The sequence below is a fragment of the Armigeres subalbatus genome, chromosome 1 (genome assembly GCF_024139115.2).
Source record: "Armigeres subalbatus isolate Guangzhou_Male chromosome 1, GZ_Asu_2, whole genome shotgun sequence".
Taxonomy (NCBI): Eukaryota; Metazoa; Arthropoda; class Insecta; order Diptera; family Culicidae; genus Armigeres; species Armigeres subalbatus.
The window spans coordinates 298,632,406-298,776,584 of record NC_085139.1 but is presented as its reverse complement, the minus strand read 5'-3'; the positions used below and the strand labels follow the sequence as shown (position 1 = coordinate 298,776,584).

At 40.2% G+C, this 144,179-nt stretch overlaps 2 protein-coding genes, 1 long non-coding RNA gene and 1 pseudogene across 4 annotated transcripts; 1 reads left to right on the top strand and 3 right to left on the bottom strand.

The window, feature by feature from the left end:
• Positions 1–26,406: 26,406 nt before the first annotated feature.
• LOC134207784 (transcriptional regulator ovo-like) lies at positions 26,407–114,134 on the bottom strand. 2 transcript variants are annotated; one of them, XM_062683693.1, is made up of 5 exons: positions 113,969–114,130; positions 112,890–113,212; positions 30,812–32,856; positions 29,961–30,431; positions 26,407–27,333 (listed from the first exon to the last, which is right to left on the bottom strand). In XM_062683693.1, exons 2-5 carry the CDS (start codon positions 113,038–113,040, stop codon positions 27,148–27,150), a joined length of 2,853 nt encoding a protein of 950 aa, XP_062539677.1. In that variant the 5' UTR covers positions 113,041–113,212; positions 113,969–114,130; the 3' UTR covers positions 26,407–27,147. The 2 variants fall into 2 exon arrangements, with proteins under 2 accessions (XP_062539677.1, XP_062539676.1); XM_062683692.1 differs by having other exon boundaries at positions 112,890–114,134.
• Positions 38,551–39,388, top strand: LOC134207788 (uncharacterized). Its single transcript, XR_009978424.1, has 3 exons — positions 38,551–38,797; positions 38,859–39,079; positions 39,139–39,388. It is a non-coding gene; the product is annotated as an uncharacterized LOC134207788 (long non-coding RNA).
• Positions 42,187–49,575, bottom strand: LOC134207785 (uncharacterized; annotated as a pseudogene).
• Positions 59,300–60,593, bottom strand: LOC134207786 (RYamide receptor-like). Its single transcript, XM_062683694.1, has one exon. It carries the CDS (start codon positions 60,501–60,503, stop codon positions 59,322–59,324), a length of 1,182 nt encoding a protein of 393 aa, XP_062539678.1. The 5' UTR covers positions 60,504–60,593; the 3' UTR covers positions 59,300–59,321.
• Positions 114,135–144,179: the final 30,045 nt, after the last annotated feature.

The window sequence follows — 144,179 nt, the reverse complement described above, 5'->3', positions numbered from 1 at the left end:
GTACTCACGTTCCAGCTGGCGTAGAATGCGTCCTTGTCATCATCAGTGCTTCCGGAGTATGGGCTATTGATGTTGATTATTCTTAAGTTGTAGAACCGGCTCGTGAACCTCAACCTGCGCGTTCTCTCATAAATTGGCCACCACCCGATCACGCGCCTTTGCATATCGCCCATCACTATGAAAGCTGTTCCCAGCTCGTGTGTGTTGCCGCAGTTCTGGTAGATGGTATGATTACGAACGACCATTGATCCCTTCCAACAAACCTCCTGCAGCGCTACGATGCCGAATTCACGGTCCTTGAGCACATCGCCGAGTTTGCGTGTACTTCCGATGAAGTTGAGAAATTTTCAGTTCCACGAATTTTCCTTAGGAACAATCGAGTTTCAGTAACCATGTTTTTGCCGAGATCTCAGTAAAAGTGACGATTCGGTTGCTGAGATCAGAGCATTAGTGATTAATCATAGATTTAATCATGATTAATGAATAATGGGTTATTTAATCATTATTCATAATCATACAAAAAATACGATTTAATCATTAATCACTAATCGTTAGTCATAGCAGGGACTATGTCCAAGGGCTTGACGATCCCTCCCCAGGCCATCTGCGAGTTGTGGGGCTTGCCTAGGATGTGGTGGGGTTTGACAGTGGGCCCTGTTAAACCTCTATAAAAAGCTGCATGTATCCGCAAGTAGGCTCCACCAAAGCGACCGTGTGCCGCTCAAAGCGCACAAGCCCAAGTCCTGGTGTTAGGTGGGACGCTAAACAGCCCTGACACGACGGCCCTCCGACGAGACAGGAGGTTTGCCTAGAAAACCAATCATTACGAACAATATAAGAGATAATGCGACTCGATATAATCGGCAAAGACCTAGGCGACGAATACAGGATCACGATTGGAAGCTTGGAACATTGCAAGTCGCTAGGTTTCGCAGGTTGCAACAGGATGATCTACGATGAATTACATCCCCGCAACTTCGACGTCGTGGCGCTGCAGGAGATTTGCTGGACAGGACAGAAAGTGTGGAAAAGCGGGCATCGAGCGGCTACTTTCTACCAAAGCTGTGGCACCACCAACGAGCTGGGAACCGGCTTCATAGTGCTGGGTAAGATGCGCCAACGCGTGATTGGGTGGCAGCCAATCAACGCAAGGATGTGCAATAGACTGGCCCAGATTACTATGGGGAGGAAAAAATGTTGTCGAATTCCACGGGGCACCCCCCGGAATTGTGTCTTTGGGTGAGAAATTCAATCTCTGAAAATTTCAGCTCAATCGCTTGTTGCATAAGCTGGCGCATTTGATTTGAAGTTTGTATGGGGATTTCAGCCAAAATGTATAGGAAATACACCTCCGTCACTCATTCGATCTGGAAATTGGTTCTGATTGCTCGATTGACCTCAGAATTGCAAAAAACGGCAGTTGGTATGCTACAGAACAATTTCACAGAACATTGCATGATGATTAAATGAACTTTTATATAATTTTCGGCTGAATTATTAGGAGCTGATTTGTGTATTTTTGAGTTTTTTGATCGAATCGCATCAGCCGAAACCCATATAAAAGTTTGTTTAATCATCATACAATGTTCTGTGAAATTGTTCTGTAGCATACCAACTGCCGTTTTTGTAATTCTGGAGTCAATCGAGCAATCAGAACCAATTTCCAGATCGAATGAGTGACGGAGGTGTATTTTCCTATACATTTTGGCTGAAATCCCCATACAAACTTCAAATCAAATGCGCCAGCTTATGCAACAAGCGATTGAGCTGATAATTTCAGAGATTGATTACCTCACCCAAAGACACAATCCTGGGGGGTGCCCCGTGGAATTCGACAACTTTTTGTTTCCTGGGCCAGTCTAATGTGCAAGCTGAGGATTAAAGGCCGTTTCTTCAACTATAGCATCATCAACGTGCACTGCCCACACGAAGGGAGACCCGACGACGAGAAAGAAGCGTTCTATGCGCAGCTGGAGCAGACATACGATGGATGCCCACTGCGGGACGTCAAAATCGTCATCGGTGACATGAACGCACAGGTAGGAAGGGAGGAAATGTATAGACCGGTCATCGGACCGGATAGTCTGCACACCGTATCGAATGACAACGGCCAACGATGCATAAACTTCGCAGCCTCCCGCGGAATGGTAGTCCGAAGCACCTTCTTTCCCGCAAAATATCCACAAGGCCACATGGAGATCACCTAACCAAGAAACGGAAAACCAAATCGACCACGTTCTAATCGACGGTAAATTCTTCTCCGACATCACGAACGTCCGCACTTACCGCAGTGCGAATATTGAATCCGACCACTACCTCGTTGCAGTATGCCTGCGCTCAAAACTCTCGACGGTGTACAACACGCGTCGAAGTCGGACGCCGCGGCTTAACATTGGGCGGCTACAAGACGGTAGACTAGCCCAGGAATACGCGCAGCAGCTGGAAGTGGCACTTCCAACGGAAGAGCAGCTATGCGCAGCATCTCTTGAAGATGGCTGGAGAGATATTCGATCCGCCATTGGTAGCACCGCAACCGCTGCACTTGGCACGGTGCCCCCGGATCAGAGAAACGACTGGTATGACGGCGAATGTGAGCAGTTAGTGGAAGAGAAGAATGCAGCATGGGCGAGATTGCTGCAACACCGCACGAGGGCGAACGAGGCACGATATAAACAGGCGCGGAACAGACAAAACTCGATTTTCCGGAGGAAAAAGCGCCAGCAGGAAGATCGAGACCGTGAAGAAACGGAGCAACTGTACCGCGCTAATAACACACGAAAGTTCTATGAGAAGTTAAACCGTTCACGTAAGGGCCACGTGCCACAGCCCGATATGTGTAAGGACATAAACGGGAACCTTCGGATGGATCGGGTGATGTGCGTAGTTCGAGTTTCAGGGGCATTCTCGAGTCCCTTCGAAACCCGCAGAGGGTTACGGCAAGGTGATGGTCTTTCGTGTTTGCTATTCAACATCGCTTTGGAAGGTGTAATACGAAGAGCAGGGATTAACACGAGTGGTACAATTTTCAATAAGTCCGTCCAGCTATTTGGTTTCGCTGACGACATAGATATTATGGCACGTAACTTTGAGAAGATGGAGGAAGCCTACATCAGACTGAAGAGGGAAGCTAAGCGGATCGGACTAGTCATCAACACGTCGAAGACGAAGTACATGATAGGAAGAGGTTCAAGAGAAGACAATGTGAGCCACCCACCGCGAGTTTGCATCGGTGGTGACGAAATCGAGGTGGTAGAAGAATTTGTGTACTTGGGCTCACTGGTGACTGCCGAAAATGACACCAGCAGAGAAATTCGGAGACGCATAGTGACTGGAAATCGTACATACTTTGGACTCCGCAAGACGCTCCGATCGAATAGAGTTCGCCGCCGTACCAAACTGACAATCTACAAAACGCTAATCAGACCGGTAGTCCTCTACGGACACGAGACCTGGACGATGCTCGTGGAGGACCAACGCGCACTTGGAGTTTTCGAAAGGAAAGTGCTGCGTACCATCTATGGTGGGGTGCAGATGGCGGACGGTACGTGGAGGAGGCGAATGAACCACGAATTGCATCAGCTGTTGGGAGAACCATCCATCGTTCACACCGCGAAAATTGGACGACTGCAATGGGCCGGGCACGTAGCCAGAATGTCGGGCAGTAACCTGGTGAAAATGGTTCTCGACAACGATCCGACGGGCACAAGAAGGCGAGGTGCGCAGCGGGCAAGGTGGATCGATCAGGTGGAAGATGACTTGCGGACCCTCCGTAGACTGCGTGGTTGGCGTTGGCGACGTGTAGCCATGGACCGAGCCGAATGGAGAAGACTCTTATATACCGCACAGGCCACTTCGGCCTTAGTCTGAATAAATAAATAAATAATAGTCATAGATTATACATTTAATCATAAATCACTGATCATATTCATTATTGTTTTAAGTTTATTCATTAATCATCAATTTACCCTGTCCATGGATGATGGGGTCAACGTTGATAAGTCAAGTGTCTGCATATTGTTAAAATTGTGAAATAATTTGTTCTTTTATAGTACACATTGCTAGTATTATTAGTACTCAACACATTACCGTTAGACGAAAACGAGATGAATTTAATTGCATCCGAGTATGGTTACACTATTAAACAGTACTGAAGTACGTACTTCAAACCCGGTAACATTTCAATTTAACAGAAACGCGTCGAATATTTTTTGCCAATATATAGAAAATAATTAAACACTTGATATATCATACCTCCTTGCAAATACTTAGAGAAGGTGTCGCATGATCTAACAACATTTTCTTGAGTATATGCTGCGGAGGTTCCGGCAGGGTTTAGTACCAGTCTTAACTAACAAAATACTAACACAAAAGACTGGGAAGCAAACGATCATCCATTGCACCAATTGTAGTTCATAGTTCAGTATACAGTAAGTAGTGAAAGTAGATACTGTAGATTTACTAATTTTGCATTATATATGGTGATTGTATCCGTTATTTCTTCTCAGTAATCTTTGTTATTTTACTCTTACTTTCACTGCATGGATCAACGTATAAACAAACCTGTTTCGCGCTTCATTTTTCGGCTCATGAAAAATCATACAGACTCCAATGTAAAGAAAGATTGAAGGACATAGGAGACGTGACTAAGTGTATTCTGAAAGACAAATAAAATTAGTTGACTACCTTATAAGACAGTAAATGACCGATAGGGAAAGAACTCATGATCAGCGCTAGACGGTAAAACAAGAGATAGAGTCACGTTCAACTGAGACCTTAGCCACCTACATATGTGCATGGGAATAGACCATATGATGCTTTCATCCACTATCTTTTTATCTACATGACTAATAGTTTGACCACCACCTACATGACTAATAGTTTGAGGAGGATCAATCAATGTCTTTTTAAGCCCATCATCAAATGGAAGCTCACGAAATGGTTTGAAATTTTTACTGACTGATTCTAGTTCCGAGACGATGATGATGCTATGCAAGGCCGTCATAAGTCCACAAAGATAGTATCAGGCGTTTTCTTGGAACATGGTTCTTCAAAATATGTAGTTGTTAAAATAGCAGGGTCAAATTTTTGAAGATTGTTTGGTGAACGGTTCTGAACTGTGGCCCATTTTGGCTTTTCGATTCAGTTTCGACTGCTTCCACTAGATAATTTTCAAAACTTTGGACGATTATTGATATTCATCAAATTGTAATACGATATTTTAGTTTCAAAATACGTTTTCATGAAAGGTGTTTATTTGAAATATAGTCAGCAATTCAAATTTAACGAGATGTGTCGCAATTCCTATACCATATACACATCAACATAATTGTATTAACACTGACTCGCGATTGAAAATTAAGATTTTGAACAAACTTTTAAAGCTTCTTTTGCTTGATGGGGACATTACTTAAACGCTATTGATGAGAAAACTACTCCGAACAATATTGAAAGAGACTTTTTAAGGACTGTTTAGATCAGGCCTTAACAGTAGACTGTAATGACGAATAGACTGATCATTTAGGAGTAAGGATTTGTAAGGGTTACCTTGCTGGACAACTAAAATTTGTAACATCAGACAACTCTAACTGGAAGAATACAGATATCAACACGACATACTAACAAACACATTTGTTTAACCGCCTAAATACAAGGGAAGCTCTTTGTGATTTATAATTGGATTCAAAGTTAATACATATAATCAAATATTATAACCGACATCTCTACACAGCTTTAATATTCATCATAAAAATATCCCCAACCTGCCCATACTCCTAAGGCAGTGATATACTAGCAGTATATCCCGCAAAACTTAAAACCCCCATGGGTAAAGATGTTGTGAAGCCTTATCCTTTAGTCCCTGGTGTATCATGGACGATATGAATTTCAAATTCACATCGGTGACTTGGCCCCCGGCCCCCTTATACATCAATAAAATAAAATAAAATAAAATAAAATAAAAAAAAGTTTATTCATTAATCATCAATTTTAATCATTACATACGTCGCTTTTATTCATTAATCTTTAATCATAATCATATAATTTTTATGCCAATTATAGCCCAATTTGCAAGAAAGGTTACTTGTTTATTGATCACTATGCAAATCATTCAATTTGATTATTCATAATCATTAATCATTAATCATATCGATCGTTAATCATTAATCATACACATATTGTGTCAACATTTAGTCACGATTTTTTTTTTTTTTTTTTTTTTTTTTTTAACTAATTTTATTTGCTAATTATCTAATACATGCATTCATCTCTTAGACTAGGTGTTCCGTGTTTTCTTAACACTATCATCCTTATTTGCTATGTTACGCTTTTAGTTATTATTAATACATTTCAATTGCCTCTAGCAGTTAGAATTTTTTCCTCTGGTTGAATTGAACCATGTAGGAATTACAATGTTTTCTACTTAAACTAAACTTAACCTATTTTATACTAAGGGTACAAGGAGCTAATCGTTGCAATAGAAGATTGCAACGATTTTTGTCTAAAATTGGAAATTATTTTGTTGGACATTTGTTGCAATGTCTCAATATTAGAAATTCTATGAAGTTCATTGGTACTATACCACGGAGGAAACTTCAGAATCATTTTCAAAATTTTATTTTGAATCCTCTGGAGTGCCTTCTTTCTGGTATTGCAGCAACTAGTCCATATTGGCACAGCATACAACATGGCAGGTCTAGAATTTTGTTTGTAAATCAAAAGTTTGTTCTTAAGACAAAGTTTTGATTTTCTGTTTATAAGTGGATATAGACACTTAATATATTTGTTACATTTGGCTTGAAGGCCTTGAATGTGATTTTTAAAAGTTAATTTTGATCTAGCAGAAGTCCTAAATATTTAGCTTCGCTAGACCAATTAATTGGAACCCCATTCATAGTGACAATATGTCTGCTAGAAGGTTTCAAATAAGAAGCTCTCGGCTTATGTGGGAAAATTATAAGCTGAGTTTTGGAAGCATTCGGGAAATTTTCCATTTTGCAAGTAAGTGGAGAAAATATCCAAACTTTTTTGCAATCTACTACAAATGACACGAAGGCTTCGCCCTTTGGCTGAAAGGCCCGTGTCATCTGCAAACAAAGATTTTTGACACCCTGGTGGTAAATCAGGTAAGTCAGAAGTAAAATGTTATACAATATGGGCCCCAGTATGCTGCCTTGGGGACACTAGTTTTACAGGTAATCTATCAGATTTAGTATTCTGATAGTTTACCTGCAGTGAGCGATCTGATAAATAATTTTGGATCAGTTTAATAATGTACACAGGAAAATTAAAATTCATCAATTTTACAATCAAACCTTCATGCCAAACACTGTCAAATGCTTTCTATATCAAGAAGAGCAACTCCAGTCGAATATCCTTCAGATTTGTTGAGCCGAATTAAGTTCGTAACTCTTAATAACTGATGAGTGGTTGAATGCCCATGGCGAAACCAAATTGCTCATCAGCAAAAATAGAATTGTCATTAATATGAACCATCATTCTATTTAAAATAATCTTTTCAAACAGTTTGCTTATTGAAGAAAGCAAACTGATTGGGCGATAACTAGAAGCCTCAGCTGGATTTTTGTCCGGCTTCAAAATTGGAACAACTTTGGCGTTTTCCATTTATCTGGGAAGTATGCCAATTGAAAACATTTGTTAAATAAATTAACCAAAAAGGATAAAGAGCTCTCAGGAAGTTTTTGATAAGTATGTAGAAAATACCATCATCACCCGGGGCTTTCATATTTTTAAATTTTCTAGTAATAGATCTCACTTCATCCAAATTAGTTCCCAACGTAGGGTCAAAAACATTATCTTGGTTGAGAATGTCTTCGAAGCTTCGTGTAACCTGATCCTCAATTGGACTAGTTAGACCTAGACTAAAATTATGGGCACTCTCGAACTGTTGAGCAAGTTTTGAGCCTTTTCGCCATTTGTTAATAAAATTTTATTTCCCTCTTTAAGCGCTGGAATTGGCTTTTGAGGTTTTTAAGAATTTTCGTTAATTTCAAAAGGGTTTCGAACTGGGATCCAACTTCGAGACATTATTCTCAAAGTTGGTATTTCTCAGAATAGCGAAACGTTTTTTAATTTCATTTTGCAAATCTCGCCAAATAACTTTCAACGCGGGATCGCGAGTTCTTTGGTATTGCCTTCTTCTCACATTTTTAAGACGGATCAGTAGCTGAAGATCGTCGTCAATAATAATGGAGTTGAATTTAACTTCACATTTCGGAATTGCAATGCCTCTGGCTTCGACAATTAAATTTGTCAAAGATACGAGAGCATTATCAATATCACTTTTTGTATCGAGAGGAATATCAACATCAAAATTCCTATCGATATACGTTTTATATAAATCCCAATCAGCTCTATGATAATTAAAAGTAGAGCTGATTGGATTATAAATGGCTTCTTGTGAGATTTCAAATGTCACAGGAAGGTGATCAGAGTCAAAGTCAGCATGAGTTACCAATTGGCCACACAGCTGACTTGAATCCGTTAAAACTAAATCAATTGTAGAAGGATTTCGACTGGAAGAAAAACAAGTTGGTCCATTGGGATATTGAATAGTATAATATCCCGCAGAACAATCTTCAAATAAAATTTTACCATTGGAATTGCTTTGAGCATTATTCCATGAACGGTGTTTGGCATTGAAGTCACCAATTACGAAGAATTTTGATTTGTTGCGAGTCAGAATTTGAAGATCAGCTTTCAACAAATTCTTTTGCTGCCCATTGCATTGAAAAGGCAAGTAGGCTGCAATGAAGGAAAATTGTCCAAAATTTGTTTCAACAGAAACTCCCAAGGTTTCAAAAACTTTGGTTTCAAACGAAGAAAATAATTTATGTTTGATACGTCTATTAATGACAATGGCGACCCCACCACAGGCGCTGTCAAGACGATCATTTCTGTAGATGAAATAGTTTGGATCTCTTTTAATGGAGAGTCCTGGTTTTAAATACGTTTCAGTTATAATGGCAATATGCACATTATGAACTGAAAGGAAGTTGAATAATTCATCTTCCTTACCCTTTAGAGAGCGGGCATTCCAATTTAGAACTTTCACACAATTATTTGGATCCATTGAAACGGAGTCCGATAACAATTTTTTGTGTGTACTTTATACCAACCTGAACAGCTTCAGGAATGGTATTTGCTTTGAACATTGCATCAATCATGTGATGCAATTGTTCAGTTAAAAATCAAAATCGGAAGCAGTCATGCTACCTGAATCGGCAACATGACCGTTATTTTCCGTTGGGACATGGGTATAAACCTCATTTTGAGAAGAGAAATTTGGTCTACCAGCAGCGATGTTTGCATACGTAGGTACATTGGAAAAATTGGAATTTACTGAAGTGCTTGCTACCCGTTGACGAGCGGCAAAATTTGTTTGTGAATTGTGGTGGGTATGAATTGCTCGACCGGTAACCGGTTTCGAAATTTGAGCGTTTGAAAAATTTCTACCCGTCGAATCTAGGATCCGATTGGAATTTCCCGTCATCAATTTTGCACGGGAATTCAAATTTGCGTGAAGGGCATTCCCAGAAATTGGATTTATGATTGCCCCCACAATTTGCGCACTTAAATTTATTGGAATCTTCTCTCACAGGACATGCGTCCTTGGCGTGAGAGGTTCCACCACAAATCATGCATTTAGCATCCATGTGACAATGTTTGGTTCCATGACCCCACTTTTGGCACTTACGGCACTGGGTAGGGTTTGGAAATTTCCCCAGGCCTGCGGAAATGTTCCCATGTAACACGGACATGAGACATAACACAGGCCTTTTCCAACTTTTCATATTATTTAGTTCACTTTTGTTAAAATGAACTAAATAAAATTCTTGAGAAAATGCCTTCTGGGAAGTACCAGAATGGGATTTCTTTTTCATCTTAATTACTTGGACTGGTGAAAATCCAAGTAATTGAGAAATTTCAATTTTAATCTCATCCAGTGATTTGTCATCACTGGGGAGACCTTTCAAGACGACTTTGAACAATCGCTCAGTTTTGTCGTCGTATGTGAAGAATTTATGGCGCTTCTCAGTTAAATAGTGAAGAAGACGTTTGCGATCGTCAAAGGATCCCGGCAAAACGCGGCAGTCACCCTTCCTAGCAATCTGAAATGAAACCTTGATCCCCTGAAGGTTACTCAAAATCTCATTCCGGAAGCCAGAAAACTCGGCAACAGATACCACAATTGGCGGAATCCTTTGCTTTTCGCATGAATCGAATCACCTGGGCTAGAGGTAGATTCGATTTGCTCAATTTCATAATTTTCATTAATCAAATCGAACTGATTGCTCAGTTCGATTGGAGAAGAATTATTTCCGATATTAGAGTTAGAAGGAATATCTGAATTCTCCAGCTTTCTTCTATTTTTTCCGCGCTTGGGCAGGACGGTCTTGAAACCTTGTTTCTTTGAAGGAAGTGGAGAATTCAGAGACTCCCCCTTCCTCTTGTTTTTGTTAATACTCATTGCTGAGCGTGGAGACGTGACCTTCTAAGAGGTTTTTCCAGAACGGTGTCCCTGCAGGATTACCACCGCTTGTCGGAATTTTACTTCCGCAAACGGGTCCAACGTAAAACGAAGGCACGGGTCCTTGCAAAGATCGTAACGGGATCAGTGGGTACAAATAGCGCTAAGAAGCACCGTTGAAATTAAAATAGCTTCGGGTAGTATTAAAAACTTCCTTCCGCAAAGAGAGAAAGAACCGCACAGCACGAAAGCACGATGCGGTCTGAACATTTAGTCACGATCGGTAATCGTTATTCATACTCCGAATGTTTTATTCATTAATCATAATCGTTAATCATTGACAAAAATTAATTTAATCGTTAATCACAATCATTATTCATTGTCAAAAACGAATAAATCATTATTCATAATCTTTAATCATAGAGTTGAATGATTTAATCATAACAAAATTAATCATTCATTGGAAGCTTTATTCATTAACGCTCTGGCTGAGATACAGTAAATATTTTGCTGAGAATCAGTACTAAACGAAATTTCCTGCCGAAGTTCAGTTCTGAAATGACTTATGAGCGTGGCCGAAGCGTAAAGCGCTGGATGACAACACCGATGGGATTGAAGACGAACGTCTTCACTAACGTCAAAATAAGCGTATCAAAAGTAGCGTTCTACTTCCTGTAGAAGAGTTAAAGCAAGAGAGATAGATTTCCGGTTTGACGAAAGGTAGGAAGAAAGTGAGCCACGCCAGGTGGCTATTATTCTGTGTCATTATTATTATAAGAAAACAATACTGTAGTTCAGTAACAGTCAAAACCGTAAGTTCCAAGTTAAATTGATCTAAAGCCTAATCTAAAAAATGTTTAAAATAATTAGGAACACGCGTCGCAGAATAGAAGTTTAATAAAATGGAACTCGAACGTTTGAGGACCGATTTATTTAAGTGATGAAAAGAAAACTTTTGTATGGGACATCTAAAATCAAATTATTATTATTATTTTTATTAGTGAGGTTTTCGGCCCTGGGCCGGTTCACCTATTATTATTTATTTAATCAGACTAAGGCCGAAGTGGCCTGTGCGGTATATAAGAGTCTTCTCCATTCGGCTCGGTCCATGGCTACACGTCGTCAACCACGCAGTCTACGGAGGGTCCGCAAGTCATCTTCCACCTGATCGATCCACCTTGCCCACTGCGCACCTCGCCTTCTTGTGCCCGTCGGATCGTTGTCGAGAACCATTTTCACCGGGTTACTGTCCGACATTCTGGCTACGTGCCCGGCCCATCGCAGTCGTCCGATTTTCGCGGTGTGAACGATGGATGGTTCTCCCAACAGCTGATGCAACTCGTGGTTTATTCGCCTCCTCCACGTACCGTCCGCCATCTGCAACCCACCATAGATGGTACGCAGCACTTTCCTTTCGAAAACTCCAAGTGCGCGTTGGTCCTCCACGAGCATCGTCCAGGTCTCTTGTCCGTAGAGGACTACCGGTCTAATTAGCGTTTTGTAGATTGTCAGTTTGGTACGGCGGCGAACTCTATTCGATCGGAGCGTCTTGCGGAGTCCAAAGTACGTACGATTTCCAGCCACTATGCGTCTCCGAATTTCTCTGCTGGTGTCATTTTCGGCAGTCACCAGTGAGCCCAAGTACACAAATTCTTCTACCACCTCGATTTCGTCACCACCGATGCAAACTCGCGGTGGATGGCTCACATTATCTTCTCTTGAACCTCTTCCTATCATGTACTTCGTCTTCGACGTGTTGATGACTAGTCCGATCCGCTTAGCTTCCCTCTTCAGTCTGATGTAGGCTTCCTCCATCTTCTCAAAGTTACGTGCCATAATATCTATGTCGTCGGCGAAACCAAATAGCTGGACGGACTTATTGAAAATTGTACCACACGTGTTAATCCCTGCTCTTCGTATTACCCATTCCAGAGCGATGTTGAATAGCAAACACGAAAGACCATCACCTTGCCGTAACCCTCTGCGGGTTTCGAAGGGACTCGAGAATGCCCCTGAAACTCGAACTACGCACATCACCCGATCCATCGTCGCCTTGATCAACCGTATCAGCTTATCCGGAAATCCGTTTTCGTGCATTAGCTGCCATAGCTGGTCCCGATCGATTGTATCATATGCGGCTTTGAAGTCGATGAATAGATGATGTGTGGGCACGTTGTATTCGCGGCATTTCTGCAGTACTTGGCGAATGGCGAACACCTGGTCCGTGGTGGAGCGTTCGCCCATAAAACCCGCCTGGTACTGCCCCACGAACTCCCTTGCAGTTGGTGCTAGTCGACGGCATAAAATTTGGGAGAGTACCTTGTAGGCGGCGTTCAGCAATGTGATTGCGCGATAGTTGCTACAATCCAGCTTATCGCCCTTTTTGTAGATGGGACACACGACACCTTCCATCCACTCCTGCGGCAAAACTTCCTCCTGCCAAATCTTGGTAATGACCCAGTGCAGCGCTCTAGCCAGTGCCTCACCACCGTGTTTAAATAGCTCTCCTGGTAGTTGGTCAACCCCAGGGGCTTTGTTATTCTTCAGCCGGCCAATCTCCTCCTGGACTTCCTGGAGATCCGGAGCCGGTAGAATTATGTCCTGCGCGCGTTCTCCCAGGTCCATCACCATATCGCCATCTTCGTCTGCCACATCGCCATTCAGGTGTTCTTCGTAGTGCTGCCGCCACCTTTGGATCACCTCACGCTCGTTCGTAAGAAGGTTCCCGTTTATGTCCTTACACATATCAGGCGGTGGCACGTGGCCCTTACGTGAACGGTTTAACTTCTCATAGAACTTTCGTGTGTTATTAGCGCGGTACAGTTGCTCCGTTTCTTCACGGTCTCGATCTTCCTGCTGGCGCTTTTTCCTCCGGAAAATCGAGTTTTGTCTGTTCCGCGCCTGTTTATATCGTGCCTCGTTCGCCCTCGTGCGGTGTTGCAGCAATCTCGCCCATGCTGCATTCTTCTCTTCCACTAACTGCTCACATTCGCCGTCATACCAGTCGTTTCTCTGATCCGGGGCACCGTGCCAAGTGCAGCGGTTGCGGTGCTACCAATGGCGTATCGAATATCTCTCCAGCCATCTTCAAGAGACGCTGCGCCCAGCTGCTCTTCCGTTGGAAGTGCCACTTTCAGCTGCTGCGCGTATTCTTGGGCTAGTCTACCATCTTGTAGCCGCCCAATGTTAAGCCGCGGCGTCCGATTTCGACGCGTGTTGTACACCGTCGAGAGTTTTGAGCGCAGGCATACTGCAACGAGGTAGTGGTCGGATTCAATATTCGCACTGCGGTAAGTGCGGACGTTCGTGATGTCGGAGAAGAATTTACCGTCGATTAGTACGTGGTCGATTTGGTTTTCCGTTTCTTGGTTAGGTGATCTCCATGTGGCCTTGTGGATATTTTTGCGGGGAAAGAAGGTGCCGGTTCACCTCGTAAAATCTAATTAAAATTACAGCTAAAAGCGTTACATAACTTCAAACAGGTAATTGTATTGGCTAAATTGAAATCGGACCTTCCTACACGTTCAGGTGTTCGGAACACTCATGGTATCACACTCGTGTTATGCACGATCGTGCCTATCTGATGGTTTCATACCTTCTACATTGACTGTTGCGGGTCTCAACGGCAGGGACCGCGCTTCTGGATTTCTTTTCTTAGTCCTTCAAAATGCAATACCACACCGTTCCGAGTTATTTTTCACAACTAACTTTGAGTGTATTTTCTTTTGTTTTACTTTTATCAATTGTTTCATACTCGTGTCACGTTCGTATCATCTTCGTACATTGTCGTATATTGTGTTTCCATTGTGCTTCTCAACTAAATACCAACATAACAAACGAACTACTGCGAACTTCGTCAAAATTGTAACCTTCCTTTGTCGTTCGCTCGGAAACGATAAATTTTGATTATTTGAGTGTTGTGTTCTTCTAATAATTAATCGTATAATAAAGTAACTGAATAATAAATGCAACGATTGGGTTGTTAATCTGCGATCAATTTTTCAAACTAGTTGCTTAAACACACCACAGTTGGATCGGAATGTTGGGTTTTGTTTTGCTTCATGTCAAACATAAAAAAAAACGAGTAAATGTTGTTTCAATGGGAGAGTATGATTTAGGTTTTGGTCCCCGCGAACAAAACGGGAAGGGACCGGATAATTTATTTTATATATTCAACTAACAAATAGAAATAGTGGATCGATTAAAGCCATAAGGTAAGGGGGTTGTCTTTTTGATCGCTTGCTCCCGCGTTTTGATCACTTAGAATTAAGTTCAACTGTACAGAATTTTGATAGGAGGTTTTTTTTCTCTCTCTTATAAGCAAGCAAGTGAATCCTAAAAGAAAGCACTAGAATAGTGGAAGATCAAATTTCAGCTAAATTAAATAAATTTAGATTGGTTTTGGGGGGAAGAACGCGAAATCGTATGGGGGATAAATACACACTTAAATGACTAACGTTTTCACTTTCGGGAAATGAGTTTCCTAAAATGGGAAGAAAGTGGGGAGATTTGGGCTAATACAAGGAAAAATCAATGCAGCCAAGTCGTCTTATCACTCTTACAAACTAGATAAAAAGGTACTCATATTGTTTCTTTTTTCTTACGCATTAGCAGTTACAAAGTTCTATGCAACTGTCTGTATGTGTGTATGTGTCTTTCTATTTCTCTATTTGAGTGTGTAAAAAAAAGCCTGATCGACACTTTCGATCAGTTGCTCTTCTCTACGTTTATGTCTCTCTCTCCCTCGATTTTTGTTTGCTCATCGTCATTCTCTTTACACATCAGTATCCTAAGTCGTTATTTCCAACACCGAAAAAAGTGATTGCACAAAAAACCCCGATATACTTTGATTTGTTCGGTTGCGAACCGTATTCTTAGCAGAGGCGTGTCTCCCATCGCGAGATTCTTCTCGCGTTTGAAAAAGAGGGGGGCGGGGGATGATGGGGGGAAAACTCAACGGAACGAGGATCGCAGCAAAATTATAATTTATTTACACACAATCAATCATCAATCAATCAAACCAACAGCACACGAACCGAACGCGGATGAGTCTCCTCCGCTGTCGTCCGTTCGATGGGCCCATGAGCGGTAGCCCCACATTAGCGAGAAATTGTGGAGCAGAAAGAGGAAAAAAATGAGAACGGTAATTATTGGGTGGAGTGTTCACGGCTGCGCGCGTTCTTCCCGGTTTTTTTTCTTAAATTTATTATTCGACAAGCGGCGCCGGAGGCGTTAGGAAGAAAGTGTTATGAATATTCATATCTGGACAAACCCGTTTCCAGTTTGGTCGTTTCTCAGTTTTCTGCGGTGCAGAGCGAGATCGGATGATTTGCAGAATGTTTACAGCGCAGTGAGTTCTTCTATAATCAAATTAAATTTAAAATTTAGAAAAAAAATCTCAAAGGAATTAAAAGTGAATTAAGAAATATGCTCAAAAATTTTCTAAAATTGGGACGATTTTTAAATAAAAATCAGATTGAAATTGATTTTTTATCATATACAAATTCATATCCTAATTGAGTCTTCCAAAATTGTGTAAGAAATTCTTCTAATTGTGGAAAAAAAATTGAAGAAATTCTCCAAATTTCTGAAAAATACTCCCAATTAGAAGAAATATTTCAAAATTGTGTAAGAAATTATCCAAATGATGCAAAAAATCTCCAAAATATTGGGAAAGTTCTCCCAATTGTGAAAAAAAAAACAAAATTTAGAAACAAATTCTCCAAATGGTGTACGAAATTTTCCTAACTGTAAGAAAAACATTTAAAAAATTTATGGAAAAAATTCTTCAAAACTTTAGAAAAAAATCTCCGAAATTGAGTAAGAAATTTTTCAAAACTTTGGAACAAATTCTCCAAATTGAGGAAAAAAATCCAAAATATTGAAAAAAAAACTCTCCAAATTGCTGTGAGAAAAATTCACCAAAATTTCAGAAGAAATATTCCAAAATTGTGTAAGAAATTATCCAAATGATGGAAAAAATCTCCAAAATATTGAAAAAACTCTCCCAATTTCTGAGAAAAATTTTCCAATTCTTCAAAATTGTGGAAAAAAATCCGAGAAATTATACAAATTTCTGTGAAATACTCCCAATTTTAAAGAAATGTTCTAAAATTGTGGAAGAAATTCTCCAAATTATGAAAAAATATCTCCAAAATATTGGAAAAAACTCTTCCAATTGTGGAAAAAAAATTTCAAAATTTTGAAACAAATTCTCCAAATTGTGTACGAAATTTTCCAAATTGTGGAAACAAAATTTTAAAAAAATCTCCAAATTGTGGAATTTTTTTTTGGAAAAATCTTTCCAAATTGTGGAAAAAAATCCCTAAAATTTTAGAAGAAATTATCCAAATTGTGGACAAGATTCTCCAAATTATGGAAATCTCCAAAATCTTGGAAAACAATCTCCAAAACTGTGGAAAACAATTTCCAAAATTTTAGAAGAAATTTTCCAAAATTGAGTTAGAAATTCTCCAAATTGTGGAAAAAATTTAAACTTTTTTTGAGAAAACTCCAAGTTTGTTAAAGAAATTCTCCAAAATTGTGGAATTTTTTTTTCAAAATTGAAATTGAAATTGAAAAAATCTCCAAAAAACTTGGAAAAAAATCTCCAAAATTGTGGAAAACAATTTCCAAAATTTTATAAGAAATTTTCCAAAATTGAGCTAGAAATTCTCCAAATTGTAGAAAAAAATAAAAATTTTGGAAAAATTCTCCAAACAGCGGAAAAATTTTACAAAATTTTGGAAATAAAAACTCCAAATTTTTGAGAAATCTCCCAATTTGTTAAAAAATTCTCCAAAATTATGTAAAAAAATTCTCCAAATTGTAGACAAATTATGGAAAAAATCTCCAAAATATTGGAAATAATTCTTTAAAATATCTGAAAAAATCACCCAATTTGTGTGAGGAATTCTGCAAAAAAAATTCTGAAAGAAATTCTCAAAATTTCTGAAAAAAACTCCAAATTTATGAAAAAAAAGTCTCCAAAATTGTGGAAAAGGCTCCAAAATTTTAGAAAAAAATCTTCAAATTGTAAAGTTTTTCCAAAATTTTGGAACAATTTTTTCAAAAAAAAAATCGCCGAAATATTGGAAATAATTCTATAAAATATTGAAAAAAAAAACTCTTCAAATTTCTGAAGAAATCTCCCAATTTGTGTAAGAAATCCTGCAAAAAAAAATCTGAAAGAAATTCTCTAAATTTCTGAAAAAAAACTCCAAATTTATGAAAAAAAATCTCCAAAATTTTAGAAGAAATTCTCCAATTTGGAAAGCTTTTCCAAAATTTTGGAACATTTTTTTTCAAACTTATGTACGAAACTCTTCAAATTGTGGAAACAAATCATCAAAATGTAGAAAAAATTCTACAAATATTGGAAAACACTCTAATTTTCTGGAAATTTTAAATTTCTAAAAAAAATCTCTCATTTTGTAAAAGAAATTTTAAAAATTAAGGAAAAAATTCTTCAACATTTTAGAAAAAAATATCCAAAATTGTGTAAATAAATCTTGGAAAAATACTCAAAATTTCTGAAAAAAGTGTCCCAATTTGTGAAGGAAATTCTCCAAAATTGTTGAAAAAAAATTCCAAAATTTTAGAAGAAAATCTCCAAAATGTGGACAAATTTTGAAACTTTGGAACAAATTCTCCAAATTGCTGAAAAAATTTCAAAATTTTTGGAAAAAAAACTCTTCGAATTTTTTTTAGGGAGAGGGGAGATTTAGTTTGTGAAAGAAATTCTCCAAAATTTAGTAGCAAAATTCTTCAAATTGTGGAAAAATTTTGAAACTTTAGAACAAAGTCTTCAAATTGCTTCAAACATTTTGGAAAAAAAACTCCAAATTTTTGAGAAATCTCCCAATTTGTGAAAGAAATTCTCCATAATTGTGGAAAATATTCTCCAAATTGTGGACAAAATTCTCCAAATTATGGAAAAATTCTTCAAAATATTGAAAAAAAACTTCAAATCTCTGAAAAAATCTCCCAATTTGTGTAAGAATTTCGGCAAAAAAAAGTTTGAAAGAAATTCTCAAAATTTGTGAAAAAAAACTCCAAATTTTTGAAAAAAAAATCTCCAATATTATGGAAAACAAGTCTCCAAAATTTTAGAAAAAATTCTCCAAATTGGAAAGTTTTTCCAAAATTTTTGAACAATTTTTTCCAAACTTGTGTACGAAACTCTTGGAAAAAACTCCAAATTTCTGAAAATTTTAAATTTCTAAAAAAAAAATCCCCCGATTTGTGAAAGAAATTCTCCAAAATTGTTGAAAAAATTTCCAAAATTTTAGAAGAAATTCTCCAAAATTGAGTAAGAAATTCTCCATATTGTGGAGAAATTTTGAAACTTTGGAACAAATTCTCCCAATTGCGGAAAAAAATTCAAACATTTTGAAAAAAAAACTCTTCAAATTTTTGAGAAACTATTTGTGAAAGAAATTCTCCAAAAATGAGGAAAAAAATCTCCTAAATTTTGGAAGAAATTCTCAAAATATGGAAAAAATTCTTCAAAATATTGGAAAAAAAATCTCCCAATTTGTGAAAGAAATTCTCCTAAATTGTGGAAGAAAAATCGCCAAATGGTGGAACAAAATTCCCAAAATTTTGAAACAAATTCTGCAAAAAAATGTACGAAATTGAATTTCTGCAAAAAATCTCCCAATTTGTGAAAGAAATTCTCCAAAGTTGTGGAGAAAATTCTCTAAAATTTAAGAAGAAATTCTCCAAAATTCTGTAAGAAATTCTCCAAATTGTGAAAAAAATCCATTTTGGAACAAATTTTCCAAAAATGTGTACGAAATTGTTCTCCAAAATCGTGAAAGAATGGAAAAAATTCTCCCAAATTTTGAAGAAATTCTTCAAAATTGTGTTTCCTCAAATTGTGGAAAAAAATCTCCAAAATAATAAAAACAATCTGAAAATTTCTGAAAATAACTCCCAATTTGTAAAAATTCTCCAAAATTAATTCATGGAGTCGAAGTAGACCAAAAATCAAATCAAATCTGGTTCCAAAATTTTAATTAAATTGAAAAAGACTTTGAATGATTTTTCAAAAATTGTATGAGAAATTCTCCGAATTGTAGAAAAAAATCTCCAAAATATTGGACAATACTCTCCAAATTTGTGAAAGAAATCACATTGTAAAAAAGAATTTGAAACTTTGGAACAGAAATCACATTGTAAAAAAGAATTCGAAACTGTGGAACAAACTCCAAAACTGTGTACAAATTATTAAAAAAAAATTCATGTTTCTGAAAAAATCTCCCAACTTGTGAAAGAAATTCTCCAAAAAAAATCTCCAAAATAAAGAAAGAAATTCTCCAAATTGCGGAATATTTCTGTTATTGTGTAAGAAGATCATCGAATTGTGGAAAAAAATTCTCCCCAAATTATTGGAAAAAACAATTTGTGAAAGAAATTCTTCAAAATTGTAGAAGAAATTCTCCAAAATTGTGTAAAAAATTCTCCAAATTGTGATAAAAATTCTCCTAAATATTGGAAAAAAGTCTCAATTTTCTAAAAAAAAATGTCCCAATGTTTGAAAGAAATTCTCCAAAATTGTGTTCGAAATTCTCTAAATTGATGAAAAATGTCTTCTAAAATTAAGAAGAAATTCTCCAAAATTGTGCAAGAAATTTTTCAATTTCTTCGAATTTCTGAAAAAAAATCCCAATTGGTAAAAGAAATGTAGTGGAATCCAAAATTTTTGAACAAGTTCCCCAAAATTGTGCACGAATTTTTTCTCCAAATGTATGAAAAAATCTCCCAATTTGCGAAAGAAATATTCCGAAATTGAGTGAGAAATGCCCCAAATGTCATCCCAAGAAATGTAGTAGAAAATATTTTCCAAAACTTTTCAACAAGTTCTCCAAAATTGCGTACGAAATTTCTCTCCAAATTTCGGAAAAAAATCTCCCAATTTGCGAAAGGATTTCTCCTACATTGTGTGAGAAATTCCCCAAATATCTTCCTATTTGGAAAAAATTCTCCAAAATTTTACAAATTTCTGGAAGTAATTTTTCAAATTGTGGAAATATGTTCCCAAATGTGTGAAAGAAGTTATCCAAATTGGCTCTTGCCACACAAGATACATACGCATGCAATGGCGGGCATAGAAAGCTTTCAATAAATAATTAAGGAAATGCTAATACAATACTGAAGCAGGCAAAGTTCCGGTTGGAATGTAAAGCCACAGACAAACAGACATAAAACATTGAACATTCACTCATTAAATTCATCGTCATTCAAACACTAACGACATCTGTTGATTTTAGTTAGTTGGGCAAACCACAAACCAGATGGCGGTAGTGTGTAAACGTCAAACTTGGGCAAATCCGATGCACGCGCCACGAGTGATCGATTGACCAACTATTGATTATTTGAAATGACCAGTAAATCAGTGAACGATGGAGATTTGTCGAGTGTTATGTCTGTTTGTCTGTGGTAAAGCCATAGAAGAATTCTCCAAATTCCCCAATTTGTGAAAAAAATTGTTAAAAAATGTGAAGAAAAATCTCAAAAAATACCCTAAATTGCGTACGAAATTCTCCAAATTAAAAGTTTCCAGAATGTGAGCTCTGTGGCCAGTTAGCGACGTCAATCGTCTATACGCATGTGCTATGGAGTGTCGGTTCGATTTCCGCCCCGGTAAGGACGAAACTTTTCGGGAACGATAAAAAACCTTTACTGGTCCACTGGATGTCATGTGTCCTGCCCATTGACTCTTGCTAGGTGTTTGAGTGTTTAGTCTGTGCGACCTCTGGTCTTAAAAACTGGTTTTTAAAAACTTGGAAAAAATTCTCCAAATTTTTGAAAGAAATTTTTTAAAAATAATTGTTGTGAAAATTTATAAAATTTGTGGAAAACAGTCTCGGACAAATTTTGGAAGAGATTCTTCAAGTGGAAATATGTCTCCAACTGTGTAGAAGAAATTCTTCCAATTTTGAAAGAAATTCACTTAATTGGTGGAAGAAATTCTTTAAAAATGTAGAAGAAATTCTCCAAAATTGTGTGAGAAATTTCCCAAATTTCTGGAAGAAATTCTGCAAATTGTGGAGAAAAGAAATTTCCCAAACTTCTGGAAATAACTTTTCAAATAGTGCAAATATCCTTCCAAATGTGTGGAAGAAATTCTCCAAATTAGTCTATGAATTCTAAAAAAAAATCACCGAATTTAAAGAAATTCTCCAAATTGTGTAAGAAATTAATCGAGTTTGTAGAAGAAAAACTGCAAATTGCGGAAAAAAATTCTTCAATTAAAAAAAAATTTAGCAATATCTCTCTAAACAAACTTCTCCTTGTGAATTTTTTTTTCTGGAAATTTTGAAAATTTGTGAAACAAATTCTCCAAATTGTCAAAGAGATTCTCCAAGTAAAAATATCTCCCCAAATGTGTGAAAAAAAGCTCCATATTGAGGAAAAAAATCTCCAAAACTTTGGAACAAATTTTACAAATTTTAAATTTGTTGGAGAAGATTTTAATTAGCGAAAAAAAATCTTAAAATGTGTGGAAAAAAAACCCAGATTAATCCACCTAGCGGTGATGATGCCTTTCTCGTGCATCGTAAAATGTACTGAAAAAATCACATAGGAAAGGTCAAAAAAGCACTTTAGGGGGATAGATCGCATATTTTCTATCATTTTGTATGTTTTTGCATTAATTACTATGCATTTCCACCATTCTTGAAAAAAATTTTTTTTTTCGATTTTGAATTTTTTTTTCCAAGGGGGGACCCTTGGGAAAAAACAATGATTTTTCAATAATTCCGAAATGCAATGTCCGATCGGATGCATCCCCGTCGAATGCAACTTGTTGCGAGTAAATCGGGTAATGCTAAGTTCCAAAAAGTGTGTCTACAAAATTTGTACACATACACACATACACACACACACATACATACATACACACAAACAGACATCACCTCAATTCGTCGAGCTGAGTTGATTGGTATATAACACTATGGGTCTCCGAGCCTTCTATCAAAAGTTTGGTTTTGGAGTGAAATTATAGCCTTTACGTATACTTAGTATACGAGTAAGGCAAAAATGTGTGAAAAATTCACTTCATTTGTGGAAGAATTTCTTTAAATTTGTGAAAAAAATTCTCTTAAATTTCTGGAACCAATTCTCCGAATTGTGGAAGAAATTCTCCAAGTTTCTGAAAAAAAATCTCCCAATTTGTGGAAGAAAAACTGCAAACTGTGTAAAAATTCTTCAACTTTTTAGAAAAAAAATAGCAATATCTCTCTAACCATCTAAACTTCTTCTTATGAAGAAAATGTTCTGGAAATTATGAAAAATTTTGAAAGAAATTCTCCAAATTGTGGAAGAGTTTCTCCAAGTGAAAATATCTCCCCAAATGTGTGGAAAAAATGCTCCATATTGAGGAAAAAAATCTCCAAAACTTTGGAACAAATTTTACAAATTTTAAAATTGTGGGAGAAGATTTTAATTAGCGAGAAAAAATCTTCAAATGTGTGGGAAAAAGTTGTGTGAAAAATTCACTTCATTTGTGGAAGAATTTCTTCAAATTTGTGAAAGAAATTCTCAAAATTTCTGGAACCAATTCTACAAATTGTGGAAGAAATTCTCCAAGTTTTTGAAAAAAAATCTCCCAATTTGTGGAAGAAATTCTCCAAATTTGTGAAAGAAGTTCTCTAAACTGTGGAAGAGATGCTCCAAGTTTGTGTAAGAAATTCTCTCAATTTATGGAATTTGTAAAAAAAAAATGTGGAAGAAATTCTCTAAATTCTCTGAGCAACGCTTTCAGACCTTCTCAGAGGTCTCAAAACAAGAAGCTTAATTGGGTCCTACAATGGAGAATCGATATTCTATTTTCTTGCAGGCAACGATGAAGTTAATCATCATGAACGCATCAGTTTTTCTTTCGACTCAAAAATCGAAAGGAACATTGTTTAATTTGAGTTTTAAAAATAGATGGAAAATGCTTCCTCGACATTTTCGGTCTTGTTTGACGTACGAAATAATATGATTCAAACGCACTAGCTAAACACCGCAGGGCACTTGACTCAACCTTTGACAGTTAATATATGGGCTTGACGTTTTGGGCTGATGGTTCATTTGTTCTGAAAAGTTGCACAGCCCAAAATTTGCCTTAAAATGTCTTAGGGGCCCCATACACGCTTCGACATGTTGTACAACTTTGACTCCACCCCCAGGAAATTTGGTTCGGTCGGAGTAAAGTAAGACCGTCTGTGGGCAAGTTGTACTGTCAAACAGTCGTACAACTTGCCCACAGACGGCCCAACTTTACTCCGACCGAACCAAATTTGCTGGGGGTGGAGTCAAAGTTGTACAACATGTCGGAGCGTGTATGGGGCCCCTTAAACGCAAAAATATCAGTAGATTTAGACTTTTACCACATTTTTTATAACGTCGGTTCAAGTATTCTTGACCGATGCACTATCGTTTGCAATCATAAACGATATAGGGCTTTAGGACCCAATTTCTTGGAAAAGTGTTTTGGTCTTCTGGGAAGATTTTTTTTCGTACCTTCCTAAACCTAGTCGAAACGAAAGATTCTCAAAGTGGAAATATCTCCCCTAATGAATGGAAGCAATTTTTCATATTGTGGAAATATCTTCCAAATGTGTGGAAGATGTTATCCAAATTAGTGAAAGAAAATTTCTATGAGTTTGTGGAAAAAATGGTGTGCAAAATTTCTGGAAGCAATTCTCTAAATTGTGAAAGAAATTTTCCAAGTTTCTGAAACAAAATCTCCCAATTTGTGGAAGAAATTCTTCAAACTTGTGGAAAAAGTTCTCCAAACTGTGGAATAGGTTCTCTCAATTTATGGAATTTGTAAAAAAATTGGTGAAATATTGAAAATTTGTGAAAGAAATTCTCCAAATTGTGAAATAAATTCCTTCCTAATTTGTGGAAAAAAAAACTTTTAATTAGTAACAGAAGTTTTCCAAATCTGTGTAAGAAATACTCTCAATTTGTGATCAATCAGATCGAACAATAATTGAAATCAAATCGAAATTGATGCGAATTAGGATCAATCGATCGAATCAAAATCGAGTTGAAACCGAATAATACTTTTGTCGAAAAGCGAATTCGAAATAGAGCCATTGAAATAAAATCTACATTAAGTCGATATTCAATTGAAATTGAGTCGCAGTCGAACAGGAATTGAATCGAAACTAAATCAAATTCGAATTGGAATTGAATTAAACCAAAACTATTTTTAGAAATTGAATCGAACTCAATTAGAAGTTGAAATAATATCCGAAACGAATTCTAAATCGAACTCGAGTCTAATTCAAGCATCACCCAGAATAAAGTCAGACCCGAATTGACATTCAATCAAAACCAGATCCAAAAAATCCTACCTGGAAGGTTCTGCCAGCTGGACGAAAGGAAGGCGGCACTAAATGGGTGTTACAAAGCGGGATAGATCGCGCAAGGTTTCACTCAGAAGTTTTCCACTGGCTATGGTCAGATGTTCGCTCCTTTTCGAACCCTGTCAACCATTGCCACTCGTCGTCAACTTTTAGTCAAACACATAGACATCAAAACAGCTTCTTAAACGGAAGTTTATCTAAATCTGTCTATTATGAGCCAACCAAAGGGATACGAGACTGGAATCCTTGCCTCTTTCACGGATTCTGATCCGAAAGTGTATCCCGTATTGAAGGCTACGGGTTTCCAACAATCCGAGCTGAACCCGTGCTTGTACATCCGAAGCACCAAAGGTAAGATAACTTATCGCTTAACAAAGCTGAATTAATTTGAGCTACATGAGTCGGATCGTTGGTTTGCTGTACATTGCGGTTCAATTCGAAGGAATTTTAATACTGGAAAGGTTTTGCAGATCTTCCTTGAGCCGCCTTGGTAACGCCTGTCATAAAAATAGTTTCCACTAGAGAAAGTCTCACATTCCCATCTGGAAAAACTTCTTAGACTTCTCTGAGTAACGCCTTCAGACCTTCCTAAGGATGCCTCAAAACAAGAAGCTTCATTTCCTGGGTTTGGGTTTGTTCCTAGTGTTTTGGGTTTTCGGGAAGATTTTTTTCAAAAGAAATGAAAGCAACATCAAGTCTAAAGCAAGTCAAATCTAAATCGGTTAAAAAAAACATAATCGAAATCGAGTCAAAAGCGAAATCGAAATCAAATGCATATCAAATCTGACGGAAGTCGACGGGCCCAAGCCAAATAAAAAGAATATGTCAAAAAGAATTAAAACTTTGCTTCAAAGAATCAAAACATAAATGATTGAAATCGACTCAAAATCAAATAAAATGTCTCATTGAATTGGAATCAAGTCGAATGAATTTCGGAAAATTGAACTCGAATCAAAATCGGTTTGTAGAATGGAAATTGAATCGAAACAGATTCAATTTTGATAAACTTCCAATCGAATTCCTAAATAATATCGATTTGAATGCATTTCAAATCATACTTTGATAGAATTCTATTCAAATTTGAATCGAAAAATAACTAAAATCGAGTAAAAATCTAACAGATATGAAATAAAATTTAAAATTGGTTTACATTTGAAATTGATTTTTTACGTTGGTTGACCAATTTTGCAATTCTGCAAATCATACGCCCACGACTGTCGACTGCTGCACCGCATTTGAACACGCATCCAAACCCGAAATAATTTTCTTTCTACCGAAACTTCCAATAACACCGCATTTGTGGGAGTCTACCGCCGTCAAATTTCCATTCTTCAACTGCTCGAACCCCTCCGCTAGTTCATCTGCATGGGTGAGTTCGTTCCTATTTAAACTTCTATTCAGACTTCTGTTCTGTATTCTTCCATGTTTGTGTGTTTATTTCTGTTTTTTTCCTATGAGTGCATTTGCCTATACGCCTAATATCTTACGCTGCTATGCGTGCGCACGCGCACGCTCCAGAGTTGGTTGAGTCGTTCGTTCTAAAAAATTGAAATATCTCACTTCGAACTTCTGTTTATTGTTTTCCACTTTCTCGCGTTTAACAAAAAATAAAATCCTCAAATCCTCTTTTTTTCCGACCACCGGTCGGAAAACCGCGGAAATCAATCAAAATGGACAGATGCTGATCCAGTCGGCATCCGCGCAATCCGCGTGCTTCAAAATTAAATTTCCTCCAGAAAGTAAAAGAAAAAATCCAAAAACGAAACATGATAAAAAAAAACTAAAAAAGTGTTACTCCTAAAAAGCCTTTTCCAAACTTCCGGGGGGCGATTTCCCTGCGTGCACGCACCTTGTCTACATCCGTCTCTTTCTACAGCATTGTGGTTGCTCGATTACTTTTTCGAACCTCCTCTTCCTAGGACCCTAAATACGCTTAACCCCTAACGCACTTAACCACTAAACATTTTCTCCTCCTGCTCATCCACGGGGCGCGGAGGAAATGCCCGCCGATCCTCCCGCGCCCCGACTCTCATCGTATTAGTAAGTAGTATAAAATAATATTGCAGCAAATAAATAATTGTTAGTTAGGTTGTTTTTTGTTTTGTTTTACGTGTATCCGCGCGAGCGCGCGCGCCCCGGAAAATCGCCATTCAAGTCTGCGCGCCGCGCCATCCCAGCTGGTGTGTCTTTTTGATTCTCTCTCTACTGGTGTGCGTGTGTGTGTGTGTGTGTGGGTTGCGCTTGTTCGCGTTGTTCGGAACGGACTCACCACCCCACGCCACCACCGTCGTCGAGTCAGTTTTGGACCGGCATCGGGAACGAACCGAGCAGGTTGTTGGCGAACTGCGAGTTGGTGAACTTGAAGTGGCGCTTGTCGTAGAACTTGAGCAGGGCCGGCGAGTACGGGTGCTTCTCCTTCAGGTGCAGGTAGTGGACCTCCGGTTCGTTGGTGGTGTGGCCGCACTCCTCGCAGACGTACATCTGGAATGAGCGGGGGGAAGGGAAGGGTAAGGACGATTAGAATTTCATTAAAAAATAAATTGCATTTCGATTCTATTCGATTTCGAATTGATTTTGTTGAATTTTGATCCGATCCCAATCGAAATTTGATTCAGTTTCGATTTGATTCTCATTTCGAATTTGATTCAATTTCGATTCCAACTCGATTTTGACTCGGATTCAATTAGGATTCGATTCTCATTCCGAATTTGATTCAATTTCGATTCGAATCCAACTCGATTTTGATTCGGATTCAAATCGATTTCGAATAGAATTTTTTGAACTTTGATCCGATTCCAATCGGAATTTGATTCAATTTCGATTCGATTCTCATTCCGGATTTGATTCAATTTCTATTCGATTCTCATTCCGGATTTGATTCAATTTCGATTCGATTCCAACTCGATTTTGATTCGGATTCAAATCGATTTCGAATAGAATTTTTTGAATTTTGATCCGATTCCAATCGGAATTTGATTCGATTTCGATTCGATTCTGATTTCTAATTTGATTCAATTTCGAATCGATTCCAACTCGATTTTGATTCGGATTCAAATCGATTTCGATTTTAAAATTTTGATTTGATTCCAATCGGAATTTGATTCAATTTCGTTCCGATTCTCATTCCGGATTTGATTCAATTTCGAATCGATTTCAACTCGATTTTGATTCGGATTTAAATCGATTTCGATTGGATTTTTTTTTTAATTTTGATTCCAATCGGAATTTGATTCAATTTCGATTCGATTCTCATTCCGAATTTGATTCAATTTCGATTCGATTCCAACTCGATTTTGATTCGAATTCAAATCGATTTCGAACAGAATTTTTCGGATTTTGATCCGATTCCAATCGGAATTTGATTCGATTAGGATTCGATTCTGATTTCTAATTTGATTCAATTTCGAATCGATTCCAACTCGATTTTGATTCGGATTCAAATCGATTTCGATTGGATTTTTTTAAATTTTGATTTGATTCCAATCGGAATTTGATTCAATTTCGATTCGATTCTCATTCCGAATTTGATTCAATTTCGATTCGATTCCAACTCGATTTTGATTCGGATTCAAATCGATTTCGAAAAGATTTTTTTAAAATTTTGATCCGATTCCAATCGGAATTTGATTCAGTTTCGATTTGATTCTCATTTCGAATTTGATTCAATTTCGATTTTAATCGGAATTTGATTCGATTAGGATTCGATTCTGATTTCTAATTTGATTCAATTTCGAATCCATTCCAACTCGATTTTGATTCGGATTCAAATCGATTTCAATTGGATTTTTTTAAATTTTGATTTGATTCCAATCGGAATTTGATTCAATTTCGATTCGATTCTCATTCCGAATTTGATTCAATTTCGATTCGATTCCAACTCGATTTTGATTCGGATTCAAATCGATTTCGAATAGAATTTTTCGGATTTTGATCCGATTCCAATCGGAATTTGATTCAATTAGGATTCGATTCTGATTTCGAATTTGATTCAATTTCGATTCGATTCCAACTCGATTTTGATTCGGATTCAAATCGATTTCGATTGGATTTTTTAAATTTTGATTTGATTCCAATCGGAATTTGATTCAATTTCGATTCGATTCTCATTCCGAATTTGATTCAATTTCGATTCGATTCCAACTCGATTTTGATTCTAACTCAAATCGATTTCGAAAAGATTTTTTTAAAATTTTTATCCGATTCCAATCGGAATTTGATTCAGTTTCGATTTGATTCTCATTTCGAATTTGATTCAATTTCGATTCGATTCCAACTCGATTTTGATTCGGATCGGATTCAAATCGATTTCGAATAGATTTTGTTGAATTTCGATCCGATTCCAATTGGAATTTGATTAAATTTCGATTCGATTCCAACCCGATTTTGATTCTAACTCAAATCGATTTCGAAAAGATTTTTTTTGAATTTTGATCCGATTCCAATCGGAATTTGATTCAGTTTCGATTTGATTCTCATTTCGAATTTGATTCAATTTCGATTCGATTCCAACTCGATTTTGATTCGGATCGGATTCAAATCGATTTCGAATAGATTTTGTTGAATTTCGATCCGATTCCAATTGGAATTTGATTAAATTTCGATTCGATTCTCATTCCGAATTTTATTCAATTTCGATTCGAACTCGATTAATCGATTACAAATAGATTTATTTTTTGAATTTCGATCCGATTCCAATCGGAATTTGATTTAATTTCGATTCGATTCCTCATTCCGAATTTGATTCAATTTCGATTCGATTCCAACTCGATTTTGATTCGGATCGGATTCAAATCGATTTCGAATAGATTTTGTTGAATTTTGATCCGATTCCAATCGGAATTTGATTCAATTTCGATTCGATTCCTCATTCCGAATTTGATTCAATTTCGATTCGATTCCAACTCGATTTTGATTCGGATTGAAATCGAATTGATTTTGTTGAACTTTTGATCGAGTCTTATTCTAAGTTTCCCTCAATTTCGATTTGGATTTATTTTGATTTCATTTTGTTTATCTTTTGATCTGATTCGATTCTGAATTGGATTCAATTTGGATTTGATTTTGTTACATTCCTGTTCCGATTCCATTCTGAACTCGATCCAACTTACCTTCGTGCGCCGCTCCTTGTACGCGTACTGGTGCTGGACGCCGTGCACCTTCAGGCAGTGCGACTCCAGCGAGCACCGCTGCGTGAACGACTTCTCGCACAGGTTGCACTTGTACGGCCGGACGCCGGTGTGCGTCCGGGTGTGCCGCTTCAGGTCGAACGTGTCGTTGAATCCCTTGCCGCAGAAGGTGCACAGGTAGCGCTTGACGTCCGAGTGGCACTTCATGTGCCGGTTCAGCAACCGCTGCAGCGTGAACGACTTCTGGCATATCCGGCAGACGAACTTGCTCTGCGGGTCGCCGCTGCCGACGCTCGATTCGTCCACCTTGAGCACCTCGGTCTGCTGCAGCAGCTTGGTGTGGTGTTTGTCCTCGTCGCGCAGCCGCCCGGGGATGTTCTCGACGGCCAGCGGGTTCTTGATGCCGTGCCCGCCGTTGACGAACTCCAGCTGGACTTCGGCCGGGAGGCCGAGCTGTGAAAAGCGATAGTTTGAGGTTAGTTTCGAACAAGAATTCGACCGTTTTCGAAGCGACAGTGACAGTGAAGCAAAGAAGTCCCATCACCCAAGATCCGAGGATTAGCAAAAAAAAAACGCAGCGTTCGTGTCGAAAGTGAATCATTTGTACAGAAAGGTAGCCTCACAGAGAAAGCTAGAGGAGTGATTCTACGGAGTTCGGTGTGCAACCAAGCGCTGCTTACCCTTTGCTGTAAAACGTTCAGTTTGACGTCGGCCACAATCGGGGACAGGGTGGTGGACAGAGGCGACGGCGAGCACGGTGAAGCCGGCGACGAAGTTCCTGACGCGGAGGAGGAAACATGCTGATAGAAGGAAGCGGAGGAAGATCGACTTACGTTTTGGATGGTTGAGGCGACGACGCCCGGTGGTGGCGCGGTGACGGGCGAGGGCGCACCGAGGGCCACGGGGCCGTGCCCGGGGAGGCCAGCGGCGGCTAGTGATGCGGCGGCGGCGGCCGCTGCTGCTGCTGCGGCTGCAGCAGATGACGAGGAAGAGGACGGCGGCGAGGAGGAGGACGAGGGTGACTGGAGGGAATGACTGTTGGGGGACGGAAGGGAGAGGTTGCTGTGCGAGTCGAGGTCGAAACTGCTGAGGGAATGGAAATGGTGGGAGGATTGGTAGCTGGGAGGGTTCTCCTGATGGTTGGACTGCTGGTGTGGGGGTTGCATATATTTGGGGGTGTTGTTGTTGTTAAAGTTGGCGGAGTAGTTTCGGGTGAGGAGGAGGTGGTCTGGGTATTGGTCGAGTCCGTCGTGGTGATCGACCTGTTGCAGGGACGTTGCCACGGAGTCGGGGGTGAGCGACGGCGTTGAAGTTAGTTCCAGGTCGTTGCAGCTGCTGGATTGCTCGTCCGAGGGAAGCCGGTTCAGGAATTGGCTCAGATCGACGGCGTCGGAGAAGCTGTCCAGCAGGGCGCTGTCTCCCGGAGAGGAGAAGGTGAGTGTTGCGGTGAGATGCAGAGGGTCGACGCCGACGCCGTTCATTTCGGCCATCATGGAGTCGTTGACGTCGTAGTTGCCGTACAGGTTGGAGAAGGAATCCATTTTGGAGTCGTAGTCCAGGTCTGCTTCGTCTTTGAGCGCGATGCCGTAGGCGTTTTGAAGCAAGGAGTATTGTTTGGACGGGTTCGTGCTACTGTTCCCGTTAGCATCCGTGTAGGCTCCTATGTTGGTGAGATCCTGAGTCGTGTCGCAGTCCATGTTGTTCCAGTTGGTGTTGAGGAACCCTCCGTTGGCGTTGTATGCGTTAAGGCCGGCGTTGCCACCTTTGAGACTTTCGTAGAAAGGTGGAAGGGACCCAGTTGGGGGGCTGTTTGGGCCGTAGTTGGATCGCCCATCACGTCCTCCCATGCCACCTCCGGCTCCTCCTCCACCGATTGCACCGCCACTACTTCCGCTGGTACTTCCGAGTCCTCCGGATCCGGAGGAGAAGTTGATGCTGCCACCGCCGCTGTGTCCGCTGTGACCACCTGCGGCTTGTCCTCCACCGCTGGAAGATCGACCGTGCCCGGCCGCAGCCTGCATGATTCCATTCAGTTTGCCATATCGGTAGCGCATGGACAGGAGATGTCTCCTCAAGATTGCTTCTCGCCTGGCTTCCCGAATTTTCTTCTCCCTATCTTCGTCTTCCTTCTTGTTCTCCTTGCCATCTTCGCACCGTTTTGGTATGTGGTAATCGATCGGTTGCTCCTGTTCCGGTTCCAGCTCTGGGGCTCGTACCTTCAGATCGACGGCCTTGGGGCTGCTGTCCGGGCTGGGGACGGTAGGTCGTCGCGGGGATAGAGCCGCTTGGGGGGCTCTCTGGATGACGGAACAGCGCACAACCGGACCAGAAGCCGGTGGAGGCGTCGGAACGCGATCTTTGGGAGGCGGTGACCGGGGCTCCACCGACACCACTGGGCGTTCCTCCGTGATCACATTGCGCTCCTCCCGGGCCACCGGTTGTGGCTGATTGCTGTGAGGGTCTTTCTTTTCGGGAGGGGACGGCGCCGGCGGCAAAGACTGCTGCTGTGGAGGAGGAGTGATCGGCCGACTAGGCGGGTATACTTTTCGCTCGGCCTGTGTGAGAACGTGACCGGGGCGGCTTCCGTAGGGAGTGTCACCGCCGGTGATGGACGAGAAGAAGCGACGCACCGGCGTCGGTGTTGGCGGGTTCGGTGCGGGAGCAACCTGTGGTTCTGCTGCTGCTGCTGCTGCTAGTTCTTTGGCTGCGAAGCTGCGCTGGAGGAAAAGAGGCACCGAGGGCGGCGGGCTGCTTCTCTGGTTGACTGATAGGTTCTGGGCGGCTTGGACGACCGAACTGAAGATGGACGAGGCGGGAGAGGATGATGTTTCTCGGCATGGCGGACTCAGGCGGTTCTCCTCGCTGAAGATGTCGCGATCTGTGAGGGGCGGATAGAAGAAAGTGCGGTTAGTTGAGTTTGTTTTATTTTGCTGAACGGCTAATTGGGAAGTCATGAACGTGAGAGAGTTCTGAACCGGCGCGAGGGCAACGCTTGGAAGACGCGCGCCATTGTTTCGCGGCTAATCGTATGTGAGAAAGCGTGCGCCTCAAGTCGGGTCAGTTTTTCCCAGAATTGTTCGCGTGATCGCTCGCTGGTTCGAAGCAAGTCAAGGCGTTGGTTCAGAAATGGGGAAGGAAACGAGATACGGATCGGACTTGGTTGTGATCTGGTTTCTGGAACATGGCGTGCGCGAGAGTTATTCAATCAGAATTAATTCTTACTTTTTTTATTGCTTTCGTTTGGCGAATATACAAATGCAGATTAGTGTCGAATAGATAAATACCAGACAAGGTATTGTCCATATGGAAAGATGACTGCACCGCGTGGAAACATAATGTTTACAATATGTGAGCCAGAATAATTGATTCAAATTAGTTGAATTTTCAAACTATGTGCTTATTTAAGCCATCTGTTCGGTATTACAATCATTCAGACTCGGAGTCTACTCAAGAAAACCAGCCAGCTCGACGCTGTCAATGATAACAACCTAATCGAGTTTTAACCAAGGATGCACCCTCCCGAAACGCACCCCAAAATGTGGGTGGGAGAACCCCAGCCTGCAGCCTTGAAATATCACGACGCCTGCTGAGACCACTTCTCTTTTTCGGAAGTAGTGTCGCGGCAGTTGGTTTGAATAATCGATTCACCTGAATCGGGTCGCAACAGGTCGACGGAAAAGGCCCCGCGCGCCGCGAAGCAGCTCACCTTGCTTGTTGTCGTCGTCGTCGTCATTTCGTGCCAACCCGTTGCGTCAGTTTGTAGTCAAGCGGGCGATCGTCGAGCGAACAAACGATCGAACGGTAGGTCCAAATGCGTGAACCGCTAAACGTAATTCGCTGAACTGCTGCAGCGGATTACGTGCTGGGGGGAGGTGAGCGAGCGAGCGAGCGAACGGGCGGCATTACGACGAACGAGTTCCGTTCCATCTGGTGCGCGTTGGTTCGCTTTGAAGGATGGAGCCCGAGTGTGTTGTTGGTTGCTGCTGCTGTTACTGATGATGGCAAAGCGTTAGCACCACCATTTGTCACATGGTTAAGTGGAAATGGTTTGTTCATAGGGGGGCGTTTGTAACTGTTTGCAAATGTAGGGCATGCGTTGAACATGTACAAATGTGGATTAATAGTTCGGAATTAGTGGAAAAATTTGCATGAATTACGGAGGATAATTAAAGAACGAATAACAAAGTACCGATTTGATTAATTTAAAATCCAACTTTAAAAAACACATAAAAATTAAAAAAAGATACAACATCCGAATCACCTTCAAATTACCAATGATAGCTTCGAATTTTTCAAAGTAGCTGTGAAATTCAGATCAAAAATTCCTAAATGATGTTTTTAATTACTTATTTTCTTGGAATATGTAAAGAACATCATTAAGCCCTGGGTATTTTTAGATTTTTGTATGAAATCCAAAGGAAATAGTTAGGGAAAGGTATGGAAATCCATAAAGATTGCTGGATTTTTTTTAGATCTGTCTGAGCAGCGTTGCGATGTAAGAAAATACAAAGAGAATGACGAAATTAAAATTATTTGCTGCGTGATACATTTGATGAAGCTTCCTTTTATAATTTTCGTAAACCTGCGAATCCTTTGTTCTTATATTATTGAAGCACATGAGATTGCTTAATATTCATAATAATTCTTAAAAATCCTAGAACAATAATGAATGTCTTACAGATTTAATAAGCCTACGTCAATCCTAGATAATGTGAATATCAATTTATTGTTTTCAAATTATTGTACGAAAAACTCTGACCCTTCCAGATTTGTCATATTCTGTTCCAGAACTCTCTGAACGCACCGGAATGGCGGACGGAAAGAAGACCAGACTTTTTATGTAGAGATGAAGAAATGTTCTCTGTTTGCTCTGGATTACTCAAATTATGTACATGGCATGGGCACTTGTATTTGGTTTAGTATTAAATATTTGGTCTCGTTTCTAACATGGAACAGTTCATGATTTCGGCGACCAATAAAAGCTAGCAACATTGGCTGCCACGCTGCGGCGCTGAAGGTTGCGTTGATTTGCAAGCTCCGATGACATGCACGAAAATACTTAAAAAAATTACAAAACATTTCCATCTCTGTAGCCAACCAATCTATGATGATAATTGAGCTATGGCAGTACAAAAGACCAGCTGGCGAATAGTTGCAATTAGCAGCCTGGAATAGTGGGAGTCACAAAGGAGCAGAACTGGATGCAGCAGAAGTTCGGAAAGATGAAGTGCCTTTCTATCGCTCAACCGAGCGGACAACCAGCATGCTTACGTGCGATATCAGCGCAGTTCTTGGACAGTAAAATAGACAGTTTCATGGGAACTTCTAAACACAATTCGGTGTCCCGGCAAGACAGTGTTACAATATGATCGATTTGTCAGGTCAACGAAAGGTCTTACAACCAACAATCATACGATATTTAGAATACTATTAGGACATAATGTGTTTCGGTCCCAAAGTATTATTCCTCATACTCTATATATGAATATTTACATTTTGAGGAAAGTCCGAGAATTGTTAGTTTCAAGAGAGCGTAGAAATAAATCCGTGATTTTCGCGACAAAATTTAAAGGCATCGCGACTGGAAAAGTAAATCCGCGAAATCCGCGACTGTTGTAACAGCAAATGCTAACAGCAAGTGCGCTATGATAGTTCACGGTTGTTGAAAAAATCTTCTCACGTCAAATATTTATTCAAGTCCATCCATTTGTATAATTCTCAAGCTTCAAAATGGTGATCGAGCAACTCAAATCAGGCGGTTACCATCATGAATGGATTACCTAAAATGATGTCCGGAAGAAGCAAACAGTTGAGACGTTTAGAGTGAAATCAGTAGTGATTCAGTTTCATTCCAAATTTTCGACCACTATTCTAGTTTGAATCTGGAGGAAAATAGAACTAACTCGATGGTTTCCCCAGCAGTATTCCATTCATGTTTTTCAAATTTTTAATTAAAGGAAACCATTATGTTGCTGCCAAGAAAGGCGCCGTAATTGCACAGTGGATTGATCCGTAGATAAAATGACGCTTTCACACACCAAAACAATTGAAAAATATTTGAATCTCGTGATTCATTCGTGGTTCAAATCTGCAGAAAATAAAACTGAGCGTTAAATCAGTTTTAATTTTTTGACAGTTGACTGGTATAAAAAATGGATGCTGGGTCATTAGGCCGAAGGCCATTAGGCCGAATGGTCATTAGGCCGAACGGTCATTAGGCCGAATGGCCATTAGGCCGAATGAGAACTGGGGAGTGAGAAGTGAGTAGTGCGCAATGAGGAAGAAGTAGAAAGGAAGAAGTAAGAAGGAACAAGGAAGAAGGAATACGGAAGAAGAAAGAAGCAAGAAGCAAGAAGGAAGAAGGAAGAAGGAAAAAGGAAGAAGGAAGAAGCAATAAGCAAGAAGGAAGAAGGAAGAAGGAAGAGGAAAGAAGGAAGAAGGAAGAGGAAAGAAGGAAGAAGGAAGAAGGAAAAAGAAAGAATAAGAAGAAAGAAGGAAGAGAGAAGAAAGAAGAAAGAAGGAAGAAGGAAGAAAGAAGAAGGAAGAAGAAAGAAGGAAGAAGGAAGAAGAGAGAAGAAAGAAGAAAGAAGTAAGAAGCAAGAAGGAAGAAGGAAGAAGCAAGAAGGAAGAAGGAAGAAAGTAGAAAGAAGAAGGAAGAAGGAAGAAGAAAAAAGGAAGAAGGAAGAAGGAAGAAGAAAAAAGGAAGAAGGAAGAAGGAAGAAGGAAAAAGTAAGAATGAAGAAAGAAGAATTAAGAAGGAAAAAGAAAGAAGGAAGAAGAAAGAAGGAAGAAGAGAGAAGAAAGAAGGAACGATGGAAAGGACGATGGAAAAAGGAAGAAAAAAGAAGGAAGAAAGAAGAAGGAAGAAAACGGAAGGAAGAAAGAAGAAAGAAGAAGGAAGAGGAAAGAAATAATAAGAAAGAAGGATGATGGAAGAAGGAAGAAGAAAGAAGGAAGAAGGAAGAAAGAAGGAAAAAGAATGAAAAAGAAGGAAGAATAAAGAAGGAGGAAGGAAGAAAAAAGAATAAAACAGAAGGAGGAAGAAAGAAGGTAGAAGGAAGAGGGAAGAAGAAAGAAGGAAGAAGAAGGAAAAAAGAAGAATGAAGAAAGAAAAAGGAAGAAGGAAAAAGGAAGAAAGAAGAAGGAAGAAGGAAGGAAGAAGAAGGAAGATTCAAGAAGGGAGAAGGAATGAGGTGAAGAAAGAACTTCTCATTTTTCACTTCTTGCTAATTCGGCCTAATGTCCATTCGGCCTAATGACCTTCGGCCAAATGGCCTGACACTTAAAAAATGAATCTAGAACAGCTGCTGGGAAAATTAATGTTTTAGATTCATATTCAAACTGACAGCCCCGAACGATTTGAATCACTGCTAATTTTACTCTTAGAAGCCAGAAAGTAAATCGTTAGCTTGCGCATCGAAAACATGATCCAAAATATCACCAAGGGAATTTTTTATACATACCTACTTGGAATGTCTTCAAATTGACATTGACTGCGGACCGGAAGAAGAATTGGATCCACAACGTTTGCGTCAGAAACTTTATAAATCTTCTGATAAGGACTTCTTTCGCATTCAACCGTCAAGGTCATCGATATGAAGCGGATCGTGATGCACCTGCCGAACCCGCCAACGTCTTGTAGCTGGTCGGTTGTGTGGTGTAAAATAAGAGCTTTGAAAAACTTCTTCACGGCCATCGAATATACAAAGTATGACACTGGGAATTGATTTGAAGAAATTCTACACATGGTATGTAACATGAAATTTGATTTAGGAAATTTGAATGGGAAATTATGCTGAAGTGTTTTGAGTGGATTCTGAGAAGTGCAAAATATAGCTGATGTTAAAATTTATGCCTTGGTGTTGATGAATGATAGTGTTGGCAGTCATGGGTCTACATTAGGTGAATCGCCTCATCACTAAACAAACGACTGCAATATTTGTCCAACAAAATCGTAAAGAGTATATTAAACACTGTGTAGATTTTTTTTTTGTTAATTCTGTGGATGATTCTCTGAATTTCAGTGAAGAAACTCTACTAATTTCTGGGAAGCAGTTTTCCGGATGATGAACAGTTGTTCCAACCAGGACAAAAACAAACAACAATATCAGCAAACGTCATTTCTCTAGTAACTTAGGGTGAAATCAGGAGTGATTCAATTTGATTCTAAAGCAAAGCAAAATAGCAAAATAGAACAAACTCGCTGGTTTCCCCAGCAGTGTTCTATTCATGTTTTTCAAATTTTCAATTAATTGAAATCATTATGTTACTGCAAAGAAAGGCGCCGGAATTACAAAGTGGATTGATCCGTAGATAAAATGACGCATCCATACACCAAAACAATAGTCTGCTGGCAAAGCTATGTTTTGCAATAGATGGCGCCACTCAAAAAGAAGTAAAGAAAAAAATCCTCCATACAATCTGATATCATTCTTCAGTAATATTTCATATACATCCATGGCATAATGGTAAAAAAAAATTAACCCAAATAGGATGCGAAATGCATTGTTTTCATTCCATACAACTCCACCTAAAAATTTAAATTAATCTTGATTCTTACAAATGTTCCTGAGTATACTTTCAAATTTCCATGAGCCACCGTGAGAAAAAAATTTTGTCAATCCAGGAGTAGTGGGAAAAAAAATTGACAGTTACATGTTTTGTTTTTGTTTGTGATTATTATCATTCCTGCAAAATTTTCCAGTCCGAGAGAATGAACCGGCTCTCGAAAAAAACAGTGCTTCGTTCTAACCAGAAATTGCTTCCTGCATGTGAAGCCAAGCCATCAAAAACCAATTCCAGTGCCAGAAAATACACAGGTGAGTTTTGCTTCAAAACACAACAATGCTTTAGTTTCATGGAGATGGCTTTCAAGGAAAGGAAAACCGAGATGGCACACAGCATTTTGTACAGAATGTGGAAAGCGGCAAACGAAAATCTAATAAATACTCGAAAGTTTCGACTAAAGTAAAAAAGGAGGCCCAGCCCAAATGCCAAATACCAAAAGAAACTACTTCAAGTGGAACCATACAAGCACTCCGACAGCTTGCAGGAGAAAAGGGCGTTCCATTGTCGGGGAATAAGGAGCAGTTGAAGCAAAGGTAAGTGTCTGCATTCTAAATGTTAGGCCATAGCCAAGACGAATCTTATTTCATTTCAGATTGCAGTGGTATGACACGTATAACTTGAATTCATCGATTATTGAACCCGTAGAAGCAGTGAAGCCGCTAGACGACTCTGGATTTATCGAAGACTTGGCGTTTTTCGCGTGCGATGAAGTTCTCCAGCAATCGTTGGGATGGCTTAGTGTCGTGGAAATTTTTTCATATTTTCAACAACGATCTGCCCGTCAAGGATATCGCAATGGGAAGCTGCTGCAACAAGCCGGATTCTTAAGGAATGTTTGCTACGCGAAGGTGTGCATTTGGGCAAAAAAGGCTTTCTAATTTTTAACTTTTCATAGGTTTAGTTTGATTAAGTTATAAGTATTAGGCAGATTTTCATGAAAAATTATACTGCTGTTATAAGCATAACTGTCTCATGTACATGGGAACCCCAGTAAACATGGGACAAATATTCGTATACTAGCAGTATAAGAAGACGATTTATTTGGGCAGCACTTATTCCCGTTTTCATGTTTTAATTTGTCTCTTTTCAATTGAACTATTTAATCTCTAGTATATGGTTAGTATCTTTACCTAGTAGCAATGCAATTATGTAATACCAGTAATACCACCTAAAGAAATACTACTGGTATTTATGTCAAGGTACAAACAGTACTATTAGTATGTCATCTGGAATGCCATGGCACAATTATGTACTAGGGTTTATAGGCATGGTACAACAAGTGTGTTTTTAGTATTAAAAAAACTGGATATAGGGAATGCTGTCCAAGCATATCTTATTCATACAAAGAGCTAATCATGAGTTACACAATGTTGTGGCTTACAGCAATGAACTGAGTGGTGGTGATAGGTTGCTCATAATTATAAGGGCGTATTTAATTTTAATATTAATGTTCATGTTTCAGTGAAGCATTTATAGAGGTAGTCATAAGAATCATAAAGAAAACAGTTATTTTCAAATATTTCCAACCCATTTGTTTTTCTCGTATTTTGGCTTCATACAAATATGAACACTTTTTAAAATTATATATGAACACCTTTGAGTGTATTCCAAAATGCCATCCAATGTTTTGGTTCGTTCTGCTAGATAAGGTGGAAGGAAATGCACCCAAATACGAACACAGATGCTCTCGTGCCTTTTTATATTGGCTATTATTTCAAAACATTTCAGGTCAACGATGAAATATATCAAATAAGATGTTATTGCTCTGCTGCCATGCATAAAAACCGATTATATCAAGTAAAATTAGAACATAATGGATTCAATATAACGAAAGCTACTTGTGAATGCCCTGCTGGAAAGGGAAATTCAGCTGCATGCAAACATATCGGAGCACTTCTTAATGCTTTACAAGACTTTTCAAAGAATGGTAAGCAAAACAGTATACTGTACAAGGAATTAACCGATTCAATGCGATTTGACTAAAACCATACTATGAGCTAAACTTTCTTAAGTAAAGTTAATTTTTATTTCAACACGCGTCGCAGCTTTTGTGACACAAGTACGCGTACATTGTAAAGTTGTTTAGGACATCGATGCATTCCAGATAAGAATTAGAATAGTTTTATTGTCTTTATTTAAGAGGTGTTCAGTCCTAGGCAGGAAAAATTAGAATGGTTAGGCATATATCCATTTTACGGTATTAGCGTATATGCGATAACTGAAAAGGCTAAAAATATTTCGAGATCTATTGAATTTAGAAAGATGTCTCTTTCTCCTCACTTATGTGTGTAGTTAAAACAGTTAAAATTGCCAATTTAGTTTGAAATTCAATCGTTTGTGGAGCTAGCGTATATGATATTATCAGGTATGAACCTCAAAAAATCCATACATGAAAAGTGTTTGTATTCAACAAAGTTGATGGGATAATCTATACATTTATGATGAGAGCTAATTAAATTTGAATTTCTTTAAAAAGTTAAGTCAGATATCTCCGAAGTGGGAATATGTAGGATTTAGAAAATTGTCGTCTTCGGGGGGTAAGACATTGGGGCTGTCCATATACCACGTGGACAGTTTAGGGGGAGGGGATGTGTGGCGAATGTCCACGGTTCATACACATTTTTGAAAATTTGTATGAGCAATTGTCCACGCTGGGAGAGGGGGTATCTTAATCTGATCAAAACCTGTCCACGTGGTATATGGACAGCCCCTTATGATAACGGCTAGATCAGTTTAGAAAATATCAGCTTGGTGACACTAGTACATAAGGAATGACTGTTCAGGTTCAGATTTCTAAGAATCTGTGAGATTAAGGAGTTTCTTTCACAAAGTTATTCAGGTAATAATGCTTATAAAGGCCCGTTTGGTTTGTAATTCAACAGATTGGCGGTGCTAGAGCGTAATGAATCACACTGGGCTGGGCTGGACATTTCAAAATTTGTATGATATTTAGAGCTATTACAACTCAAAAGCATGGTGGTTACCTCATAGTTATTCATGTAGAACCTTTAAATTTAAACTTAAGGAAGACATTTTAGGGAAATTATAAGGACATTTAAATTTTTATTTTTGCTGCTCAATATGGTCATAAAGTTATTATTCGGTGATCCGAGTCGAATCGATTGAATAGGTGAGCCATGTAATTCGGCTTTCTTGATTACATTTGACAAAGATATAATTTGAACACGTAAATTACTCCAAAACTCTTTTGAGAGAATCAAATATTATATATATATTAATTATTATTTTTCTCAGGAACGATTTTACAAAGTGTTACTTGCACAGATGTTTTGCAAAAATGGCATCGTCCACCGAAAAATGCGGATAAATCATCTTCGTATAAACCAATCAAAGAGTTATATCCAGATCGATTCAAACACAAATTCAAATTGAACGATGTTTCGTCTAAAGATATTACCGATTATTTTTTAAAATCAACGTTGAACGCTGGATTGCACATGGCTGTCCATCGCCGTCGGAATGTGGTATGCATGAACAACTACTATGAAGAACATTCCTATGCTTTTCATCAAAATAGAGGACAACCAGCTGCACAAAGTGATCCTAGGTCAGAGCACGAATCCGAAGATGAGATTTTATGTTAGATAAGACGTAAAAGTGGATGTATAATTGAAACTAGCAGGCTGTAAATGAAATGAGATTGGTTTTTATTGTACTTGTTTATATTGTATTTGTTTATTCGCACAAAAAGTAATGTAATGTAATTTTTACCGAAAAATTGTTTTTTTAAACTGTCAAATGTTCTTCCAAACACGATTTATCTTTGTCATTATTTATTTTACAAATCGGACGTCTTATATTGGTCAGCTTGAATAGAATTTTAATTATCATATCCATGACGGGAAAAAGGGAATTTTTCACTTTTTGTTTAAGAATTCTATATGTTTTGGCATATCCAATCACTCTCTCAACATCTATGCGACGTGAGGCAATGACACGAGTTTTAGCAACATCTTGCTCTGTCAGTTGAGATCCTTGCTTTCGGGGTGGCTTGTTCAAAATTATTCCTTTTGCTGAGAGGGCATCAGTTTGTTCAAACCCTCTGTCTGCCAGAATATAGTCCCCTGCCGACAGTAGATCTAGTATTCCAGAGGTTTCAACAATTCGGTTATCCGAAACACAGCCACCATAGATATCGCTTACAAAAAGTACGACTCCTTGTTCGTCAATCGCAACAAGTGCTTTGAAAGTATTTGTATTTTTATATTTGGAAAAAGTTGCTTGTTGGAGATCTGGTGCTGTTGGTTTTCAATTCCTATTTCTGTACAGTCCAAAATTGCAACATATTCTCCATCCTTACGTGACCCAAGATTCCAAAAATCAATAGATTCTAGGCGATTGTGTAGCAGCTTGGTCCAGGAAATGAATATATCTTTCGCGGTTCCTTCCTTATTTTGAAGAATATGGCAATCATTGTGTATTCCCAATTGTGCCGGTATTTTATTAGGGTCAATAGCAATTGTTCCTTTAGCGGGATGCTATAGTATGGCCAGTCCGTTTGGCGAAAAATACACAAATTGTAAATCACATCGAACTGCCTTTTACTCAGTCCACATAAGTATGTCAATTTTTTCTCAGTGAGGCCATCAACTGCCAAAATTCCTCCTAGGCGCAATAGATTCTCGTTGATTTCCGGCGATTCGTCGATCATTGTGTCAATCCTATAAAAAGTGTGTTTTATATTAAAAATAACATATAATATAAATTGTAAAAAATCTGAAATGCTTAACACCTATGTATCTGATCCCCTGATTAAAAAATAAAAACCTTCATGGTTGTTAGAGGTCTTACATAAATAATTGCTTCCATGTGTCCAAAAATATTAATGATGGAGTACTGGGGTAACCTGCAGCACAGAGAACAGACGTTCATCTTCATTCGCGTGCTTGTGTAAAAGTTTGTACTGGTCATTTTAAAGTATGTCGTTATGCCCCCGTTGCGCGGTGCTAGTATACTGATAAATATGGTTAAAATTTGCCGTGTTTTACTTTTTAGCGCTAGTGTTCATTCCGAATTGCTCCTAGGCTCGCTCCTAGGTGGCAGCACTACATTGTTTATGAAGTGTATGCCAACGCCATCACTTAGTGGAATTGAGTTTTTATGTCGGGCAGCCTGCGTTGGCGGCGCAGAGGTGCGATTTAAATCTTTACACACGTTTTTAACGAAATTTTGTTCGAGCATCCATGTCTGTTCTCTGTGCCTGCAGTAAACGGATAAATGTCCGCTTTTTGATCGGTTCTAAACCTCGGCTACACCTCTATGGTATCTCTGTATGAGAGCACTTTCCCGTTCATAAAACAAAACGTGTTTTGCAAAAGTTTTCTTTTCATGATTTCTCAAGAATAAACTTCTGGTGAGTCTGCGAAGCCCAAGAGAACTTATTTGCAATTCCCGGATCCTCACGTTCCTCCGGAAGTTCCTCTAGTCATTTCGCCGAAAGTTCATCCAGAGATTCCGTCAAAACATTCTCCAGGAATTCCTCCGGAAGTTCCTCCAGAAATTCTTTCGGAAGTTCCTCCAGGAATTCCTCTGGAAGTTCCTCCAGGAATTCCTCCAGAAGTTCCACCAGAAGTTCCTCCAGGAATTCCTCCGGAAGTTCCTCCAGGAACTCCTCCGGAAGTTCCTACAGGAATTCCTCCGGAAGTTCCTCCAGGAATTCCTCCGGAAGTTCCTCCAGGAATTCCTCCGTAAGCTCCTCCAGGAATTCCTCCGGAAGTTCCTCCAGGAATTCCTCCGGAAGTTCCTCCAGGAATTCCTCCGGAAGTTCCTCCAGGAAGTTCCTCCAGGAATTCCTCCGGAAGTTCCTCCAGGAATTCCTCCGGAAGTTCCTCCAGGAATTCCTCCGGAAGTTCATCCAGGAACTCCTCCAGAAGTTCCACCAGAAGTTTCTCCAGGAATTCCTCCGGAAGATCTTCTAGAAATTCTTCCGGAAGTTCCTCCAGGAATTCCTCTGGAAGTTCCTCCAGGAATTCCTTCAGAAATTCCACCAGAAGTTCCTCCAGGAATTCCTCTGGAAGTTCCTCCAGGAATTCCTCCGGAAGTTCCTCCAGGAATTCCTCCGGAAGTTCCTCCAGGAATTCCTCCGGAAGTTCCTCCAGGAATTCCTCCGAATTTCCTCCAGGAATTCCTCCGGAAGTTCCTCCAGGAATTCCTCCGGAAGTTCCTCCAGGAATTCCTCCGGAAGTTCCTCCAGGAATTCCTCCGGAAGTTCCTCCAGGAATTCCTCCGGAAGTTCCTCCAGGAATTCCTCCGGAAGTTCCTCCAGGAATTCCTCCGGAAGTTCCTCCAGGAATTCCTCCGGAAGTTCCTCCAGGAATTCCTCCGGAAGTTCCTCCAGGAATTCCTCCGGAAGTTCCTCCAGGAATTCCTCCGGAAGTTCCTCCAGGAATTCCTCCGGAAGTTCCTCCAGGAATTCCTCCGGAAGTTCCTCCAGGAATTCCTCCGGAAGTTCCTCCAGGAATTCCTCCGGAAGTTCCTCCAGGAATTCCTCCGGAAGTTCCTCCAGGAATTCCTCCGGAAGTTCCTCCAGGAATTCCTCCAGAAGTTCCTCCAGGAATTCCTCCGGAAGTTCCTCCAGGAATTCCTCCGGAAGTTCCTCCAGAAATTCCTCCGGAAGTTCCTCCAGGAATTCCTCCGGAAGTTCCTCCAGGAATTCCTCCAAAAGTTCCACCAGAAGTTCCTCCAGAAATCCTTCCGGAAGTTCCTTCAGGAATTCCTCTGGAAGTTCCTCCAGGAATTCCTCTGGAAGTTCCACCAGAAGTTCCTCCAGGAATTCCTTCGGAAGTTCCTCCAGGAATTCCTTCGGAAGTTCCTCCAGGAATTCCTTCGGAAGTTCCTCCAGGAATTCCTCCGGAAGTTCCTCCAGGAATTCCTCCGGAATTTCCTCCAGGAATTCCTCCGGAAGTTCCTCCAGGAATTCCTCCGGAAGTTCCTCCAGGAATTCCTCCGGAAGTTCCTCCAGGAATTCCTCCGGAAGTTCCTCCAGGAATTCCTCCGGAAGTTCCTCCAGGAATTCCTCCGGAAGTTCCTCCAGGAATTCCTCCGGAAGTTCCTCCAGAAATTCCTCCGGAAGTTCCTCCAGGAATTCCTCCGGAAGTTCCTCCAGGAATTCCTCCGGAAGTTCCTCCAGGAATTCCTCCAAAAGTTCCTCCAGAAGTTCCTCCAGAAATTCCTCCGGAAATTCCTCCAGGAATTCCTCCGGAAGTTCCTCCAGGAATTCCTCCAAAAGTTCCACCAGAAGTTCCTCCAGAAATCCTTCCGGAAGTTCCTCCAGGAATTCCTCTGGAAGTTCCCCCAGGAATTCCTCTGGAGGTTCCTCCAGGAGTTCCTTCAGGAACTTTCGGAGGGTATTCTGGAACAATGGAATTCTTGGAATAACTTTCAGCGGAATTTTTGAAGGAACTTTCGGAGGAATTCCTGGAAAGACTATTGGAGGAATAATTGGTGGAACTTCCGGAGGAATTCCTGGAGGAACTTGGAGGATTTCCTGGAGGAACTTCCGGAGGATTTACTGGAAGAACTTCCGGAGGGTATTCTGTAACAATGGAATTCTTGGAAGAACTTTCAGTGAAATTTTTGGAGGAACTTCCGGAGGAATTTTTAAGGAACTTCCGGAGGGTATTCTGGAACAATGGAATTCTTGGAAGAACTTTCAGCGGGATTTTTGGAGGAACTTCCGGAGAAATTCCTGGAAAGACTTCCGCAGGAATATTTGGTGGAACTTCCAGAGGAATTCCGGGAGGTACTTCAGGAGGAATTTCTGGAGGAACTTGGAGGATTTCCCGGATGAACTTCCGGAGGAATTCCTGGAGGAACTTCCGAAGGGTATTCTGGAAAAACGGAATTCTTGTAGGAACTATCAGTGGAAGTTTTAGAGGAACTTCCGGAGGAATTCTTGGAGGAACTTCCGGAGGAATTCCTGGAGGAACTTGGAGGATTTCCTGGATGAACTTCCGGAGGGTATTCTGGAACAATGGAATTCTTGGAAGAACTTTCAGCGGAATTTTTGGAGGAATTTCCGGAGAAATTCCTGGAAAGACTTCCGGAGGAATAATTGGTGGAACTTCCGGAGGAATTCTTGGAGGAAATTCCGGAAGAACTCCTGGAGGAATTTGGAGGAATTCCTGGATGAACTTCCGGAGGAACTTCCGGAGGGTATTCTGGAACAATAGAATTCTTGGAAGAACTTTCAGCGGAATTTTTGGAGGAACTTCCGGAGAAATTCCTGGAAAGACTTCCGGTGGAATAATTGGTAGAACTTCTTGAGGAATTCCGGGAGGAACTCCTGGAGGAATTTCTGGAGGAGCTTGGAGGATTTCCTGGATGAACTTCCAGAGGAATTCCTGGAGGATTTTCTGGAGGAATTCCTGGAAGAACTTCCGGAGGGTATTCTGGAACAACGGAATTCTTGGAAGAACTTTCAGCGGAATTTTTGGAGGAACTTCCGGAGAAATTCCTGGAAAGACTTCCGGAGGAATAATTGGTGGAACTTCCAGAGGAATAATTGGTGGAACTTCCAGAGGAATTCCGGGAGGAACATCCGGAGGAATTCCTGGAGGAACTTGGAGGATTTCCTGGATGAACTTCCGGAGAAATTCCTGGAGGAACTTCCGGAGGATATTCTGGAACAACGGAATTCTTGGAGGAGCTTTCAGAAGAAGTTTTGGAAGAATGCCTCTGGAAGTTCCTCCAGGATTCCCTCCAAAATATCCTTCAGGAATATTCTAGGAATACTTTATTTTACCAAAAATTCCGATAATTTCAATAATTCCGAAATTAGAGGGTTTCTTGAAAAAAAAATCGCAAAGAAATCCCTGGAAGTAATTTTGGAATAATTTCTGAAAGAATTTCCAAACAAAATTTTTGTTGGGTTTTCTAATTGACTTTCTGAAGAAAAAAATGTGAAGAAATTATTGAAGAAACTTCTAATTTTTTCTGATTAATTATTGAAGGAATTTCGAGTGGATATTGTTAACTAAATAAAATAAAACTTGGCTTTTAATTTTTTCCAAAAAGCAAAAACAAAACAAACTAAGATATGAACAACAGTGAGTATGTCTGTCATCTGCGACACACAAACACTATATTGAATAAATTTGAAACTTTCATTTTCAAGTCAGATCAACAAAGCAGTTGCAAATCAGTTTCAAAAAGTGATCGAAAAATAAAGCTACAACTCTACGTTGAAAACTGATAGTTTCAGCTTTAGTGTGATTTTCAAACACGCCTTACAAAGCAACAGCATTGCGACAAACTTCAATTATTCGACCCAATATAATAATAATTCCGAAACCAACCAAAATCTGGACACCAGTAGTACTGGAAACGAAACTCAATAGAAAATGACCCTTGTCACAAAATTTCGCATTGATACTACTTAGGAAAACAACGAACCATATGGCCGTACTGAGCAAACGTCAAACTCGAGTAAAATCGATTCTAGTGCCACGAGCGCTTGATTAGCCAACTAATGATTATTAAAATTGCCCGGTAAATCGATCTACCTACGATGCAATTTTCTCAAGTGTAATGTCTGTTTGTCTGTGATACTAGGTTTTAGAAACGATGGACCAGATGGTCTGTATAGAAGTTTATATATAAATATGTTTTGCTAAATCATGAAGTTTAAGTTGTCGCAAGCCTATAGGAAAATTATTGTTTCTACGTGGGAACTAGCATTCCATTGATATTTCGGAATATTACCAGATGGATCAAATAGCTTTGAACCACATCCCTATAAACTTTTTTTGCCTTATTGAACATTTGAAATATCACAAGCCGTGTTTCTGGTGTGATCAGTACTGCCGTTATACGCATATTTGTCCCATGTTTGCTGGGATTCCCTATATACATGGGACAGTTATGCATATAATGGCAGTGTAGGTGTTCAGAAAATGCTTTCTATGCAAATTTCCTAAGATTAATCATATCAAAAATTTAGTTAAAAGTGGGGTTCCAGCACTTAAAGCGTCATTAAAAAAACGTAAAAAATATACATTTTTTCTGAAATAATCCTGAGTGAATCGCTCATCGTTCTGTGGAACTGGCGTTCCATATATGCTTACCATTCTTCATCAATCGATGCCAACTCTATTTCCTCTTCTCGACCAAGGTCCTCAAAATACGTCAAGTACACAATTGCTTGACCATTTAACTGCATTCCTATGCCTTCTACCATATGCTGGTCCTTCGAACTCTTCGATGAATAAATTCTATCGCCGACCACAACAGAATTATCAACAATCAACGAGTTATTCTTATGATGATGTTGCGCCTCGAATGCAGGAACAGCGATCGCATTGTCGTTTTGTAGCGTGTCTTCCAGCTGATAGCGACACACTTTCGTAAGCGGATCATAAAGATATTCTGTTAATACCAGTGGTTTAAGCTTTCGTTTCTGGAAATTAAAAATATGGGTTAGATTGACAATTTATCTGAGCTCCAAAATCTTTGTATCTTACCACTGGTAAGTTGGAGATGTGGAAGTGCTTAGAAGGGCGTTTGGGATGGTTACGATCTGGAACTGCGTTCCACTTCAATCGTCGTGTCTCTGAGTAAGATAAAATAATACATAATTAAAACTTGTGTTATATTAAGGACACACCTGTGGTATTTGTACCATGGTACAAGGAGACAAGAAAATAATTCCAAGACTATCTTTAGTGAAGACAATATTAGATATGGCACTAATTTCAAGATTCTTTTGCCATAGTACGAATACCACCAGTGTGTAGATATTCATAATACTTACCGATATTGTCGTACTGTAGCGAAGAGAAATGTAGCTGGCATACTTTTGCCGACGACCACTTCAATTTTGCTCCAATTTTTAGTAAAGTTATCCATTTGGATAAAAACTTTGCTTCCTTTGGAAATCTGTGGAAGGATATAGGATTCTCCTTTGAGAATCTCGAAGCACATCCAAACACGCAGCAAATAGTCGGCATAGTTTTCAAAACTTGTTTTATTATTAATATTTTTCATTAAAAAAACACTTTAAACCTCTTTATTATTTTCTCATCTGCACTTTGTTTATGACATACAATGTTTTTGACAGCGTTCGAACAATATTGCGGTAGCAGTATTAATTGATAGCGCAGTTGCGAATGCGCATTACTTAATATTTTGTAGGATTTTTTTTATAGTTTATCCTTGGTTTTAAGCATATTGTTCCTATAGGAAACTTAATTCATATTTATGTAAGCTATTTTTTCATATTAGGATGGTTTAAAAATATGTTTAGCTAAAAAATATAATGCGTCGAAACATCGTATTTTTTTTAGCAAAGCACAATACATATTCGTTTCTAACGCCATCTATGTACAACTTCAGTTAGTGCCAACAGTTATCAACAGATGTCGCTACTGACATACGTGGCGCCTCTGGTAGCCAAATCTGTCGGATTCGACTGCTTGTACCCTATTATTAGAGTGATGGGTTGCGCTACGGCTAAAATGATTAAAAATTCAATGTGTGAATGTAAACAGTGTTTTTGTTGATTGAAAAGTTAAAATATAACCCAAACTGCTTGATTTATTGAAAAACAAAAACAATAGCGTCCAACTAGGATATCTAATCAGTCAAGTTCTTCTATATGAAACACGTTTAACAAAAAAATATTCATGGGCTACACACATACACACACACAGACAGACATGTGCTCAGTTTTTCGAGCTGAGTCGATTGGTATATAACACTATGGGTCTCCGAGCCTCCTATGAAAATTTGACTTTTGGAGTGACTTTGTCGTACGAGAAAGGCAAAAAAGACACCGTGATGATCCATCCAGACATTTCTCCTAGAATTTCTTCAGGAATTCCTCCAGGAAATTCCTCTAAATTTCTTTCAGAAATTCGTGCTGGAGCTCTTTCAGGAATTTAACTTGAAATTTATCCAGGAACTCATGGAATAACCCAAGGAATTCCTCCTGTAGTTGACTCAAGAATTACTTCTGTAGTACTTCCAGGAATTTCTCCTAGAGTTTGTCCATGAAAACCGCCTGGATTTTCTCTAGCAATCCCTCCTGAAGTCCCTCCAGAGATTCTCCCTGAAGCTCCTCCGATAATTCTTCCTGGAGTTTCACCAGCAATTATTCCTTGAGTTTCTCCAGCAATTCCTCCAAGAGTTCCTCTAGAACTCCTAGAATTTCTATTGAAGTTCCTCCTGGAATTGCTCTTGGAGTTCATCCAGGAACTCCTCACAGATTTTTTTCTTGAGTTCCTCCAAACATTTCTTCTTTGATGTGTTTAGAAGATCCTCCGGGAATTCCTCCCGAAGTTACTCCAGGAATTTATTTAGGAGCTCCTTCAGAAATTCCTGCAAGATCTCTTCAGGAATTGCTCATGGCGTTATTTAGAAGTTTATCTTGGAGTCTTTACAGAAATTCATCCTGGGTTACTCTAAGAGTTCAATTCCACCTCGAGTTTCTCCAGATATTCCTCCTGGAGTGGAGTACCTGGTTGGCTACGGCGTCGATACTGGTATGCCTGTCGTATTGTAGAGCTCCATAATCGTCGGTCTTGGGCGATGTTCCTCCAGTCCGCTTCCAACACATGCAGCCAGCGTGTTCGGCCCAAGTGACCAGCCCATTGGAGTCTGCCGTATTTCATACGATTCACAATATTTTCTTCTTTGTAAACTTGATACAGCTCATGATTGATACGTCTGCGCCACACGATTGTACGACAATTCCCCGAATGCAAATTCCCCGAATGTAACAATTTCTCGGATGAAACATTTCCCTGAATGCCTCCCTCTTCTATTTGAATATGCTGAGCATACTTGGATCCTTGGGCATTGTGTAGCCATCGTACTCGTCACACAAGATATATACTCATGCAACTGTTAGGCATAATGACCGTGGTAATGCTAATAGAACAGGTAGTCGTCCAAGTTCGAAATGGAAAGTAGAGCCATTGAAGAAGAAGAAAACTAAGCCGTGGAAGAAGGCAATGCTTTTTTTGAATGAATGCATCTGGCCAGTAGAAGGCGAAGTAAGGAGATAAAGCTTTCATTAAATGAATACGTTCGTGTATGATGAAGCATCAGCGCGGTTTAATGCAAAGGGGCAAGATAATGCCTTCTTTGAATTACGGCATCTGCCCGGTATAACACAAATCGAGGAGATATAGAAATATAGAAATATAGAAATAGAAATATAGAAATATAGAAAAGGAATTATTTTGAAAAAAAACCCAGATTAATCCACCTAGCAGTGATGATGCCTTTCTCGTGCATTATAAAATATATTGAAAGAATCACATTAGAAAGGTCAAAAAAGCTCTTTAGGAGAATAGATCACATTTTTTCGATCATTTTGCATGTTTTTGCATTAGTTTAAATGTATTGCCACCATTTTCGGAAAAAAAAATTTTTTCGGTTTTGATTTTTTTTCCAAGGGGGGACCCTTGGGAAAAAACAATGATTTTTCAATAATTCCGAAATGCAATGTCCGATCGAGCCAATTTTCAATAGCAAACAATGGGACCGCATTCCCCGTCGAATGCAACTTGTTGCGAGTAAATCGGATAATGCTAAGTTCCAAAAAGTGTGTCTACAAAAGTTGTACACATACACACATACACACACACATACATACATACACACATACAGACATCACCTCAATTCGTCGAGCTGAGTCGATCGGTATATAAAAATCGGCCCTCCGGGCTTCCTATTAAAATTTTGTTTTTGAAGCAATATTATAGCCTTTACGTACACTTAGTGTACGAGAAAGGCAAAAACTGACAGAATTTTAAATTAACTTCACAGAGTTTTAAATTGAAATCACAGATTTTTTTTAAATATTCAGGATTTAAGATGACATTGACAGAATTTCGAACGGAATTAGCAGAATTTCAAATAAAACTGACTGAGTTTCAATTGAAACTAACAGAATTTCGAATTAAATATACTCTATGTCAAATAAAATCATCAGAATTTCAAATAGAATTAACAGAACAACAACAAAAAATTCGCAGATTGTCAGTTGAAATTAGCAGGAATCTAAATAAAACTATCAGAAATTCAAATGAAATTTCTTATTTTCTGAATATCTGAAATGAAAAAAAATCCAAATTTTTCATTTCTCAAATGAAAAAAAAAATTAACTATCAGATAATCGAAATTTATTGGAAACTAGCAGACCCGACGAACTTCGTTTTGCCTAAAATTGAACACGCAGAAATTTATCGAATTGCATTGGAAATTCGGCAGATTTTTATTCGAAATACTGTGATATTCATCCAAAATGCTATGCATTTTATTCGAACTTCTCCGAATATTATTTAAAATCCTGACAATTTCATTTGAACTTTAATTCGGCGGACTTTGTTTGAAATTCTTCGGGTTTTATTTGGGGCTGTCCATATACCACGTGGACAGTTTAGGGGGGAGGAGGGATGGGCATATGTTCATGGTCCATACGTTTTTTGGAAAATTTATATGAACAAATGTCCACGCTGGGGGAGGGGGGTATCTAAAACTGGCTAAAACCTGTCCACGTGGTATATGAACAGCCCCTTGAAACGCCGCGATTTTCATTTAAAATTCTGTATATTCGAATTTCTATGAACTCCAATTTGAATTCTGCAAACTTCATTTAAAATTCTGCATATCTCGTTTGAAATTCTGTGAATTTCTTTTGAAAGTGTCAACACTAAAGTAGAAATAATTCAGCGAACCACATGCGATGAGTTCAATCCCAATAGTAGAAAATCCGAAACACGCAAAGAACCGACAATTGCTACCCAGAAATTGTTTCCAACATCATCCTCCTTTCCGCAAATCTTCAAAACACATAATCGACTGCCGTTGACGTAGATCGCTTTCCGAGCGGAAGCCCACAACAACAACAACAGCATACGGTTCTTCTGATATCTGGTGGAACCAATTTGGGCTCCGCTCGGAAACCCTTTCTTCGCGTTACACACCTCACCTCACCACGACAAGCCGGGCGAACCTGATGGTTTATTGTTCTGCGCACAAACTGCCCGGCTGTAAGCCGTAATTAAGTCGAAGCATATGGCCGAAAGTAACAATCGACAGGCGTACCGAACAGAGAAAAAAAAAACAGTTCAACAACGAAACACTTGTTGTTTCCTATGCCATGCACACGGGAGCAACAGGAGGAGGTCTTCCCGCCGTTCCATTATCGACTTCCTTCGAACCGGCTGGCGGCGCGGGGAGAGAAGTTCTTCTTTCGGCTTTTCGTCAGTTAACTGCTGCTGCCGCTACTGCTGCTGTTGTGTTATTAACGGGCCTAAGGTCAATTTGGTGAAACGGACCTCTTTGGGGCTCATTTTCTCGAACATGGTTCGGTCGTCGTTGGTTTTGCATGTTGTCCGAAGGTTTTCCGCCGAAATTTTACTATTCCTTCGCGCTAGCCGGTCAAGGTGAAGATGGGTCGGGGCGAGGTGCGACGACGGTCGATTGGTGGACGTAATTATCCAATTCTGTTCGCGAAGGTTTGTGAGATGCAGTTTGAGGTTCAAAATGCATCAATCATCGCGAAATGGGTTAAAGTAGGCGAGCATGTCTTATTTTTAGCCGTGGAATCAATTTCACCTTGACTTGACTTGACTGATGCAAAGCTGTCAAAGTTGGACTGTCTTCACAAGGTTACTGTGATTGATTTCTTATTCACGTATCACGTTTTAGGTGGAACAATTCTCAATTTATTTTCTTATTTAATTTTATGATTCTCGTTGGACTTCTTTCCTGACGGCCGCAACCGGATTTCTCAGTCGGAAACCGGTTTTTATGTGCTATTTCTACACAACCCGTTCAACGCCAGTTATGCGCTGCTTTCATACACACATCGTTCTTTGGTCGTCCGTCATACCGCGGCGGGACTTCTGTGAGATGTTCTTTTCCGTTGATTGGTATTTTAAGCCGCGCCAAACAGAAGACTTGCTCACGTAGCGACGAGCCCATCCGCCATCGATCCTCATTCATCATTCGAAACAATGCGAATCCGCATGTGCATAATAAATGACGTGAATGTCCATTGCCTCCCTGAAGGGAGAGCTACTGGGGCCGAATTACCCGCATTAGAACGAACAGTCGGAACGAAATGACGGCGACTTGACAGTCGACCTACATATTTCTTCGCAGAAAACCGCCATGATGGCGATCGCCATCAGCCCCCACACTCACAGGCGCACACGACCACAGAGGTTCGCGATTGACCGCTGCAGCAGTGCAGTGCAGCGACGCAGTTCCTTCCTTCCTTCCTTTCATCAAAGCGGTTGTCACCACCGCTACACCCCCTTTTGATGCGTCGTGCGTCGCGTCACATCGTGAGTCGCACAAGCAATCAAGCAAGTGGTGTTGCATAAGGCCGCGTGCGAAAAAAAATATATCTGGCCTACTGTTAACAACCAAAGTAAGCCAAGCGCTGCTGCTGCGCCGTCGCGATCTTGGATTTTTTTCATTGTCAATATCGCCATGACGACGGCAACGAAGCCGCCTACTTCTAGTTTGCCTTCGCACCGCATAGTCGCAGATCGTGCGTCACCCCTTATACCAACCGCACCGCGCGTCACGCCACGTCGCCGAACCTTGACTGAACGACAGCATGCAGATTGCTTTTGCTGAATCGATCGAGGTGGTACCGGTGCGGCGGCTGCGGCGGCGCAGGCCTTCGAGGCAACATGTCCGGAACATGTTTCTGAGCTAGCGCTACAGAGAGGGAAGACAGTTCCGTTTTTTTCTTCGTTGCATCGTGCCTTCCTTCCTCGATCTCAACGGAGACGACGATGACGACGACGACAACGATTACATTGCAATTGCACCGAACTCGAGGATTGTCACAGCCTGCTGCGGCCGGCGCTCAGTGAAGGTTTCGCCAAAGGGGTGCTTCAATGGCAAGTAGCGGAGCATTTTGCGGAAGTTGTGTAAGGTAAGGGACATTCGTTTGGAGGCGTAATTGCTGGTTGGTGGTTTGTTGTGGCATAAATTAGATAGTAAATAGTTCCTGGCAGCAGGAAACGGAATGAGAACATTGTCACACGAACTGTAAGGACATGGCCAACGTTGCTGATGGCTGTCCAGTCTATATGTTGTTCCTTTAACTGCAGTTTACGTAGAGGCATTTGGGAGAAGTTTAGAAGTTTTAAAGCATACAAAATCGACCAAAATTCTCGATTTCAAAAAAAATCTTTAAATCTCGAGATGGATTCTGAACAGAGTTCTGAGATGGATTCTGATCAGTACCCTGCTATGGATCTTGGACAGAATTCCGAGAAGGATTCTCAACAGGGATTGAGAACATAGTTCTGGAAATGATTCTGAAAAATCCTGAGATGGATTCTGAACATAACCCTGAGCTTGATTCTTAACAGAATCCTGAGATGGATGCTGAACAGAACTCTGAGATGGATTCTGAACAGAATCATGAGATGGATTCTGAACAGAATCCTGAAATGGATTCTGAACAGAATCCTGAAATGGATTCTGAACAGAATTCTGAGCTGGATTCTGAACAGAATCCTGATATGGATTCTGAACAGAATCCTGAGATGGGTTCTGAACAGAATCCTGAGATGGATTCTGAACAGAAACCTGAAATGGATTCTGAACAGAATTCTGAGCTGGATTTTAAACAGAATCCTGAGATGGATTCTGAACAGAACTCTGAGATGGATTCTGAACAGAATACTGAAATGGATTCTTAACAGAATTCTGAGATGGATTCTGAACAGAATCCTGAGATGGATTTTGAACAGAATCCTGAGATGGATTCTGAACAGAATCTTGAGATGGATTTTGAACAGAATCCTGAGATGGATTCTGAACAGAATCCTTAGCTAAAATGTATTCTGCTGAACAGAATCCTGAGATGGATTCTGAACAGAATCCTGAGATGGATTCTGAACAGAATCCTGAGATGGATTCTGAACAGAATCCTGAGATGGATTCTGAACAGAATCCTGAGATGGATTCTGAACAGAATCCTGAAATGGATTCTGAACAGAATCCTGAAATGGATTCTGAACAGAATCCTGAAATGGATTCTGAACAGAATCCTGAGATGGATGCTGAACCGAATCCTGAGATGGATTCTGAACAGAATCTTGAGATGGATTATGCACAGAATCTTGAGATGGATTATGCACAGAATCTTGAGATGGATTCTGAACAGTACCCTGCGATGGATTCTGAACAGAATTCTGAAATGTATTCTGAACAGAATCCTGGAATGAACAGAATTCTGAGATGGATTCTGAACAGAATCCTGAGATGGATTCTAAACAGAATCCTGAGATGGATTCTGAACAGAATCCTGAGATGAATTCTGAACAAAATCCTGAGATAGATTCTGAACAGAACTGTGAGATGGATTCTAAACAGAATCCAGAGACGGATTCTAAACAGAATTCTGAGATGGATTCTGAACAGAATCCTTAGCTAAGATGTATTCTGCTGAACAGAATTTCTGAACAGAATCCTCCGATGGATTCTGAACAGAACTCTGAGATGGATTCTGAACAGAATCCTGAGACGGATTCTAAACAGAATCCTGAGATGGATTCTGAACAGAATCCTGAGATGGATTCTGAACAGAATCTTGAGATGGATTTTGAACAGAATCCTGAGATGGATTCTGAACAGAATCCTTAGCTAAAATGTATTCTGCTGAACAGAATCCTGAGATGGATTCTGAACAGAATCCTGAGATGGATTCTGAACAGAATCCTGAAATGGATTCTGAACATAATCGTGAAATGGATTCTGAACAGAATCCAGAAATGGATTCTGAACAGAATCCTGAGATGGATGCTGAACCGAATCCTGAGATGGATTCTGAACAGAATCTTGAGATGGATTATGCACAGAATCTTGAGATGGATTCTGAACAGTACCCTGCGATGGATTCTGAACAGAATTCTGAAATGTATTCTGAACAGAATCCTTGAATGGATTCTTAAGAGAATCTGAAATGGATTTTGGACAGAATCGTTAAATGGATTCTGGACAGAATTTGGAAAAACGAAAATCTGAACATAATCCTGAGATGAATTCTGAGCAGAATCCTGAAATCGATTATGAACAGAATTCTGAGATGGATTCTGAACAGAATCCTGAGATGGATTCTGAACAGAATCCTGAGATGAATTCTGAACAAAATCCTGAGATAGATTCTGAACAGAACTGTGAGATGGATTCTAAACAGAATCCAGAGACGGATTCTAAACAGAATCCTGAGATGGATTCTAAACAGAATCCTTAGCTAAAATGTATTCTGCTGAACAGAATTTCCGAACAGAATCCTGAGATGGATTCTGAACAGAACTCTGAGATGGATTCTGAACAGAATCCTGAGATGGATTCTGAACAGAATCCTGAGATGGATTCTGAACAGAATCCTGAGATGGATTCTGAACAGAATCCTGAGATGGATTCTGAACAGAATCCTGAGATAGATTCTGAACAGAACTCTGAGATGGATTCTGTACAGAATTCTGAGATGGATTGTGAATAGAATGCTGAGATGGATTCTGAACAGAATCCTGAGACGGATTCTGAACAGAACTCTGAGATGGATTCTAAACAGAATCCTGAGATGCATTCTGAACAGAATCCTGAGCTTGATTCTGAACAAAATCATGAGATGGATTCTGAACAGAATCCTGAGACGGATTCTAAACAGAATCCTGAGATGGATTCTGAACAGAATCCTGAGATGGATTCTGAACAGAATCCTGAGATGGATTCTAAACAGAATCCTGAGAAGGATTCTAAACAGAATCCTGAGATGCATTCTAAACAGAATCCTGAGATGGATTCTGAACAGAATCCTGAGATGGATTCTGAACAGAATCCTGAGATGGATTCTGAACAGAATCCTGAAATGGATTCTGAACAGAATCCTGACATGGATTCACAATTCTGAGATGGATTTTGAACAGAACTCTGAGATGGATTCTGAACAGAACCATGAGATTGATTCTAAACAGAATCCTGAGATGGATTCTGAAAAGAATCCTGAGATGGATTCTGAAAAGAATCCTGAGATGGATTCTGAAAAGAATCCTGAGCTGGATTCTGATCAAAACTCTGAGATGGATTCTGAACAGAATCCTGAGATAGATTCTGTACAGAATCCTGAGATGGATTGTGAATAGAATGCAGAGATGGATTCTGAACAGAATCCTGAGATGGATTCTGAACAGAATCCTGAGATGGATTCTAAACAGAATCCTGAGAAGGATTCTAAACAGAATCCTGAGATGCATTCTAAACAGAATCCTGAGATGGATTCTGAACAGAATCCTGAGATGGATTCTGAACAGAATCTTGAGATGGATTCTGAACAGAATCCTTAGATGGATTCTAAACAGAATTCTGAGATGGATTATGAATAGAATTCTGAGATGGATTTTGAACAGAACTCTGAGATGGATTCTGAACAGAATCCTGAGCTGGATTTTGAACAGAATCCTCAGTAGGATTCTAAACAGAATCCTGAGATCGATTCTTAAAACAATTCTAATATGGATTCTAAAACAGAGTTCTGAGATGGATTCTGATCAGTACCCTGCGATGGATTCGGATCAGTGCCCTGCGATGGATCTTTGGATACGATGGATTTTTGGCAGAGAAGAATCCTAGTAGAACGTCTATTGAGTTACTGAAAGCATTTTGTTTCATCTTAATCGATTGATAGAATTGTGGAAACTTGGAATTCATTTTCGCCTTTACAACAAAATCTCAAAACATCATCACAACTCTTTTATTCAACTTTCATTTCTTTCACAACCCCTTCTGACCCCACTCCCGACTTCCAGCGCCGCCACTACTCGCCACCGTCGTCATCAGCGTCGTACTCGGAAACAGCTGCATCATCTCCGTACTGGTACTCACATCACTTCTCCGTCTTTGCGGCCTCATCCCACAGCAGCAGCAGCAACAGTTCCGCCGGATCACCTCCCACAGCCGGCGGAACCCCTGCCGGAACTTCACGTTCATGTAGCAGTAGATGATCGGATTGTAGCAGCTGTGCGACATCGCCAGCCAGTGGAACGCGAACCACAGGTAGGGCAGCGGGCGCCAGTCCGGATCCAGCGGGACCAGCATGAAGATGTTGAACGGCAGCCAGCAGACGGTGAACACCGCCACCACGGTGATCATCATTTTGATCATCTTGCGCTTCGAGTGCAGAATGCGCTGGTCGCGCTGCTTGACCGATTCACCGGGAGGCGTCTTGGCCCAGACCTTGTAGGCGATCTGCACGTAGGTGACGATCAGCACGATTAAAGGGGCCACGAACTGCAGCGTCATCAGCGTGATCGAGTAGCTGTGGTCGGAATGGTCGTCGGGCCAGACCTCGGTGCAGATCGAAAGGTCGCACTGGTCGTAGAATTCGGTCGGTTGGATCAGGGTGGAGAACACGGGGATGGGTGCTGCGGTTGCGAGGGCTCCCGCCCAGACGAGCACGATGATGATGCGGGCCAGGCGTTTGGTGACCCGAGGCTTCAGAGGCCACATGATCGCCAGGTAACGGTCGGCACTGATCGCGATCATGGTGTAGGCGCTGACCAGAACCGAAATCGCTTGGGAGTAGTTGACAACCCGGCAGATGATGGCACCGAAGGGCCAGTACTGCAGGACGAAGATGGACACGAACGAGAACGGGATGCAGAAGATGGCCATCAGCATGTCGCCGAGGGCGAGGTTCGCGATGAACAGATTGGTGACGGTGTTCATGCGGGGAAGCGAGTGCACTACGAGAAACACGGCGACGTTGCCGACGACCGAGACCAGGAAGATCGCACTGTAGGCGAGGCAAATCAGGATCTGGAACCGTAGGGACGCGATCCCCTGCGGAATGTATGACGAACTGTCGCAGTCGAACTGGGGGAAGGTTTCGTTGTCGGGATCGGGGATTATTGTGCCGTTTTTAGGCCAATCGTCACCGGTGGTGGTGAAATTCATATCGCGGAAGAGAGGTTTAGTCGCGGATGACCGTTCGATTGATACTGTTTGCGGTGGTCCCGGGATTGTTTTGCTTGCTCGGCGCTGACTCAAGTAGCATGTCGGTGACAAATGGACTAGTGGTTAGCACGTAGGCATCATATAGGTGACCATCCCCTTTGTAGTTGGCACCATATTGAAGGGAGTGAGGGCAAAAATTTGAGGCATTGCCTGAAAAAAAGTAGCTAAGAAAACGCATCGAGCACGTTGCAAATGTCAATACGTAAATTGACAAAGATAAGAAAATGTGTCAATGATGCCAAAAATTCCACTCATTTGTTCAATCGTGGAAATTGATCACGCCCTGCCAGATCATCGAACTAAAACAAAGTCACCGACCTTCCCCCACATTATGTCACACCCGTTCTCGGTAATGCTCTCGTAATCCGGGAAGGGAACTTCCATTCTTCTCAATATGGTCGAGCGGTTCATTTACGCTTCGATTGATTCCATTCGACACGAAGCTAAGGGCAGGATGGTGTCTGATCCCAGCAGCTCGCATTGTTTTTCCGAACCATTTGTTCGTCGTCATTTGAATCGCCAAGTGGCACCTGCTTTTCATATCGCGAAACAATTCGCACTCTCATTCCTATGATCGTGCGTAGAAATTCCGACTCTAGCGCGCGATCACAGTTCGTTGAACAGCTTGGAACAACCGACGATCGGACGTCAGCAGAACGTCCGAACCAGCTCTGGCTTGCGCGCGCGCGGTCGGAATTAATGAATCACCTGTTTTGCATCTGATGATAATTCGAACGGATTCCGCTCCGGTTCTGCTGCTGCTGCTTCCATCCAGCACCGATCTCAGAACAGTGTAATAAATAATCGGATCATTCATTCTTGCGCCCGTCCCGGCGGTGGTGGTGGAACCGCGCCGCGGGCTCTTCTGGTTGAGCGCACATGGCACAAGCGGGTTCCGGGCGAAAATCATTTCATTAGCATTCTAATGAGAAACGGCGACTGTTTTACTGTTGAGTGCGATTCGATGGAGTAGCAATTAGCATTATTTTTGTCCGAGAGTCCAAATTTCGTCATATCCCCCCTCCGTCATTCATTCAGGCAGCTGTCGACGCCTGATTAGAATATGAATGTGTCCAACCGCAACGACGACGGGCACAATGGGAATGTGGCTTTCCGGACTCATTTCGGTTTTCGGTTGGCGGAGTGGTGGATTTGTTGGATCGCTTTCAGAACAATTGCGGAACAGAGTTTCAGTCTTGTTTGGAAACTTTTTCAGCAAGTACTGTTTGAATCGCACAGAAATATACGCAGGGACTCTGAATCGAATGGATTCTCAATCAAATCCCGAGAAGAGTTATGAATTAAAGATCCTAAATCCTAAGAAGTGATCGAAATTATGGATTCTGCTCAGAATTAGCAGACGAATCCATTTCAAAATTTTGTTCAGTATCCATCTCAGGATTCTGTTCATAATCGATCTTAGGGTTCTGATTAGAATTCATCTCGGTATTCTCTTCGGGATCCATCTCAGGATTTTGTTTAGAATCCATCTCAGGATACTAACCAGATACGATTTTGGGATTCTGCTCAGAATTCAACTCTGGATTCCAAAATCAAATTCCATCTCAGGATTTTGTAAACGTTATTTCATTATTCCGTGAAAGATTTCAATTCAAAATAAGTTCATACATCAAGCTTCTTACAAGACGTTGAAGACGTTTTATAGGCTTCCGAGTCGCTTTTGAAGAACTGCGCCGTATGGAAGGAAGCTTTTTAGTCTATTGAAACGAGGCTACAAAACTTCTTAAAAGGAGGCTCCCGAATCTCTTGAAAGGAGACTGCCGAGCCTCTTGAGAGGAGGCTCCCGAGCCTCCTGAGAGAAGGCTCCCGAGCACCCTGAAAGCATTTTTCTGAGCTTTTTGGAAGGAGACTTTAAGCCTTTTGAAAGGTGCCTCTTGAAAGAAGGCTTTCGAGCCTCATGAAAGGAGGCTTCCTAACCTCTTGAAAAGAGACTTCTGAGTCTCTTAAAGCGAGCCTTCCGAGCCTCTTGAAACGAGGTTTCCGAGCCTCTTGAAAGCAGGCTTTCGAGCTTCTTGGAAGGAGGGTTTCAAGACTATTCAAACGAGACTTCCAAGCTTATTGAAAGAAGACTTCCAAGCCTCCGAGCTTCCGAGCCTCTTGAAAGGAGGCTTCCGAGCCTCTTGAAAGAAGGCTTCCGAGCCTCTTGAAAGGAGGCTTCCGAGCCTCTTGAAAGGAGGCTTCCGAGCCTCTTGAAAGGAGGCTTCCGAGCCTCTTGAAAGGAGGCTTCCGAGCCTCTTGAAAGGAGGCTTCCGAGGCCTCTTGAAGAAGGCTTCCAGGCCTCTTGAAAGGAGGCTTGAGCCTCTCGAAAGGAGGTCTCTGAGGCCTCTTGAAAGGAGGCTTCAAGCCTCTTGAAAGGAGGCTTCCAAGCCTCTTGAAGGAGGCTTCCGAGCCTCTTGAAGGAGGCTTCCAGGCCTCTTGAAGAGGCTTGAGGCCTCTTGAAGGGCTTCCGGGCCTCTTGAAAGGAGGCTTCTGAGCCTCTTGAAGGAGGCTTGAGCCTCTTGAAGGAGGCTTCCGAGCCTCTTGAAGAGGCTTCCAGGCCTCTTGAAAGGAGGCCTGAGCCTCTTGAAAGGAGGCTTCCAGGCCTCTTGAAAGGAGGCTTCCGAGGCCTCTTGAAAGGAGGCTTCCGGGCCTCTTGAAGGAGGCTTCAGGCCTCTTGAAAGGAGGCTTCCGGGCCTCTTGAAGGAGGCTTCCAGGCCTCTTGAAGGAGGCTTGAGCCTCTTGAAAGGAGGCTTCCTGAGGCCTCTTGAAGGAGGCTTGAGCCTCTTGAAAGGAGGCTTCCAGGCCTCTTGAAGGAGGCTTCCAGGCCTCTTGAAAGGAGGCTTCCAGGCCTCTTGAAAGGAGGCTTCTGAGCCTCTTGAAAGGAGGCTTCCAGGCCTCTTGAAAGGAGGCTTCCAGGCCTCTTGAAGGAGGCTTCTGAGGCCTCTTGAAAGGAGGCTGAGCCTCTTGAAAGGAGGCTTCCGGGCCTCTTGAAGGAGGCTTCCGAGCCTCTTGAAAGGAGGCTGAGCCTCTTGAAGGAGGCTTCCAGGCCTCTTGAAAGGAGGCTTGAGCCTCTTGAAGGAGGCTGGGCCTCTTGAAGGAGGCTTCAGGCCTCTTGAAGGAGGCTGGGCCTCTTGAAGGAGCTTCCTCTTGAAGGAGGCTGGGCCTCTTGAAGGAGGCTGGGCCTCTTGAAGGAGGCTTCTGAGCCTCTTGAAAGGAGGCTTCCAGAGCCTCTTGAAAGGAGGCTCTGAGCCTCTTGAAAGGAGGCTTCCGAGCCTCTTGAAGGAGGCTTCCAGGCCTCTTGAAAGGAGGCTTCCGGGCCTCTTGAAGGAGGCTTCCAGGCCTCTTGAAGGAGGCTGAGCCTCTTGAAAGGAGGCTGCTTCCAGGCCTCTTGAAAGGAGGCTTCTGAGCCTCTTGAAAGGAGGCTTCCGAGCCTCTTGAAAGGAGGCTTCCTGAGCCTCTTGAAAGGAGGCTCTGAGCCTCTTGAAAGGAGGCTTCCGGGCCTCTTGAAGGAGGCCGAGCCTCTTGAAAGGAGGCTTCCGAGCCTCTTGAAAGGAGGCTTCCGAGCCTCTTGAAAGGAGGCTTCCGAGCCTCTTGAAAGGAGGCTTCCGAGCCTCTTGAAAGGAGGCTTCCGAGCCTCTTGAAAGAAGGCTTCCGAGCCTATTGAAAAGGGACTTCCGAGCTTCTTGAAAGGAGGCTTCCGAGCCTCTTGGAAGGAGGCTTCCGAGCCTCTTGGAAGGAGTCTTCCGAGCCTCTTGGAAGGAGGCTTCCGAGCCTATTGAAAAGGGACTTCCGAGCCTCTTGAAAGGAGACTTCCGAGCTTCTTGAAAGGAGGCTTCCGAGCCTCTTGAAAGGAGGCTTCCGAGCCTCTTGAAAGGAGGCTTCCAAGCCTCTTGAAAGGAGGCTTCCGAGCCTCTTGAAAGGAGGCTTCCGAGCCTCTTGAAAGGAGGCTTCCGAGCCTCTTGAAATGAGGCTTCCGAGGCTCTTGAAAGGAGGCTTCCGAGCCTCTTGAAATGAGGCTTCCGAGGCTCTTGAAAGGAGGTTTCCGAGCCTCTTGAAAGGAGGCTTTCGAGCCTCTTGAAAGGAGTTTTTCGAGCCTCTTGAAAGGAGGCTTCCAAGCCTCTTAGAAGGAGGCTTCCGACCCCTTTAGAAGGAGACATGTGAGCCTCTTGAAAGGAGGCTTCTGAGCCTCTTGGAATGAGGTCTCTAAGCTCTTTGAAAAGGGGCCTTAGAGCCTCTTGAAAGGAGAATTCTCAGAATCCGTAGATGGACTTTAAAAATAATCCACAGACGGATTCTAATAATAATCCAATTTAGGATTCTGAATAGAATCCGGAGTATGATTCTGAACTGCATCCAGATGCCGAATAGAATGCGGATTAGTATTGTTAAAAAGTATTTGGATGGGAATTCTGTTCTGAAGAGAATCCAGAGTACTATTTTGAACAGAAATTAGAGTAGGATTCTCAACAGAATTCGGAGTAGGATTTCAAACAAGATTCGGAGATGGATTCAAAACAGAATCTTGAGAAGGATTCGGAACATAATCCGGAGCAGGATTTTGAATAGAATTCGAATTGGGATTCTAAATAAAATCCAGATGAGGATTCTGCACAGAAACCGGATTATAATTCCGAACAGAATTCAAAGTAGGATTCTAAAAATCCTATGCAGAATAGGATTCTGAACAGAATTCTAGGTAAGATTAAGAGCTGTACTCTGTATGATTTTGAAAGAAATTCGTAATAGGATTCTGAACATTAGACTGAGCAGATTTCTGAATAGAGATCTGAGTTGAACGCAGAGTGGAATTATCAACGAAATCTGGACCAGGATTCAAGACACATTCTAGAGCAAGATTTTGAATAGAATGTGGATTGTGGTTCTGAACAGAATCCGAATTGGATTTAGAACAAAATTCGGTGAATTGTTCTGAACAGAATTCAAAGTCAAGTTCTGAGGTGAATCCGGGGGGGATTTCGAACGGAGTCCGGAGTAGGATTCTGAACAAAATCACGGAAGAGACCCTTGAAATGGATTTCGATTAGAACCCTCAAAAGAATTGGAAGAAACTCCACCCGATTAATAAAAAACGGGGACCCTAGATGCTTCTAATGTGAGGCAAAAGTTTCTTCAAATTTGAAGTATGAAGTATTTTGGTACGAAAAAGCTATTAGAAAAGGGGAAGGGCCGTTTTCCCGAATGTCATTTGGCCGAACAGACTATAAGACCGAAAGTCATAGGTCATTTAACCGAATAGGACATTTGGCCGAATAGGACAGTTGGCCGAAATGGACATTTGGCCGAAAAGGACAATTGGTCGAACAGATCATTTGACCGAACATGTCATGCAGGACATTTGGCCAAATTGGTCATTTTAAAAGTGAGAAATTAGTTGTGAAAAGTGAGAAGTCTCACTTCTCAAACCTTATTTCTCACTTCTCACTGTAAGAAGTGATTAGTACGAAGTGAGACGCCTCACTACTCATTTTTCGCAGCAAGAAGTGAGAAATTAGGAGTGAAAAGAGAGACGTCTCACTACTCACTTTTCGCAGTGAGAAGTGAGATATGAGGAGTTAGAAGTGAGACGTCTCAATACTTTTCATTTCTCACTGCTTGCTGTAAAACGTGAGTAGTAAGACGTCTCACTTCTCACTTCGCACTACTCACTGTTCACAGTGAGATGTGAGAAATGGGTAATAAATAAGACATCTCACTTCTCTTTCCTCATTTCTCACTTCTCACTGTAAAAAGTGAGAGACATTTGGATGAATATATTATTTGGCCCAATAGGACAATTGAAAAGTGAGAAATGAGGTGTGAAAAGTGAGACGTGAGACGCCGAATGGGTTTCGGCGAAATGACCCTTCCATATGAGAAAAGGATGTCCGTACATTCGAATGTGCGGCAGTTGAAGCAAAAATATTCTTGAAGATAATTGCATTAAGACAGAACAGGCTCCTTATGTGAAGACAGAACGCTTCCAACATAAAACAGCAACCGGGTACTTTGTGGAAAGTTGTTCAGTAAGACATTGGATATGAGAAGCAGAAACGCTCAGATTTGAAATTCATGGTCTTCAGAATAACAAAAAAACAAAAACTACTAAGAGAAAACATCTTCAGAGCAAAAGAAAAGTTTTTTTTTTCACAAAAGCTATTTCGTGTCAAATTCGTCAAGGAGTTTAAAATTTCGCCTGTTAAACTTTTGATCTATTAAGTAACTGACCAAAATATTCATTGGATTGGTTTGGTTTGGTATTGCAAAACCAAATTTGTCATAGAAGGGATTTTGTAGCTAATTCAGAATGCATTGCTTGCCTGAGAGAAAAATGGCCCTGAGAAGATTCCTGTTTCAATGACTAAATAGATTTAAATTCGAATCCATACTTTTGATATGTCGAAAGCTGCGTTTCAAAACTAGTCGAATAACAAGTCCCAAACGTGGCAAAAAAGTCCTCTGTTCAATTGGATTTGCGTCATCACAACGTTGCGATCAATCCGCAAGATGGCTTTCAAACTTCCCTGACGGAACAAGGTTCCAGAAGATTTGAATTGCTAAACCATGAAGTATGATGCGTCACAGAATTTGTTTCGAACCAAATCGAAATTAGCCAACATAGCTGAAGGATCTAGGCTCCTGGTAAGGTTTCCGAACGTGGACCATTAATAATCGCATCGGCTCTCGGCTGTAGAGTTTGATTGATAAAATCATTCCGAGGGTACCAGATTCCCAGGGAGACATCTGAATGTAGCCAATGTTTCCGAATACACTAATCAGGCCACAGATTTCGATAAAAAATATGATGGAAAAATTTACAAATTTTGGTTTCGGCTACAGAAATTCCGACCTTAGCATTAGTTGGACTCCCCGCAAAAGTTACTGTGCAAAATAGCAAAATAGAAGTTTCAATTCTAAATTAAAAAGATAATGTTTTCCTCTTACTACTATGTGGAAAAAAATCATTTGCTCTCTGTCAGATTGTGCGTGAAACATGGCCGGCATTCCGTCCCTTAAGATCCCTTCGCTGTAAACCAGATTGTTTCTACGGCAGCATTCTGTAAGTTGCTAATCACCCCAACATCCGTTCGTCATTTAAATATTCGAATATTCGTCTTTTTAATTTGACGACCTTCTCAACCTAATGGCCTCGTAACGGAAATTATGATTAACCAAGAACACATTGGAGACGATGAGATATTCAACCAATCGAATGGAATTCAATCATTTGAGTCGAACCAGTTGCCAGGGTTCTATTTTTTAAATTCAAACTTGTTTTGTCATATTTCCATGAAGCGCATAGACAATATTAAATGGCTAAGTTTTTTCACTGGGAGATGATGACGATAGTAGGAAAACAGTTTGTCAAACAACTATCGTCAAACTCCGGAAGCAATGACATCAGAAAACCGTCGGCCATCAATCCATCTCATCTCATTATTCCACGCATCTTCGCCCCGGAGCCTTCAGGGGGCCACTTCTCCATCACCATCTTGCGTTCAGAGAAAGTTCAACGACCTTGTAGTGCTACTTCTCACTCATCACCAGATCACTGCTGCTGCCGCCACCGGCGGTCATTTTCATTCTTAATGCACATCCGCCGGTCCGCCAGCATCTCCAACAACCTCAACCACCCGGTGATCTTGAATTTGACGATGATGATCATCTTCATAGCGATCACTCCGACAAGCGATCTATTTCCTCCCCCTTTCACCGAATTAAAGCCCCCCAACAGCGCCGCATCCTCGGCCCAAACCAACCAACCACCCCCTAGCCGATGGAAAAAGAGCACCATTCTAATTTAATTTCTCATTTCCTTTCTCCGCCATCTTGCTTCTGTGTGTCAAGATCACCGAAGGAAAGAAAAAAAAGCAGAACCTAGGCAAAGTAGCAAAGCTGCGGCGACGGCGGCGCAACTTCAAGTCCAAGATCACCACCTCTTAGGCAAAACACACCACACTCACGGCCAACCGAGACCACGACGACGACCGTCAACAACGGCAGCAGCGAACGAGCGCTCCGCGACCACGGCTTTGTTCACAGTCAGTGTCATGATCAAAGTCACGGTGAAATGGTCTCTCTTTAGTGCAGCCCCGTCGCAAAGGCCCCAAACGAAGAAGGAGGTGAAAAAATGCCACAAGACGAAACCCCGCGCGCTCGCTCGCTCGGTACAGCGCAGCGATCTAAGCTTCGAGCTTAGATCGCGGAATAGCAGCGTGGGGTCGGGAAGGGACCGCGGTTCGACGAAGAAGAAAAAAAAAACTAAAATAAGCATAATGAAGGTGAAGAACGCCGAGTCAGCTTTTTTTGTCTTCTTCGCGTGACTTAATACCAACGCGCATCAACAGCGCAGCGCGCACAACCACCAAGAGGCAGCTAACCCGCGACGAGAGACAGCGCTGCTGCGGCGGCTAACTGTACTTCTGCGCGCTACCCCAACAACAACCAGCGCGAGCGAGCGAGCGGGAGCGAAAAGCACAGTAAGCCGCAAGCAGAACGATACTGACTGACGTGACGGCGACGAGGAGGTGGTTGTTGGGGTGGTCGCCGCGCGCTGCCAAGCAATCGTTGTGTTGGTATGGCAACCAACATCATCGCCGCCCGGTTCAACAAAAGTCAGCGATTGCTTTGCTTTTCTGTGTCGGGCTTGAGGAGCACTCGTCGTCGTTAGTTGCTTGTACTTGCGACGGACTACGAATCGGGAGGATTGACTAACATCAGTGAAATTACATCACTGTTGGGGAGGCGGGTGGGTGAGTGACGGGGGAATGTTCTTGAACGCGGGTGCGCAAACACAAACACACCGAAGCTGTTATCACAACGGTTCGTTTGTGTAGATGTTGGTGGTCAAAATTTTAACTGTTTAGAAAGCAATAATTCTGTTCATTTAATTTTTGTTTCATCCCTAAATAATAATATTTAATCCCTAAAAAGAGGGATTCGATCAAATTGTTTGAACAAACGAATTCTTGAGGTTAATTAATTAAAAAATCTATTGAAGTCAAGACGTGCTTTCAGTAGTTCGGTTAACCTGCACAACCCGCAATAGAAATTAGAACGAGTTTAAGTTGGTACGCAAACTGGTTCTCTTCGAAACTTATTTGGCTTTAAATTTCAAAACGTGTTATACAAGATCATATGAATTCCAATTGTAATTAAGAGGACATCCTGTTAAATTGCAGACGATTTTATTTTTAATTCAAGTTAAAACAGGATCGAATTCACAAAAATTTAAACGAATTCTTGAAATTTAAACAAATTCAATCGAAACATAGGACAAACTCTTGTTAAAATTCTAACAAATCCTTGTGAGCAGGGGAATTCATGTAATCATCATAGAAGTAGAAAAGCATTCACAAGGGAATAAATTGAAAATTTGGGGGACGAAAACAGTCTTTCGGTAGTTCTGTTAAACTACAGGTTCGTATGCAAACTGAAAGCCCGAACCAAAAGGCTTTCATGTAACCTCAGAATAATTCTGATCGCAATCAAGGAAAATCTTTTTGAATTCCAGACCACTCTCTGATTTTTGAAACAACTAAAATAAACACAAGATGAAATTCGTAAAATCCAATCAGAAATCGCACGAACTTGGGCTGGAACTTGTAATGAATTTCAACAAGAGTGAAAATTTATCAATGTTGAAACTCTAAATGACTTCCGAATGATTTTATAATAGGAATCCCGACCAGCTCTCCCTACAACTACTCCTTATACGGACTGAAATACTTAGAAATTGCATTCTTGTTTGCATTCAAACAAATGAATTCATGCGGAGTATTGTACTTTTTTTTGTAGGTAGGAACGTGAATATCTACTTGATGCTATTCCGATGTGTTTCGAAAACAAGACACTTGAATTGTTTCTTGAGGTATCCCGAAAATCAGATAAATATTTATACAATCCAGGTGTAATTTTAGCTGTAAGAAATTTTTCGTTAAAAGGAAATGGTAAAAATACATGATTTTGAATTGTTTTTATAGGTAGAATAATTCTCGATTTTGCTCAGCTTAGACACGACCATTTTGGGCTACTGTTTGGAATCTGTGTACAGTATTTTTTGTTAGCTCAGAGATCCAGACAAAATAGGATTTCTGTGCGAATTTGAAAGATTTTTTGTAGGACTTCTTTTTTTTTTATATATCGAAGAATTTTTGAATTGTTCGTAAAATTTATGCCCGAAATTGGACAAGTCATGTTTGAACCCCAGTTAAAATTATATTGATTGCATTGAATACAAAAAAAAACATATTGTCGTTGTTCAGTCATATTCTCATTGGTGTCTTGAGTTAGTATTCAGAAACTTTTTATTATTTAAAAAAAAATATTTTTTTTTCCGTTTGGCACCACACGAGCGGATTTTTGTTACGATTTTCACAAAGCTTAGCAAGCGCATAGTTTTATATGTTGTGAGTATTACATCTTTTCTAACAAGATAATTTATTCTATTCTATCATTAGATGCGGGTTGCCGCTTTTCTGCACGTTTGCTTCATCGGCTTGGCAGTGACGAGCACATATTCCAACGAGAAGCCAACTGGTTCGTTTTCCTTTGGTAATTTTCATTTCTCGACTCAACCCAACAATATAAATATTCTTTGCTAGTCGCAACTCAGCCATATGGTTGCCATCCGGCAGCGAACGTGTTATTGTGGCAATGAAGCCTTTCAATTTTGGCAACATAAAAAATTAAATAAAAAATGAATCATTGTTGGAATCCAAATCAAAAAAAATTATTCATCGGTTGAGTTTCTTCTTGGTGGAAGCATTCTGTCGGACAAATTAGGAATTCAAACAAATTTGTGTTCATTTTTTTAACTACTTTAACTACTCTAATTTGTGTCAGAAAATAATGCTGACAAAAGTAAAACAAATGCAACCAAAAGATCAAATTAATACGAAATTTGAAAAGTTTCTGTCAAAATTTTGAGAAATTCCGCCGAAGTTCGGAAATTGTTTGCCGAAATATTGAAAATGCCTTATCAAAAATCGAAGAATTTTTTTTGACTAGAAGGACTAGAAGGAGTTTTGTTGAAATTTGGATATTTTTTGCCGAGATTTGAGGGACTTCTGTCGAAATTAGATCATTTCTGCCAAAATTTGAGAATGTCTGTCGATATTTCGGCAGAAACAAAATTTGGAGAATTTCGGCCGAATTTCAGAGAATCTGTCGGAGTTTCGGATAATTTTAGTCGAAATGTGAAGAATTTGGTAAGTCTCTCAAAAACTGGATATTTTTGAAAAAATTTGTAGAACTTTTGCCAAATTTCGGAGATTTTCTGTGAAAAATTTGAAGATTTGCTTTGAAAAAATGAAAAATTGGTGTTGGTTGGTTGGTTATCTGGAGAATTTCTCCTCAAAGCATGAAGAATTTCTACCAAAGCGGTCGATATTTCGACAGAAACAAAATTCAGAGATTGCTTCTCAAAATTTGAATTCTGTCAAATTTTGGACAATTTCTGTCCAAAATTTCTTCCAAAGTTTGATTATCTGTCAAAATTTTGAGAATTTGGAGAATTTTTGTCAAAATTTGAAAAAGCCGCCATGGAGAACATGTCTCAAAATCTGAAGAATTTCTGCCGAATTTCAAAGAATTTCTTTCAAAATTTTGACAATTTCTGCCGAAAATTGGAGAATGCTTGTCGAATTGTGGATAAATTGTATCATTATTTGGAAAATATCTGCCGAGATTTGGAACACTTCTGTCGAAATTAAGAGAATTTCTACAAAAAATTGAGAATGTCTGTCGATAATTCGGCAGAAACAAAATTTGGAAAATCTCGGTCGGAGTTTCGGAGAATTTTTATCGAAATGTGAAGAATTTGGTGAATTTCTGCCGAAATTCGGAGTAAGTCTCTCAGAAACTTGATATTTCTGAAGAAATTTGTAGAACTTGTGTTAAATTTCGGAGAAATTCTGTGAAAAATTTGAAGATTTGCTTTGAAAAAAATGAAGAATTGCTGTTGGTTGGTGGGTTATCTGAAGAATTTCTCCTCAAAGCATAAAGAATTTCTACCAAAGCGGTCGATATTTCGGTAGAAACAAAAGTCAGAGATTGCTTCTCAAATTTTGAACAATTTCTGCTCAAAAATTCTTCCAAAATTTTTTTTCAAAATTTAAAAAGGCTGCCAAAATTTTCACAAAAATTTGTCTACAAATTCTGTCCAACTTCGGAGAAAATGTCTCAAAATCTGAAAAATGTCTGCCAAATTTCAAAGAATTTCTGTCAAAATTTTGAGAATTTCTGCCGCAATTTGGAGAATGTTTGTCGAAATGTGAATAAATTATATCACCATTTGGAAAATATCTGCCAAGATTTGGAGGACTTCTGTCGAAATTAAGAGAATTTCTACCAAAATTGGAGAATGTTGTTGATATTTCGGCAGAGAATCTGTCGGAATTTCGGAGAATTTTTGTCGAAATGCGAAGAAGTTGGTGAATTTCTGCCGAAATTCGGAGTATGCCTCTCAAAAACTGGATATTTCTGAAGAAATTTGTAGATTTTTTTTCCAAAATTCGGAGAATTGCTGTGAAAAATTTGAAGAATTGCTGTTGGTTGGTTGGCTATCTGAAGAATTTATCCTCAAAGCATGAAGAATTTCTAATTTTCGAAATGTGAAAAAAAAATCTGCCAAAAAACGGAGATTTTTTGTCAAAATTTGGGGAATTTCTGCCAAAAATTTGGAGAATTAATCCCGAGAATAATTTTAAAGGATTTTTGTCGAACTTTGGGAAATTCCTGCCGAAATTTGAAGAATTTCTGCTAAAATTGGAGAACGTTAATTTGGCAGAAACAAAATTTGAAGAATTTCAGCCAAATTTCAGAGAATCTGTCGGAAATTCTGAAATTTTTTGTCGATATTGGGATTTGGAGAGTTTCGACTAATATTCGGAGAATGTCTCTCAAAAGCTGTCTTTCGGTTCCCCCAAAACTAACAATATTGTATAAGAAACATAAAAGCTGTGTTGAAAAATTCACGTAAATAAAGAATAAAAAAAATGTTTTGAAAACAGAGTTTCGGCTCCGTAACGCTTCACGGCAAATGAGCCTCCCAAATAACTGGATATTTCTGCTGAAATTTGAAGAATTTTTGCCGCATTTCGGAGAATTTTTGTTAGAAATTTGATGAATTGCTGTTGGTTGGTTGGCTGTCTGAAGGATTTCTATGCAAAGCGTGAAGAATTTTTGCCACAGCTTGGCGCATTTCTTCCGAAATATTGGGACTTTGAAGACTTTCTGCTAAAATTCGGAGAATGTCTCTCAAAACTGGATATTTCTGAAGAAGAATTTTGTCGAATTTCGAAGAATTTCTGTAAATAATTTGAAGAATTGCTGTTGATTGGTTGGTTGTCTGAAAAATTTCTTTCCAAAGCTTAAAGAATTTTTGCCAATGCTTGGGACGTTTCTTCCGAAATTTGACCTAACTTTTTCCACATTCTGCCGAAATTTCTGCCAAAATACGGAGATTTTTTGCCGAATGACGGAGAATTTCTGTGGCAAATTTGAAGAATTACTGTTGACTGGTTATCTGAATAATTTCTCCCCAAACCATGAAGAATTCCTACCAAAGCTTGGAGCATTTCTATGCCAAATTTCTGCAAAAAATTTGAAAGTTTCTTCGGAAATTTGGAGAATTTCCACCAAAATTGCCGATATTTGGCCTAAATGTGGAACAATTGGCCAGAATACGGAGAATTTTCGTCGAAATTCGGGGAATTTTTGTAAAAATTTGTTCTTGTGAGTTCATATCTCACCCAAGATTTAAAGGATTTTTATCGAATTTCGAATAATACCGAAATTTGGAGAATCTCTGCAAAAATAGAAGAACGTTTGTCGATATTTCAGCAAAAAAAAAATTGGAAAATTTTAGCCGAATTTCAGAGAATCTGTCGGAATTTTATAATTATCGAAATGTTGAAAATTTGTAGAACTGCAGAAATTTAGAGAAGTTCTTCAAAAAACTTCCTAAAAATAGAGAATATCTGCCAAAACTTTGTAGTATTTCTCCCGAGATTTGTTTTTTTGTCGAAGAGTGGATAATTTCTTTTGAAATTCGGAAAGCCTCTACCAAAATTTGGAGAATGTCTGTCGATATTTCAGCAGAAGCAAAATCTCGGCCAAATTTTGCAGAACTGGTCGGAATTTCGGAAAAATTTGGTCTGTATTTTGTGAATACCCCCCCAAAATCCTTCCAGAATTTGAATTTCTATCGAAATTTGGAGAATTTCTCCCAAAATTTGAAACATTGGAATGCGCCGAAATTTTGAGAATATTTTGGCAAAAAATTCAGATTGCTGCTCGAAATTTGTATTCTGACAACTTTTAGAGAATGTCTTCCCAACATTTCCTACAAAGTTTGAATTTTTGTCAAAATTTGGAGATTCTGAAGATTTTTAGAAATTTAGGAGAATTTCTGTCAAAATTCGAAGAATATGTCTCGAAAATTTAAGAATATCTGCCAAATTTCAAATAATTTCGTTCAAAAATTTGAAGAATTCCTGTCGAAATTAGGTAAAAATTAAAAATTTGAAAATTTCTGCCCGAATATTGGAGTATTTCTGTGCAAATTTATGCCGAAATTTTGAGAGTTACTGTCGACATATGAAAAACTTCTGCCTTAATTCGGAGAAATTCTGCCACGATTTGGAAAATTACTGCCAAACAATGAAGAGTTTGTATCTGATATTTGAATGTTTGTTGGAGAATGTTTGTCGATATTTTGGCAGAAACAAAATTTGGAGAATTCGGCCGAAATCTCTGGCCGAAGAGTCTGTCGAAAATTCGGAGAAATATTGTCCATATTCTGTGAATTTCTGACCGAAATTCCTTCCATAATTTGTATTTTTGTCGAAATTTGAAGAATTGCTGCCAAAGCTGGAATATTTCTCCCGAGATTTGTTTTTTTTTGTCGAATTGTGGATAATTTCTTGCGAAATCAGAGAAATCTCTGCCAAAATTTGGAGAGTATCTGTTGATATTTCATCAGAAACATAATTTGGAGAATTTCGGCAGATTGTTACAGAATCTGTTGGACTTTCGGAAAAAAATGTCGATATTTTGTGAATTTCTGCCCAAAATTCCTTCCAGAATTTGAATTTCTGTCGAAATTTGGATCCTGCCAAAATTTGGAACATTGGAATGTGCCGAAATTTTGAGAATTGCTTCTCGAAATTTACATTCGGCCGAATTTCGGAGAATTTCTGCCCAAAATTTCCTCCAAAGTTTGAACTTCTGTCAAAATTTGGAGAATCTGAAGAATTTTAGCCAAAGTATAAAAAAGCTGTCGAAATTCGGGGAAAATGTCTCGAAATTTTAAGAAGTTCTTCCAAATTTCGAAGAATTCCTGTCAAAAATTTGGAGAACTGCTGTCAAAATTAGGTAAAAAAATGTTGGGGTTGTATACAAGATACGACCGCTCGACGTAAACTACGTAAAACCACATATAGAGTACACTGAACCAATTATTCCGCTCTATATAGAAGAGAAGAAACCATCCCACAACACTACTACCCAGCTTTAGCAGCACCTCCCACTCTATGAGGGAGTAGGGACTCCAGTCTAGCGGTTGAGCCACCCCATTCATACAACCCAGTTCAATAATAGATAATACCCTAAAAGTAGGCAATTACCAAGGATTGGAACGCGCTGTATAGCGGTTGCATGATGCATGAAAGAACTAAAATTTTCAATAGTTTAGCGTTGATAATCAATAGTTTCAATACTACTGGAAAATTGGTGGAGAGTTTGCGAATCGATTGATATATAAATCTTTGAAATCCATCGAAAGATAAAGGACATATTAATGTTACAAATCTTACATGATTTCGTGACGGTCCTCAATTTTGAAATTTTCATTTTACATCCTGTATCCGAGTCTTCCCCTTAGACGTAGTTTACGTCAAAATTAAAAATTTGAAAATTTTTGCCCGAAACTTGGAGAATGTCTGCCAAATATTAGAGTAGTTTTGTCCAGATTTCAACATTTTGAGAATTACAGTTGACATATGAAGAACTTCTGCCTTGATTCGGAGAAATTCTGCCACAATTTGGAAAATCCCTGCCAAACAACGAAGAGTTTGTGTCTTATATTTGGAGAATGTCTGTCGATATTTTGGCAAAAACAAAATTTGGAGAATTTGGCCGAAATCTCTGGCCGAAGAGTCTGTCGAAATTTCGGAGAATTTTTGTCGATATTCTGTGAATTTCTGACCGAAATTCCTTCCAGAATTTGTATTTCTGTCGAAATTTGGAGAATTTCTGCCAAAATTTGAAACAAATCTACCGAAATTTTGAAAATGGAGAATTGCTGCCAAAGCTTTGGAATATTTCTCCCGAGATTTGGTTTTTTGTCGAATTGTGGATAATTTCCTGCATAATCAGAGAAATCTCTGCCAAAATTTGGAGAATGTTTGTCGATATTTCAGCAGAAACATAATTTGGAGAATTTCGGCCGAATTTTACTGAACCTATCGGACTTTCGGATAGGTTATTTACGATATTTTGTGAATTTCTTCCCAAAATTCTTTCCAGAATTTGAGCTTCTGTCGAAATTTGGATCCTGCCACAATTTGGAACGTTGGAATGTGCCAAAAGAATTTGAATTGCTGCTCGAAATTGACATTCTGCCGAATTTTGGAGAATTTCTGCCTAAAATTTCCTCAAAAGTTTGAATTTCTGTCAAAATTTGAAGAATCTGAAGAATTTTAGCCAAAATAATAAAAAAGCTGCCAAAATTTTTAGAATATGTCTCGAAATTTTAAGAATTTCTGCCAAATTTCGAAGAATTCTTGTTAAAAAGTTGGAGAATTGCTGTCAAAATTAGGTAAAAATTAAAAATTTGAAAATTTCTGCCCGAAACTGCCAAAGATTGGAGTATTTTTGTCCAGATTTCAACATTTTGAGAATTACAGTTGACATATGAAAAACTTCTGCCTTGTTTCGGAGAAATTCTGCCACAATTTGGAAAATTCCTGCCAAACAATGAAGAGTTTGTGTCTGATATTTGGAGAATGTCTGTCGGTATTTTGGCAGAAACAAAATTTGGAGAATTCGGCCGAAATCTCTGGCCGAAGAGTCTGTCAAAATTTCGGAGAATTTTTGTCGATATTCTGTGAATTTCTGACCTGATTCCTTCCAGAATTTGTATTTCTGTCGCAATTTGGAGAATTTCTGGCAAATTTTGAAACAAATCTACCGTAATTTTGAAAATGGAGAATTTTAGCCAAAGCTTTGGAATATTTCTCTTGAGATTTGGTTTTCTATCGAATTGCGGATAATTTAATTGCGAAATCAGAGAAATCTCTGCCAAAATTTGGAGAATGTTTGTCGATATTTCAGCAGAAACATAATTTGGAGAATTTCGGCCGAATTTTACTGAACCTGTCGGACTTTTGGAAAAAATAGTCGATATTTTGTGAATTTCTTCCCAAAATTCTTTCCAGAATTCGAGCTTCTGACGAGATTTGGATTCGCCAAAATTTGGAACATTGGAATGTGCCAAAAAATTTTGAATTGCTTCTCGAAATTGACATTCTGCCGAATTTTAGAGAATTTCTGCCCAAAATTTCCTCAAAAGTTTGAATTTGTGTCAAAATTTGGAGAATCTGAAGAATTTTAGCCAAAATATAAAAAGCTGGTTTCGAAGAATTCCTGTTAAAAATTTGGAGAATTGCTGTCAAAATTAGGTAAAAATTAAAAATTTGAAAATTTCTGCCCGAAACTTGGAGAATTTCTGCCAAAGATTGGAGTAGTTTTGTCCAGATTTCAACATTTTGAGAATTACAGTTGACATATGAAGAACTTCTGCCTTGATTCGGAGAAATTCTGCCACAATTTGGAAAATTCCTGCCAAGCAATAAAGAATTTGTGTCTGATATTTGGAGAATGTCTCTCGATATTTTGGGAGAGACAAAACAGTTTCTGTCGAAATTTGGAGAATTTCTGCCAAAATTTGAAACAAATCTTCCTGAATGTTGAAGAATTTTGCCTAAATTTGGAGAATTCCTGCCGAAATTCAGATATTGCTTTTCTCTCTTCCTTGTCGAATTCGGAGAATTTCTGTCAGAAATTTGGAGAATCTCTGTAGATATGTGGTAAAAATTGAAAATTTGAAAATTTATGGCCTTAATTGAAAAACTTCTGCCAAAAACTGGAATTATTTAGTCGAAATGTAAATTTAGGGAAATTCTGTCAAAAATGAAGAATTTGTGCCGGAAAATTGAAGAATTACTGATAAGAAAATTATTTTGAGCTTTTTAGTGGAATGTCTTCACTTGTCCTAAGACGAGTTTATACCATCCCATTGAATTCCACCACTTAATTGTATCTTGACAGATACGTATTTCGACCTCAACAGTAAGGCCGTCTTCAGTGTCTCGTACTTGACTCGTCGTCTCGTACTAAGTCGAGTCAAGTACGAGACACTGAAGACGGCCTTACTGTTGAGGTCGAAATACGTATCTGTCAAGATACAATTAAGTGGTGGAATTCAATGGGATGGTATAAACTCGTCTTAGGACAAGTGAAGCATTACTGCCAAAATTTGGAGAATGTCTGTCAAAATGTGGATAGTTTTGGCCGAGTTTCGGAGAAGTTAAAAATCTGGATAATTTCTGTCGAAATTAGGAGAACTTCTCATATATTTGAATAATATCTACCTAAAGTCGAAACTACTGCAAGAACTTGGAGCTTTCTGTCGAACTTTGTGTCGAAATTTGGCCTAAATTTAGAAAATTTTCGCCGGAATTTGAAGAATTATGAAGAATTGTTGCCTAAATTTGCCGAAATAAGGAGAATTCGGACGACACATTTTTGGTTTGGTTATGGCGGATTTTCGTGTGGGAATTCGAAAGAGTTGGAATTTTATCAACATTTTGAAGAACTTTCTGTGGGAATCGAGAAAAAAATTAACTGAAAGTGGGACCACACATCAGTGTTGGTAAAAACTCAAAATCTCAAAACTCATGGATGATTCAAATCAAGCATGAGTTGAAACGCACCCAACTCAGCACCTAAAAACTCATGGATGAGTTGAATCATCGATTTGATTCATCGTAGGTTTTCTTTTGGTCTCCTTCGTTAAAAACAGTGAATTGACGTTTGTCGCATAAAATATTAGACACTCTTTTATGTATAAGCAATAAATTTCCCCCAAATTGATTGCAAATGCGTTTTTAAACCAAAATGATTTTTTGGCAAATGAGTGAAATGATGCGTTTTAGCATGAAGAATTCAAGCGTGATGCATTCCTTTAAAATCGCAGACGATTTCGTTCACGGGAGCGCTCGTTGATTGAGATTTATGAGTGATTTTACCAACACTGCCACACATACAGAAAAAAGAATGATATGAATATGATTACTATGTCTAAAACTCGATTTATGCAACATGTGACGAATTTAGTTCGAAAAATGTATTGCTTCGGTGGGGTATGATTCTGACTGACGCTCAGTGCCCCTCAGTGCGAAATTGAGACGATTAATTCTTGTTGAGATTAGCTGAAATAGCGACTATTTTTATTTGGATTTCGAAGGACGTTCTGCGGGAATTCAGAAAAATCCAGCTAGAATTCAATTCAGCCTTTTTATCGAAAGCCTTCCAAAGAATTCAACTGATATCAAAACAATCCTTATCGAATTGTGGCTGTTTTCTTGTGGGAGTAAAATCAGTCGAAATTGGGACGATAAATCGCTTTTGTGTATTCAGAAGAATTCGACGATTCTGATTCCGACTGATTTTCTGTGAAAATTGAAAAAAAAATTGTTGGGAATTGGGATCACATTTTTTAGTTGGACTTCGAATGACTTTCTGTAAGAATTCATAAGATTTATTTTGAAACAGGGACGGCAATTTCTTGTTGACTTTGGTGAGAATTCAGAAGAAATCAACTGGCATTTGATTCTGACTAACTTTCTGTGGAAAATTCGAAGTATTCACCTGTATTTGCGACTAAAAATCTCGATTGATTTCCTGTGGGACTACAAAATCATTCAGCCGAAAATGGAACAATAAGTTCTTGTTGGCGGTTCTGAAAAATTCAGCCGAAACTAGAACTAAAATTCGTAAAACGTGTCATCAAATTTGGAGGCCCTTCCTACTGTATAGGGATTTATATTTGGAGCTTATTTTAAACCTTTTCATGAAGTATTCGAAATCGCTTGATTTAAAAAAGATTCAAAAAAACTTTTTTTTCCGACCATCAAGTTCATTTTCTGACCACCGAATATCCCACTGTGCATCCCCAAACGGATTCAATTGAAAACGATTGCCGATGGCCGTCAATTTGAGCGCAGCAGCAGCAGCATTCCCCGTAAAGTGGCTAAATTTACACCGAATCGTAAATAAATCGAACTCGAACGGACGGGACCGGACTCATAACGGCCCAAACCACAGCAAGATAAAGCCTCTGCTGACGACCGACGCGCGTTGATTAGTTTTGCACGAGCTTTATCGCTTTTGTTTTTTCAGTTTTCAGTTTTTCGGGAACTTCCAGTTTCCGGCCTGCCTCGCGGTGGCAGTCAATCGGACGATGATTGATTTACAGCCCGCGTTCCGTTACACGGCGGCCCTCCCGATGAGGTGGGTTTAATTAATTTTCGGGGCTTTATGTGCGGCGGCGCGATTGGGGAAAAGGGCCGCCCGTCAAGTGTGCAAACGAGCGAGCGATCAAACTAGCGCACACGTTTGCGGCAGGTTGAGCCAATCGTGAGACTAATTTTCCGAGCTGTTGTCCATTTTGTGGCAAATTTCTTCGGAAAGTTGGGCACCGGTGTTACGGTGGACACAATTATTGACTAATAAGTGGGAACCAGTTATCGTCAGCTTGGGAAGTTTTTTTTATCACATTCGATATTAGAGGAAATATCGCAAAAGAAAATTAAAAGTAAATTGCCTTTAAACTAATCGACTGAACCAATAAAAAAATTCAGTTGAAAAACGTTTTGAAAGAAGAAATCCGTTAGCTTTATGACAAAAAAATGGAACAGTTAGTTGCCATCAAGCAATATGTATAAATCCTGTTTCGAATAGAAACAGTTAGAAGTAAAGTAATATAAGACGCAACCAAGAGCGATTTACACTGCCGTTTAATTACTCACGTTCATAACCTCAGCTTTAAAATAGGGAAACATTAATTGAGAACTCGACGCTTACCTGAAAAGAGAAATAAGAGAAAAATTACGTTAAACAAATTAGCCATTGGATGTTGATTGTTGATGCTATTTTTAGTTCAAAACTAGTCTTTTGGATAAGCAAACTCATTTTTCAAGTAATAGTGGAAAGAAGTCTAAAGTACAAATTGTCAGCAGCTCTACAAATGATCTGGATGAATGCTTTCGCACGACCTGGACAAAACTTTTATACTAAGTGTGATGATCTTTCCAAAATATACGAAAGAATCCTTTTAAAGGAATTAAAGAAAGGCTTACACACTCAGTTTTTATTTCTGCAGCTCAGCAAAAATCCGCACTGCCGTCTGCTCAGCAAAATAAAAACTAATATCCCGGCAAAAATGACGTTTAGCTGTTGTTAGCTGGTGTTAGACAAATTATTTGCTGATTTTCAGCAACTTTAAAAGCAAACTCAGCAAAAAATATGTTTCCCGGGACTTGGCTGTGCGAAACTCGGTAAAAGTTTTACAATCTGCTGAGATCCCGGTAAAAAAAATGTGTAAAAATAATCTGACAAAAAACTCCCCAGGAAGTAAGAAGCTTTGCAAACAATTCAAACTGTGTATGATCGGCTTTCCAAAAAATCTGAATAAATTCTTACAAGCTATCTGTGCCTTCTGAGTTTTCTTGGGAAGCTCTTGGAAAGACTTGGAGGAAGTTTTCAAACGAACTGTGCAAAGTTTCCTGAGCCATCTGGGACTGAGCTAGAACTGAACTGAGACTAAATTTGGATTGGATTGAAACGCTGGAACCACACTTAGACAGAAATTGGACTAGACTGGTATGTACCTGACTAAGACAGGATTAGGACTGAGCTGTGGCTGGAACTATGAACTAGAACTAGGAATGATATGAGATTGGTCTGGATCTGTGATTAGACTGCGACTGGACATAAACAGAAATAGGTCTGGATTGGGGCTAAACTAAGAACGGACTGGAATTGGCCTGGATTGGGACTGGACTGGGACAGAAATGAGACTGAACTGAGAATGGATTAAGACTAGTCTGAAACCTCACTCTGACTGGACCGAACATAACTAAGGTAGGACTTGGATTGCACCGTGACTTGGAATTGGATTGTGATTGGAACTGGATCTAGACTGGCACTGCATTTGGACTAAACTGAGATTGTCCTATGCCTGAACTTGGATTGGGCTGCGAATAAAATGGAACTACGGCTGGACTTAAAATTCTCTGTGGCAGGACTGGGACTAACGTGAGACCAAAACAGGAACCTGAAGTGGGACTGGACTAAGACAGGACTGGGGCTTAACTGGGGTTGGACTGTGATTGGACTGAGACAAGAATGAACTTGAATGGGGCTGGACTGCGGCAGAACTGGGACTGGACTGAGAGATTGAGACTGGATTTGGTATGGTTTAGGACCAAAGTTCGATTAGGATTGGAATAGGACTGGACTGAGTCTGGATTGGAACCGAATTGGGACTGGACTAGGACTGGATGGGGCTGGACTGGGTCTAAATTGCGATTGACTTGAACATGGATTGGACTAGGTATTGATTTGGATAAGGATTGGAACAGGAACTGAGACTAGACTAGTATCGATTGAAACCGATCTGATACTGGATTAGGACTGGATTGGGCCTAGACCAAAATTCTGGGAGTTCGATTTAAATTGAGCTGAGATTGAATTGGGAATGGACTCATATTGGACTAGTACTGGAGTGAGGCTGAACTGCGATTGAACTGAAAAATGAATTAGACCGATAAAGGACCGGCTGAGGATTAGAGCAGGACTGAAAATGGTTTACTGGGGTTGGACTGGAATTGGACTGAGACAAGACCAAGAATGAGCCTGAATGGGACTAGACTGCGACAGAACTGGGACTGGACTGAGACAGATTTGAAACCGAACTGGAGCCGAAGTTAAACTTGAACTGAAATTTGACTGTACTGGGTTTGGATTGAGATTGGATTTGGTCTGGTTTAAGAATAAGACTGGATTAAAATTTGATTAGGGCTGGAATGGGACTGGACTATGCCTGGACTATGAGTCAGGAATGGAACCGAATTGGAACTGAACTGGGACTAAATTGCGATTGCACTAGACTTGAAAAAAAAAAGACTGGATTGGGACTGAGCTGGGGCTTGATCGACACTAGACTTGGACTGGGATTAGACTTTAACTGGAATAAGACTACACTGGGATTGCAATTGGGATTGGACTGAGAAGGGACTGGGTATAGATTGGAACGATGATAATACTGGGACTGAACTGAGAAGGAATTAGACTGAGAGTGGACTGGCTAAGACTAGACTAATGCTCAAATAGGCCTGGAGTCGATTTGGATTGGGACCGAAAAGAACTGGATTGGGACTGGCACATGGGCTAGAAGGGGATTGTGCTTCAGCTAAAATGGAACTGGATATGGTCAAGTGAGATTGGAATGCTATTGGACTTGGACCGGACCAGAAATGGATCGGGATTGCACTGGCACTGGATTAGCATTCGAATTCCGACAGGAATTCATTCAAATTCCGACAGGAATTCATTCCAATTCCGACAGGAATACATTCGAATTCCGACACGAACTTATTCTAATTCCGACAGGAATTCATTCTAATTCCGACAGAAATTCATTCGAATTCCGACAGAACTTCATTCGAATTCCGACAGGACTTCATTCAAATTCCGACAGGAATTCATCCGAATTCCGACAAGAATTCATCCGAATTCCGACAAGAATGCATCCGAATTCCGACAGGAATTCATCCGAATTCCCAAAGGAATTCATCCGAATTCCGACAGGAATTCATCCGAATTCGAACAGAAATTCATCCGAATTCCGACAGGATTTCATCCGAATTCCGACAGGAATTCATTCGAATTCCGACCGGAATTCATTCGAATTACGACAGGAACTCATTCGAATAGGGACATTCGAATAAAGACTGAGACTGGAACTGGAGACTAGATTGGGATTGAGCTTGAACAGTAATAAGACTGGACTGAGTATGGATTGAAACCGATCTAACATTGGATTAGGACTGCATTGGGACTAGGAACTCGATTGAAATTGAGCTGAGATTGAATTGGGAATGAACTTATATTGGACTGGTACTGGTGTGGGACTGAACAGGGATTGAACTGAGAAAGGACTGGCTGAGGATCGGGACAGAACTGTAAATGGAGTGGGACTGCACTAAGACTGAACCAGGATGTAAATGGACCTGGAGTCGGTTTGGATTGGGACTGAAACGAGACTGGATTGGGATTGGACTTGCACTGGCACTTGGACTGGACAGAGATTGTGCTAAGATGGGACTGGAATTAAACTGAGATTGGAATGGTGCTTGATTGTGGTTAGGGTTAGGGACTGGGATTGATTTGGGCAGAAGTAGGACTGGACTGAGGACCTAACTGAGACTGGATTGGAACTGAATTTGGATTTAGACTGGGACGGGACATGAGCTTGGATTTGAACCGATCTGACGCCGGCTTAGGACTGCATTGGATTGGGACTGTGATTTTTTTTTTGGGGACTGAACTCGTATTGGACTGAGAAAGGACTGGCTGAAGAATGGGACAGTATTGGAACTGGACAAAATTTGATCATCTGTGCAAGCATAGATAACAATCCAAACAATAGGATAGAAGTCCTCCAGGCGATGAAGAAGAGCTTCAAACGATTTGGGAGAGAAGTATTTCAAACGAACTTAAAAAAACATCACTGTGTTCTAACTTAAGCCTTCGAAGTGATGTGGAAGAAGTTTTTGGAATGTTCTGTTTTGTGAACGACATATGACAAATCTTCCAAGTATTCCAAGGGCTTCGGAAAAAGTCTTCCAAACGCTGGCAAAGTTATTTAAACGAATCAATAAATAATTTCAAAATAGATCGAATTCCGACAGGAAATTAGAAATCTTTTGAATTCCGACAGAATTAGATTCGAATATCAAAATAAATTGATTCGAATTCCGAAAGAGTGTGATTCGAATTGCGACACAATTTGATTCCAATTAGAACATAATTTGATTCGAATATCGACAAAAATTGATTTTAAATCCGGCAGAAATTGATTCGGATTCCGACACGATTTCTGCGCAAATTTCTACGCATTTTTATTGAAAAAAAAATCCGGTACAACTTGATTCTAACTCTGACTGCATTTGATTCGAATTCCATCAGAATTGCATTCGAGTTCTACAACAATTTGATTCCAATTCGAATTGAATATGATTCGAATTCCAACAGAATTTGATTCGAATTTCGACTGAATTTGATTCAAATTTAGACAAAATGTATTCGAATTCTAAAAAAATTGTTTCGAATTCGATTTTAACTACGAATGAATTTGATTCGAACTCCGAAATAACTTTATTCAAATTTCGACACAATTTGATTCCAATTCCGACTGAATTTGTTTCAAATTCAGACAAAATGTATTCGAATTCTAAAAAAAATGTTTCTAATTCGATTTTAACAACGAATGAATTTGATTCGAATTCCGATTCAATTTGATTCCAATACCAATTGAATATGATTCGAACTCCAACAGAATTTGATTTGAACTCCGACTAAACTTTAATGAAATTTCGATACAATTTGATTCCAATTCCGACTGAATTTAATTCAAATTCCGACTGAATTTGATTCAAATTCAGAGAAAATGTATTCGAATGCTAGAAAAAAATGTTTCGAATTCGATTTTAACTACGAATGAATTTGATTCGAACTTTATTCCAATTTTGACACAATTTGATTCGAATTCCGACACAATTTGATTCCAATTCCGATTGAATTTGATTCCAATTCCAATTGAATATGATTCGAATTCCAACAGAATTTGATTCGAATTCCGACTGAATTTGATTCAAATTCAGACAAAATGTATTCGAATTCTAAAAAAAATGTTTTGAATTCGATTTTAGCAACAAATGTATTTGATTCGAACTCCGACACAACTTGAATCAAATTTCGATACAATTTGATTCGAATTCCGACTGAATTTGTTTCGAATTCCGACACAATTTGATTCGAATTCCGACTGAATTTGATTCAAATTCAAGCAAAATGTATTCGAGTTCTAAAAATGGTTTCGAATTCGATTTTAACAACGAATGAATTTGATTCCAACTCCGACACAAATTTATTCTAATTTCAACACAATTTGATTCCAATTCCGATTTCATTTGATTCCAATTCCAATTGAAAATGATTCGAATTCCAACAGAATTTGATTCCAATTCCGACTGAATTTCATTCAAATTCCGACTGAATTTGATTCAAATTCAGAGAAAATGTATTCAAATGCTAGAAAAAAATGTTTCGAATTCGATTTTAACTACGAATGACTTTGATTTGAACTCCGACACAACTTTATTCAAATTTCGACACAATTTGATTCTGATTCCGACACAATTTGATTCCAATTCCGATTGAATTTGATTCCAATTCTAATTGAATATGATTCGAATTCCAACAGAATTTGATTCGAATTCCGACTGAATTTGATTCAAACAGACAAAATGTATTCGAAATCTGGAAAAAATTGCTTCGAATTTGACTTTAACTACGAAGGAATTTGATTCGAATTCCGACACAATTCAATTCCAGTTCCGACTGGATTTGTTTCGAATTCCGACACAATTTGATTCAAATTCCGACTGAATTTGATTCAAATTCAAACAAAACGTATTCGAATTCTAAAAAAAAATGTTTCGAATTCGATTTTAACTACGAATGAATTTGATCCGAACTCCGACACAACTTTATTCAAATTTCGACATAATTTGATTCGAATTCCGACACAATTTGATTCCAATTCCGACTGAATTTGATTCAAATTCCGACTGAATTTGATTCAAATTCAGACAAAATGTATTCGAATTCTAAAAAAAAATGTTTCGAATTCGATTTTAACTACGAATGAATTTGATTCGAACTCCGACACAACTTTATTCAAATTTCGACACAATTTGATTCGAAATCCGACACAATTTGATTCCAATCCCAATTGAATATGATTCGAATTCCAACAGAATATGATTCGAATTCCAACAGAATTTGATTCGAATTCCGACTGAATTTGATTCAAATTCAGACAAAATGAATTCGAATTCTAGAAAAAAAAATTCGAATTCGATTTTAGCAACAAATGTATTTGATTCAAACTCCAACACAACTTAAATCAAATTTCGATACAATTTGATTCGAATTCCGGCACAACTTGATTCCAATTCCGGCTGAATTTGTTTCGAATTCCAACACAATTTGATTCAAATTCTGACTGAATTTGATTCGAATTCAGACAAAATGTATTCAAATTCTAATAAAAATTGTTGCGAATTCAATTTTAACTACGAATGAATTTATTTCGAACTCCGACATAACTTTATTCAGATTTCGACACAATTTGATTCGAATTCCGGCGCAATTTGATTCCAAATCCGATTGAATTTGATTCCAATTCCAATTGAATATGATTCGAATTCCAACAGAATTTGATTCGAATTCCGACTAAATAGGGTTCAAAATGGGACTGAATTTAGTTCGAATTCCGACAAAATTTGATTTATTTCTGACACGATTTGATACGAATTCCGACTGAATTTGATTCAAATTCAGACAAATTGTATTCGAATTCTAATAAAAATGTTTCGAATTCGATTTTAACAACGAATGAATTTGACTCGAATGTATGTCGAACTCCGACACAATTCGATTCCAATTCTGACTGAATTTGTTTCGAATTCCGACACAATTTGATTCCATTTTCGACTGAATTTGATTCAAATTAAGACAAAATGTATTCGAATCCTAAAAAAATTGTTTCGAATTCCAGCAAAGTATGATTCGAATTCCGACTGAATATGGTTCAAAATAAGACAGAATTTAGTTCGAACTCCGATAAAATTTGATTTGTTTCTGACACGATTTGATTCGAATTTCGACTGAATTTGATTTGAATTCCTTTCAGCATTTGATTCGAATTTCAACTGAACGTGATTCGAATTCGAAACAAAATTCATTCAAATTCTAACACAATTTGATTTGAATTCCAAAATAGTTTGATTCTAATCCCGACTGGATTTGATTCGACTTCCGACAGAACTTGATTCGATTTTCACCAGAATTTCGTTCGAATTCCGACATTATTTCATTCGAATTTCGACACATTCTGATTCTAACTCAGACTGGATTTGATTCAAATTCCAACACAATTTGATTCGAATTCCGACAGATTTCGATTCGTATTCCGACACCATTTTCGACAGAATTTGATTAGAATTTCGAAAAAAAATCGAATTCCGACAAAATTCATTCGAATTCTAACAAAATTAGCTTCGAATTCGGTTTTAACTACGACTGAATTCGATTCGATCTCCGACACAATTTGATCTCAATTCCGATCGAATTTGATTCCAATTCGGATTGAATTTGATTCGAATTCCGACAGAATTTGTTTCGAATTCCAACAGAATTTGATTCGAATTCCGACTGAATATGATTTGCAATCCGACTGAATTTAGTTCAAATCAATTTCTGAAAGAATTCAATTCAAATCCCGACGCAATTTGGTTCAAATTCCGACTGGACTTGATTCGAATATCAACAAAAATATGATTCGAATTCCAACACAATTTGATTCGAATTCTGACAGAACAAGATTTGAATTCCGACAGATTTCGATTCGGATTCCGACGCCATTTGGTTCAAATTCGGACAGAATTTGATTTGAATTTCGACAAAATTTGATTAGAATTTTTAAAAAATATTCGGATTCCGACAAAATTGGATTTTTTTCTGACAGAATTTGATTCGAATTCCGACACGATTTGTAACGAATTTCAACTGAATTTGTTTCAAATACCGACAAAATTTATTCGAATCTTAAAAAAATTGGATTCGAATTCCGACACAATTTGATTCCAATTCCGATTGAATATGATTCGAATTCCGTTCAGAAATTAATTTCGAAACACAAATGATTATAATTCCGACACAATTTGATTCGAATTACAACTGAACTTGATTCAAATTCCATCAAAATTCATTCAAATTCTAACACAATTTGATTCGAATTCCGAAACAATTTGATTCTAATCCCGGCTGATTCGAATTCCGACTCAATATGATACAGACAGCATAAGATTTGAATCCCGACAGATTTTGATTCGAATACGACACCATTTTGTACAGAACTTGATTGAAATTTTGAAAAAAATGATTCAAATTCCGACAAAATTCATTCGAATTCTAACAAAATTTGCTTCGAATTCGATTTTAACTACGACTGAATTTGATTCGAACTCCGACACAATTTGATTCTAATTCCGATTTAATTTGATTTGAATTTCGACAGAATTTGATTCGAATTCCTAAAGAAAGACTTTCGAATTCAATTTGATTCGAATTCTGACAGAACAAGATTCGAATTCCGACAGATTTTGATTTGAATACCGACACTATTTGGTTCAAATTGCTACTTAGAATTTCAAATCAATTCCAACAAAATTTATTTCTAACAAAATTTGATTTGGCTGGATTTGATTCGAAATCTGACATCAATTACTTCGAATTCCAACAGAATTTTTTGGAATTCCGACACATTTTGATTCAAATTCGGATTGAATTAGATTCTAATTTTGACGGAATTTTATTCGAATGCCGACAGAAAATTATTCGAAATTCGACATAATTTGACTCGAACACCAAAAGATTTCGATTCGAAATCCGACAGAATTTGATTCGAATCCCGATACAATTTAATTTTAATTCTGACACAAATTGATTCGAATTCCGACAGAAACTCGTTTGAACTCTGGCAAAAATGCATTCAAGCTTCAACAGAATTTTAATCGATTTCCATCAGAATTTGATTTGAATTCCGACAGAATTTGACCAATAACGCGACAGAAATAGATTCAAATTCAGACAGAATTGGATTTGGGATCTGACAGAATTTTATTCAATTTCTGATAAAATTTGATTCAAATTCTGATAGAATATGAATTTCGACACGAACTCCAATAGAACTTTATTCGAATTTCGACAGGATTTCATTCGAAATACAACAAGGTTTCACTCGAATTCCGACAAGAATTCATTTGAACTTCGAATTCTCCGAATTTCAAATAAGAAATACGTCCAATTTTGAATGAAAAAAATCTGCAATTGTCCAAATTTCAGATCAGAAAAGCTCCGAATTTCGAATCAGAAATTCTTCAAGATTCGAATCAGAAATTGTTCAAATTTCGAATCACAAATTCTCAGAGTTCAGAATAAGAAATTTTTCGAATTTCAAATCAAAATTTCTCCAAGTTTCGAATCAGAAATTGTGCTCTCCAAATTCAGGCATATATTTATAATAAAACGATATGATTAGCTAATTCAGATAATTCGGGTCTATTTGGTTTAAAACATTACAGAGTCGCTAAAAAATAAGCAAATCTACTACCATTCGTCGTCAGTTCAGAGACTCAATCGAACCTGAACTCAACTCGAAACAGTGAAAATCACGGAAACAAAACAGTCAAGTCCCAAATCCTCAAATCGTCTACCTGCTACTCGATGATCCCAACCTACTAAATCAAACACAGATGCTGGCAGCGGAAAGAAGGGACCTCAACAAATCAAAACGAACACATCCCGTGATTGCGAATATCCTTTTCGGTTCTATTTCGCCTTCATCCGTCCCTTGGAGGGGTCCCACTTGCACCAGATGATAGAAACACATCGTGGGAGAATTCCTACGCGAGCGTAAAAGGTTCTTTTCGGTGACTATTTTCCTATGTTGGCATAGGACGTTCCTCCTCCTTCGCGGGCGTAAAGGAAGATGACTATCAAATTTCCAGAAGTACGGGAAAAAAGGGTGGATTTTGATAGTCGTTAATCATTTCGGAATTGAAGAATCAAAAAATGGGAAAAAGGATCTACGCCTCGATTCGAAAACCGATCCTGTCCGCGTCAGGTGTCATCCGAATGTGAGGCGAGTTGGAAAACGAAATCCAATTTCCGCGCCTACTGTGACTGCAGCGTTCGATGCCGGCTTTTCCCAGCTCCAGTGAACCATCCGCGTCCGCGAAGACAAAGTAACCGTGGCAAAATCCAAGACGACCGACGACGACGACGATGACCGCAGCAAATCGGCCGTAATTTATTTCGGTAATCGCGCACGCGGTTGCGGTGATCACCGACGATGACGGCAACGCAACAGCAGCAGCAAAAAAAAACGGGTACAGTTTGACTTCTTGGAAATATCGTTCCCGTGCGCGCAGAGACCGCGAAACCTATCCAAAAGGAACGAAACCGTTCGATACGGTCCGAGATCATCGAGAGGGCCCCGGCCCAAACCGCCGCAGCCGAACGGCAACTCGCGCAAGGTCAATATCTTCTAAAAGTTTGACCTTGATAAAACCTGATTTTGCTCGCGCTGCTTGCTGGTGGTGGAGGATGATCCTCTTTGCCTCCTCACAAAGCAACCACCATCAACGCCTCGCAAGAAGTTTGTATCTTCTGGTGCCCGAGGGGGGAGGGGAGCAGTTCGAAGCATTAAAGGAACGATAGCAGGAACGGTGACTGCACAAGAAACGAACAAACGGGCGGATACAGGGAATGTGCGTTTTTATAGCAAACACATTGCCTCCCGAATTGGATAGATTTAATCGATTTTCAACAATTGGAGCATGAACAAACGTCAGAATGCTCAAATTATTTGAGTCAAATGTTACAATCTTTGAGTTGCGAGGTTTTTATTCTGATTTGACTCCATCAAACCAATCCAAAATCAGTACGCTCCTGTCTTATAAAACAGCTCCATCGCAGCAAGCTAAAACCGCCGTGTGGAGAGCATTCTTATACATAGCACCGGTTGTTGTTGTAGGCCCTCCATCCATGCCTACTTGGGTCGTCGTCGTCGTCGTCGTCTTCGACCACGTCCCTGGTGCATGAACAAACGGCCTAACGTCGTTGCGTGATGGTGAGATCGGCAGGGAACCGAAGATTAGCGGGGCGGTACCCCGAGGCGGACGCTCGCTGCCGTCATTATGTGAGCAGGGCATCGAGAAGAACGCGAACGAGGCAACAGAAAATGAGAAGCAGAAAAAAAGAACAATTTCGTTCGCGAAGGCTTCTCGATGAAGAGGCCCGTCCCGGCAGCAGCAGCAGCAGCGCAGTGCTGCGACGACAGCGACGTGCCCACCCTCGACTGTGTGGTTCGTCTCCGGTTCGCGCGTTTAGGTCTTTTGTGTTCGCGCCCGCCGGAGAGTGGAGACGTCCCTATCCTATGGTCCTAGACTACGGGCAGGCTGATTGGAGAGCAGCAGCGAAGGCCACTTTTGTGCTTTGTGGGAAACGGCGACAGTTGGTTGCTGCGCGCGGTGGTGGTGGCGTGGGGCAACGGCAGCAGCTAGATCTTCCCACAGGGCCACGGACTCTTTTGTCTGCGCCTCAAGAGCGATGCTGCTGCTGCTCTTCCTCCGGCGGCTTGGAGAATTGAAATATTTCTGCGCGCAAAAAAAAGTGAACAGTCATGATCGGCCCGTTCTATGATCGTCGTGGCTTTGTGCGCGCACGGAACCGGATGATTCGGATGGGAATTTCTAGCCGCACCATTATTCTGCCAACCGATTCGGTCCGGGTCTTGGTTGAGCGGTTTGAATGGGCTAAATTTGCCGATTGAGGTGTGTAATTTGATTCAATTCAATTCGGCTTTGCCGGACTGCTGAGGCTTGGGCACTTAAGATCTTATCAGAGTTTTTGAGTTGAAATTTTTATTTAGGATGCGAAATGGCGAACGTTGATTACTTCTAATTCTTCCAAATTGCAGACATTATCTTTTCTTCAAGCCAATTTGATATGAGAAAACTATTTCCGTCAAGATGAATCTTTTTCCTAATCGCTTCCTAATCAAAAAGTTTGAAACGGTTGTTAGCTTTCTTCCAGAATGTTCGGAAGACTGAAGCGCTTGAAAGAGGTCACGCAGAAGTTATCCAAAAAGTGTGCACATTTTTTATAAGATTGGGTTGAAAACTAAGACTAAAAGTGGTATGTCTAAGAACACTTACATTGGGCCCTCTTTCAGACCGTTTGCAAGACTTTTGGCAAAACTGTTGCAAAACCTCTGCAAGGGTCCTACTTTGGAGGCTTCTCTCGAAAACTTAAGGTGATTTTGGGAAATACATTATTTAAAAGCTCCTTTGAGCAGTTTCGAGAGGTGTACAGAAATCGTGGAATGGAAGAAAAGACATGGAAAACAAATTCCTTTCAAATGGATTCAAGCGCTTTTGGAAAGCTTATTCAAAATCGTAATAATAATATTTTGTTTTTATTTATAGTACTTAGAAATGTTTTTTTGGAAACATTTAACTCAGATGGCTCTAATGGCATTGCATACAAAACTAAATCCTGAATAAAGAAGAGCTGTTTGGTCGCATGTTATTGTTCTGAAAACCATTTGACCACACAAAGCATTGGACCAAAATCTCTCAGGCCGAAAGCTATTTAGTCGACCATGTTCTAGGATCGAGCAAGTCTCACGGTAGCAAAAGACGTTTTGTTGAACGTCATTTGGCCGAATGGTCGCTTACTCACTGTCTACTTTCACAATTAAAAATTACGATATGAGACAGTTCTCGTTAATTCGCACTTTCCTCACATTTCACAATAACAAGTGAAAAATCGGAAAGGAGGAATTGAGAAGCGAGACGTCAAAAAGAAATGAGAAGTGAGTTGCGAACGTCTCATTTCTGACTTCTCATTTCACATTCATTACTTATCACGGTGAGCGGTAAGAAATGAGAAACGAAAAATAAGGAATAAGACATTTCACTTCTCATTTCTCACTGTAAACAACGAGAAAGGTAAAAAATAAGGCTTCTCACTTCTTGTTTCTCACTATTCTTCACAGTAAAATTGAGAACTGTGATGTGAGGCATCTCACTTCCCATTTTTCATTTCTCACAGTAAAAAGTGGGAAATGAGGAGTGATAAGTGACGTCGAATGAATTCCTGCTGGAATTCGAGCAAATTCCTGTCGGAGATTGAATGAATTCTTGTCGGAATTGGAATAAATTCCTTTCCGAAATCAAGTTTTTTTTTGAAAATCCAATTTCTTATTAATACCAGGGTTCTTATATTCGACAGTAGATGGAACAGGTTAGTGCGGATGTGAAAAATTCATTTTCAGTCGAAAACGTAAACAAACTCGGTGGCTGTTTCACACAAACATTCAAGATTGCTGAATCGTAAAAATGACATACTGCAACACCTCACGCTAACTTTCACCATGACAGTAACAGTAAAATCGGTATCGTAACACAAATGAATTTCAGCCGAATGAATGAACTCCCATCAAATATCGAAATGATTTTTGTCGACATTCGAATCAATTTCTGTTGGAATTCGATTGAATGTCTGTCGGAGTTTGAACGAATTTCTGTCGGAAGGCGGATAAATTCCGGTCGGGATTCAAATGAATTTCTGTCAGAATCCGAATGAAATCCTGTCGGAATTCTAATTAATTTGGATACATTCCTGACGGAATGCGAATAAATTCCGGTCGGAATTCAAATGAATGAATTTAATGAATTCTTGTCGGATTTCGAATGAATTCCTGTCGGAATCGAAAAAATTCGAATGAATTCCTGTAATACGGTAAGACGCGCGGCTACAAAGCAAGACCATGCTGAGGGTGGCTGGCTTCGATTCCCGGTGCCGGTCTAGACAATTTTCGGATTGGAAATTGTCTCGACTTCCCTGGGCATAAAAGTATCATCGTGTTAGCCTCATGATATACGAATGCAAAAATGGTAAACTGGCTTAGAAACCTAGCAGATAATAACTGTGGAAGTGCTCAATGAACACTAAGCTGCGAGGCGGCTCTGTCCCAGTGTGGGGATGTAATGCCAATAAGAAGAAGATGAATACGAATGAATTTCAGCCGAATGAATGAACTCCCATCAAATATCGAAAGGATTTTTGACGACATTCGAATCAATTTCTGTTGGAATTCGATTGAATGTCTGTCGGAGTTTGAACGAATTTCCGTCGGAAGGCGGATGAATTCCGGTCGGAATTCAAATGAATGAATTGATGAATAAATTTCAGTCGGAATTCGAATGAATTCCTGTCGGAATTGAAAAAATTCGAATGAATTCCTGTCGGAATTCGAATGAATTCCTGCCGGATTTCAAATGAAATCCTGTCGGAATTCTAAAGAAATTCGAATGAATTCCTGTCGGAATTCGGATGAATTCCTGTCGGAATTCGGATGAATTCCTGTCAGAATTCGGATGAATTCCTGTCGGAATTCGGATGAATTCCTGTCGGAATTCGGATGAATTCCTGTCGGAATTCGGATGAATTCCTGTCGGAATTCGGATGAATTCCTGTCGGAATTCGGATGAATTCCTGTCGGAATTCGGATGAATTCCTGTCGGAATTCGGATGAATTCCTGTCGGAATTCGGATGAATTCCTATCGGAATTCGGATGATTTTTTGTCGGAATTCAGATGAATTCCTGTCGTAATTCAGATGAATTCCTGTCGGAATTCGGATGAATTCCTGTCGGAATTCGGATGAATTCCTGTCGGAATTCGGATGAATTCCTGTCGGAATTCGGATGAATTCCTATCGAAATTCGGATGAATTCCTGTCGGAATTCGGATGAATGCGGATGAATTTCTTTCGGAATTCGGATGAATTCCTGTCGGAATCCGGAAGAATTCCTGTCGGAATCCGGATGAATTCTTGTCAAATGAATTGAATGAAGAATGAAGGTGAATTCAAATGAATTCCTGTCGGAAATAGGATAAATTTCTGTCGGAATTCGGATGAATTCCTGTCGGAATTCGGATGAATTCCTGTCGGATTTCAAATGAGTTCCTGTCGGATTTTAAATGAGTTCCTGTCGGAATTCGAATGAATTCCTGTCAGAATTCGAATGAATTCCTGTCGGAATTCGAATGAATTCTTGTCGAAATTCGAATGAATTCCTGTCGCAATTCGAATGAATTCCTGTCAAAATTCGAATGAATTCCTTTCGAAATTCGAATGAATTCCTGTCGAAATTCGAATGAATTCTTGTCGGTATTCGAATGAATTCCTGTCGGGATTCGAATGAATTCCTGTCGGCATTCGAAGGAATTCTGTCGGAATTCGAATAAATTCCTGTCGGAATTCGAATGAATTCATGTCGGAATTCGAATAAATTCCTATCGGAATTCTGATTAATTCCTATCGGAATTCTGATTAATTTCTGTTAAAATTCGAAAGAATTCCTGTTGAAATTCGAATGAATTCGGATGAATTCGTGTTCAAGTTCAAACGAATTCGTGTCGGAATTCGAATGTATTCCTGTCGGAATTCGGATGAATTCCTGTCGGATTTCAAATGAGTTCCTGTCGGATTTTAAATGAGTTCCTGTCGGAATTCGAATGAATTCCTATCGGAATTCAAATGAATTCCTATCGGAATTCAAATGAATTCCTATCGGAATTCAAATGAATTCCTGTCGGAATTCGAATGAATTCCTATCGGAATTCGAATGAATTCCTGTCGGAATTCGAATGAATTCCTGTCGGAATTCGAATGAATTCCTGTCGGAATTCGAATGAATTCCTGTCGGAATTCGAATGAATTCCTGTCGGAATTCGAATGAATTCCTGTCGGAATTCGAATAAATTCCTGTCGGAATTCGAATGAATTCCTGTCGGAATTCGAATGAATTCCTGTCGGAATTCGAATGAATTCCTGTCGGAATTCGAATGAATTCCTGTCGGAATTCGAATGAATTCCTGTCGGAATTCGAATGAATTCCTGTCGGAATTCGAATGAATTCCTGTCGGAATTCGAATGAATTCCTGTCGGAATTCGGATGAATTCCTGTCGGAATTCGGATGAATTCCTGTCGGAATTCGGATGAATTCCTGTCGGAATTCGGATGAATTCCCGTCGGAATTCGGATGAATTCCTGTCGGAATTTGAATGAATTCCAGTCGGAATTCGAATGAATTCCAGTCGGAATTCGAATGAATTCCTGTCGGAATTCGAATGAATTTCTGTCGGAATTCGAATGAATTCCTGTCGGAATTCGAATGAATTTCTGTCGGAATTCGAATGAATTCCTGTCGGAATTCGAATTAATTCCTGTCGAAATTCGAATAAATTACTGTCGGAATTCGAATGGATTCCTGTCGGAATTCGAATGAATTCCTATCGGAATTCGAGCAAACTTCTTTCGGAAATCGAATAAATTCCTGTCGGAATTCGAATGAATTCCTGTCGGAATTCAAGTGAACCCCTATCGGAACTCGAATTAATTCCTATCGGAATTCGAGTAAACTCCTTTCTGAATTCGAGTAAACTCCTTTCAGAACTCGAATGAATTCCTGTCGGAATTCGAGTGATTTCCTGACGGAATTCAAATGAATTCTTGTCGGAATTCGAATGAATTCCTGTCGGAATTCGAATGACTTCCTGTCGGAATTCGAATGAATTCCAGCCGGAATTCGAATGAATTCCAGTCGGAATTAGAATGAATTCCAGTCGGAATTCGAATGAATTCCAGTCGGAATGAAGTCGAATGAATTCCTATCGGAACTCGAATGAATTCCTGTCGGAACTCGAATGAATTCCTGTCGGAACTCGAATGAATTCCTGTCGGAATTCGAATGAATTCCTGTCGGAACTCGAATGAATTCCTGTCAGAATTCGAATGAATTCCTAACGGAAATCGAATGAATTCTTGTCGCAATTCGAATGAATTCCAATCGGAATTCGAATGAATTCCAATCGGAATTCGAATGAATTCCAATCGGAATTCGAATAAATTCCTGTCGGAATTCAAATAAATTACTTTAGGAATTCGAATGAATTCCTGTCGGAATTCGGATGAATGCTTGTCAGAATTCGGATGAATTTCTATCAAAATTCGGATGAATAAGTTTGATTCGAAAATTTTTCGACATTCGAATCAGAATTTCACCGAATTTGGCATTAGGAATGCTCAGAAAATCTTCAATTTTCAAATCAGAAATTGAAAATTCGAGTCAGTATTTTTTCGAATTTTGAGCAAGAAATTCTAAAAATATTTAATCAGAAATACTTTTAATATCAAATTAAAAACTATCAAAATTTTAAAATTTTAAATTTTTCTACGATTTTTTTAAATGATTTTTTTTGAGTTTCGAATCAGTTATTTTTCGTATTTTACATCAGAAATTTTATGATTTTTAATAAAAAATTCCCTGAATTTTAATGAAAAAAAAATCTCAAATTTTGAAACTTATTTTTTGAGGGAATTTTTCCAAATTTTAGAATCTGTAAATAAATTGTGCCAAAAATTTTACCTGCGCAGCGCTTAGTCAGATAACAGAAAATAACTCAGAAGCATTAATTCAAGAGCGATCTTCTCAATGTGCTAGAATTTCATATTCCGAAATCGTTCGAAAATAGTTTTCCACTGCTCCCAGGTTGTTCCCATCCCACACCAGCTCGCAGCTCGAATCCGATTAGCACACAATCGCGGATTAATTCACCATTCTCCCGTACGGAGACCGGACGGCCACATGCTCACAGTTGCATTGCGATCGTTCTCCGAAAGAAGCCAGCAGAAGGAAAAAAAACCTGTTCTGAATGATTCCCTTCTTCCAAGCCTAGAGCAGAGGCCTACACACAAGGGCAAATCCATCCACCCTCTCTTCCTCCGAGACTGGAACTACGATTCTCCGTGTGTTGCTTTCCCCTCTTCCTTCGCTATCTTCTACTTGGCAACTTCGCAGCAACTACGATTCTACCTCGTTTATGCTTTTTTAACACCATTTCCATCCTCCTATTCCACACTGCTGGCTGGCAAGAAGCGAAAAAAAAACAAAACCCTTGCATCCCATACGAAGCTTTCTTCTCGCCCGTTTTCTCCACCCTCGTCCGGGGCTCGATTGTTCTTTTAAGGGCCATTAATTCATCATCATTCCCAGCCCCATCTTGCCGGCCGGAGAGCGTCATAAAGCAGAGAGGTACACTAAAACCCGATTCCCGCACCGGGAAAGGAGTAAAAAAGGGCAAAAGAGCAAATGTTCTTTTGATTTAAATGGCTCTTTTTCCCTCTTGGCCTTTTGTTTTTTCTTCTTTCATGTTTATGTGGACGATCGTCGTAATCAAATTCCGTTCCTTGATTGCGACCGGTTTTTTATTCATTCTCAGTTTGAGAAAGATAAGGGTTGTACCAATTAATTATGTAATGCTTAAAATTGTGATTTTCTGTCTTAATACTTTTCTATTTCGAACGAGTTATAACGCAGCGTTACAAGGAAGTCCTCGCAATTAGCGAGTGTTCTTGTTCTTGGTGAAATCCGCCGCAAAATAAAACCTGATTTCCTCGATAATTTTCTAATTTTCTCTCATCACGATCAATGCCGAGATCTTCAAAGGTCGCACCTTGCCCCAGACTTTCGAAAATCCAAAACCAATTTCTTCTCCCGCATCGCATTCAACGTGATGGCGGAAACATCCTTCGCACGGTGAAAATCTCGTTGACCGTCACCGCCGCTCCGACGGATCTACATAGAACCCGCCGCGGCTCGATCGAGTGAGAGCCGACTTGATCACCTCCATTCCGATAAATACCTGGCCGGCACCAACACAAACACTCGCGAGCGCGACAAATAAGGCATTCCGCGGGTCGCGCGCGCACACCGCACCGTCGATCGCGTAGCTCGTACCCTTGATCTTTGTTTCGAGAGTGATCGTGCTGCTGCAGCCACACACGATTCTCACACATCACGGTGAGATCACGGCGCTGCTGCAGCTTCCACGACGACGGTGACGGTGCACGGACGGACGGAGTCAGATCTCCTCAACCTTGGTCTTGGCATACATTTTCCTTTTGCGCTCGCTCATAATAGCGGTCTGGTGGCGATCGGCGTTCGAGTACTGCCTAAACAAGTAATAAGCGATCCGGTCCCATAATGGAGGCTGATTAATGGACCGGCCCGATCCGGGCGACAGTTAGCATACGGAACGGAGGGCCGAGCGCGCGCGCATGTGCGTTCGCAACGCAGTGGAGAGCGCTGCTAAAGGGTGAATGTCAATCAGCACGATCATGCGCGCAGCGCACCCACGGAAGGACTCGTCGATCACGTGTGGTGTGTGAGCGCTTATTTACGGAATTTAAGGTGGAGCTTGCGGATCTTGACGCGATTCCGATCGGAACTGACCTAGAAAATGCGACAGGGGGATTAGAGCTGATTACGATCGTAAGTGGACTGCGGAAAGTCAGTGAGAATGGGCGATCAATCTTGATCGATGGTGGAGATTTGCCTTGCGGTGACCCACGCGTTGCGTGTCATGACTCATAATCATTCCAATGTTATTAAAATTCAAATAAGATCAGATCCTAAAAAAGAGTTAAGGATCGTGCCACATTTTGAAAGAATATTTCAACGACAAGGACATACAACGTTCATTATTTCTGAAGTCGAATGAAGTCCTGTCAGAATTTGATTACAATGTTAAATAAACTACTGTCCAAATTCAAAATTATTGTTGTGAAAAAGACCACAGCAATGCACCGAAATCTCGGTCAATCTGCAACCCTCCAGAAACATTCCCCAATTCACAGTTTGGTGCAAAACTTCACAGCTGTAAGTCCCCGTTTCATTAGCAACAGTCTCGACCCGCTACCTTCACACGATATCCAGCGTGCGTTTTTTGTTCACACTGCCCGGCCGAATATTTGAGTGTGTTTGCTCATTGACGATCCACCACTAGAACGGCCGTTTCTTCAATGACGACAACGACGACGGAGCCATTTCGCGAGCAAAATCAAACATTTTTTTTTTCGTCGGATTAAGCTGGACGACGCTCCATTCGAGCACGCACCCCAGCATTGGGTAAATAAAAACAACTTTTGGGTCAGGGTTGACGACATGTCGTCGTTCCGAATCGAACCGAACCGAACGAGTGCCCACGACCACCAAATCCCAACTATGGCCAACAGCAGCAGCAGCAGCAGCAGCGGAGCGCAATGAATGACAGTAATTCCACCGCGTCGCGTCCCATCGGCCCCCTCATCATCAAACGTCGATCGAAGCCAAGACGACGATTACGGTGCGCGTTGGTGCACTTGACACTCAACAAAGAACGCCGCGAGCGAGGTACGGCGGCGAGCGTGATAATGAAATTACGACTCGGACGACAACTATTTCGATCGGTCGGAGTTCTACCCATGCGAAAGGAAGGCAACCTCTTAGCGGGGTGGATTTCGAATCCTTCGGAAGTGCTGCTGCTGCTGCTGTGCCGCCGCGAGAGATAGGATAGTGGCGATCGCGATCATGCAAAATACCGGTTCGATCTTCGAAGGCGTCGTCTTTGAGCGATCTGGGTCAAGTTTGAAACTCTGCTTCGATCGAGGCTGCTGCGCGCGGAGGCTGCTGCTGGGGTGCTAGAGAGGGGTGTGACAGGCCATTGTCACCCCTCAGGAAAACGTCAATCGAGCGAGTGCCTCGGGCGATCGATCACGCCAACAACACGATCGCTCGGAAAGCAGTTGAACGGCAGCTATCCGCGCAACTATTCTCGTGTTAGGGAGCTTTGGCTGGTAAATGCACATTGCTGTAATGCCAGTTGCGTTTAATTCTTCCATAAATTTAGATTGACACCATTGTAGAATATAAAAAAATTAAAAAAAAATCAAAATTCTTCAAATTTTAATGAGTAAGAATAAAAAGATTAAGAATTTTTTATTTTTAATCTTTGTCGGAAATCGAGTGAATTCCAGTCGATTATAAATTGAATTCCGGTTGGTGTCAAAGCACGATTCAACTCTAGTCGGAATTAAATAATCGCGGAAAGAAATCGAAGGGAATTTGTTGAAATAAAAACTGTTGAAAATCAGTTTCTAATTAATTCATTTAAGAATTGAAAAAAAAAACTACCAAACAAATTCAATGAATTCCTGTCGAAATTATAAAGAGTTCGTGCCGAAATTCAAATGATTTCTCGCTTAACTTTTCAAAAGGACCTAAGTAACATTTTTTTCATGAATTAATTTGAGTACTGCAATCAAAAGCTTTCATGTTGTTCTGTTGATTGCGCTATTCAAATTAATTCATGAAAAAAATTTACTTAGGTCCTTTTGAAAAGTTAAGCGAGATTTCGTATCAAATTAATGTCTTTTTAGAATGGCAATGAATTTCTGCCGCGATTAGAAAGAACAAACAAGAGAGAACAAAAAAGAATTCCTTTGGGAATTCGGATGAATTCCTTTGGGAATTCGGATGAATTCCTTTGGGAATTCGGATGAATTCCTTTGGGAATTCGGATGAATTCCTTTGGGAATTCGGATGAATTCCTTTGGGAATTCGGATGAATTCCTTTGAGAATTCGGATGAATTCCTTTGAGAATTCGGATGAATTCCTTTGGGAATTCGGATGAATTCCTTTGGGAATTCGGATGAATTCCTTTGGGAATTCGGATGAATTCCTTTGGGAATTCGGATGAATTCCTTTGGGAATTCGGATGAATTCCTTTGGGAACTCGAATGAATTCCTTTGGGAATTCGGATGAATTCCTTTGGGAATTCGGATGAATTCCTTTGGGAATTTGGATGAATTCCTTTGAGAATTCGGATGAATTTCTTTGGGAATTCGGATGAATTCCTTTGGGAATTCGGATGAATTCCTTTGGGAATTCGGATGAATTCCTTTGGGAATTCGGATGAATTCCTTTGGGAATTCGGATGAATTCCTTTGGGAATTCGGATGAATTCTTTTGGGAATTCGGATGAATTCCTTTGGGAATTCGGTTGAATTCCTTTGGGAATTCGGTTGAATTCCTTTGGGAATTCGGATGAATTCCTTTGGGAATTCGGATGAATTCCTTTGGGAATTCGGATGAATTCCTTTGGGAATTCGGATGAATTCCTTTGGGAATTCGGATGAATTCCTTTGGGAATTCGGATGAATTCCTTTGGGAATTCGGATGAATTCTTTTAGGAAGTCGGATGAATTCTTTGGAATTCGGATGAATTGCTTTGGGAATTCGGATGAATTCCTTTGAAAATTCGAGTGAACTCCTTTGAGAATTCGAGTGAACTCCTTTGAGAATTCGAATGAATTCCTTTGAGAATTCGGATGAATTTTTTTTTGGAAATTCGGATGAATTCCTTTGGGAATTCGGATGAATTCCTTTGGGAATTCGGATGAATTCCTTTGGGAATTCGGATGAATTCCTTTGAGAATTCGGATGAATTCCTTTGGGAATTCGGATGAATTCCTTTGGGAATTCGGATGAATTCCTTTGGGAATTCCGATGAATTCCTTTGGGAATTCCGATGAATTCCTTTGGGAATTCCGATGAATTCCTTTGGGAATTCCGATGAATTCCATTCGGAATTCCGATGAATTCCTTTCGGAATTCCGATGAATTCCTTTCGGAATTCCGATGAATTCCTTTCGGAATTCCGATGAATTCCTTTCGGAATTCCGATGAATTCCTTTCGGAATTCCGATGAATTCCTTTCGGAATTCCGATGAATTCCTTTCGGAATTCCGATGAATTCCTTTCGGAATTCCGATGAATTCCTTTCGGAATTCCGATGAATTCCTTTGGGAATTCGGATAAATTCCTTCGGGAATTCGGATAAATTCCTTCGGGAATTCGGATGAATTCTTGTCGTAATTCGAATGAATTCGCGTCGGAATTCTTATGAATTTCTGTCGGAGTTTCCGAATGAACTCCTGTTGGAATTCGAATGAAATCCTGTCGGAATTCGAATGAATTGCTGTCGGAATTCAAATGAATTTTTGTCGCAATTCGAATGAATTTCTGCGTCGGAATTCGAATGAATTCCTGCGTCAGAATTCGAACGAATTTCTGCGTCAGAGTTCGAATGAATTCCTGCGTCGGAATTCGAATGAATTCCTGCCTCGAAATTCGAATGAATTCCTGTCTCGGAATTCGAATGAATTCCGGTCGGAATTCGAATGAATTCCTGTCAGAATTCGAATGAATTCCTGTCGGAATTTAAATGTATTCCTGTCGGAATTCGAATGAATTCCTATCGGAATTCGAATAAATTCCTGTCGGAATTCGAATGAATTTTTGTCAGAATTTGAATGAATTCCTGTCGGAATTCGAATGAATTTTTGACGGAATTAGAATGAATTCCTGTTGGAATTCGAATGATTTCCTGTCGGAATTCGAATAAATTCCTGTCGGAATTCGAATGAATTCCTGTCGTAATTCGAATGAATTTCTGTCGGATTTCGAATGGATTCTTATCGGCTATCGAAAGAATTCTTGTCGCAATTCGAATGAATTCCTGCGTCGGAATTCGAATGAATTCCTGCGTCGGAATTCGAATGAATTCCTGCGTCGCAATTCGAATGAATTCCTGCTTCGGAATTCGAATGAATTCCGGTCGGAATTCGAATGAATTTCTATCGGAATTCGAATGATTTCCTAAACGGAATTCGAATGATTTCCTAAACGGAATTCGAATGAATTCCTAAACGGAATTCGAATGAATTCCTAAACGGAATTCAAATGAATTCCTAAACGGAATTCGAATGAATTCCTAAACGGAATTCGAATGAATTCCTAAACGGAATTCGAATGAATTCCTAAACGGAATTCGAATGAATTCCTGAACCGAATTCGAATGAATTCCTAAACGGAATTCGAATGAATTCCTAAACGGAATTCGAATGAATTCCTAAACGGAATTCGAATGAATTCCTAAACGGAATTAGAATGAATTCCTAAACGGAATTCGAATGAATTCCTAAACGGAATTCGAATGAATTCCTAAACGGAATTCGAATGAATTCCTAAACAAAATTCGAATGAATTCCTGTCGGAATTCGAATGAATTCCTGTCGGAATTCGGAAGAATTTCTGTCGGAATTCGAATGAATTCCTATCGGAATTCGAATGAATTCCTGTCAAAATTCGAATGAATTCCTGTCAAAATTCGAATGAATTCATATCGGAATTCGAATAAATTCCTGTCGGAATTCGAATGAATTCCTGTCGGAATTCAAATGAATTCCTGTCGGAATTCAAATGAATTCCTGTCGGAATTCAAATGAATTCCTATCGGAATTCAAATGAATTCCTGTCGGAATTCGAATGAATTCCTGTCGGAATTCGAATAAATTCCTGTCGGAATTCGAATGAATTCCTGTCGGAATTCGAATGAATTCCTGTCGGAATTCGATTGAATTCCTGTCGGAATTCGATTGAATTCCTGTCGGAATTCGATGAATTCCTATCGGAATTCGATGAATTCCTGTCGGAATTCGATGAATTCCTGTCGGAATTCGAATGAATTCCTGTCGGAATTCGAATGAATTCCTGTCGGAATTCGAATGAATTCCTGTCGGAATTCAAATGAATTCCTGTCGGAATTCGAATGAATTCCTGTCGGAATTCGAATGAATTCCTGTCGGAATTCGAATGAATTCCTGTCGGAATTCGAATGAATTCCTGTCGGAATTCGAATGAATTCCTGTCGGAATTCGAATGAATTCCTGTCGGAATTCGAATGAATTCCTGTCGGAATTCGAATGAATTCCTGTTGGAATTCGAATGAATTCCTATCGGAATTCAAATGAATTCCTGTCGGAATTCGAATGAATTCCTGTCGGAATTCGAATGAATTCCTGTCGGAATTCGAATGAATTCCTGTCGGAATTCGAATGAATTCCTGTCGGAATTCGAATGAATTCCTGTCGGAATTCGAATGAATTCCTGTCGGAATTCGAATGAATTCCTGTCGGAATTCGAATGAATTCCTGTTCGAATGAATTCCTGTCGGAATTCGAATGAATTCCTGTCGGAATTCGAATGAATTCCTGTCGGAATTCGAATGAATTCCTGTCGGAATTCGAATGAATTCCTGTCGGAATTCGAATAAATTCCTGTCGGAATTCGAATAAATTCCTGTCGGAATTCGAATAAATTCCAATCGGAATTCGAATAAGCTTCTGTCGGAGTTTCAGTGATGAACCTCATTGAAAAATTACTAAAATAGAGTCCTTATCAAAACCTGTCGGAATAATTTGATAAATTCTTGTCGAAATTCGATTCACTTCTTTCCATGTTATAAAAGTTATAAACTATTCGAACAAAGTCAAAGTTCTCAACCGGCATCCCTGGCAGAGGCTCCGTGGCCGCAACTAAGCTCACTCGCCACCTGTTTGTTTCGTTAAATCGGATTTAGTATGCAAAAAGCGTCGCACCATCGACCATCACCGGCGGGCTGCGTCGCCGCTACCCCCCAACGCAACGACACACAGCACAGCCTCAGTAGTGTCGAATTTCGTGGCCGCATGCAAAAGCAAAAGCAAAGCATTGCCAAGGTGATCGCAACTTCTCGCTGCAAGGCAAGTCGCTGCTGCTGCTGCTGATGATCATCGTTATGACTGCCGTCCCCACGCTTAGGGCTTTGCGTCGCGAGAGGCGACACTTGACGGCGATGATGATCGTGATGATGATGACAACAAACAGCGGCGACGTGCGATAAAAATGGTAACGGTAAACCAATACACCGACCAGGATCGCGCCCGACCGCGGCTTCTCAACGGGCGATAAATTAGCACATTAGCAGCGCGCACTCGCTGCGACCGTGTAGCTGCGGGCCGTCCGGCGATGACCAAATGCGTTCTGGGCTTCCGGTGGGTGTTTAATTACCACCTTTATTCAAAGTTCGCTTTTCGGCTGAACGCATCGAAATTCGAGGAGTTCTGTAGCAAACAGAAAAAAATGCAATTCAAGGTGCGGAAATGATCAGGGTCGATGCAATATGACTCCAGGAGTCGAATGGGATCATTTTCCGAAACTGCTCGAAAGTACTCGAAACTGCTCGAATCGAGTTTTTTCGTCGCGAAAACGACTGCTACCAATTGGGGATCGGCCAGCCACACGCTCGTCCACCCGTACACACTTTGCGTCAACTAAATTTGCAATCAAAATGATGACGCAGCGGTCGAAAGTTTCGCCTGACTCAGAACGTTCTGCTCCAAGTGTTCGCAATTCGACGATCGAAAAGAAAAAAAAACGGCCTATCAATGCAAATCGAATTCCCGGCCGTTTCCGATTACCATTGCAATGTGACGGGAAAAAAAGGTGGCGACGACGACCACGACTGTCCTCGCCTAGCGAAGCATATTTCTGCAAGTCTGATCTCTACTGGCGGGTTGAAGCGAATTATTTTCCCAGTCCCTGCACCGGTGCAAGTTGCATAATTGCCACAAGCGCACGGTTTTTTGTTTACGTTCGTCGAGTTCCAGATCGTTCGATTATGCACCATCTCTTCGAACTTGGTAATCGACTTGATCGATCGATCGATCGATCACGTACCCTCTGGCGACCGTCTGGAGGACACCGGGCCACGTGTATTCAAATTTTCGGGTCGTTCGAAATCGCTCAGACAGTCAGAACAACGGTCAGAACATAGGAAAGTGTGTGATTTCGTAACATGTCGGAGAATCGAGTCCGGCGGGACGCGGCATGATTCCTAACTGTACTTTTGGTTAGCGTGTCGGTGCGACAAATCTCGACGACAAAACTCGTCAAGTCAAGTCGAGTCAAGTTTACAGAATTCGAGGCACGAAGGCACGCACATCGGAGAGGTGCTTAGTGCTCAAACCGCGCACAGCGCAAACAAACATATGAATAATGGAAATATGGACGACTGTTGTGTGTTGTGTATGTCTGCCCCCGTTGGCCGCCTCCCTCCCTATCTGAGATTCTTCCCACCAGTCCGGTCGTCCAGCGAGTTCTGAAAAGGGGTTCATCTCGGCGAGATGCGATCGCGAGCGCCCCGCCGCCGGAGACCCAGTTGCATAGCAAATTGGCCCGGGGTTGACTTTGGGGGGCGATCTAGGTCGAGTATTACGTATTGGTGGTTGGTGTCGGATGAATTCGATCTGGAGAAGCGATCGTAGATGAGGATTGCTCAATTTTATGGCACTTAGAATTATTTTATGTGCTTCATCAAAATTCTACAGGGGTTAAAAGTAGTAAAGCAAAATACTATTATTTAGATATCATTTGCATGTTTTTTCGATCATGATTATCGAATAATGCACAAATTTACATAATATAGGAATCAGATAAACAAAAAGGTGTCCATTGTTGTTGACAATGGCATAAAAAAGCGCATTGTTAGTCTGTGTAAGATACAGAAAAATACTCAAAAAGCAGCTGTATCAATGTTTCAATCGCATTGTTATTCAATTTTAACAAGTTCTAATATTTGATTGGGCAGAATTTCACACAGAATGAGAATCGACTTTGAAAGTAGAACACGATTGCGTTTTGAACAGATCGATGCAATGAAGAGCAAGAGCCAAAGCTCATTTATGAATGCGGAAAAAAATAGTTTGAAGATTTGGAAGAGTTTTTTTTTTAAGAAAATCTTTTAGACATGCGGAAGAAATTTTGAAAATTTGGAAGAAACTCTGTTAGAAATTCAAAACAAATTCTTTTGAAAACTCGGATAAAAAAACTTTTAGAAATGCGGAAGACTTTCTTTCGGAAATTCGGAAGAACTTCTTATGGAAATTTGGAAGAACTTCTTTTGGTATTTTGGAAAAAATTCTTTTAAAAACTAGTGTTTCATTTAGAAATTTGGAAGAATTTCTTTAGAAAACTCAGAAGACTTTCTTTCGGAACTTCAAAAGAATTTGTTGTGGAAAGTCGGAAGAATTTTTCTTGAAAATTTGGAAGAGTTCCTTTGGAAATTCGGAAGAACTTCTTTGAAAGTTTCCTTTTGTAAATTTCAAGGAAATTCTTTTGGTAGCTTGGAAGAATTTTTTTTGGAAATTCAGAAGAATTTCTTTCGGAAATGTGGAAGAATTTCTTGTGGAAAGTCGGAAGAATTTCTTCTAGAAATCCGGAAGAATTCCTTATGGAAATGTGGAAAGATTCCTTTTGGAAATTAGAACGATTTTTTTTTTGCAAATTCGGTAGAAATTCTTTTGGGAATGCGGAAGAATTTCTTTTGGAAATTCAAAAAACTTTCTTTTGAAAAGTCAGAAGACTTTTTTTTAGAAATTTGAAATAATTTCTTTTAGAAATTCAGAACAATTTCTTTGGGAAATTCGGAAAAAAAATCTTTTGGAAATTTGGAAGGATTCCTATTAGAAATTTGGAAGAATTTCTTTGCCAAATTCGGATGAATTCCTTTTGCAAATTCGAAATTTCGAAGAATTTCTTGTGGAAAATCGGAAGAATTCTTTTTCAATTTCGAAAGATTCCTTTCAAAAATTTGAAAGTATTTCTTCGCCTAATTCGAAAGAATTTCTTTAAAAAAAATTGGAAGAAATTCTTTTAGAAATGCAGAAGTGTTTCTTTTAGGAATTCGAAAGATTTTTTTTTCAGAAAATCCGTAGACTACCTTTCTGAATTTTGGAAGATTTTTTGTGAAAAATCGTTAGATTTTTTTTTTTTTTGCGAAATTCGGCGGAATTTCTTTGGGAAATTCGGGAGAATTTCCTTTGGAAATTTGGAAGATATTCACTTGGAAATGCGGAAGTGTTTCATTTAGAAATTCGAAAGAATTTTTTTTTTTTAGAATTCAGAAGACTTTTTTTTTCGGAACATTAAAAGAATTTGTTGTGGAAAGAAGGAAAAAAAAATCTTGAAAATTTGGAAGAATTTCTTAGGAAATTTGGAAGAACTACTTTTGGAAATTCGGTAGATTTATTTTATAGAAAGTTTGAAAAGATTCCTTTTGGAAATTTCAAGGAAGAACTTTTTTTGGGAATTCAAAAGAATTTCTTGCCGAAACCTGGAAGAATTTCTTGAGAAAAGTCGAAGAATTTCTTCTAGAAATCCGGAAGCATTTGTTTTTGGAAATGTGGAAGGATTCCTTTTTGGAAATTTGGACGAATATCTTTTGCAAATTCCGAAGAATTGGGAATGCGGAAAAATTTCTGCTTGAAATTGGGAACAACTTTTTTTTTGAAATTCAGCAGACTTTCTTTCGGACTATCAGAAGACTTTCTTCAAAAATTTGGAAGAATCTCTTTTAGAAATTCTAAACAATTTCTTGAGGAAATTAGGAAGAATTTCTTTTGGGAATTTGAGAAGATTCCAATTAGACATTTGAAGGAATTTCAGCAGAATTTCTTGTGGAAAATCGGATGCTTTTTTGTTTGGAAATTCGGAAAGATTTCTTTTGGAAATTAGGAAGAATTTTTTTTGCCAAATTCGGACGAAAATTTGGAGAAATTCTTTTACAAATGCAGAAGCGTTTCTTTTAGAAATCAGAAAATCAGAATTTTTCGGAATTTTGGAAGATTTTTTGTAAAAATCCATAAGATTTTTTTTGCGAAATTTTTTGCAGAATTTCTTTGGGGAGTTCGGGAAAATTTCTTTTGAAAATTTAGAAGGATTTCTTTTGGAATTTCGTATGAAATTCCTTTGGTAATTAAGAAGAAACTCTTTTGGAAAATCAGAAGAATTTATTTCGGAAATTTGAAGAATTTGTTGTGGAAAGGCAGAAGAATTTCTTCTAGAAAGAATTCCTTTTGGAAATGTGGAAGGATTTTTTTTTAATTTGGGCGAATTTCTTTTGCAAATTCGGAAGAAATTCTTTTGGGAATGCGGAAGTGTTTCTGCTAGAAATTTGGAAGAATTTGTTTTGGAAATGCAGAGGACTTTCTTCTGAAAATTTAGAAGACTTTCTTTCAGAAATTTGAAAGAATTTCTTTTAGAAATTCGGAACAATTTCTTGGGAAATTCGGAAGAATTCCTTTTGCAAATTTGAAAGAATTTCATTTCGGAAGAAATTCTTCTTTTTTTGTCTTTACTAGGGAGACTTTCAGCCCGAGGCTGGCTTGTCTCCGGAGGGAAAGAAATTCTTTTAGAAATGCAGAAGTGTTTCTTTTAGAAATTCGGAAGAATTTCTTTTAGAAAATCAGAAGACTTTCTTTCGGAATTTTGGAAGAATTTTTGTGGAAAATCGGAAGAATTTATTTGCAAAATTCGGCAGAATTTCTTTAGGAAAAGAATTTCTCTTGGAAATTCAAAAGAAATTTTTTTTTGGGAATTTGGAACACTTTCTTTCAGAAATTTGAAAGAATCTTTTTTCAGAAATTCGGGACAATTGCTTTTGGAAATTCGGAAGAATTTCTCTTGGAAATTTGGAAGGATTCCTATTAGAAATTTTGAAGAACTTCTTTGACAAATTCGGAGAAAAATCTTTTGTAAATTCGGAAGAAATTCTTTTGGAAATTCAGAAGAATTTCTTTCGGAAAATTGGAAAGATTCCTTTTGGAAGTTTGAAAGAATTTCTTTGCCAAAATTGCCTTTGCCAATTTGCGAAATTCGGCAGAATTTCTTTGGGAAATTTGGAAGAGCTTCTTTAGCAAATTCAGAAGACTTTCCTTCAGAAATTTGAAAGAATTTCTTTTAGAAATTCGGAAGAATTTCTTTGGGAAATTCGTAAGAATTTCTTTTGGAAATTTGGAAGGATTCCTATTAGAAATTTGGAAGAATTTCTTTGACAAATTCAGACGAATTTCTCGAGCAAACTCGGAAGAAATTCTTTTGGATATTCGGAAGAAATTCTTCTGGAAATTCAGAAGAATTTCTTTCGGAAATTTGTAAGAATTTCTTTGCCAAATTTAAAATAATTTCTTTGCCAAATTCTTACGAATTACTTTGGCAAATTCGGAAGAAACTCCTTTGGAAACTCAGGAGAATTTCTTTCGGAAATTTTGAAGAATTTCTAGTGAAAAACCGGAAGATTTTTTTTTAATTGGGAGAGATTCCTTTTGGAAATTTGGAAGAATTTCTTTGCCAAATTTAAAAGAATTTTTTTGCCGAATTCGGACGAATTTCTTTTGCAAATTTAGGCGAAATTCTTTTAGATATGTGGAAGTGTGTGTGTGTGAAATTTGGAAGGATTTCTTTTGGAAATGCGAAAAAAATCTTCTAGAAAGTCCGAAGAACATCTTTTGAAAATTTCTCCGAAAATGTGGATCAGCAGAAATACGGAAGCATTGAACAGATCAATTAAATAAAATTTGGAAAACAAATCGAACAAATTTCAGCAATTTCCATATCCCATTTAGATCAGTGTCTAACTGCTCGAATTTTAATTCTGTCAACATCGCGCATCATTGAAAGAATCGACCAAGCCTACTTTGCCATGCGGCCCGAGACAAAAATATTTTGCACTCACCTGCTCCCTCCTTGTGGTCCTTCTTGCGGGAAACCAGCGACAGCGGCTCGCTCCCGAAAGCGCCGTCCCCGAAGTTGGCATTCTTCTGCGACTCGAGCAGCCGCAACTGCTCCTGGTGGATCCGGTGCTTGATCAAGCTGATCTTCGGCATTGTTTCTTCTTTTCTTCTTAGTTGCGCGTACGATTAATCCAAAAAAATGTTGTTGTTCTCTGTTTGTCAATCACTTGTTTACTTTTGTTTCCTTAATATTATTATTATTATCAAACAACGTGCTGTTGCGTCAGCTGTCACTTGTCATAATCACAAACGATCGCCACTTTTCCTAGAATATGATTTTCCGTTGGCGAGTACGATCGCAATTTCGTCACAAACGATCGCCGCAATCCTCACAAAATTCATCCATCAAGGCACTCCTGTTTTTACAAATTTCCATTTTCACCAATGCCTTCTTCGATTGCTGCTGGACGCACTTTTTCACTTAATTAATCGATCAAAAATCATCGGGAGATCTTAGTCAGCGCAGGTTGCTTCACTTAACTTAGAACTTAATCCTACTATCTTAGAAAATATTGCACTTTGAGTAGTATTTCTTGGGAATTCGTCACAGAGGGCTCGTTCGGCCACCAATCTTATTCACATGGTCGATATTTTCGTCGGATTATGCACTGCTTTTCTCGGTTTGCGGTTAATCCAATCCATGCGCACACAAAGGAGTTAATCCATCAAAACACACTTTAACCCAAATCGACTCGGATCGCAGTATTTTCTCCTCACTCTGCTGCTTGCTTGCACTTGAAACTCCCGGAAGTAACTGTTCCTTCTTGCTGCGATCGCGGAAAGCCGGAACTCTCCCAGTAGTGTTGGCTGATCGCTTTTATTTTTTTCAATTTCGCACAAAACTCCCGAATAAACAGAACGCAGTGGTTCTCAAACTCTCCAATCCACCACACGGGGACGGAAGGCACGCACGCAGGGGGGGCGAGCGGGAACACACCAAATAAAAACCGGCTCCGGGCAGCTCTTTTCAAACACCGGAGGACAGAGAAACGTTCGTTCTTGGCGGCGTTCTTTCACTTACTGTACACCGACTGGCAAGCGGATCGACCGTGCACCGTCGTCGGGTTCCGTTCCGCAGTTCCCGTCTCGATCGAGCCTACTACTATACACTAAACCAAACTCAGCGCAGTCGAGAGAGAGATAGAGCGCGCAGAACCGCATCCAGCTTAGCACTCGGTCGCGCTGGAATGAACGAAAAAAAATAAAACAGAATTACAGCTAGATTTCGAACGAACGAACGGACGAAAGCGGCTGCCGGTGGGACGAGCGAGACGGGCGATAGAACTTTCACGGGCCGGAGCGAGATGGGCGGTGGAAACGAGTTTTGTGCAGCGGCGCGAGCTTTGCGATGGGGCTAAGCGAGTGAGCGAGACCGGTCAGAGCGGAACGCTCTCCATGGGGCTCGTGTGTGTTGGTAAAGCCGAGCCGCCCGCTTGCTTCGATGCTGCAAGTGTTCTGTTATTATTGTTCTTTGCCTGCGGCGGCTGGTGTGGTGCTTTCTCGGATGTGTGTGCGGGGTGCGTGCTGTATAGCGGCATTTGCTGCGCTTGCGGTGGTGTGCGAATCGATTTACGGTTCACTACGCGACCCTGTTCTGTTGTTGCTCGCTCTGCAGGTGTGGTTCCTGTGTGTACATTCTAAATTCTCACACACAGAAGACCTGCTCGGGTTCGTCGTTTGCTGTGCGGAGCTTTTTCGTCTTCGAATGAAAGGTGAACCGGTGTTGGAAAGGCACCACAGTCAGGTGGATAGTGGGAATGTTTAAATGAAACGGCTCATGAGGATTAGTCAAGGATTTTTTTTAATATGTCCTGCTGCTCTTCGAGCATTTAAGGATGGGGAAATGAAAACCAAATATATTAAAATTAATATCAAAAACCTAATAGAATTTGTTGAGAGATGATTTTTGTGGCTCACTAGTGTCTTTATTTTTATTATTGTCACTATCATTTTTATTTTTCGAATGACAATAGACATTAGTAATTATGTTTTTCAATCTACAATTTCAAACAATCTCATGATATTTTGAAGAATTTCTAAGAAGAAAAACTCAAAACGATTGAGAATATAAGCACAAAAAAAGGAGAAAAGGATGTAAAATAATTATTGAGCGCGTAAAAGACTTACTTTTCATCCAGTTTCAACATGAACAACGTGGCAGTTTTGCCGCTTAATTCAATGACTGAATTTGAATTATCATTTGTAAACTCCGAAACATCGTTTTCAATATTGATATATTTTAACAAAATAAAAATTGAATATATATTTAAATTTTTCCAAAATAATTCAATTAAAATAAGTCCTACATAGAAAAAAAAACATACACTTTCAAACCCATTTAATACTTTTAATTGTCATTGTTTGATTCTAGTATAGTAGACATGTTTATGATGATTGTGAAAGCCTTATAATCAATTGACATCTTTTTAGAAGTCAATGAAACACAATCTGTAAAATTTCGGATTTTTTTCCAAAAATTAAAGAATTTCTTTCGAATCGAAATTCAGATGTTTTTTTCAAAATTAGGTGAATTTCTGATTCGTTATTTGAAAATTCGTAGAATTTCCGATTAGTTAACGGAACTTTATGCGAATTTTGAAATCAAAACGGAGAATTTTTGAATCATGAAACGAAATTCAGAAGAATCCTTATTCGCAATTTGAAAAATTTCCGGAAGAATGGTCAAAAACATCTATCGCGGATTGCTGGAGGAATTGTTCCCGGATTGCTGTAGAAATCGTTCATGGAATGCATGAAGAATCGTTTTTGAATTGCCGAAGGAAACGTTCGTGGATTACCGGATAAATCGTTCGTGTATTGTAGGAAAAACCAATCGTTGATTGCCGGGGGAATAGTTCGTGGATTGCCGGAGTAATCGTTTCAGACTTTCCGGAAGAACCGTTCCCAGATTGCCGGAGAAATAGTTTGTGAATTGCCGGAGAAATCATTCGTGCACTGCGAAGGAATTGTTTTCAGATTGCCAGATTCAGATTCCGAATTGCCAGTGGAATTGTTCGCGGTTTGGGGGAGGAATTGTTTTTCCGGATTGCCGGGGATTCGAGCACGGATTGCCGGAGAAATCGTTACCGGATTGTCGGAGGAACCTTTCTCGGATTTCCCGCGAATTCATTACCGTATTTTTGGAGGAATGGTTCTCGTTTCGTTGGGGGGAATCGCTCCCGTATTGTGGGAGGTATCCTAAGTAACTAAAAGTTCCTTTAAAAGTACCTTTTTCTTCTTAACCAGCTTGACTGAGCTTATTAAGCGAAAAACGTACTGTTAAAGGAACTTTTGGTTACTTGGGGTTGTTCTCCTGCAATCTCGAAACAAGTCCGCATGAAAACTGGAAACAATTCGTCAAGGAACGTTTTCCCTGGAAATCAACGAACGATTCTTGCGACAATTCGCGAACCATTACTCTGGAAATCTCGGAACGATTCCCCCGAAAATTCAAGAACGGTTCCACCGGCAATTCGAGAACGATTTGATTGGCAATTCACAAACGATTCCTTCGACAATTTAGAAGCGATTCTTCCTGCAATCCACGAACGATTCTTTCGACATTCCGGGAACGATTTTTCCAGCAAACCGGTCGACTAAATCTCTGTATAAATCCGTGAGTCCATATGAGTACCTGAGCTACTGGAAGCCTAATCACTTCTGGGATATGGATTTGTAGAATATCGTAGGTAATTCTGGTCACAAAGAATCAAGTAAATGCGCAGTTATGTGCAATTATGATATTCTAAAAGGTTATCATAATTCACATCTTTCCAAAATTGGCTCCAATTAATCTTTCTGGTGCCTTCATCCACCATTCGGATTTTCCTGAAAATTTTGTGTGAAATCTTGTATCTTTTGACACGACTTTTGAACTCTTTCCAAACAATCGTGGGAGCTTCCCTTCTAAATCCGTTAAAAAAAATCCTGCGAATTAGGTTTTTTCGTGGACATCGAGAAACCTCCAGTATACTTATAATAATGATTTTTATTCACTCTCTATGGAGTTTATGGACATCTAAAAAATGGTTACGGACTGCTTTCAATCTTTCAGATAATCAAGAATTTAATCCCTACAAGCTCACATTGCATAGTTGTTTGCCAAGTAAATCAATGTTCTTGGAATTCCAGCATTGTTTTATTTATAGAAAGTTCAACTACTATTGTGGAGTTTGAGTAAGTTACCATCAGCGTGTGATTTATATTACCACCTCAGCGCGTCATCGGTGAGCAGCAAGCCATGACATGACTCGACCTCTTCTTGTCAGATCTGCACACGCACCAACGGAGAGCTGCTCTCATCGCAATTCGCTCCAGCCATTTGGAGTCACACATTTTGTCGATCCTGCCAGGTTGTTTTTTGTATGCTAACGCTGATATTAGAAGATGAGTTGAATTTATGTGGTTAATGTGCGAAAAAAAACAATATTTAATGGTTTGGAAGGAACCACAAACAAGGAGGATTGTATTGCAAAGGGCGTCTGAAAGACCGCTGGAAAATGGATTGTGGTTTGGAAAATCACAAAGCGCGTATGGGAGACCGTTGAAAAATGGATTGTGGTTTGGAAAATCACAAAGCACGTCGGGACGACTGCTGAAAAATGGATTGTGGTTTGGAAAAACACCAAGCGCGTTTGGAAGACCCGCTGGAAAATGGATTGCGGTTTGGAAAATCAAAAGGGCGTCGGGAGGACCGCTGGAAAATGCATTGTAGTTTGGAAAATCACAAAGCGCGTCTACGAGACCGCTGAAAATTGGATTGTGGTTTGGAAAATCACAAAGCGCGTTGGGACGACCGCTGGAAAATGGATTCCCGAATAAAAAATACAGTAGAATAACAATACAATTTATTGTAACAATACTATTAATTACATTAAATTGGCAATAGATCATATTGTAAATGAAACCGTCGAAATACATTAGAATGCATTGTTATGAACCATTTACTCAAATGTAAATGAAGTTTTCGCAATAGAATGTACGGGTTGTTAAGTATCGTAACTATACAAAATCGGAGATTTTTCCATACATTTTTTTCGTCACACAATAGAGTGTATGGTTAATATATTGTTGAAATATCCGAACAAAACTGTTCAAAATACAATGGATTGTATTGTATTTGTATGGTAAAATAATACGATTTTGGATTTCTCAGTTGTGACAGCTTTACTGTTCAACAATGCAATTTAAAGGGAAAAAATGTATATTTGGCGCTATGAGGCAAATATTGTTAAATAGTTTTTATGCAATGTGAAGAAACGTTTCAAAAGTTATCAATGTATGAACCTTATGTACGAAAACGTTTAAAAAACAATTGCAAGCATTGTTACATTAGAGAAATATGTTTATGTATTGTATCCTTAGTGTTGATACAATCTGTGCAACCATCAATAAACAATGTATCTTATTGTATACCGTACATTGTATGGTAATTCAATTGTTTACACTATTGAACCAATAGTACATTTTTATCCGGGTTGTGGTTTGTAAAATCACAAAGCACGTCTGAAAAGCCGCTTTGAAGTAGTTTGTGATTTGGAAAATCGTAAAGCGCGTATCGGAGGCTGCCAAAACATAGGGTTGACGATCTAGAAAATCTCACGGTGAGTCCTGGAAGCATAGTGGTTAAAATTTATACTATTGACAGACCACAAGTTAGGCTTATTCCAACGAAATCTGAGATATATGGAGAGCTGTCATAAGCCACACAGTTGTTTGAAAGGCGAAATAGATTACATAACTTGAAGTTTATTTTGGGATTAACTGACTTACCCTTTGTTTCAAATATTCGAAATTCACGAAGTTAAAAAACGTTACCTGTTTTCACAAAGCTATTAGTTTGGAGTTGTTATTTAAAAGTACTAGTTAACACAAGTCTAAAATTGAGGTATCTCTATCTTTTTTTTAAATAAATATCATTTTCTATTTGGTTGTTCGGATGTTTAACATCGACTTGTTGAAGGTCAGCTTGATGGTGTTACGATACACGAGGCTGATAGTTGGATTAGTTGGGCAGAATAAGTTATTTATTATTGCTACAATCTATAATCTGTCTTGAGAGATCAATATCATAACACTAGGTACCAACTTAGATTAACATTTAAACGATACATTTTATTGACTTTTATTTAGTTGTTCTGTGATTGAAAACACCGATGTTTACACAAGTTTATTTTGGAGTTCAGTTTTCAAAGGTTCAACATGTTAAACGTTCATCTTCGCCTTGCAGAAATAACTTTAAAAAACTGCATCCTATGCTATAGGATTTTTTATTGCTTTTTTGTTAGAGAAGAAGGGTAATGTGGGGTTTTAGTAAGTAACCATCGGCGTGTGATTTATATTACTTGCACACACACCAACGGAGAGCTGCTGTCATCGCATTTCACTCCAACCATTTGGAGTCACACAACTATCAACTAGATGTCAGACAACTACAACAAGCAATGAATCTGTATAAGGAACATCTAATGGAGTTTGTTGAAGAACTCGTGCAAACATGTTTGAAAATTCCTAGGCATATTTTTTTGTATGAATACTTCCACGAAGACATTTCAATTCTAGCTTGTGTAAAATAAACCAAGTTTTTGGAGCGGAGCTTTTGAACAAATCTTCTTAACATCGATCGAAGAGCTCCAGAATAAAACTATAGACTATAACTCTTGGAAATTCTTTGCATTTTTTTATGTTTTAGTGAGAGTTCTGAAGTATTTTGGAAAATTTTGGGAAGAGAATAATTATCTTCACAAGATATTCTAAAGCATGTTCACTGAAGTAATTTATGTACAAAATTCTAGTAGATCAACTAGAGTATTTCCTGATAAAATTGTTCTATAAACATAAAAAACAGTGAATGGAAACCGAAGCATTCTCATTAAAAACAATATTATCCTCCTCTTGCGTCCGGGTATAACTAGTTGTGGACTGGTTATGGAGTACCGAGTATCGTTTAATTGAGACCATCGCCACCTACGTGGATAAGGTGCTTTAATCCCCTATTATTCTCTCTACATGACTAATAATTTGATCACCTGAGGACGTTAGGATCGACCAATGACATTATTAGCCCATCATCAAATGGAAGTTCACGAAATATATTCAAAATATTACATACAAAATTTTGTTTGGAGATGATGCCGATGCTGTGGAGTTCCATCATAGGTTCACAAAGATAGTATTCGGCGTATTTTTTTAATCGAGCTTCCAAATAACTAGTTCAGGCCTGCTCAACCTTTTCAAGCCACGGGCCGATTTTCAGAAACGCCACTTGCTGACGGGCCAGAAAATATTGGGTACATATTTTTTAAACATTTTTAAAATAACCAAAGCAAAATCTATATTTTTTAGAATGGTATTTAGTTTTACAGAATGGCTAAAATTGGTTTGAAAGAAACTAAATACGATTGAACAATATTTTGTGTGTGCTTATTTTCTTTTTCTTTGTACGTAACAGGACATGGAATTGTTGGCTTCCTTTCAATACTCGACGTGTATTGATTTCACAATCGTTGATCGAATTTCACAAGATAATTACTGTTTATTGCTTTCATTCTTGATAAGAGTTGGAACATTCGAAGTACATTATTCACATCAGTAAACGGTGTTGAGTAACTGTGTTCTAAAAAAATAGCGAATAGGCCTATAAATGTATGTTGAAAGGCTTCGACTGTTTCTGTTTTACCAGAATTTGATAAATGTATTAATTTTCGATTGAGTGAGTGGAAAAAATGCGTACCTGAGTTCGAACACCAATTTGAACATGACGAAATGATGCACAATGGGTTCAAAAAGTGCATTGGAAAAGTCAAACGCAAGTACTATAGGCCCAGAATGAATGTTGACATCAAAAAGTATATCGCGTTGTGTGAGACTTATAAAGAGAACAACACTCCACATTATCAACGGCTCCAGGAACGGGTAAGCAGCGAATTGCGACCAAACCATTCCAAATTGTGTGTACGGACTACATACAATTACTTCCTAGGAGCAAGCAAAGCAATGGCCACTTGTTAGTCGTATCAGACATTTGTTCTTAGTACTCTTTGCTTGCTCAGGTGAAGAAGATTGCTTCAGGTAGTCATTGCACGATTTTGGAAGAGCGATGGTTTCATAGGCTGTCCGTTGCGTTATACGTGATTATGTATAACGCGACAACATTTCTATCAAAGGAATTACAGGAATTGTTTAAGAAGTATGAAATCTAACACTGGCCAATGCTCGACACCGTAGTCAAGCAAATAGCTCTGGTATACTGAAATATCAGAGATCGAGTTTGTGCTAAACAACACGCTGCATGGATCCACGAAGTTCACAGCATCGTGTTTCTTTCGGCCATGACATGGACGCACGAGGATCTGACCCCAAGAGGGAGGGAGATGGTGATCTCTCAGAGAATGATCGAGCAGCGAAATTGAAAGGTGTCAGTAAAAAAAAAAAATATGACGTTGTCTGAAAAAACCTAAAAAGAGCATATGAGAGTACAAGTAAGTAAGTAAGTTGCGTTCGATCATTTAGTAGTTTGTCAATAGCGCATTCCAGAAGCTGAATTTCAAAATATGTTGTATGGTGGACTTCTAGTGCGAAGGTTTTTCTACAACTCTGTCAAATCTGCTATAGTTTCAGTAACTTAGACTAAATGATAACAAAATTCCTATCATTTAGTTTGAGTTACTGCAACTAGCGCTATAACTCCGTTACTAGTGGAATTCAAACAACGAACCATTAGGCAGAGTTGTAGAAAAACCTTCGCACTAGAAGTCCACCATACAACATATTTTGAAATTCAGCTTCTGGAATGTGTTATTGTAGTTTGTCAATGATCGAACGAACTAAATGATCGAACGCAAATTACTGAATGATCGTTAACATCCTTGGTATAAACCATGCTAGGAAGGGCAACAGCTCCTGTATGATGTAGCCGATATGAACGGGAAGCTGCTGGGAATATTTTCCGCAGTAGATTTGAAGGCCTAAAACGATTTTTTTTTTATTATTGTCCGTGATACCAGTACATGCTTGACGGGACGGTCAATAGTAAGGAAAGTAACCGGTCCATGAAAACCCTATTTGGAGAGGTTTACCAAATTGTCTTATCGAGGATGGACTCATTAGCAGCTAAAAAGGGAAGGTTACTTATGCAACCCCTTGCAATGAAAGAGTTCAACTGTGTGTTTTAATTTGAAATTAATGTTTTGTAATAATTTTTAATATTCGTCTCGCTGTATGTCCAATCATTGTATATTATTTCGAACATATCTGTTCCATTATGCACATTATGCAGTTTTCTAACTTGCCTCCTACTTCGTCAAAAAGTTTTCTGATGCAGCTCACGAGACTGTGTATAGTATACAGCGAGTGTATGGAGAAGGAGGAAATGGCTATAGCTTTATGATGACCCGACCCATACTATCAACGCTTCAACATCTTCTTCTTCTTATATATAAAAATGAAATGGTCTGTGTTCGTATCCGCATAACTCGAAAACGGCTGGATGGATTTCTTTCATTTCTTCAGCAGAAACATTCGTTATAGTTTCCGACGGGTTTATATGATATTTCCTTATGCGAAAATCATTAGTAAGATTGAGTATATCGTGAAAATCTAAAATGAGGATTCGTATGGAAAATTAGCTTCGGCACTTCACAACACGCATTTTCGCCTACTATGCAGGACAACGTCTGCCGGGTCTACTAGTAAAATTTATAAATACGGTCTACCGTGGATCCCCGATAATTTGAACGGTACATCATTCAAATTAACGGGGTTCATTTTTAATTTGAACTTCTGGTTACTCTATTTGATTCAGAAAAAACTGGTTTCTGACTGCTCTCTTTGCTGGTTTGTTTTGATTCTGCGTTCCGTTTCACGATGTTCCATTTTTCTTTTCTCGATTCCACGTGCTAAATGACGTTTGAACCATTTTTAATTTGAACGATGTTCAAATGAACGGGGTTCAAATTAAAAAGTGTTCAGATTAAAAACGGTCATATTACCGGGGCTCCACGGTATTCCGCAATAGTATTCTATTCTACGATAGTATCGCAAGATACTGGATTAGTAAGATGTTAATTGTCAGAAGAAGAAGAAACTGAGTGGAGTTGGAATACCAACGATGATATCTATATTTGGAGTTAATTTGTGTTTTTGAAAAAGTGTTTAAAAAAGTTTTGTTTTGTTAGTAAAATAATGGTTCAGAGATACGCGTCACAAAGTTGTTGTTCTTGGTAAAAAAAATCTTCTTCGCCGAATTTTTTCACCCGATCAGGGGGAGAATGTAATCAGTGGTGTGTGAAGTGTCCAAAGATTAGTAAGATTTTCGAAGTTTGTATACTTCTTCTTCTTATTGGCATTACATCCCCACACTGGGACAGAGCCGCCTCGCAGCTTAGTGTTCATACAGCACTTCCACAGTTATTAACTGCAAGGTTTCTAAGCCAGGTTACCATTTTTGCATTCGTATATCATGAGGCTAACACGATGATACTTTTATACCCAGGGAAGTCGAGACAATTTCCAATCCGAAAATTGCCGTTGGATAGCATCCGATACCAATGATGCAGAACGTAGCCACAGGAAAGAATTCCGCTACCTACCATCAGGCGTCGCATAAGGATATGATTGGGCGCCTATGGTAGAAGGGGCCATGATCAGGCGAAAATGTGATAAGGAAAATCTCAACGAGCGAAGGCTTGGATGGAAAACCGCCATTTTTTGGGAAGCCATAAGTTCAAAACACTCGAAAGAACAAGAAGTTTTATCAAGGAATCACGCAGGCAGAGCAGTCACTTACAAAAAAACAACCTTCTCAACAACCACCTGGCTATCCTTCAACAGGACCCCTGTCCTCCACGTTTGAACCATGACCGTCTGGCTTCTAAGTTACGAACAGTTCCGTTGTTGAGCTTAGAATATCCCGTGGCGTACGATGCCGAGAGGTAGCAGTTTGGTTATCATTCGGCAGTACCAATACTCAGGTGCTCTTCCTGGACTCAGCCAGGGGCGTCAATTTTGTGGTTGAACGAGTCGACAAGGAGCGTCAACGGCAAAGTTGTCGTGAAAGGAAGCGATCGAAGAACCTGGTGAAGTAGCGGAGTTCGAAAAAGGGGCCCCCAAGACGAAGTTATGAAATATAGTTCGAAGGTAGGAGTTGTGATATATAAAAGTGGGAAGAAAATGGTGTGTTCAATTACGATATTTAGGTATTTTTTTGGCCCTTGAAATCCTGTGCGTAATTCTGGGGCATTTGATAAAAAGGGTCTCATTGGTGCTGGGCAGGGATCGTCCATATTTACAGATATTACTGCTGGAAACAAGGGGACCAATAGTTTTGCATTGCTTGCAGAAGATCGTTTCTATGCATCGGTATTAAGAATATCTTGCATCATATACGTCGGTTTCTTCCTTTTGAAACTGCTTTCCGATGCTGGTGGTGGTTTAGTCTCCTGGGTAGATATTACAGTAGCGGCTGAAGATCCGTTCGGAATTGGGATAACGTATATCCCATATTCCCAGCAGCTACAGCATACATATCTAGGGGATGGGTAAAAACCAACCAAACTAGGATAATTTTACGTTCAATACTCGACAGACTGATAAAACATTGCAGATTATAGAGTGCTGGACATTTAATAGCTATGTCGGAAAAGAGACCACCAAAATGGATATTCAACATAAAACCTGGAAGATGCCATAACCATTCTGGCCAACATTCACTCTCCCGTTCCCACTGTGCAACACAACCGAGATACCAGAGCCAGAAGCACTCTACTACCACTCATACATTCGCTACACATTGGAAGCTCACCTTGTCTTCCGTTTCTGGCTTCGTACTGATCGTTCGTGTTGGCCAAGAATAACCGGTGACTGTGCATGTGGTGCTCGGCATGCCCTTGCCACACTTGGACTTGTATGTGCGAATACCCGACCGACCGACCGGACGGACGGATAGGCAATTTGTCGTGCCGTGAATACTGAACCGAATGCTCCAATACACCACTGTCCGACTGACTGTGCAACAGGCGCGAGCAGCACCGGTACAGGTAAACCTGTTTTGTGTGTATCGCGCCGTGTGCTGCTGCTGGTGCTTACGATGATCATCATAACAGCAACATCAGCAAGCAGCATAGAACGAACGGATCGACTCGAACGCGAACCGGCATTCGGGGAACGCGATCTTTCGCTCTGTTCTCTGTCGTCTTCAGCTCTGGTAAAAAACAGCAGTACCAGTGGCTGGCTGTGGTGGTAGCCTTGTATAGGTATTTGAATTGTAGCATTTATTCCATTGTCCCGCACCAGTGCGATCATTGATCGATAGAGCTCGGACTCGTGTGCATGTGTGCGAATGCTTTCAATCGTCATTCTGCTGATCGCGCATCGCACAGGTATGCTCTGTGCTGTTGCTGCTCTCAAGCCAGCGGGCGATCAGCACCGTTCCCATTCTCCCTTCGCGGATCGTCTGCTTCTTTTGTGCTCTTCTGATGGCAGATAGAAAGAACGATCATTCGTTCGGGACTGTCTTCTTTTGCTTTCGCTTTGAGAATGTGTCTTCTTTTTCTTAGTTCCCTAGTTGATGGCGCTCTGACACTGACTGGACCAAGTGGACTGGCCGTTGTCGTCGATCGCTGAAGTAGCCGTAGGCAAACAGGCAGCACGCAGCGCAGGTATGATAATGACGGACGACGACGGCGATCGAGATTGTGCTGACTGACTGAGGAGGAGGCGAGGTGACTGATCGTCGTCATCGTCGCATAAGACAAAGAATAGAGAACAATAAAAAAAGTTTTTTTTTGTTTCGTTTATAACCGGTAAAACAACAACAAAAACAACAGAACCTTAATGCGATCATGATCATCGCATATTTAGCCGCACGCTCATTACGGCCGGGCGAGGGGGCGGATGGTCATCATCATCGCCGGGGCAGTAAATGAGAACGGCATTAGTTGTAAGGTTTTCGGTGAGGAATATTCATTATGGGAAATGAAAAAAGTGACGATGCAGGAGTTTTTGGGTGCCGGCGGAGGCACGGGGCAGGTCAATGCATTAGCACAGTCATAAAGCTTTCATTGTGATTTTTGTTTGAAAATAAAACTAGAATGGAATTTATTGGGCCGGTAGGCAGCTCGATAATTTTCTATGTTCTTGCCATTTGCTTTATTTTCTTGCTCGGAGATACTATACAGACATTGCATGAAATCTACTCAAAAATGTTTCTAGAACTGCGTGAGTTGTTACAAAATATTCAGGCTCAGGAACAATCCTCTATCAACAAGCTCTATTTCAATGAAAATGGGAATTTTTGGAGTATCAACTTTAAAGCAGTCGTCTTGTATTTTCATATATTAAAATGAACTTGCATTTTCTTCAGAGCCATAAATGGATTATGGATTATGCTATTCGCAAGAAGCTTCCGTTGATCGATTCATTAAGAGATCGTGTTTACAAATGAAAAGAAGGACAATTTGAAGTACACAACGTTGTGATGAATTCTGAAATCAGCCATTGAGCTTACAATGAAATAGATCTTTTCAGTCAACTCAACTAACAGTTAGATCGCAAATAAAATACACCGGGCAAGATCGGTCTTGTTCGCAACCGTTGGGGACCAAAATCCCCAAAATCCGGCTCCCTTTTGCAAGATAGCTTGAACAGAAGTATGAAGGCTGTCATAAGTTGTGTAACCGTTCGCAAATCGTCTGAGAGAATTTATAAACTTCGGTGGCTTTAGCGCCACTCTCGCGTACGAGAGACCACCAGTCTGTTGACTTGCCCGACTATTTTTGAGACAATTCCTCAGGGGAAATCCTCGAACGGTTGCTGGCTGAATTTTCAAAATCACCCGCTGTTACCTGGAAAACCACCCTAAAATCCTTTGCCCCGATTACCCTCGTAATCACTTAAGCTCGCTCAACAATAAACGTAAAACCAATAGAGGAATAGAACTCTGAGGTGCAATCTACCAACGGAATAGCGGAAACGTAAAAGAGAACAGCAGGTTCTCACGGAACTGCCGAAACAAAATCAATTGTCTCTCAGAGCTTCAAATTCAACAAATTTATTAGTCTACCATTTCATTCGGGTTGGACGGAATTTCTGTACTAGCTAAGGGGGAAACTATTTCATGGCCATGAGTATATACAAGTTTCCACGTACCTGCGCAGGATTTTTGGTAGCGATGACGGGTTCCGGCGGGTGCCGAAAACGGAGGGCTTTCCGGCGGAGTGCCGAACGCTGCAGACTTTCCGGCGGGGTGCCGAAAACGATGGTTCTTCCGGCAGTGTGCCGTAAGACGCACCGATCGAATAGAGTTCGCCGCCGTACCAAACTGACTATCTACAAAACATTTATAAGACCGGTAGTTCTCTACGGACACGAGACCTGGACGATGCTCGTGGAGGACCAACGCGCACTGGGAGTGTTTGGAAGGAAAGTGCTGCGTACCATCTATGGTGGGGTGCAGATGGCGGACGGTACGTGAAGGAGGCGAATGAACCACGAATTGCATCAGCTGTTGGGAGAACCATCCATCGTTCACACCGCGAAAATCGGACGACTGCGGTGGGTCCGGCACGTAGCCAGAATGTCGGACAGTAATCCGGTGAAAATGGTTCTCGACAACGATCCGACGGGAACAAGAAGGTGAGGTGCACAGCGGGCAAGGTGGATCGATCAGGTGGAGGACGATTTGCGGACCCTCCGCAGACTGCGTGGTTGGCGAAGTGCAGTCATGGACCGAGCCGAATGGAGAAGACTTTTATGTATCGCACAGGCCACTCCGGCCTTAATTTGGTAATAAATAAAAATGTTGACGACTAGGCACATCTTTTATGCCATTGTCCGGCAATTTTTAAAAAGAGATTACAGTTCTTCAACAGGGGGTAGATAGTAGACCTGCGCACCGATTGAAAGTTTATCAGCGGCGGCGTGGCAGCGTCACGCCTAGAGATGTCGTAAAATTCCGATTAATCGATTAGTAACTAATCGATTACTCTCGATCCTTGTCGATTATTGAATCGATTAATAATATATAGTAATCGATTCAAAATTAATCGATTATCACAACGATGAATCGATTAATCGAGGTAATCAATTAAATTTCGACATCCTTATGATGTCGTAAAATCCTGATTAATCGATTAGTAACTAATCGATTACTCTCGATTCCTCTCGATTATTGAATCGATTAATCGTTTGGTAATAATCGATTCAAAATTAATCAATTATCACAACGATGAATCGATTAATCGAAGTAATCGATTAATTTGCGACATCTCTAGTCACGCCGTTTGTAATCGGCGGCGTGGGTCGGCGTGAGCTTATTTCAAGCAATAGAAATTTTCCGAAATTCTTCCACAAATTCTTCTGTAAATTCCACCAGGAAGTGCACTGAAAACTGCTCCAGGAATTGCTTCGAAAGTTCCACTAAGAATTCCTCCGGAAATTCCTCCAAGAATTCCTCCAGAAGTTCCTCCAGGAGTTCTTGCGGTAGTTCCTCCAGGAATTCCTACGAAAGTTCTTCCAGGAATTCCTCCGAGAATTCCTCCAGGAGTTCTTTCAAGAATTCCTCCGGTAGTTCCTCCAGGAATTCCTCCGGTAGTTCCTTCAGGAATTCCTCCGGTAGTTCCTTCAGGAATTCCCCCAGGAGTTCATCGGGGAGATCTTACAAGAATTGCTCCGAGCGATCCTTCAGGATGATGGCGGATCAGGCAGACAACGGCAGCAGAAAATTGCGTTTCGGGACTCGGAATAGAAATAGTATTAACACGCGAGAAACTTTCGGTTATACAATAACTTTTATTTTAGCGAATACAGAAAACACGCGGACGCGGCTAGGCGAAACTTGTAATAAAAATAAACGGTAAAACACTTGTCAGTCACATCGATGGGAGATGTATTCTCCATGGGCACCGAGGGGCACACTGATGAGGAGCAGTATGACAGTGTACACACTCAACACTCCTCCTCACTGCAGACTTCCATATGCTGACCTTCCAATCCCAACAACTCACAACACATCTTGTGCTTTAGCGGACCTAACGGCTTTGTGAACACATCCGCCAGCATGTCTTCGGTCGGGCAGTATTGTAGGGTTATTTGCTTCGTAACGCACAGCTCGTACACGAACTGTTGCTTTGTGTCGATGTGTTTGGACCGACGATTCTGCCTCTCACTCTTTACGAAGGTTAGACAGGACTGGTTGTCCTCCATAACGGTTGTAGGTTCAATTTGCTTTTCACGGAAATCCTGCAGCAGCTGTCTCAGCCATATGGTCTCTTGACAGGCCTCTGCGAGCGCCACGTATTCAGCCTCCATGGTTGATAGCGTGACACTTGATTGTCTTCTGCTGGCCCACGAAATAACTACGCCGGCGTACAGGAATACAAATCCCGATGTAGATCTTCTCGTGCCTATATCTCCTGCCCAATCAGAAACAGAATATCCGATCAAGTCCTGCTTCGTATCTCCTCCTAGCTGTACTGCATAGCCTCGCGTTCTATTCAGCGTTTTTCTGCACTTCAGTCGGCTTCAGTGGGCGCCCCAAAATTGCTGTACTTACATCGATGTCAGGTCTCGCTACAACACCCAGGTAAAAAAGAGTCCCTACGAGGCTCGGGAATTTGGTTACGTCATCCATCAATTTGCTTGAATCCTCTACCTTCAGGTATCCTACGTCCATAGAGGATCTCGCTGGCCTTGCATCCACCATACCGTACCTTTTGATCAGGTTGTCGATGTAAGTGTCTAGGCTAAGCGCACTACGTAACGATCGCTGATATGCTCAACCTCCATGCCAGGAAAATGGCGTACTTGGCCTGAGCTGGTCATTTGAAACTCCTGCTACAAACTCCGGAAAATTTTCGCAATCTCTTCCTCTTCCAATGATGCGATCAGTAGGTCATACACGCAAACCAACAGGAAAATAGTAGTCATGGCAGTTCACTTCACATAGAGACACGGATCTGAATCTACCGCTTTGAACCCGTATTTTTTCAGTAGCTTCCGATGCCAACACCTTGCCGACTGTCGCAGACCGTATATGCTGCGTCTGAGCCGACACACCAACTCCTCCTGTTCCTTTGCTTCATATCCAATGGGCTGCTTCATATACACTTCCTCGTCCAGTGTTCCGTAGAGATAGGCGTTTTTAACGTTGAAGTGCTGTACGATCAAACCCTTCTTGGCCGCTACAGACAGGAATGTACGAAGTGTGGTATGACAAGTAACTGGTGCAAAGGTTTGCTCAAAGTCAATGTTAGGTCGTTGGGAAAATCCCTGAGCCATTTTGGGTTCTTCACAGCTTCCTGGAAACTTCCTTGTTCTTCCGTGGCACAAGCTGCTATTCCCACGTCGTAATCTAGCACAAATTCATCGAAATGTCGCGGAACCTTTCCACGCGTTTGTCGGCTGGATCGCCGGACGTCACCAGTGGCTTCATCCTCTTCATTTGCAGCTTCAAAGTATTCATCAGCATCTGAATTATCGCTCCCTTAATGCTCTTCTTTCTCCTTAAGGGGTATCAGCTTGATCTCGCTATCCGCTACCTTTCGCTTGCTTGGAACAGATGTCACTACTGGTATCTCAACGGAAGACGTACCATTTCCGAGTTCCAGAAATTTTGCATCCCGGCTGATGGTAATCAGATCCGTTTCTGGGTCCAGAAAACGGTAGCCCTTGTGCTCGAGCGAATATCCGACGAACACTAACTTTTTCGCTTTCCCATCCATTTTGTGACGTTTGACATCCGGAACATGTACGTAGGCTTGGGATCCGAACACCTTCAGATGGCTCATGTCAGGTTTGCGGCCCCACCAAAGCTCGTATGGTGTTTTTGATACAGATCTAGAGGGCAAACGATTCTGCAGGTATGTTGCCGTCAACACCGCTTCACCCCAGTAACGCTTGTCGAGACCGGCGTCCAGCAACATACAAGTTGCCATTTCGGTGATGGAACGGTTCTTCCGTTCGGCCATTCTGCTGAGGAGAGTACGGTGTTGTAAATTGCGGTTTGATGCCTTCTTCCTTGTAGAATCTGCGAAGATCTCCGTTGTCAAACTCGCCGCCACCATCGGAGCGAACAACCTTCGGTTTGCGACCGAAAACATTCGCAGTCCAGTGAATGTAATCCTACAGGTTTTGTGCGGCTTCGTTCTTATTGCGCAGCAGATACGTCACAGTGAATCTGCTGAAATCGTCAACGATATGCATTACATACCGATTTCCACTCGGCGTCGTGTGCTTCATCGGGCCACACAAATCTGTATGCACGATATCCAAGACGGCCGAAGACTTTCGGTCAGTCACATGAGGAAAGGGGGAACGAGCAGATTTTCCCTCTAAGCAACATTCACATATTAATTTTAGGCTACAGTCGCTTACCTTCATGCCGCTTGCTAGATGTTCTTTGTTAATTCGCTCGACGGCTGCCCAATCGCGGTGACCCAACCGGCAATGCCATTGGTGTTGGCAGTTCAACAGATGATGTCCTTCGTTCACTTTCAACGACGATTCACCACATAACAGATGATACAAACTTCCACACCGACCACCAATTGCCACAATTTCACCCACAGCATCAACCACTCGGCAACTCGTGTCATCAAAACATACTGTCAGCTGCTTTTGAGCCAGCTTGCCAGCTTGACGTCCGACATAGTGATACGAACCGGTTTGTTGTCAGCATCCATGCCAATTAGCATTCCGCTTCCTACGCCCTTAATCTGGGTCTTCTTGCCATCGGCCACTGTGATCCAGCCACCAGGAAATTCCCGCAGCTCCTTAAAAAATGACCTATCGTTGGTCATGTGGGCACTAGCCCCGCTATCGATCACCCACGATGAACACTTTTCTCCAACAGTAAACGCGACACTACGATTGTCACTGTGCGCTGCTTTGGCACCTTCGTTTTTCGGCTCGCATTTCGAACATTCACCTTCTTTCTTAGAGGCCTGCAACTTCCTACAATTCCGGCGCAAATGGCCAGGCTTCTTGCAATGATGGCATACTCGGGTTTCCTTATTCTTGCTCGTTTTCGCTTCAGCCGTTCGCATTGCCTTTTCGGATTTCACCCTCACATCCCCTCGCTCGAGCCGACGATGGTATTCGTCCATTAGTCTTGACTTCACTACAACCATTGATATCTCGTCATCCGACCTTGAATCCAGCGCCGAAACGATGCTGTCAAACGACGGAGGCAAACTGCGGAGCATCATGCAAATTTGCGTGTCCTTGTCAAGGTCGGTCCCGGCAGCAGTGAGGCGGTCGAGCGTGTCGTCTATCGTCATCAAATGTTGCTTGCTGAAGATCGCCGTTCTCCGGGAGATTTATCGAGCAAAGTTTCTTCAGCAGACTTACCCGGACGGATCTTGATGTTTTCTGGTGATAGCTTTTTAGTGCGGAGAACACATCCTTGGCGTTTGTTTTCCCGTTGACTAGCGGCAATTGGCTGTCTTCCAACAACAGCACCAGTGTTGCTCGCGCCTTTCGATCAGCTGCTTTCCATTCGTCGAAATCATCATCATCTTGATCAGGGGAATTATCTTTAATGACGTGCCACAGGTCCTCTCTGCATAACAACATTTCCACCCGCACACTCCACGTTTGCCAATTTGTCCCGTTTAGTTTCGGGATTAGAAACTTGGCATTCCTCATTGTTTTTGTTTCGATATATCGTCCAACGTCCACTTTTTTTTTTGCTCTTTCGCGGTTAACTTAACCTCACTCCAACAGCAAACAGTTCACACGGAGCGGAAAAAACTCTGGCACCGAATTCTACGTCGGCTCTCTCGGCCGGAAAACTATTCACACTATTTTCACTCCGCCCCGCAACTGGGACCATAACCTGATGGCGGATCAGGCAGACAACGGCAGCAGAAAATTGCGTTTCGGGACTCGGAATAGAAATAGTATTAACACGCGAGAAACTTTCGGTTATACAATAACTTTTATTTTAGCGAATACAGAAAACACGCGGACGCGGCTAGGCGAAACTTGTAATAAAAATAAACGGTAAAACACTTGTCAGTCACATCGATGGGAGATGTATTCTCCATGGGCACCGAGGGGCACACTGATGAGGAGCAGTATGACAGTGTACACACTCAACACAGGATTCCTCTGGAAGTTCCTCCAAGCATTCCTCCTTTCTCCAGGAACTCCTCCGGAAGATCCTCCAGGAATTTCTCCAGGAGATCGTCCAGGAGATTCTCCAGGAGATCGTCCAGGAGATTCTCCAGGAATTGCTCCGGGAGATCGTCCAGGAATTCCTCCAGGACATCCTCCACGAATTCCTCTGGAAGATCCTCCAGGAATTCCTCCGGGAGATCGTCCAGGAATTCCTCCTGGAGATCCTCCAGGAATTCCTCCGGGAGATTCTCCAGGAATTTCTCTGAGAGATCTTCCAGGAATTCCTCTGGGAGATCCTCCAGGAATTCCTCCGGAAGACCCTCCAGGAATTTCTCCGGAAGTTTCCCCAGGAACTTCTTCGGTAGTTCCTCCAGGAATTCTTTTGGTAGTTACTCCAGGAATTTCTCCAGGAATTCCTCCGGGAGATTCTCCAGGAATTCCTCCGGGAGATCCTCCAGGAATTATTCCTGGAGATCCTCGTGGAATTCCTCCGGAAGATCCTCCAGGAACTCCTCCGAGAGCTCTTCCAGAAATTCCTCCGGGAGATCCTCCAGGAATTCCTCCTGGAGATCCTCCAAGGATTCCTCCGGGAGATTCTCCAAGAATTCCTCCGAGAGATCCTCCAGGAATTCCTCCGGGAGATCCTCCAGGAATTCCTCTGGGAGATCCTCCAGGAATTCCTCCGGAAGACCCTCCAGGAATTCCTCCGGAAGTTTCCCCTGGAACTTCTTCGGTAGTTCCTCCAGGAATTCTTTTGGTAGTTACTCCAGGAATTTCTCCAGGAATTCCTCCGGGAGATTCTCCAGGAATTCCTCCTGGAGATCCTTCAGGAATTATTCCTGGAGATCCTCGTGGAATTCCTCCGGGAGATTCTCCAGGAGTTTCTCTGAGAGATCTTCCATGAATTCCTCCGGGAGATCCCCCAGGAATTCCTCCTGGAGATCCTCCAGGAATTCCTCCGGGAGATTCTCCAGGAATTCCTCCGGAAGACCCTCCAGGAATTCCTCCGGAAGTTTCCCCAGGAACTTCTTCGGTAGTTCCTCCAGGAATTCTTTTGGTAGTTACTCCAGGAATTTCTCCAGGAATTCTTCCGGGAGATTCTCCAGGAATCCCTCCTGGAGATCCTTCAGGAATTATTCCTGGAGATCCTCGTGGAATTCCTCCGGAAGATCCTCCAGGAATTCCTCCTGGAGATCTTCCAGGAATTTCTCCGAGAGATCCTCCAGGAATTCCTCCTGGAGAAAGTCCAGGAATTCCTCCTGTAGATCGTCCAGGAATTCCTCCGGGAGATCCTCCAGGAATTTCTCCGGGAGATCCCCCAGGAATTTCTCCTGGAGATCCTCCCAGAATTCCTCCAGGAGCTCCTCCAGGAATTCCTCCGAGAGATCCCCCAGGAATTCCTCCGGAAGATCCTCCAGGAATTCCTCCGGAAGTTTTACCAGGAATTAGTTGGGAAGTTTCTCCAGGAATTCTTTGGTAGTTCCTCCAGGAATTCCTCCGAGAGCTCCTCCAGAAATTCCTCCGAGAGATCCTCCAGGAATTCCTCCTGGAGATCCTCCAGGGATTCCTCCGGGAGATCCTCCAGGAATTCCTCCGAGAGATCCTCCAGGAATTCCTCCGGGAGATCCTCCAGGAATTTCTCCGGGAGATCCCCCAGGAATTCCTCCTGAAGATCCTCCCAGAATTCCTCCGGGAGCTCCTCCAGGAATTCCTCCGAGAGATAGTTTTACCAGGAATTTCTTCGGTAGTTCCTCCAGGAATTCTTTTGGTAGTTCCTCCAGGAATTCCTCCGGGAGATCCTTCAGGAATTCCTCCGGATGATCCTCCAGGAATTCCTGCGGGAGATCCTCCAGGAATTCCTCCGGGAGATCCTTCAGGAATTCCTCCGAGAGATCCTCCAGGAATTTCTCCTTCCTTTTGAGATCGTCCAGGAATTCTTCAGGGAGATCCTCCAGGAATTCCTCCGGGAGATCCACCAGGAATTCCTCCGAAAGTTCCTCCAAGAATTCCTTCGATAGCTCCTCAAGGAATTCCTCCGGAAGTTCCTCCAGGAATTTCCCCGGAAGGTTCTCCAGGAATTCCTCCGGAAGGTTCTCCAGGAATTCCTCCGGAAGGTTCTCCAGGAATTCCTCCGGAAGTTCCTCCTGAAATTCGTTCGGAAATTTCTCCAGGAAGTGCACTGAAAACTGCTCCAGGAATTGCTCCGAAAGTTCCTCTAGGAATTCCTCCGGAAATTTCTCCGGAAATTTCTCCGGAAATTTCTCCAAGAATTTCTCCGGAATTTCCTCCAGGAGCTCTTGTGGAAGCTTCTCCAGGAGTTCCTACAGGAATTGCTCCGGGAGATCCTTCAAGAATTCCTTTGGGAGATCCTTCAGGAATTCCTTCGGGAGATCCTCCAGGCATTCCTTCGGGCAGCGTTGTTCACACTCAGAGCAAAAAGTTCTTCTCTTGGATTTTACTCAATCTAAATGATTTTATAGTTCAAGTTCAACTAATAGAGCCAATAGAGGGATATTTGAATTTTCAAAATGTCATGTCAAACTGTCAAAAAAATGCATGCCAGAGCCACAGGAGCGGAATTCCTCCGGAAGATCCTCTATGAATTCCTTCGAGAGCTTTTCCAGGAATTCTTCTGAAAGTTCCTCCAGGAATTCCTCTGGAAGTTCCGCCTGAAATTCGGTCGAAAGTTTTTCCAAGAATTCCTGCGGAAGCTCCTCCAGGAATTTTAGAAAATCTAGATGTAAAAAATCTTACGCGCATTCCTCTGGGAATTGTTCCGGGGTTCTCCCGGAAAGTCGTTCGCAAATAAATTGTTCTGGAAAACAGTTTTTCAATAATCAATCGCAGACGATCCAACCTAGGGCTGAAAGTCTCCTTAATGCCTAAATAAAAAAAAATATAATAAAAATTTCAAGAACTCCTTTACAAGTTCCTCTTACAATCTCCTTGACAATTCCCACGGAAACTTCTTCAGAATTTCTCCAAGAATTCGCCCAGAAAACCTTACAGGATTTTGCGGGAAATTTCCTTGAAAACTCCTTTGAAATATCATAAGGATAGTACTTCGAAAATTCTCCCGCTTTTAATTCAGAGACGTCTTTCAGAAATTCTTCATCTCAATAATATCCGCGAAATTCCTTCAAGAACTTTTCCAGAAATATCTCAATACGTTCTCCTGGAAATTTCTCTGGAAAATTCTTCAAGGAACTGTTCCGGAAAAATTATTTTTCATGAAGAATTCACGACGGAATGTTTGTGGCAATATTCAAAGGAGTTCATTATAGATGTTGATGTTCAATGCATGAAGTACAGGGTGCGGCAGAAAATAATTCCAAAATGTTTAAACTTCAATATTGGGTTAATTCGAGTAGCTAGTGACTAATTTCTGTTGAAAGCATATTTGTTTATGTTTATTTTCAAATAAAGCACCGATAGATTGTAATTGTTTTATTGAAAATTTCTAAAAATGTACACAAAAGAAGTGGTTACTAGTTTGTTGCTCGCCCAGAAGACGCCGAATGACCAGTCGAATGTTTGATACTTTTTGAAAACATGAATAGGTCTAATCTACTGGAGTTCTTGGAAGAGTTGCTAAATGAATTTCTGGAGGAATGTCCGAAGGAAATTCGGAAAGAATTCCTGGAGAAAGTTCTAAATAAATTCCAGAGAGAAATTTCGAAAGAATACCAAAAATATCTTCCTAGAGTTTCCAAAGAATTTGTAATTTTTTTTTTTAAATCCTAAGTCAAATTCCTAAGGTTTTGCCCTATAGGGATTGTTGAATATATTCCTAAAACAGTGTCCGTAGGTATTCTTATAGAAATTCTCGAAAGATTTTCAATGGATATTTTCTAATAATTCTTGAAGGAATTGCTAAAAAAAGTTTTCGAATTCCCAATTCCTAAAAGACTCCGTAAAGGAATTTCCAAAGCAATCCCTAAAGTAATTTCAATGGAAATTTCTGAAGGAACTTTTGGAGAACCATCAGCCTAGAACGTCAGGCCCATATATCAACTGTCAAAGGTTGAGTCAAGTGCCCTGAGGTGTTTTGCTAGTGCGTTTGAATCATGTTGCTCCGTACGTTAACAAAGACCGAAAATGTCGAGGAAGCATTTTTCATCTATTTTTTAATTTCAAATTAAAAAATGTTCCTTTCGACTTTTGAGTCGGAAGAAAAGCTTACGATCAACTTCGTCGTTCCCTGAAAGAAAATAAAATATCGATTCTTAATTTTAGGACCCAATTGTACAAAAAAACCTAAAATTCATAAAAAGCATCTTTGCCGCGTAATTTTTTTCTCTGCTCAAAGTTCTTCACACCGCGCCGCCGCCGAACACTGCTTACGGCGTGACGCCGTCGGTGTAAAAATGGCCTTACGCCACCGCCGTTTACAAATACTTCGGCGCACAGATCTACATCGGATTCACGACACGGACAAATGGACGCAATGGACTCACGATGAGATGGACAAGCAACGACAACAACAATGAATGGAAAAATCTAAAAATAGATTCTTTGTGGATTCTGGCTGCAGAATACCACAGTTGATCTCGGCACAGTAGCGGTTAAATAACACAAAGTGCCTACCAAATAGAAAACATACACGGAAGAAAAAAAGTACCCAAAATTGAGTATTTTTAAACTTACTTTTGAGTTATTTTCTCTCTTCTCTTTCATCCACTCTTTCTTTTGTTGTCAAAAACAAAAGAGCCAAACAATCCAACGACGCCAGTACAACACGGGAAGCCAATTTTGAGTTTTATTACCTGAGGTCGAAATTGAGTGAATTAAACTTAAATTTGGGTCAATAAATTTTCCGATGGGTACTTTTTTAACATGGGAGTAAAGGCAAACTACTTTGACCCTACTTACTCAATTTTGGCTTCCCGTACGGATGTTCGAGGTTGGGTGAATTAAACTCACTATTGGGTAGTTTATTTCTTCCGTGTAGAGATTTTACGGCATCCGTGGCATAAATGGTCGGGGCTCTGCCAAAACACACCAAGCGCCAATGAAAAATCATTCAATTTTTCGTCAAACTTTCCGAATAGCCAATCCAATTGATCACAATCGTACCGGATATCCCTCAAATCCACAACTGGGGATTTCTTACAACAAATATAAGCATGAATTCTTATGAATATTTTATCGTTTTCTTTCTACGAGCAAAATATCGCAAGTCAGTCAAAATGGCGCTTGTAGAATCCCGACCAAATAAAAATGTGTAAACAATCATGTTACATTTTTGGTTGATAAGAATGGGCAGTTACTATTTACGTGTTTGTTTTCGCTACAAACAACACACCCCACATACATTTGCGCCACGATCTCTAGTCTGTTTTACCAGATCTCGGCATGTGCGGTATCTAGTACGGCATCTATACCGACGCGGCATCTCACCTGGGATACCCCAACCTGGTACTTCCTAAGGTTGCTCGTACTTTGAACGGCACCACGGGGAAGTAAGGTATGAAGTTGGTTACTGCCATTTATTTTATTCCTTCAGTTACACGGACAATCAACGGTAATAAAGTATTTATCAAGCCTAAAAATGGCTACATTAATATCAGAATCGAAAGCTAACTAACTGTGTGAGTACATGTAGAACACTGAATTGAGAGTTGGAAAAAGCATATTGTCATGAGCAGTAAGTTGCTGAAAGCCTAGAAGAAGTATGTTCAAAACTATGTTTTAACTTTTTCACAACTGGATAACTTCTTCAGTTTCGTAACATGGAAAGTTGACTTCATTATGCAATCATATTACAAAGGTAATGCTATGCCTGCTACTAGTAGTTCACTCAGACTACATTTTGTAAGCAGTTCTTGGAATAAAATAGGAACGGACTCAGCATATGATGACGACATCATGCCCGGACTGCTTACTGCACAATTTATTCAAAACGCAACAATGCAAATAAATGCCTTGGCCAAACAACACACACCTTCCATTCGTGTTTAGTACCCATACGCTTCTTCTGAATAGCATTTATACATAATTTTTCGCATCGCCATTCTCCCCCAACCCAAGCCCCCATCTCGCTTTCCACGCCGGAGAGTGCATCGCGATCCACGCAACCGTTTAATAATATAATTTACCTCTTCCCTTCATAGTTGCTGGTTGCCCTGCTCCGGCTTGCTTAGGCTTCCGTCCGACCGTCCGTCCTTCCGGCCTCCAACCGGTTGGCCACGCAGCGCGAATGACCATGTCCGCGAAACCAGCAAAGACCAAGAAAACGAACAACAAAACTGTTCCTTCAAGGCTAAGGTTACCACCGCGCACCATGCCTCTGCCTCTGCAAGACGCTGATGACGACGACGACGACACGAGCAACGCAAGTCTTGAAGAGTGCTTCGTGCCGTTGACGGTGTTATGTGCCGTGCGTAATACGAAACGGTGCACTCCTTCTTGGTTGGCTGTGCTCGAGATCTGCTCCGCTCCGCGATGACTTATAATTTAATACGTGTTGGTCATAAAATTAAAGCCCTCGCCCGCTCGCTCACTCTGCTGCGTGCTGCTCACTTACTTACCACAAGTCAGTCGCGCGGTTTTGTGTGTAATTTTCATTTTTACGAGCACGACTTGCCGTACATGTTGTCCTGCTGCTGGTCGGACTAACCGCCGAAGTGACACGTTGTTGCAAAGTCCGGCCCGTTTCATATCTCTCCTATTTCACGCTGCTATTCGGCCGTATTCGAACTTCACCCGGGAACTAATTGGTGCCGGAATTTTAATTGCGCAAAAAAAAAGCTGCTCGCGTTTCTTACTTTTCGATAGAGTTGTTATCGATGACGACGACAGTAACGCTGCGCAACAAATTAGAAACTAACTTGCACCAAATTGGGCAGCGCACCTGCGTGATCCTTAAAAATTAATGTTGCACCTTTTTCGCGGTGACCTGGGGGTGCATAAATTAGGACCCCGTTTTATCAGCGGACTGGGACCAGACCACACAGCGTTGATATCAGCTGCGCTTCTAATAAAACGCGATAAAAATCATATTAATTGAAATTAATTGGAAGCAGTTGGAAAGTTTAATTTTGTGGTGATATCAAATTTTATTGTTTATCTGACTTTCAAATCAATTGGTGTCATGGTTATTCATTGTTTATAGAAAGCTATTTTCCATCGTAGTATGGCGCTGCTTGTTATTGAAATGGAAATTGAATGACAGCCCCACTACTGGTGCAACAGATTGCAACTACTACAAAGTTGTTTGTAACATATATTTTAGAATGTCTGGATTCTATTGCGTAGTTCAGATACAATAAATAAATCATGGTTTATTGAGTATCCGTTATTGAAAATACCCTTACAATTTTTTAAATTGGTCTCACAAAAATATGTTTCCGTCCACGGAAGCTTATTTACAGCTCTTGCTTGATGAACCTACATCGGATGAAGTATCCTTCTCCACTGCAGTCGATCCTGGGCCGATCGCTTCCAGTCGCCCTTCAACTGCAAAAAGCCATCGTGTACGCGGCCTTCCACGAATCCTACGACCTTTTTGTGTTTTCTACATAATATTATCTTCACTTGACGCTCTTCCGGCATACGAACAACACCTGGTATATCTCGTGATTCATGTGATGCCGCCAGATGCCGTTCTCCTATTTACCGCCGAGTACTGTCCGCAGTACATTACGCTCAAACACTCCGTAAGCTTTCCGATCAGCCTCTTTTAACGTCTATGTTTCATTGCCGTATAAAGCCACCGGAAGATTCAGATTAGAATACAGCGCGAATTTTGTCTTCGTTTGCAGACGGGACTTAAGCTGATTACAAAGTCCGTAATAAGCCCTATTTGCAGCTGCAATATGCCCTTTCACCTCGTGGGTAACTTTATTGTCGCACGTCACTAATGTTCCAAGATACACAAATTCTTCTACCACTCCAGCGCCATTGCACTACCACAGCCACTAATGAACCCAGGTTGATTGCCAGCGACCATGTACTTTTGCTGATATTGATCGTACCTACCCTCGCTGTCTCCCTCTTAAAAGACACAAAAGCCTCTTCCACAGCATGGCGATCAATCCCGATATCGTCCGCAAATCCCAGGAGCATATGCGATCGTGTGATAATGGTAAGTACTGCTTCTTTGCACACCAGCTCTCCTAATCGCTCCCTCGAGCGCTATATTGAACAGTAGATTTGAGAGTGCATCACCCTGCTTTAATCCATCTAAGGTAACAATAAATGACGTCGATATTTCATCCGCAGCCCTTACACTACTCAATTCTTGAAGGAATAACCGAAAGAAAACCTGAAAAGATTTTCGAACATTTTAATTTCTGAAGGAATATTCGAAGGAATTCTGAAAGGAAGTTACGAAGGAATTTTCCAAACAAAAAGGGATTGGAATATAAATCAAAATTCACATATTTCTCCAAAAATTTGTTCGAAAATCCGGACAGTAGTAAAACAAACTCAGTTTTGACTCCATGAGATGGCGGATATTCGAATATTAAAAAAAATCCTTAGGAATTTACTGCAAGAGTTCGTTCGAAAATTTGTACAGATTTTTTTTCGTCAATGGTAGGTAAATAATTTCCTAGGAAATATATTACGGAATTAATTCGGTAAGTCATCAAGAAACTCATACCTACCTTAAAAAATTCCGTCAGGAACTCGATTAAGAATTTCGCCAGGAATTCCTTGAAAAAACCTCCTCAAATGAATCCAGGTTTTTCTTTGAAATTTTCCTCGGGAATTGCTTTGGAAGTTCTCATGACCTTAGGAAATTTCTTAAATAATTCTTCTGGAAATTCCTTCAAAAATTCTTCTAAGATTAATTCTGACAATTGCAACAGAAATTTTTTCAGAGCTTCTTTTTGGAATACTTAAAAAAAAATACATTGTCGTCTCCTTAGGAGACGGCTGCATCCGAATCAGCCGTCTCCAGCTGCTGCTCGATCCGCAGCAGCTCCGGAGCACTACTGCTTCCCGCGAAATACATCACATAACTGAATGCTCACTTCGTTCAACTGTCACCTCTCGCATCTAGTACTCATGACTATATGCCCTCTTATTCAGTCAATATATTTACTCATACCCCTCTCAATCCCTACATCTTCCTCCTGCTCTACTCTTTTACAATTTTATTATTATTTTGCTCTGCTTTATAATGCCCAAGAACATCAATCTTACACCAAATACAGAAGAAAAAAAATCATCAACAATTTTCTACGTAACTCATTGCTTACATTTTTCTTTCTTTGTTGACATTTTCTAACACTGAACTCAAATCAACTACTGATCTTGGAATGCAGTCATAGATAGAGCTTACCAGGCACTAGAACAGCAATCTCTCATCAAAATCAGAAACAAATCGTCAACAATATTCTGCGCCAGTATTTGCTTACATGTTCTAACTCTTTGTTTACATTTTCTAACACTGATCTCAAATAAACCAACGATCTCGGAATGCAGCCATGAATAGAACTTCATTGCTTACATGTTTCCCTCTTTGCTTACATTTTCTAACACTGAACTCAAGTCAACCACTGATCTCAGAATGCAGTCATGGATTGAACTTACCAGGCTCTAGAACATCAATCTTGCATCAGAATCAGAAACAAATCATTAACAATATTCTCACTCTTTGTTTACATTTTCTAACACTGAACTCAATTCAACTACTAATCTCGGAATGCAGTCATGGATAGAACTTACCAGGCTCTAGAACATCAATCTTGCCTCAATATCAGAAATAAATCATCAACAATATTCTATGCAACTCATTGCTTACATGTTTCTCTCTTTGTTTACATTTTCCAACACTGAACTCAAATCAACTACTGATCTCGGAATGCAGTCACGGATAGAACCTACCAGGCTCTAGAACATCTATCTCGCATCTAAATCAAAACCAAATCATCAACAATATTCTACGCAACTATTTGCTTACATATTACATTGGTACCCTCTCGGGGGAATGATTGTTTACCCTATCAGGGATACTTTCTCGGGGGAATTACTGTTTACCCTCTCGGGGGAATTATTGTGTACCCTCTCATGGGAATGATTGTTTACCCTATCAGGGATACCCTCTCGGGGGAATGATTGTTTACCACACTTTGAAATCTATAGATTTAATCCACTTAGTTTATCAGCGCACACATAAATATCTCCAAGCGATATACAAATAGAGTAGAGTGGGGCAAGAGTACGCACTTAGTTTTCAATCGATCATGTGGCCCGTATGAAGCAAGCTTCTGCATATCAAATCAGTGTCGATGATTCATATACTCTTCCTTTATGTTACCCATTGGAAAAAATATTGAAATTATTGAGATTTGTTTTAGTAGAACCCTTATTGCAAGACAAGTGAAAAACGCACTCTTACCCCACCGGTGGGGTAAAAGTGCGCATCGGGTGGGGTAAGAGTACGCATTTATCCAATCATGTGCTTTAACACAAATAAGAGTTAATAACATTTAATTGATATTTAATGAGCATATATTAGGGAATGTTTAAAGATTACGTAACTCTTAAAGGGGGAGGGGATCCTAGAAATGTGCACTTTCATACGAAAAACCATTGTTTTTTATATATACAAAAAACTACAGAGGTAAAAATATATATCAGGTTTCGCGTGGCGTATACAAAGGGATTTTCCTTAAAGAAAGTCCACCAATCATGTAACGTAAAATTTGGCTATTTCATCACCCCTCCCCCCCTATCTTACACTATTTGTATGAATCCTCTAAAAATTATATGGATCGTCACACATCTCACAACCCCTCCCAGCTAAACGTTGCGTAATTTTTGAATGTTCCTTTTGATTAAATGAAATTATCATTTAAATGAAGTTGTGTTTTTGTACTATGTTTAGGTGTACAACAAGTCCTAATACAATTTCATTAATCGCTTCAGTGCTTTGTTCGCTAAGTCCTTTCTAACACCGAATTACTTCAACTTATCCTAAAAACTTGCGATAATTTCGAATTATGTCCCTTTTTTCTTAGTTGTGAATCTTTACGCTTTGGAAGAAGTCTTATTTCGGCCGGAGATACGGGTTTGACATCATAACTTGAAGATTCATATGCGTACTCTTGCCCCACCGGTTCCTGCGTACTTTTACCCCACAGTCCCAAAAATTATTCAAGTAGAGT

What these genes read in the sequence shown, in the direction of transcription:
- LOC134207786 (XM_062683694.1), bottom strand. Translation starts at nt 60,503, where the DNA reads ATGAATTTCACCACCACCGGTGACGATTGGCCTAAAAACGGCACAATA.
- LOC134207784 (XM_062683692.1), bottom strand. Translation starts at nt 113,040, where the DNA reads ATGCCGAAGATCAGCTTGATCAAGCACCGGATCCACCAGGAGCAGTTG. An exon ending in GGACCACAAGGAGGGAGCAG is followed by an intron (nt 32,857 to 112,889) that starts GTGAGTGCAAAA and finishes CGCCCCTCACAG; the next exon opens with ATCGCGACATCTTCAGCGAG. An exon ending in ACAAGGAGCGGCGCACGAAG is followed by an intron (nt 27,334 to 29,960) that starts GTAAGTTGGATC and finishes CGCTCATTCCAG; the next exon opens with ATGTACGTCTGCGAGGAGTG.